The 128,472-nt window shown below is 38.5% G+C and overlaps 2 protein-coding genes across 8 annotated transcripts; one reads left to right on the top strand and one right to left on the bottom strand.

Annotated features, from left to right (window-relative positions):
- The first annotated feature begins 8,631 nt into the window (after window positions 1-8,631).
- On the top strand, window positions 8,632-85,191 carry LOC129774926 (rho GTPase-activating protein gacI-like). Of its 7 annotated transcripts, none has more exons than XM_055779010.1 (8): window positions 8,632-8,801; window positions 20,678-20,857; window positions 64,632-64,879; window positions 64,942-65,117; window positions 72,344-72,593; window positions 72,661-72,807; window positions 75,632-76,934; window positions 83,342-85,191. In XM_055779010.1, exons 2-8 carry the CDS (start codon window positions 20,793-20,795, stop codon window positions 84,129-84,131), a joined length of 2,979 nt encoding a protein of 992 aa, XP_055634985.1. In that variant the 5' UTR covers window positions 8,632-8,801; window positions 20,678-20,792; the 3' UTR covers window positions 84,132-85,191. The 7 variants fall into 7 exon arrangements, with proteins under 7 accessions (XP_055634985.1, XP_055634982.1, XP_055634984.1 ...); XM_055779007.1 differs by having other exon boundaries at window positions 8,632-8,913; XM_055779009.1 differs by having other exon boundaries at window positions 8,632-8,999.
- Window positions 85,192-109,462: 24,271 nt separating this feature from the next.
- LOC129773274 (uncharacterized protein K02A2.6-like) lies at window positions 109,463-116,909 on the bottom strand. The gene is made up of 2 exons (XM_055776871.1): window positions 115,126-116,909; window positions 109,463-110,432 (listed from the first exon to the last, which is right to left on the bottom strand). Exons 1-2 carry the CDS (start codon window positions 116,907-116,909, stop codon window positions 109,463-109,465), a joined length of 2,754 nt encoding a protein of 917 aa, XP_055632846.1.
- Between the last annotated feature and the right edge of the window lie 11,563 nt (window positions 116,910-128,472).

Here is a 128,472-nt window from a genome sequence, read left to right as displayed (position 1 = left end):
TTTGTGGTTGTGGTGATGGCTAAACAACATCGAGCATGTTGTCTGGTCGTGTATCCGATGCCTTGCTGCTCGACCACAGCCTTCTAGAGCACTGACAGCACAAGGCAGTGAACTAGATATCCTCATCCGGGATATCGTAGGTAACCGTGATCCTAATCTTCTGCTTCATCGATACCTGTAACACATTGTAATACTAACCTCAAGCCAACCACGAGTAATCGGTTACATATTACTCTAACATGTACGACGGCAGTCCAATAAGTACTTAGCCTACAAAAAAACAAAATTTTTGGAAAAGTGGCGATTTATTTCTCAACATAGTCTCCTTTTAACTCGATACACTTGATCCAGCGATGCTCCAACTTCTTTAATCCATCTGAATACGTTTTCTCGAGGTCTGCAAAGTAGACCTCCGTGGCGGCGATGACCTCGACTCAAATGAACCTCGACGATGACCTCAAAATCAAATGAAAAATGATTCGACTCAAATTTCTGCCAGGTGAGTGACTTTTTCAAGTTTGGAAACAAAAAAAAAATCACACGGGCCCAAATCTGGAGAATACGGTGGATGGGGCAGCAGTTCGTTGTGCAATCCGACCAATTTGTCCGTGGCGATGGCGGAATTTCAATTTTTCCATTTTTTTTAAATCCACAGACACGCCCGCTTCCACACACGGTCAAAACAAAACTACGAGTCCGATTCGGCCGATTTTGACAGTATCTGTTTACGAGAATGTACTACACGATAAGTAATATCTCTTGCGATACTGACACCATCGGGCGATGAGGCTAAGTACTTATCGGACCGCCCTCGTACATTCTAACATAGCTTATAACAAAAATTGTCGAAATATTGGATTTTGACGATTTACACACAAAACGAATCGGAAATTCCCTATGATTTGTTTGATATTCTATACATCACAATCCCCTGGTGTGCAAATGGTAAACATTCATGAAAACTTTAAGCGCTTCCATTTTCCCATACATTTGTTCTGCTGATTGGTGTGCTTTCCCGAACAGAGCTGTCAATAACGAGCAACTTATCGACGAGCAACGAATGGGGAATCGTAAGATATAGTCTCCGTGAACAAAGGAAAGGAAGAAGAACGAAGGGGAATATTTGCCTAGGGTATAAACAGTGGATCTCGCTGAGGCAAACTTTCAGTCTCGTTCTGTTTTCAATGAACATTAAACATCGCTTGTTCTTTACGCCATCACATGCCTTTGTTTCGGGTTGAGCTGTGGACGCAACCAAGTTATTCATTCGCTGATGTCTCTGGCGTTGAAATCATTCATTACATTAAGGCTACACAATTGTATGAGGAATCATCAAGCTAGGCTATCGTCGGCTCACCAAGAAAATGAATGTTCTGGAATTTGGTCTGTGATTTGGTTTCGCATTGGCGTTAATATTAACAGAAGCATTTCTATTGAGAATAGCGCAAAATGATGAGAAGTGTTTATATTCCTAGAAGCTTCAAGCTACCGAGGTATGGCTCTGTATGAATGCTATGACAAACGCTTGTTTGGCGCTTGGTTTACGTTGTACGAATGATGTCTAGAGGCGATTTCACTGATGCAATACTGAATAACATGTAGCATGATATTTGATACTTGCAAGTATTGTCATTGTTATTTTTTTTCATGCGGTACCAATGTTATATTGATGTAGTTATGAGATGTGGAATAATGGTTCTGTTACAACAAGTATATAATCGACTGTAGCTGAGTCTATGTCAATTGCGAAAAAGGCCACCGGAATAGCGTTCGAGGTAAATTTTCAATGCATGAACATGAAACGAATCGCGACATACGATCTGCTAGTATATTGTTCTGCTAGGGCAAGAAGGAATCATCACTCAATTATCGTCAATTGATTTTACAATAAAAGAAACCATTTCAGGGCGATCAATCCGTTCTAATAAACAGTTATTTCTAAAATTTCACAGCATTATAAAATAATATCCGATGTTATTAACAAGCGACTTATATAAAATAACAGCGTAGTTCTACGTCAATAATGCGGTCGTATCTTGGACACAACCTCCTGTAATTTTTTGTATTATTCTTTGGTATTTTACTTCTTATATGAGGGTTATTCAAACTAAATTTTGTTATCAAGATCAAAATTGAGGTATCCTTAAGTATTTCCTCCTGCTCGAGAAAGTATTTGTGTAAAAAACTAGAAGTGGGTTATATCAGTGGTGTTACCGCAAGGTGGACGTAGGACTACCGTTGTATTAGAAATCAATAAGTGACAAACATGACTCGCTTCTTCTTCTTCTTGAATGGCGTTAACGTTCCCTGTGGAACTTTTGCCGTCTCAACGTATGCATTAACAAGCGTCATTTATTAATACTTTCTTAAGCCAAATAACACGCCTTGAATGTATTCCGAGGGGCAAGCTCTTGAATACGCGTGACCACAGTGCAAGTCGAAGGCAATTTCTTTGACGAAGAATCCTCCGGTCAGAACGGGAATCGAACCCGAACATCCGGCATTATAATGTGAGTCGCTAACCACTCGGCCACGGGTGCACCAGTGCAACATGACTCGCAGACATTTTATTTTTCAAATAAAATAATTACCATACCCCTTCATTGAGCTGGAAAATAATTATTAACGCTCAAAAGGAATCGATTCTGCCTCGGAAATATCAAGCGAAAATCATATGGTGAAATATTCTCTACTCCATATGATACTTTTCGTATTCTCTGCTATCGAATCCATAGCCAATGACCACATTTCTGAATCTAAATCGAATCATCACCGATACTTCGTTTTTCGCCAAAGCCACCATTCAGTTCGGTGCCACAAAAATGGGATTGAAAGAGAAGAACATAGTGTATAAGCAAGCGAGCGAGGCCATTTCTCTGTCACATTGCAATTACTACTAAACGGATTTCCGAGCAAGCACCGGCTTATATACAGATTAGTGTGATTTGAAATGATAGATCAATTGGTCTGAGCTTCAGAATGTTTTGGAGGACCTAGGACCTAGCCGGAGTTAAAACCTAGAAGTGGGTTACATCTGTGATATAACCGCAATATGGTAGGACTATCGTTGGCTCGGTAAACACTTGTTTGAAGTTGCATTTAGAACAATTCTCAATGAATGAATGAATGACTAAATATTTTGAAAGAACGCTGAAAGTTTTTCTTGAGTGAGTGAGTGGATGAGCATAAGTATGGAATCATTTAATGAAATTCATGAAATTCAACTAATTTTTTTCAACACATGTTTTTTTTATCCCATATGTTTATTTTATTAAGCTCATGTACCACGTCAGCTGTACATGTTTTATTTTATCGATAATGTTGTAAATAACACAGTGCCCATTCAGGCGTAAGAGTATGCCTATCTTATCGATAACATGTTGTGAATGATGATTTTGATATTGGTCATGATCAAAGGAAAGGGAGGGAGAGATAAGAATAATGTCAGGAAAGATGTTAGAGTGAAAGAAAATGGAAAGGATTTGTAAATTTAAAAGAGAATTTCATTCAGATAGTCGTGATTTATCAGTCTGTCTTCCGAATTCTTCGTTTCGTTCGTTTGAAGCTTCAACTTTGGTATTTGTCCGCGGGTTTTGAAGGGGTTTTATAAAGGTGACATGTGGCGTCGAGTGAACCTTTCGCATCCGGGGCGGAAGAGTCTATTTGCACCCCCACCACCTCACCAGGAAAGGAACAAATCATATTTATCCAATTTCTTCATGTAAATTCGGATCATTATGCACCCCTAAAATCGTGTACCCGAGGGCAGTCCGCCCCGTCCGCACCCCCCAGTCGACGCCACTGAAGATGACCATTCTGGTACAACCAGACGTCGAAGGGTTTTTCGCACTTGTTGAGGGGGCTCTACCATAGCCAGGCAATCAAAGTGACGGGTGGTCTCTCTTCGCAGGGTGGCGCAAAAGCCACCTAGTTTAATCCCTCAACAAAAGAAGGGTCCACCGACGGTTACAATATTAACAGGTAAAGTCAAGACCTGTAAATGGAATTTGAGAGAAACTGAAGAAAACAATATATTTGTAAGTAACAAATATTTGTTATTCTTTGTTATTCCCTATTATAGCCTCCAACACTTTTGGCTGGATTGTCACTGTTACTTCCATTTTGGAAGAATGTCTGGAGTGAGAATTGAACTCATGACCCTTAGCCAGAGCGGTATGGATGTTACCACTACGCCAGATCGCCTCCCAATTTTTTCTGTATTATAGTGACTTTCAACACAGTTGGGCTGGTTCGTCACATTACTTCAATCTTTTCGGAAGAATGTAGCAGTGAAAATTGAACTCGTGACCTTCAGCCTGAGAGGTACGGATGTCATCACTACATCAGATCGCCTCCACGAATACAAATAACTTCTCAGACAATTTTAGCAGAATAAATCAAAGAATAGAAAATGAACTACTTATAGGGACAAATTTTCTTTGGTATTTACAAAACTGTTGGAGAAACTTTATAATTTTCGGATGCGAAACTCATGGAATGTGATGGAGTTTGCTTGAAGCTACAAATCTATTCTAATTAATTATAATTCACAAATATATAATGTTTCTTACATTAAGTCCACCAATTATATATTTTTTTTTATATCTGTATTATAATGACTTTCAAACTCATTTGGCTGGTTCGTCACTTTTACTTTTTTTTTTGGAAGTATGTGGGGAGTGAGAATTGAACTCGTAACCTTTAGCGTGAGAGGCATGGATGTTACCACGACGCCAGATCGCCTCCACACCTCCAATTATAGTTCCTTCAACTCATAGTTTAAATAACTATGAACAACACACACTCACAAAATTAGAACAGGCCTGTAGCGAACAACACTTAACAATGAACGTTACTTGTCATAATGGCTAGAAACAATCGTTTTTCTTCCGTAACTCTACGTTACATGTTTGAAGATGAGTTGGGGTTACCAGCAATTCAACAAAAACATATCATCTCATTGTGAATATCTATATATATAAAAATCTCGTGTCACGGTGTTTGTTACCGAACTCCTCCGAAACGGCCGATTTTGATGAAATTATACTCAAAATACTTGGTAGGTATGAGAATAGGTTGTAAACTATATATGATACCGGTAGGATACCGATAACCATACATTTAATACCGAACAGGGTGGCTCTATGCAGAAAAAAAGATCTGGATATTTTTTTTCAAAAATTTGACTTCATACCATACATATAACCTTGAATTTTGACCCCAATTCCCTCTTTTTAATTGCGATTTTATTATTTTTGCGTCAAAAATATTCTAATAATTTAACCGTTGTTCGTTTTTTCAACAGAACGAATTTATTTAAGTTGTTCAATGACTGATGGCGTAACGCCCGCTTCATTGAGCATCCATCTACAAATACACAAGTAACATCGATTCAACTAAAGCAGGGAGCATCTCCGACGAGCTGGAAGCCTTTTTGAATGAGCACAAAGAGTTATCGAAATTCTTCAAATCACATTTGCTCGGATTACAAAATGACAACCCTATTATGACAATCTATTGCCATCAACCCTGATAAAACATCAGCTGGAGAGCACGTGTGTAGATCCAAAGCACAAGCGCTGCTGGAATCATGATAGCACGGTGACACGAGAAATTTAATGCCAAAAAAAACAATAATCTGGAATTCATCGTTGACACACACCGTTCATACGACCCTCGCTATGTTCTTCTTCAATGGCACTAACGTTCCCAAGGTTTGCCTTCTCAACGTAGTACTACTTGCGTAATTTTTATTAGTAAATAGTTGAGATTTCTATGACGAACAATACGCCTTGAATGAATTCTGGAGTGGCAAGCTCAAGAATACGCGTGACTACAGTGCAAGTCAGAAGGGTTTCTTTAACGAAAAATCTCTAGCATAAACATTAGACCAACGAGACCCCGTCACAGATACTTAATTCATTATGAACATCATTTCTCATTTTAATTTAATATTTATGAACATGCGACGAAACAAACAGAGGGCGCGCTCGAAGGATTTTTATGTTTATCATATGGTGATTTGACATGGTCAAGAAACGCCAATTCAAGATATCGTAAGCTGTGCCAACAATTTATGGTCGACATATACGCGAAGGTAGAGATTGAACGACTGCAATTTTTTCCACACTTACTACACTTACATAGGGGGTCTCCGTAGCCACATTGGTTGCGCGTTCGCTTAGTAAGCGATCGATCGTGAGTTCAAAACTCAGGGCCCTCATTGACCATCTTTGTGTTGTTACAGAATAACTACGTCCACGCAACAATCATCAGCGATGGAGATCGATCCACGGTCGAAATAAGATCGATTCATCCATACAACTGCTCTGCTCTGCAAGAAACATCGGGCTGCTGTTCTATAAATAACCCAACAATGATCAATATCAACTGTCTCCGCTGTTCGGTCTGCTGAACAATGGAAGAACAGAACGAATACTCTTACGCCTAAATGGCTACTGTGAAATGTAATGTACCATATGCAATGGTATAGAAGGAATACTATAACGCCAAAAAAATGGCAAGTGTGTAATGTGCTATTTATAGATATGATAAACATGTGACATGTACACTATTAAAATTCGGCTCTGTTACAGCTGAAATGCTAATGAGCCTGAAATAAACGAATGGGTTAAAAAAAAATACACTTACATCAACAAAAGTGGTCCGAGGAATAATACATTCACTTGCGAGACACTATCATGAGCAACGCCGACACAGCTTTAGTTATAGCCAGGCCAAAGCGCAATGCATTGTCATGACATTGCGCGTGTGTTCAAACACAAAATGAAGTTCGATCGTATTCGTCCCCACATATTGTTGGTTGTATTCTGTTGAATGGAAAAAGCGCAATTTTGCATTCTGTTCAAGCTCAAGTCCAATCGAGTTGAGCAAATGTGACAACCTTGCCACGCAATTCGACGTAAACAACATTGGTCTCCATGTTCCATTTCTATGAAGCAAAAATAGTAATGGTTTTTCGGGTGGAATAAACACGCAAAATTTAGCATTCAACCACATTCAAAACAAATTTAGCATCCAAACGAAATCGAATAATAATTTTCATTCAAATTTCAACAATTTAGAATTATTTCCGGAATTATGCCGATCAGATAGAAAGTAAATTGAACCACCAATAAGGATGACTTATTTTGACCATTGTTTCGCGACAAGGCGAACGAATTTAAGAATGTAAAAGTCGATTTCGATCGAATTGTAAAATCCGATCACTCATATGTATATATGAATATTGAGTTCTACAAATCGGTGAAGAGTAATAAAAACATCCATGAATAAAGGAAGCAATATGGCTGTGTTTCAAACTTAGATTACCGATGTGAATACTCCTCGATTGAATGACAACGATAAAATAACGCGATTCCAAACAGGCCGATTAATCAGCTCCATTGAAGTTAGCTGGCGTATCGCTGTTTTCCAATTTATGAACGAGACCAAGCTGTTATAAACTAAGCCATGTTGAAAATCACATGCACGTATTTTCTAACAAGGAGACAGCAATAAATATTGATTTATTATATTTCATTTTTTCTACTTTACGACAAACTTATATTACTTTTTTCAGTTGACGTTTAACTTTTAAGAGATCAAACATGTCAGTTACGTTAATGAAATACACCAAGAAACATCATATAACCTTTCGTTCAAATCATTTAATTCGTTTTGTTATCGGTCACATTCGATTTATTTTAAAGATCGTTAAAATATTCAAACACACTTACAATACATTAGTGTGTTTTATTCAACACCCAAAATATTCATTAGAAATAAATTTTTTGGCAGAACAACGTTTGCCTGGTCAGCTAGTAATAAAATAAAAACATATTACTGTTATAGGTTATAGAGTTATAAGTCATCCGGGAGGGGGAGTCTAAAATCGTGGTTTTCTGTCCACGTCGTATGCCCCTTACGAGTTCAATTTTTAGTCCCGCTTTAAATATTTAATTAGTTGATGAACGTTTAATTTGAAAAGTCGGACAACACTATTGATCGTCTTTTATCTTCGCATCAAAGACATAAACCACAAACGATATATTTAAATTTTCCTCTCCGCATAATCGATGGTACAGTGTAGCTACCTATAACAGTTTTGAGTTGCAGTGAAGTCAGTTCACCATTGTTCACATTAGCACGCTTGAAAGCAATTCTAAATTCCAAAAATCCTCAATGAAAATTATTGATAGACGTTATTTGAGTCCTCAATACGCGCTGTTTAGATTCTTATTCAACAATAGCTAAACGAATATTTCGATATCTCTACCATAAATCATTATTATAATATAAAACCATTGAAACAAATAATTTTTTTGAGGGTTTCTTCACTATTTACAGTTAACATGGTACTCTATTACATAGGAAATTCATTCCATTCAGCAATAGTGATTTTCATTCATGATTATCATTTTAAAATGTGTTTGTTTCTCCCACAAATGCAATATCATATTCGTCTCATGCCTTCAAACAGTCTCATTTTCGTTATCGCAAACCCAGCTAATGCACACTACCAACTTGAAGGGAACAAAACGAAACGATAAAATTTGACAGCGGCCATTGACAAGTTCATGCATACAATTCTCCTGCTGCTTCTGTGTGGGTGAGTTTAGGAATCGAATGTGATTATTTTTCCTCGTTCACTAGCGAAACTCTCGGTTCGCATGCATTCTATCGATATGCTCTCGTAAAGTCGGTCGCTCGCGGCGCGAATATCAGCACGAGTGGAAAACAATGAAGTTTTCGCTACTGGCGGCTTAGTATACCTACAAATAGTGGAGCAAAGAAGAAGCGTATGTTTAACGAAGGACGATTTACGTGGGCACGAAGAGAGCGCAAAAAAAGTTTGCTATGAATCATCTGAGATTCATCTGTGTGTTCTGAGTGGCAATAGAAACAAAAAAGGTCGGCAAGTTTTGTTTTGACAGATGTGCTCTCGTGTTGTGTCTTATTGCTCCCTTTCGGAAGCAGACGGCAATAATTGAATTATGGTGCGGGCCATTTGGCTAAAAATATCGTGCAAACAATTTTTTGAGTGCTGTTTTTTTTTCTGTAGGGAGGAGATGAAAACAATCCGTGAACCCTGACTTGTTCCGTTGAGTTCGTTTGCATTTATGTGAATCAATATTCCAAACCAAAATATCGATGCTCCATTCCAGTAATGCTGTGCAAAATTCAATGTCAAGAAAAGAACAGAAAAGATTAATCACTTTGTGCAATTTTCATTTGCATCTTCGATGTTCAGTGTATGTGTGTGTTAGCGGTGCGAGGTTGACGTTCTGACGGTTCTCCGTTGCCTTCTCTGTTCCCGTGGCCGATGATCTCATTCGCGGATTACCTTCTCAAACATACGACGAGGGGCGCTGTGTGAGTTATGTGTTGTGTGCTTTTGCGGCTGCTGCTGTCAGACTTGTACTCGGAAGTGTGTTTATGTGTGTGCTCCACACAGTGGGCTGCTACTAATATTGAAAGTCAAAAATACTTTTTTTGGACAATCATTTGAAGGCTTTTGTGGTATTCCGTATTTTCTCCATTTTTGGAACTAGATTCAAACTGCTAATATATTCATAATTGTTTCTTTTTTACATTTCGAATATAATTTATTTTGCAGAACAATTCAATACTTCAACGTTTAGGTGAATGTTAATTGATATTTTGACGTGGGACTACGTCTAACCGGAATATATGGAGGGTAAAATGAAAACCTAAACACAGAACATGCAGGAAAAAATGGAAGATTTCGAATGCTTATAGCTCGAACATTTCGTACTGGATAGGAGAGATGTTTGCATCACTTGATAGGGAATATTTCTACGCATCTATCGCAACTAACAAAATGTTGTTTTTCATTAGATAAACAATTGAATAACTGTAAAATATTAGGCGTTATCTAAACGCCCTAACTGCATCGTTTTGAGTGGCCCGATTTACGGTTTCCCTAACACAGCCATCAAAACCAAGCAGCCTTGGGGAAATCGGCATTGCAAATTCATACAAATTGGGGGTATTTTTGTTCCGATTGAAATGTGTTTCCCTAACACAGACTTCAAAACCGAGGTTTCTGGGGAAATCGGCTCTGCAAATAAATGCAAACTGCGAGTACTTTTGTCCTCGCTTGCCTTTGTGCAGAGTGGAATATGTCTGTCCTAACATGATCTTCTAAACTTAGGAACCTGGGAAAATCGTGCAGACACTAGAAGCGAATGAACTTCCCAGTTTCAAGCAAATTCGAGATTCGAGAAGTATGTACACTTTTGGGATGTAAACTCCAGAGGGAAATGTAAAATAAAATAATCGTTTGATAATTTTTTTTTTGTCTTTATTGGAAAGATTTTCAGCCTTAGGTTGGTTCATCAAACGTTTGATAATTCTTCCGTACATATATTTTGTTCTAGTCATCATACCAAACGTAAAAGGTCCGTCATTAAATTTACTTGTAACGAAGAACAATCAATCACAATAAATGAATTGACTTTACACGGCATTTGTTCATTTTTTTCACTCACAGAGCAAATATATTGAACTCAATTGAATTTGGAAACTGTTTCATTCAATCAAGAATTTAATCAATACAAACGAATGATTGCTAAGCTAAGGTAGTTCCACGTGAACCTTGCGGTTATATTATAGATATAACCCACTAATTTTTTTTATAACACTACTTAACTGTGTAAGTGATTTTTTGAAAAATCTATTAAATGCAAATCAGGACGTATTTAAGGAAAAATTGCAGCAAAATAAGATAACCGAGGTGCTGGATGTCGAAAAACGAATTGTAGAGCGATTAGAGAGCTTTAATTTGGTTGACCAAAAACAATCAAGTTTTTTTGGGAAAAATAATGAAAACGCCTATCCAAAACAAAATACATTTATTTTTTCAGATCCAAATGTGTTACCTAATTTTATTAATTTACATGTTTTACAACTGTATCCGGTACTAATTTTTCTTATTTTTTAAAAGGAAGCTAAAGAATCACCTTAAGCACAGCGTACGTTTTTTATTAGAACCAGTTTTACGTAAACATAGCCAAAAAATAAATTTTAACAACTCTGTCATATTTAGAATTTGACCATATGCATAAATGGGTTTATTCTCATCAAATACGGTTCTGTATCACTAGAAAGGATCCGCGTCAGCTTCCTAACATAATATTAAGGAAAAAAATAAAAAACAATATAAAAAAGGTTGTTTTTTTCGACTATATACAGTATTAGACAGTATATAAGTTGTACTCGATTATACACGATTTTAGACTCAATTGTATACAGTTTTTAAAAAAATAATACTAGAACAAATAGAGCCTAACACAGAAAAAGTTCAATAACTTTGAAATTCGACCACATGCGCAGACGGATTTATTCATCAAATTTGATCCTCTATCACCTCCTGAAGGAATTCGGATTTGTATGTGAGAAAGGTACTTTTTGAATTTAATGAGATGAAAAAAAAAATTAAACTCTTTTAAATAACAAAAATATATGTATATAAAAAAATATATGTATATAAAAAATATGTATATAAAAAAATATAAAAATATATGTATATATATCACCTTCCTCCTCCCGAAAGACAGCAACACATTGAACCCATCAAAGTACAGACCGATAACGTGCCTATCGAGTCTGTACAAAATACTGAGCAGCATAATTACCGCCAAAGTTTCTGCTCACTGCGAACAGCATCACATCATCGCAGAAGAGCAGAAAGGATGCAGGAAAAATACGCATGGCTGCAAAGACCAGGCCATCATCGACGCAGCCATAGTCGGCCAGGCGGTTTATAACCAGCGGAACCTAAGCATGGCCTATATCGATTACAGGAAGGCTTATGACTCCATACCTCACTCGTTTCTCGTCCGGGTATTGGAGCTCTACAAAATTGATCCCTTCGTCGTTAGGTTCCTGCAGCATGCGATGAGGCAGTGGAGTACGTCTCTGCACCTCAGTGATGGGGAAAATGTGTTGCAGTCTAGAACGCTGCAGATAAAGAGGGGGATATTCCAAGGCGACTCTTTCAGCCCGCTTTGGTTTTGTCTGGCATTGAACCCCCTCAGTAGGACGCTCAATAGAAACGGTCATGGCTATAAAATAAGGTATGGCGACGGCGCCCACGAAGAAGTGACCCATACCTTCTACATGGATGATCTCAAGGTCTACGCTGATTCACGTCAGCGTCTAGGTGTAGCTATCCGGGTTGTCGAAGACATAAGCAGGGACATTTGCATGGAGTTCGGCCTCGACAAGTGCCGCTGTGTCCATCTGCTGAAAGGGCAGCTTACCGAATCCGGAGGTTACGAGGTCTATGACGGCGAGTTCATAAGAGACATGGTTCGTGGCGAATCCTATAAATATCTTGGATTCCGACAGCTCACCGGGATTCGCCACTCCGACATCAAGACGGAGCTGCGAGACAAGTTCTTGAGTCGAGTGAACTGTGTCCTGAGGACTTTCCTCAACGCGGGGAACAAGGTACGCGCGATCAACACATTCGCGGTTCCCCTGCTGACCTTCAGTTTTGGTGTAGTCAAATGGAGCAAAACTGACCTAGAGGACCTTGAGAGGAGGATGAGGAAAGCATTTAAAGAGGCCGGAATGCACCATCCTCAATCGGCACTGGAGAGAGTTTCACTGCCACGCAAAGAAGGGGGACTTGGAATAGTCGACATATCTGCACTGTGTGTTGCCCAAGTACGACAACTGCGCGAGTACTTCGCAGAACGCGCCAACCAAAACGCGCTATACCGGGCTGTCTGCGCCGCCGACAGAGGATACAGCGCTCTGCACTTGGCGCAAGCGGAGTACCAACTCAACTGCAATCTGCAGACAGTGGAGGAGAAGATTGCAGCTTGGAAGCAGAAGGCAGTGCATGGTGCCCACCCCCATCAACTGGACCGGCCACACGTCGACAAGGCCGCATCTAATCTGTGGCTAACGCGTGGTGAACTCTCTTCAGTAGTAGAAGCCGACATGATAGCCATCCAGGACAGGATAATGCCGACGAGAAACTGCAGGCGGTACGTCTGGCATCAAGACGTTGATGACATTTGCCGGATGTGTCATCAACCAGGTGAAAACATAGAGCACATTATGGGAGGCTGTCCCGTTTTGGCCAACGCAGCCTACACCGAGCGCCACAACAACGTGGCCCGTATTGTTCATCGACAACTGGCGCTCCAATGTGCTCTACTGGAAGACAACGTACCAAACTACCGGTACCTGCCTGCACCTGTCCTGGAAAATGACCGTTTCAAGCTGTACTGGGATCGCACTGTTCTGACCGACCTCTCGATCCACCACAACCGGCCAGATATAATGGTTTACGACAAGAGCGACCGCAAAGTCACCATCATCGATGTCGCTATTCCACTGAACCAGAATCTGGAGGAGACCCACGGTCGCAAAATCTGCAAGTACCGACCATTGGCCGTGGAGCTCAAGGAACTGTGGGGGCTAAGGGAGGTCCCAAGAATTGTTCCAGTCGTTCTCTCTGGAACTGGAATTGTCCCGAAGACACTTCTGGAAGCGCTAAAGGTGTTGAATATGGAGAAGGAATTGGCCGGCATCCAAAAGTCGGTCATCCTTAGCACCTGCGCGATTGTCCGACAATTTCTCGGTCAGGACTGAAACAGCACGAGCATGCAGATACGTGCATTCCGCAGAGCCTAGTCCCCCTTTGGCATTCAGAAGCCCGGGGGCAGGTGAAAATTCTGGCTAGGTTCGCCTAGTTAAGAAGTGAGATAAGTCTGCCAAAAAAGTGTATATAAAATAATTAATGAAAAAAAATACTAGAGTATATACAGAATTCTGTTTTATACAGTGAATAGTATTTCGAGACTGTATATAACCGAGTCCATCCTGTATAGGGGAAAACATTGTAGGTTACATTTATTTGGTTCCACCTTGTATTGTTTATTTTGAATCAAGCAAACAACTAAAATAGTACACGTAACTATCAACAATACCGATTAAGTAGCTCTTGACATATTTCGGTTTCGACTATACGGCAAACCTTTAACTGATATGAAACATTCAAGGAACAATTTAAGAGAAAAATATACTTCCCGATTTCTCAATAAATGATTTTTTTCTAAATTTAGATTTTTGAAGCTCCTTAATCGTAAAAATTAGTAGAGTATCGTATATTAGTAACATTAATAAACCAATTTCTTCCGGTTTTTTATAACGCAATTAAAGATTGTATTGTATAATCATATTCGAGTTTGTTTGAAATACGCAGAGTGGTTGAACAAAACTGCTGGTAGTTATGTTTCATAGAACAAAGGATACGAATTCAACTTTCGTAGCAGTGCTTCAGCACGAAAGAAAATAGGACAGTGGACAGCAAGCGACTAGATGACCCACAGATTGAAAAAAAACCTTTCAAAATATTTACATGATTTTAATGCTTATCAAAAATCTACAATTTTCTAATTGCGCTCATGTACAATAATCATCCTAATATCCCGTATGTTTTTACGGCAGTTGACTTATCTGTTCCTCGGTACCGAACAGCCTTATACAATATGAAGAACATTTTTTTTTATCCAAAATATATATTTTTATTAAGGCTCATATGGCGTCAGCCTAACGGGGCCGGGAGTTCAATATTTTGACAATGTTTGCTCACAACTATGTTAGTAATATGTAACCGATTACTCGCGGTTGGCTCGAGGCTAGTATTACAAGTGTTCTCATAATTGGGATGTTGCAGTCTTCAGTGCTCTGTACGTGTGCACGACGTGGGATACTTCCTATTGGGATGCAGCTGACCGTTAATCAGCAACGCCCCCCTAGTCTGCACCCCATATCTAGCGTGGTGCGTCTTTCTCGACTCGAGGAATCCAGGATAGAACATTGAAGAACATTGATAATGTTTATAGCGTATACTTATCAGACTCATTTACATATTATCTTACTTTTACAGAGTCAAATTTCTCCTTAAACTAAAACTTATTCGCTCTATGATTAGGTTATTACATGTAATAATAAGTATTTCCGGAATATTTCGAATTTAATACGCTATAAGGGTAAAATGATACTCCCGAAAAGCTTTTGAATGTTCTGAATTTCATGAAAGATACGAAGACAACGGACTATCGATTGGGATGAGAATGGGTCATGGGGGTGAGATTGGGTTAGATTGACAAATATGCGAATATTTTCGAAACTTTATTATGGGAAACATTTTTATGGGAAATATTTTCACTATTTCCAATGCATAATTAACCATGTTATTGTTTAATAATTCATCAAAAAAAATCCCCTTTTGACTCAATCTTACCACCATGACCCATTCTCATCCCAATCGACGGTATCATAAATTAATTCTACTAAGTCAATAATTTAATTCTATCACGCTAACTTAGAATGTAGATATCCCAATTGAAATCGTTCTGTTTAATAAAGACTGTGTTTGATATAGCTGTAGAAGCTCAACAAAATCAACTGAAAACATTTAGAGAGCATACTGTGTGTGTACTTGTCGGTCATTTTACGCTAATAGCTTCCAAACTAAGACGAATTAAATTTTATAGATATAATTGGGGTAACCCCAAAATTTGCAGCATTTGATGTGCCTTATACTCAGTATTGATTATTTCAAATATAGAGTAATTTCATGCCTAATTAGTAGATATTAATTCGACCAACTCCGCGTTTTGCTTTGAGATTTTGTACATTGGCAGCTACCCAAAATAGCAATGTTCATTTCGATTTCCATTGCGACTGTTTTTAAAAAATCTTACCTCGGAAGTCAACTGTCTGATTGAAAGATGATGTTTGACATAGTTATTGAAAAATAATTGTACTTAAGGCGATAAATATAATGAAATAGTACACAATGAAAAAAAAACTTACTAAAAAATGATTTCAAATTCAAAACTTTTGTATCACCCACTCAACAGTGTCCTCAAACTATTCAGTCAGTCAGCGTTTCGCAAATACAATTTTTAAAGTTTAAAAGTTTTTAGAGGTTTTCTATCTTTTTCGTATTATTTCCAATCCATAAATAAATTTATTGCAGTGTTCAACCAAATTAATCCTCTCGAACTGTTCTACGATTCATTCAAAGGTACCAAATGTCAACCCCTTTTCTTAATGGTGCAATTTTGTTTTGAGAGCTCTCAAAAATCATGTATTCTACGCCACTATGTCCACATTGACAATTGCATATTAAAATGATGAGATTGAAACGAATTTTTGCATAATTAAGCCAAATAACAGTAGTTTGGTAATTCCACATTGATTAAAAAAAACAGTTGATTATGATTTTTTGAAAGAAAAATCTGATGAGATTGAATTTTTCATAAGAAATAACGAATAAGGTGATTGTTTAGTGGAGAAATAAAAAAACATTAATTCCAAATTTTTTACTTTTCTTATTTTACTTGAAAAGTTATTATGAAATGAAGTGAAGGCACTTTTTAGTTGGAAACGCTGTAAAATATTTTTAAATTACTTCGTTAAATGGCTACGATTTTGCAAAGGATTTTTATCAATTTTGGAAAGTTTATTTCGTAAGTCTCACATTACGAAACTAGACAACCAACTTTGGTATATTAAAATAGTAGTCTAACGTGGCTTGGGCGGGGCGTGTGATTCTTACGATTAATCGTTTGTGTTCTTACCGATGTGTTCACACCAGATTGACGTGTCGCGAGCGTGGTTTTGGCATGCAAACGAATACACTTCACGCCGGCGATATTTGTACTTCTCATCTTCTCCCTTGCATATGGTTGGTTGTTTGTAGTAGTGACATAATTTTAATTTTTCGCGTTTTTTTTTTAGTTTTTACGTTTTTCACCGTCCGATTTTTGTCTCGGTTCGTCCAACGGTGTTGGAATATTTAACACTCCTATACACGCGCATTGGTCTGTCAGACCGAGAAATCAATAATTCGTTCATTTCTCAGAAAATATCAACACTACGACTTTGCGATTCTCTCTAGCCTCGTTATTCGTCGTTCGTCATCGTTCAGCGTATCGCATGTGTTGGTACAAAGGGGACGTGTGCCACTTTTTTAACACTTTCGGTCTGACACACCGACGCGAGTATAGGAGTAACTTTTTTGGACAAGTGCCTTTTTTCATATTCTAGAATATTGTTGATTGAAATGTATGAATTAATGTTAGTGGTGTGGAATATCTATTGAATATAATGCATAATATCATTACTGGACTATTATAATTTGATTTCAGTCCCTTTTGTAACTGGATTGAACGGACCCATATATTAACTATTCGTCGATATATTCGTCGTTAGATTCATACGTTCAATAGCAAAATATAAATGTTTGACTTTCGTATAGTTATTCGTTATATATAATGTTAATACATATACACACTTGTGAAAGAATTTCACTTGTTGAAGAATTGTAAACAGTAAACTATAAACTAATCGGTAACTTATGGTAACTTTTAACAGTTACAGTTTCGGGGATATTTTTTTATAATGGACAATATCGACAAGAAAACAAGAAAAAGAAAAGGAAGTTCCAAGATCCTTTTATATCCTCTTTTTATGCCCTATTTAAAAAGGCATTAATTCTTAGTTTACCAAGAAAACAGGGACAACGAATATTAGAAATATGAAAATTTTATATTCAAGAACCTTTATCATCTGGTAATTATCTAGAAGGTCGTTATACATTCTTGTCTTCGACAAAAGACCCGAAAAACACGCAACAACTGAATTAAATGTAAAAAATATGTTTGTTTCGAGCATGCAGTTATGCTATGTTCTGATGCTTACTCCAATGAAACCACAATCGATTAATACGTTTTTATGTTATTTTATAGCTCTTTATACTTCCATGAATTATATTCAGTTGCTTACTTTCAATTAATAACAGGAAAAATTTGAATTTCGTTATTTGTGTTGGAGTATCAAAAATTACTCTATCTTGACGAGGCTGAATTAGATGACTATTAAAACATAACAAAGACGAAGAAAACATATTTTTTGGAGTTTTTTCATTCAATCGTACCCTCTTCTTCAAATAAATGCCAATACAGCCTGAAAAATACACAATGGCAACATTACAGAGAAGTTCAATTTTCGGTCTGTGACACCGTGCGCGAGTATACGTGTTATGATTTTGCACGCGAGTACAGGAGGGTTAAAAATAAACCAATTTTCATTCTTTCATTCAAAAATACACATAGACAATTTGTATAAAACACGCCGAAGACACGCCCCTGGCACGGTGCAATGTGAGTGAATTAAAATGTCGTTGCGAGAAGTGAACACGCCCCGCTCACGCCACGTTGACGCCCCGCTGCAGTGAGAACATGGCCTAAGGCGAGCTAAAATAATACAAAGGGGTGGATTGAGATGTGCTCTCTCTGTGTGCTCCCGTGGCCGAGTGGTTAGCGTCACAACTAACATGCCGGGTGTTCGGGTTCGATTCCCGTTCTGGTCGGGAGAATTTTTCGTCAAAGAAATTTCCTCCGACTTGCACTGTGATCACGCGTATTCTAGAGCTTGCCACTCAGAATGCATTCAAGGCGTGTTATTTGGCATAGAAATCTCAACTAAGTACTAATAAAAATGACGCAAGTAATACTACGTTGAGACGGCGAAGTTCCTCTAGGAACGTTAGTGCCATTGAAGAAGAAGAAGAAGGATTGAGATGTGAAAGATTAAAATTTAATTATTTTTTTTCCACAATAACATGATAGTTATTTTTCCTAGAAAATTCATTGACTTCCCAATAGCTTTGTCGAACACCTTGTTCCAATCAAACAGCATCTTGCATCAAACATGAATCATGCTTTTTATGCCTCAACAACCCACTGTGACGTCTTTGTGTATCGGCGTTTTGACGTAGGATTACGTCTTTCGGGAACATATTGGGGTACAAATTAAAAATAGAAAATCGAGCACATCGTGAAAATTGTCCAATTTCAAACGCTTATTGCTCAGTCATTTCATGATGGATTGATGAAATGTTTGCGTCAATCGATTGCGGCACTCTATAACAATTTTTTATATTGAAGAAAATAATATATGTCATGAAAATAACTATCAAACAATTGAAAAGTCTCAACCCCTATCCTAACGTAAATAACCACTTCTGATTGGTCGAAATTGACGACACATGAGGCGGGTCCCTAACAGAGACATCAAAACCAAGCTGCCTGGGGGAAATCGACATTGCAAATATATGAAATTCGGGGGCATTTTTATATTGCAAGTAAGGTGAGTGCTACGATTAATTCTAGCAAATAAAATTTAAATTTGGAACTTTAATGTTGGTTGCTTCGTGAAACTGTATTTGAATGAATCCTGTATTTAAAAAAAAATAGTACAAGTGTAAGTGTAAAATTGCATAGGGTAGCAGTTGTGTTAAAAATGACTTGATATATGAAACGATTTATTTCAATTTTCATAAATAAAAACCAAGGTGTGTTCCCGCTCGAGAACGGGTCGTTTGGTTTAAGCTGTCTGTTTTGTTGTGTTCATTTTCACCAAAAAAAAAATTTATACGACGAGAAAAAATTGGAAAAGTGAAGAAATATTAGAAAAAGTGATTGCTCTACATATAATATTAGGTGTTGTTAGTCCAATTAAAATTCGCATTGGGTTGAATAAACACTCAGAAAGTAAAAATTATGGAAGAAAATTACCTTTTCCATTTCAAATATGTTTTCTCTATATTACAGTAACATGTTTTTACTGATGAGAAAAATTGATAATTATGTTCGGTATTGGTAATTATCTTATATTACATTGGTGAGTTTTTTTCTTTATTTCACCCATACATAACACATCTCGTCTAGGATCACAGAGGGTCGTTCCACTTCGGTATATTTTATCTGATACGCACTATCCAAGGATTGTTTGCTATTCTTCTGTCGTCATCACTCGGTAAACACTGGTGAAGTGAACAAATAATACCCAACAACCAAACAAAACGGTCTTTTTCAGGAGGTCACCAAATCATCATCAAAGAGTTTAGCGATGTAATTCTTCAAACATATCCAAAATCAACAGATAGCCTAACGGAATCCTACGTGAACTATGCGGTCGTGTCTCGGACACAACCCTTCTGTGACTTTTTATGCCTCCGATGTGTAGCTAACCCATTGTGTGTGGTGTTATGACCGCATTCGCACACGCACACAGCGACACGTTCTCACTTCTTTGCGCAAAAGAACAACGACAGCACGGAACAGATCCGATCGCTCTCAATGCCGACGGAGCTGTCTGGAAGCGAACGTGTGACGCGAGCGGCGGGTCATTTTTGTCGCGTTGTGTTGTACAAGGTGTTTTTTTCTCTCTCATCATCATTTGACAGTTATCCGTTATCGCGCAAATACCCACTCACGTCCGGTTTTTATTGATTCGTTATCAATCGAATGGGTAATGTGCGACATTGGCGAGCGGCTTGCGGTTTGATCACGGACTCACGGTTGTTTATCTCGACATACAAACCGCGTAGAAGTGCTGTTCGTTATCAATTCACTTCGACTTCGAGCAGGGGTATTCGGATTGCGGAGAAGATTCGTGTTGCTATGCTGATGAAAGTGCAGTGGAATTGATGGAGAATAGTGTCACTCAAAATATGCCAAAAAATGTAGATTGTGTGATTAGCTAATTATAGTTTACGTGCATTCGTCTCGTTCATTCGTGTGTCACCGGAAGTAACCCGTTATTGTGCTTTTTTTAGTTCTGTATGGAAAACAGCGTAATATAGTAAAACAGAAACATCCATTGGGGGCGATTGTTCTAAATGAATGCGAGTGTGTGACAGTGTGATTACAACGAGAAAAACTAGCGGATAAATGAATAGGAATATGAAGCGACAGCTGGAGAAGTTTAAGGAGGAGCTCAAATCGAATTTAACCAGGTAAGCATCGTAAAACAAAAGCGAAAAATGCGGCAGAAGCATAGCGATTTAACATATCCTCGCCCCGTTCTTTCTGTAAATACACGTTTGAGAGGAGAGCGTGTGTTTGCGTCGCCGCTCCCTAGTATTTGTTTTGATATTACTCTTCGTTCCAAAACAACGTGAGTAAGCGTTGTGTTGTGTTCGGGCATTTGTCATCTTTTTTGTTAGGTGCCTGTGCGTTGTTGTGTTGGTGGCGACTGGAAGGTTACAGAATATTTGAGATTATTTATAGGAGATTGCAATGCTGTCAGTGTTACTAAATGATGACTAGAAGTAATGCGGTGGAAATGAGCGTAAGAAGAATTGTGTAGGAGATATACACTCATATACACTCAGTTGTTTTTAGGAATATAGACTATCGCAATGTCTATCAAGGTGAAAACTAATGATAATCAAAAATTGTCCGCACGAAATAATTGATAAACATATTTTATCAATCCACGAACATTTTGCGTTGATTCGATATAACGTACCCTCGTTATTACGTACCCTCGATATAACGTAACTCGATATAACGTACACATTTTCAATGTGTAGACATTCACTTCAGAATCGATATATAGAGTTTCATGAACAATTAATTAAATAATCCTGTCAATCTCACAGTTTCATAGAGTTCGTCTAGTGGTCTTTGGGCTATGGCATTTTCATAAAAATAATCTCGTGTTTTGCAACCCGTAATCAAACTCCATCATGCAGATCCTTTTTCACTACGTTTGAAAGTCGAAAACAAGCTTTCGAAACATTCTATTTAATTAATGATATATACAGCTTCAACCTTCAGCTTTTGGAATATTTCACGAACACCTTGGTGTTCGTAGATGTAATGGACAAAAATATCGAGAAGAAATAAAATATCTGTTCTATTTTACAGGAATTTTGTGAATTTACAAAATGTTTTGCTTACCAGCTCAATAGCAAATTCAATAACCTTACCAATTAGCTTTCATTTGGTTCGTATAACGGTCATAAAGGTCCTTCATACAGAGATATTTTGTTTGAATGAGAAATTATCCTTTGTCTTTGACGATGAAAGATTTAAAAAACAATCGTACTGCAAATCGAAAGGTAGTTTCGAAAGCTTAAATAAATTATGTACAAATTTGATTTGTTACTTTGACGAAAAAAAATTTATTTTATTTTTTTTGCATCAATTTTTGAAAAGCACCGAAAATATTAATTGGAAAGTTATTCTAAAGTTATCGGATTTTAACGATCTGTTTGTTTACGACAAAGCATCGATAAATCCGCGGATGGCGTGAGGTTTGTTCAAGGGATGGTTTTTTAATCAACTTGTCTCTCGAGTGATATTTTTTAAAAACCTGATTAAGCTCTCCTTAAAGTCGTTCTTGTTCTCGGTAAACTCTCGGACTTTACAGTGCAGAGAAACTACGAACGAGTGATGGAGCCATATTTATAGGTTTTTCCTCCCAACTCCACCAACCGATCCGTATTACAAGAAAGTCTGAAGAGCATTGCGAATGAAATTAACCAACCAACTGAAGATCCTAGAAGACAAATAAATCGTTAAGAGAGTGCTCAACTCATCAGCTGATATTCACTCTTGCGCTTTGAACAAGATGATGAGGAACTCCTTCGAATTTCGGCATCAGTTGGTCCGGAAGATGAAAATCTCAATGAAAATGTTGTGGTTTAGGACGAAGAAGAGCAAGTCGCTCTCTAAATGCGCGTTGTGCTTTGCGAAAGATCAACCTGGATAACATTGCATGTAGAAATACTCGAGAAGTGGTCTGATAACATCATCACAACATCATATATTTCCATTTATCATTTCTATGAACTGGTTTGCTTGAAGTCAAAAATTCTCAAAGAAAAATGTTTTACTTGTCTTGGATTTGATAAATGGAATTTATTTTGGTTTGAAGGTATTTTTTGAAATTAATTTTTTCGTTTTTTATTTATTTACATTTACAATAATATGAAGGAAAAATGACGAGTTGGCTTCACCTACTAGTTGGATTTTATCACCATTATTTACTAACCATACTCAAACATCAACATAATAAAATAACCTGAGCTATATTTTTGTGCTTTGATATAACGTACAATTCGATACAACGTACAATTTTGAAAGCGAAATGTACGTTATATCGAAGTTTCCCTGTATCTAGAACTTGAGTAAAACGTCATATGGTTACTAAAGCTTGTTTAGCTTGTATCTATCTTTATATATATATATATATATATATATATATATATATATATATATATATATATATATATATATATATATATATATACTAGCTAACCCGGCAAACTTCGTCCCGCCCATTTACTTGATTAATTCTCGAGTAATGCAGAAATTTGTGTTTTATTTGTATGGCAGCCACCCCTAAGAGAGGGGGAAGGAGTATCTTATCACCATAGAAACATTTATTGCATCCTAAAACCTCCACATGCCAAATTTGGTTTCATTTGCTTGATTAATTCTCGAGTAATGCAGAAATTTGTGTTTTATTTGTATGGCAGCCACCCCTAAGAGAGGGGGGAGGGGTATCTAACCACCATAGAAACATTCATTGCACCCTAAAGTTTCCATATGCCTAATTTGGTTTAATTTGCTTGATTAATTCTCGGGTAATGCAAAAATTTGTGTTTCATTTGTACGGCAGCCCCCTCTAAGAGAGGGGGAAGGAGTATCTTATCACCATAGAAACATTTATTGCATCCTAAAACCTCCACATGTCAAATTTGGTTTCATTTGCTTGATTAATTCTCGAGTAATGCAGAAATTTGTGTTTCATTTGTATGGCAGCCCCCCCTTTGAGTGGGGGAAGGACTGTCTAACCATCATAGAAGCATTTATTGCACCCTAAAACTTTCACATGCCAACTTTGGTTTCGTTTGCTTGGTTAATTTCCGAGTAATGCAGAAATTTGTGTTTCATTTGTATGGCAGCCCCCCCTTAAAGAGGGGGGAGGGGTCTCAAAATATCACGAAAACCTTCCCCGGCCCCAAAAACCCCTACATACCAATTTTCATGTCGATCGGTTCAGTAGTTTCCGAGTCTATAAGAATCAGACAGACAGACAGACATCACTCCATTTTTATATATATAGATATGGTAACATACATACCTCTCACGCAGAGATCACGAGCTCAATTCTAACTCCCGACATTCTCCCAAAAATGGAAGTAGAAGTGACGAACCAGCCGAAATGTGTTGAAAGTCACTATAATAAATAAAAAAAAGATATATCTGCGTCAATGTATGTGGCGATTTGGATGTTAGAAAATATTCTCATTTTCAAACAATGTGACATAAATAATGCAAAACCTGTTTGCCAGGCAGCGATGATTATAAAAGAAATTAGATTAAAGGATTCGTTCATAGTGGATAGACTTATCGATGTTTGCGCACAATTGTTTCCCAAAAGGAAATATTTAAAATAATAGACGAATTTCATGCTAATTCGACGACACGGGCAGTTGGCAGTACCGGCTCCGAGAGCAGTGAAACGTTGTGGGTTTGATCACATTGGTTTTTTAAGCAACTTCGCATACTTAAAAAATATTTCAAAAAATTAAATTAATTTTTCTTAAAAACGTATTTTTTATTTTTTATTCTCAAAACTAACTAACAATTTTCAACAAGTCGTCCATACATCGAAAGATGGGCACTTTTACAGAAAAAATGCATTTTTGCATGAAGACTCATGAAGATGTAATACCGTTCTGAATCATATTTCGGACACTTCTTAAAAATAACTTGAAATGCTTAATGCCTTGATGACATAACTATAAAATTAATATCAAAATTGATTCTTTAGCTTAACCCTTGAGTAATACCATCAGGACATTAAGCATTTCAAGTTATTTTTAAAGAGTGTCCGAAATATGATTCAGAGCGGTATTTTACTCGTAACATTTTTTGTGTGTAAATTCTCGCGATTAATATGTTCTATTTAGAAAAAAGTGAGCAGAGCAAGTAATTCGCGATAATTTATGCATAAAAATGTTACGATTTAAACATTAATAGTAATTTTTCAAAGGAAAATATGAAAAAGTTGTTCGAAAAAAAAATCCACGTAAAAGTAGCCATTTTCCGATGTATGGGTGGCTTGTTGGAAAACATTTGAATTTCAAAAACAAATGTTTTCGAGAAAAATGAATTTTAATACTGAAAATAAATTATATTCAATGAATTTTTTTTCAACAATTTGTTTGATGTTTTTCAATGAAAACCTCTATAATTTCGTTCATTTCACCCTTTAACTAAAATTTTGTATGTCTGATAGATTATTTGTGAGAATTTTTTTGAAATTTTGAGTTTCTCTTCAACTTTTTTTTCGAAAAATCCTAATTTAAAAACTATAAGATCTACAAAATGATGATCAAAGAATGAAATGTAGGAAACTACTTAGGTTTTCATTAAAAATATCAAACAAATTTTTGAAAATAAATCATTGCAAGAAAAATATTTTGAAAATTAAAATGCAGAATGCAGATGCAGAATATGTGTAACTTGTGTGTGAGATCATGAAAGATGAAGAAAATGTATGTATATTCTTGTAATCTTAACACTAGAACTACCAACCGGTCAAAATGACCGGTTATTTAATATGTTCGCAAGATTTTGTATTGAATTATATTTTTATATTTTTTAATCGTCTTATGACTTTTTCTAAATTCATGTGTTGATCAAAATTATAAATTATTTTGATCTCCCACTTCCCATTTTTCTGATATACATATGTGGTACATCTATCTAAACCGACCGGTTAAAATGACCGGTGGAGATTTTTAATGTTTCTAATACCCAAACTGCTTAGAAACTACTTCAATCTGCCTCTACGGTGCTAGCCAATCAAAATTTCCGGAACAATTAATGCTTCTAAATCACAAAATTCTAAAAATTTCCTAATTTTTTGGAAATTTGTAACATATAGTGATGCAATTTAATTTTTTTATTGACAGTTGTTGTACATGATTGAAATGAGTGCAGTATAAATATTTACAATATTGTTGACAATTGGGTTGATTTTTTATAAATTTACAGTTATTGTAGTTTTCTGTGTATGTAAATTTTGAATATTTTTCTTATATTGAGGGGAACAAAATAACAATATTCTAAATATATACTTTTATCTAGTTATAAAACTTTCACCCAAGAATATCGAGACGCTCGAACACATCTAAAGTTTTGAAGGGCGTAACATATTCAAGAGCAGACGTTTCCGATATCGACCAGGATGTTTTTAAGATTGAATCCTGAAATTTGACCTGGATATATTTCAGATAATCAATCAGAAGAAAAATTGTTTGTTTGCTCGGGAAGCAATAGTAAAGAGGATCAATTTATGTAGACCATGAAGAATTTTGATACCGTCGTCATCTTCGGATGTGGTGTTGCTCTAATTTACTCTAAACTATGAAACGACTGAATATGAAACTCTCACAGGAGCTTACGATATACAATATACTAAAAATTTACCTGCTAGCATTAAAATTTTCTGAAATATTTGCAAAATTACACAAGATTTTCTAAAACACTTTAAATACAAATTTTTTACCCTTTTTTCAAATCAACAAAAAAAAATCAATTTTTTTTCGTCAGAGCAATACATTAACTTTATATAGAATTATTGGAGCTTTCAAAACTACCTTTCTGTTTGCGGTGCGATCATTATGTATTGAATTATTTATCATCAAAGCCGAAAGAGTGATTGTTTATTCAAACAGAAATATCCCTGTTTGGAAAAGTCCTATAGGAACATTCTAACAATCAAATGAAAGCTGTTTGATAAGGTTAATAGGATTTGATATTGAGTTGGTTAGCAAAAAATTGTGTTAGTCCACATAAAGTTTGGTAAAACAAAAAGAAATCGTTTTTTTTATTTCTTCCCGATATTTTTGTCCACTACATCTGCATACACACAGATAAAAATGTGTAAAATAACATAACATATTCGTAACATATTCCAAAACCCGAAAATAGAAGCTTTAAAATTATGTACATTCCATCTTCATGCGTTGATTTTTCACGAAGTTACAGCATGTCAAAAATCACCTTAGAATTTCGACTTCGCACTCTGTTCCTATAACACTTTTGTCGAGCGTATATCTAAATAAAAACACAAATTAAAATGCTATATATTATGCAAATAGACGTATTCATCATGTACTTGCAATATTAGAATGAAATGTATTTTATTTTCCGTAAAACTTAATTCGACAACTAAACATCCTCCGGTCATAATGACCGGTTTGGTAGAAATAGGTATATAACAAATGTCGGTAGTTCTAGTGTTAATATAAGTATTTACTAAAAATGTGTTTATATTTGTGTTTATAAAATATATGCTATAATTCTCATTCGTGTGATATCTTTCGAAACAGACCTCAAAATGCAGTCCTGTTTTTCGAATGTATCACAAAAATAATTAGTTTGGCATCTTCAACTTTCTATCTTCCTATTTGAACATATAGAATTAAATATTTATATCTTAACAGTGTCGCAATACATGGAGTTTTCTATTAGGCCTTTCCTCAAGCATGGGTAACAACTTTTTTTTATATATAGAGTACCGTTATCTATTATTCATAGGATCACTGTTTTGATTCGTGACATTAAAATTCGTTCAGAAAAAGTGTAAACTGATACATTGTTGCATAAAGTGTAAGATCAGCCTACTTCCTTGCTGTGGTGACTGAGAGCAGGCAAACGACCAAAAAGGGTTAATGTTTAACTCGTAACTTTTTTATGTATAAATTATGTCGATTTACATGTTCTGAAAACTTGTTTCTATTTAGCAACATGTCAAAGCAAGAATTTACAAAAAAAAAAAAAAATTGTTGAAACCGATGGACATAAATTTCAAATTGACAATACCCGAAAATGTCAAAAAACCCGAACAATATAAAAACTGATAGCTACGTGAAGGCAAAGCGGCATTTAAGATAGATAAAAACCTAGTTCTGTAAGTCGAATAATTATATATTTCTTCGATAAAATGTAATTTCCTACGATGAACTTTCAGTTTGAGCGGGATTAAACGTGCTGCTACAAAAACTTCGTTTTTGCTAAACCGATTTTCCGAACAAAATTGTTACGAATAAAACATTATTTTTTCAGGAGTCTTCATACATTCATTATATTCTAAAAACTATAAAAGATAGAAAGTCTTGCACTTTTACAAAAAAATGTCCTTAAAATTATTTTTCTTCATTTCTGATGAAACTTCTCACTTTTCTGGTGATTCCTCCCATCAAACGTTGCACAGCGGCAGTGTCGACCTCTGTGGCCAGTTTTTTCCAGAATCTGGTCATCCCTGCAGCGTCCCGAGCCATTTTTCCGGTCTTCTTTAGCTTCCGCTTCATAATCGCCCAATATTTTTCAATTGGGCGGAATTGGGGGCAGTTTGGTGGGTTGAACTCCTTCTCGATAAAATCCACCCCGTTGTCGCGGTACCACTGGAGAACCTCCCGGCTATAGTGGCAACTCGCTAAGTCAGGCCAAAACTTAACGGGACCATTGTGTGCCTTTATGAAAGGCAACACACGCTCCTTCAGGCACTCTTCCTTGTACAATTTCGAATCCATGGTCTTTGTAGTGATGAAAACCGGCGTCTTCGCACCACAGGTGCATATACCCTGCCAGATCATCATCTTCTTGGCAAATTTGTCCATGAACATGAACTTGAATTTGGCGGGGACATCGCCTCGTGCCGTGGAAAGATAAAATTTTTGTCCCGGAAGTTGGCCGAAGTCCATTTTTACATAAGTTTCGTCATCCTGGAGCAGGCTTCCATGGTACTTCGTTAGTACCTGATAATACAACTTACGAGCGCGAGTTTTCGTCACTAGACTCTGCTTCATCGTCCTATTTGGTTGCTTGATTGCTTTGTAGGAATGAAGTCCAGCTCGGTGAATGATTCGTCGAACGGTACTACGAGCGGCACCGTATTTCTGAGCGATATCATGTTCGGACAGTCCAGGGTTTGCTCTGACGGTTCTCAACACCTTCCAATTCAGCTGACGATCGTAGGTTCCGCTTCGACGCTTCTTTTGAACCGCCCGGTCCACGCTGTTCCGCTCGCGGAATCGTCTGAGCACATCACATACGGTAGTTTTAGCGATATCCAACTGTTTCGCGATCTTCGCACCCGACCACGTTGGATTGTCAACGTGGGTGTGCAAGATTAATTTTCTTCTTCTGTCTTCCATGTGGAATAACTCCGGACTTACGGCACGAAAAAATTTGAAACTTTTACCACCAGAAGAGGAAACATTTGTAAACAAACCGCTGTAAAAACTTTCTTGCAGCGGCCACTGACTGTGCCGCTGTAAAATGTGCAACGCGTACGGATTCTAACTGGACAAGACTTTATTTATATCTTAACAGTGTCGCAATACATGGAGTTTTCTATTAGGCCTTTCCTCAAGCATGGGTAACAACTTTTTTTTATATATAGAGTACCGTTATCTATTATTCATAGGATCACTGTTTTGATTCGTGACATTAAAATTCGTTCAGAAAAAGTGTAAACTGATACATTGTTGCATAAAGTGTAAGATCAGCCTACTTCCTTGCTGTGGTGACTGAGAGCAGGCAAACGACCAAAAAGGGTTAATGTTTAACTCGTAACTTTTTTATGTATAAATTATGTCGATTTACATGTTCTGAAAACTTGTTTCTATTTAGCAACATGTCAAAGCAAGAATTTACAAAAAAAAAAAAATTGTTGAAACCGATGGACATAAATTTCAAATTGACAATACCCGAAAATGTCAAAAAACCCGAACAATATAAAAACTGATAGCTACGTGAAGGCAAAGCGGCATTTAAGATAGATAAAAACCTAGTTCTGTAAGTCGAATAATTATATATTTCTTCGATAAAATGTAATTTCCTACGATGAACTTTCAGTTTGAGCGGGATTAAACGTGCTGCTACAAAAACTTCGTTTTTGCTAAACCGATTTTCCGAACAAAATTGTTACGAGTAAAACATTATTTTTTCAGGAGTCTTCATACATTCATTATATTCTAAAAACTATAAAAGATAGAAAGTCGAAGTCTTCGACAAAAGTTCATATTTTAATGAGATCTAAAACTTTGTCAAATCTTGGCTTTAAACAAAATTAGGATTAGTTGTATTTTTTTCGAAGAAAACATGAAAATGTTGTTGTTAGAAAATCTTTTTCCCTATAAAAGTGCCCAATGCATGGACGACTTGTTGGAAGTTGTAAGGGCTATTTATATTTATTTCTGAGAATTCCAAAAAAATACATTTTTGAGAAAAATGAATTTAAATTTTTTAAATATTTTTTTTCATCGTTTTTTTTTCAATTTTGGTATTTTCTTATGAAACGATTTACTACATATCATCCTTGGACCAAAATTTTGTACGTATCATAGTTTTTGAGTGATAAATTTTTGTAAAAAAAGAAGAAAGATTCTTTAGATTTTTTAAAAAAACCTGAAATGTAAGTCTATTTTTTTTCGAATATTTCATGTGTGCAAAGTTGCTTAATTGACTCATGTCTTCACAATATTTAGAATTCGAAGGATGTCCAGGAAAATTAGGGATCTTGGAATCTTCTCACTAATCGGGGAAAAAATTCAATTTTTGAAAATCTTCGATTACTACTGTATATAATTCGATTAGATTCGATTAGCCAGGCCTTCTGTGTACATTTTCTTCAGTGCATGTTGCTGCTCTCCCATAAGTGGAGATGGGCCTCAGGAAGGCAAACAGCACGAAAGAAGAAGGCTTCTGATAGCCGCAACCTCTTATGGCCCTGTCATCATTGATTCCGATCAAATATTGATAGGAAACGATTCGTAGACCTTTTGAATACATGGATTAAATAAGTTATTAGCAACAAAAGCAACAAATTTGCTCACTGTGATTAGAAAAATGAACCGCTTAACCAATTTTGGTAGGGAATACTATCGGGTGGTAAGTGATAAGGGATGATTTTTTTTTAATTCATAACCTTTGAACTACTGAACCGATTCAGATGATCGACATATCAAACTGAAGTTAATTAATTAGCTAGTATTCTTTGAAAAAACAATACACTTGCAAAAAAAAAGAGAGAACTTTGTTTTCGTAATTATTGATTTTATTTAATTTTGTAGTTCACGTGGACCGAAGGCGCTTTATATATTTATTACATTTTTTCATGAAAGCTGAGGTTTTTTACATAACATATCCAAAATTCAGAGATGCTTTCTATTTTGTTTTTGAGTTATAATTTAAAAAAAAAGCGCCCTTTGTCTCTAAATCATGTAAACTATAAATCACAAAAACGATCAATAATTACGAAAACAAAATCCATTTTTTTTTGCAAGTGTAATATTTTCTCAAAGAAGATTAGTTCATTGTTCATTGTTCATTGTGAAAAGCTACGAATTTTTGAAAAAACTAAAAAATACGGGACTGATATTTTGCGATAAGAGACAAAACTAGCATTTTTCACGAAAATCTGAGAACCACTAGATCGGTTTGGCATGGAATAACTGTATTTACGAATACGAAATTGAGATTGCATGCGTGCATGAAGCAAGTCAAGCTTCAAATTTTAGAGTCAAATAAACACATTTTCGAATGAAAATTATGCATAAATTAATATTTGAAAAAAAAAATCGTTTTAGAATGGATATTAGAGATGAAACGGATATCCGGTATCCGACCTATCCGGCCAATATTTGCTATCCGGCCGGATACCGTATAAAAACAATTATTTTTCATTCACACAAGAGAATTCAAAGCAAAATAGCTCTTTAACGTAGTTCATACATAATTCAAAATAAGCTTTGATTACTGAATGCCAGATTTTGTTTCATAATTAAATTAATATTATCTTCAAACATTAATTTATTAACAGTACTAGCTGACCAGGCAAACGTTGTTCTGCCAAATAAATTATTTCTAGTGAATATTTTATGTGTTGAATAAAACACACTAATGTATTGTAAGTGTGTTTGAATATTTTAACGATTTCGTTTGGATGCTAAATTTGTTTTGAATGTGTTTGAATGCTAAATTTTGCGTGTTTATTCCTCCAGAAAAACCATTACTATTTTTGCTTCATAGAAATGGAACATGGAGACCAATGTTGTTTACGTCGAATTGCGTGGCAAGGTTGTCACATTTGCTCATCTCGATTGGACTTGAGCTTGAACAGAATGCAAAATTGCGCTTTTTCCATTCAACAGAATACAACCAACAATATGTGGGGACGAATACGATCGAACTTCATTTTGTGTTTGAACACACGCGCAATGTCATGACAATGCATTGCGCTTTGGCCTGGCTATAACTAAAGCTGTGTCGGCGTTGCTCATGATAGTGTCTCGCAAGTGAATGTATTATTCCTCGCACCGCTTTTGTTGATGTAAGTGTAGTAAGTGTAGTAAGAATTGCAGTCGTTCACTCTCTACCTTCGCGTATATGTCGACCATAAATTGTTGGCACAGCTTACGATATCTTGAATTGGCGTTTCTTGACCATGTCAAATCACCATATGACAAACATAAATATCCTTCGAGCGCGCCCTCTGTTTGTTTCGTCGCATGTTCATAAATATTAAATCAAAATGAGAAATGATGTTCATAATGAATTAAGTATCTGTGACGGGGTCTCGTTGGTCTAATGTTTATGCTAAAGAGTTTTCGTTAAAGAAACCCTTCTGGCTTGCACTGTAGTCACGCGTATTCTAGAGCTTGCCACTCCAGAATACATTCATGGCGTATTGTTCGTCATATAATCTCAACTATTTACTAATAAAAATGACGCAAGTAGTACTACGTTGAGAAGGCAAACCTTGGGAACGTTAGTGCCATTGAAGAAGAACATAGCGAGGGTCGTATGAACGGTGTGTGTCAACGATGAATTCCAGATTATTGTTTTTTCTTCGCATTAAATTTCTCGTGTCACCGTGCTATCATGATTCCAGCAGCGCTTGTGCTTTGGATCTACACACGTGCTCTCCAGCTGATGTTTTATCAGCGTTGATGACAATAGCGTGATTGTCATTTTGTAATCCGAGCAAATGTGATTTGAAGAATTTCGATACCTCATTGTGCTCATTCAAAAAGGCTTCCAGCTCGTCGGAGATGCTCCCTGCTTTAGATGAAGTGATGTTACTTGTGTATTTGTAGATGGATGTTCAATGAAGCGGGCGTTACGCCATCAGTCATTGAACAACTTAAATTAATTCGTTCTGTTGAAAAAACGAACAACGGGTCAATTATTAGAATATTTTTGACATAAAAATAATAAAATCGCAATTAAAAATAGGGAATTGGGGTCAAAATTTAAGGTTATATGTATGGTATGAAGTCAAATATCAAGATCGCCACCCTATTTGGTATTAGATGTATGGTTATCGGTATCCTACCGGTATCATATATAGTTTACAACCTATTCTCATACCTACCAAGTATTTTGAGTATAATTTTCAAAATCGGTCGAGCCGTTTCGGAGGAGTTCGGTAACAAACACCGTGACACGAGATTTATATATATATATAGATTACTTTTATCATTGATTCATTAACAGTACTAAAAAATTATCAGTAATAAACTATGATGAATAAATAATAAATTTTCAGCGAAATATTGTTCACTGAAGCTGACCTAGTGTACGAAGCAAAGTGTAATCGGTTGTCATTATCAACTGTTTGAAATTTATTATACGTTCATTATAATTTACCACTGACCAGTTATGAGCAATGTTAATAAATTAATACTGTTAAAGAGTTCATAATTAATAAACTTCAATTCTAACGTGTCAGTAATCTATTTTTTTTCTAATTATGTATGAATGATGTTTATGAGCTATTTTGGTAATATTCATCTCACGTCAATGAGAAATTATTATTTTTTTACTAATATTCGGTGGATCAATACGGATAGGCCGGATACCGGATAGCTGTCGGATATCCGTTTTATCTTTGATTTCTATACCAAATAACACGCCTTGAATGTTCTTTCAGTGGTAATCTCTAGAATACGCTTGACCTGAACTGCCCATGTTTGTATAGGAGACGTAAACGACAAAATGAACAAAATGGACTTTTTCGCTGTTTCGCATTCTACACAACGTAATACGTTTACTCAAAATGCAAACAAACATTTTTTGTTCCAAAACATTTGAGCAATTTTGAAAAAACGTTTCCGAAAAATCACTGTTTGTCCGTATAACAGACGTAGTTCCATACAGCTTTCAAATATCGTTCGAAAATCAACAATTATCAGTACTATGTGCTATAAGCTAAATTTACATTTGAATCACATTCTTTGTAGAGTCCAAACATGTCTGTCACGATAGTGTCTTATCACTTAGTGTTTCCTAATAGATGAAGAAACCATTGAAACGCTGCTCATATAATTACTATTTTCTGTACACGATGAACAAAGAGAAGCAATAGTTTTTTAAATGTTATAATTACCTAAATTTCTGCATTTGAATCTTCAAGTATATAATGAAACAATCAGATCAGTAGTAAAATTGAAATAATATTGGTTCTTAGCATTATAACTCCTCGGATTCAACATTGAATTATTCCACATACTCAGCATTCACTCATACCGTTGGAGTAAGTCACTTCACCATCTTTACGCGATTGATCGTGATATCTGTAAGTCATGTTGCTAAAATTATGATCATTGCAAATTGCCTTTACAAATTAATTGAAATAAACACGAACTTGCTGTTCTTATCATATCCCAGATTATTCTCCAGGAAAAAAAGTACTATCATAGACTCGCAACAAATCAAGAGCACCATTTCCAGACATTTCACTAAATTTCTCCCAAACCTTTTTGATTTTATCCGATAACAACTCAAACTACCGACGGAGACGTTTTGACTATTATCGGAATTGTAAATACTAACGCTACAAACAGAGCAACCTGGTGATTACGTCTAGCTATGCGGACAAATGTTCATTGAAACGATTGATTGTCCGCATAAATGGACGCAAGCGTTTTCCAAATGGAAATAATATATTATAATCCGCCAAATCACCTAGGCCCTCTTTTTCCCGATAATATCCTTCAACTGGACAGATCATTTCATCGGAAATTTGCATGGTTATGCTTATAGACCAAAAAACAACAAAAATGCGTTTTCCCAACACTAATGGTGTTGTGGATTATGACTCCGATGCAATCATGGGTAGTGAAGTCCAAGTCGGAAAACAATTCTTTGAAAGTAAACCATATTAGTTCCATCTGTCACAGCGGTTTTTTTTAAATTTGAATGTATGCAAAACTCTCACCGCCGAAAAAGGAGAACTTTTCAAACAAACGGATGTCAAAACCTTACAGAACCGAACAAAGCAGAAACGCTGTAGTAAAATGAGCAGTGCGTACATATTCTAACTGAAACAAGCTTTTTCCATCCTGCATCTCGAACGAGTGCCTCATTTCTCGTTTTGATAAAATCCCTCGTTTCAATTACACCATGTTGGTAATTAATGTACCCCGTGGTGATCCGAACACGATCATCGATTTTCCACCGCATGTAATGTGCGTTTGCAGATTAACTTTATCGCACGATTCCGGTCCTCTTCGAGCCGTCGCGTCGCGTAACCATCATCTTTTCCATCGATGATATCGCCGCCGCCAGTGATCATCCCGCAGATTACACCACGTACACACGGCGGCAATGGAGCATCAACAACAGCAAAAACGAGAACTGCAACCGTGCAAGCGGAATTGCCGATGATGTTCATGACTTGCTTGCTCCAAGTATGACCAAGTATGCAAATTGTACACAGAAAGACAAATGGCGCAAAGTTGGCGCGAGTGATTGAATAATCATCTTCCAAAGCGCAAATCCAGTATGACGATATGGTGGCGTCCGGTGGAGTCCGAAAGGGGACGAGAGACTGAGAAGGATGCAAGCGAGGCGAAATGAGTGTTATCATATCGGAGATACGACGATGAGCGTTATGTATTCATTGAAGAGTGTACCGAATGCGAGAAGATTGGTAAAAGCTGAAAAATTGGAATGAACAGTGAAATAGGACGTGCCACGCCCTGATATCGGTATCGGTTCGGTTCGTGAGTCATTTAGAAACTGCTCATTCGGAGAACCGTTCCATTGTGAACTTATTTTCAAGTGCAATGTGGTTTTTCGAATCCGTCTAATTTGTATGGGGTCGTTGTTATCTTATCGGGTCTCCGTCGCTATATTTTTTGCTTATCCAAATAAATCTGTAGCAACAATTCTCCGCATTGTGAATCGAATTGAACGATATGAAATGGATAATTCATTGGTGCATCATAACGTTTTTGAACTTAAAAGTTCAGGTACAAGTGCTTTATAATTATAAAAGTATGACATAGTATTTTTGTTGTTATATACACTAGGGTGGCAATGGATGTATGAAAAAAAATCCATCGTCGAATTTCAAAAACCGACCATGTACAATTTGTTTATTGGCCCAAAAAAATTGTAATGGGTTGGATCTAATACACGACCGCAGCTTTCGACGCAGAACTACGGATTTATATTAGTCAATCCACTTGTTTGTCACTTCGGATATTATTTTAGAATGTATCGTAATTTTTGTAATATCTTTTTAGCTATTTAATTTTCTATTACTATTACTCGAAAGAGTCGAGTAGAGTCGGAAGCTATCAGCACTTCTCGTTTATTTAGTTCAACTCGCATCAGACTTTCTCTTTCCCACTCAGATATCGATCACAAACTATGAACCATTTTGCTCCTATATTCCGCTTGAGATATGATCGAACCCCACAACATGCAACAGTAAGGTTACCCTGCTGGAATTTGAAAGCATACATTCATGAAACATACGTTTATCTAAATAAATGCTACGTATATTCCAAAATTCTGGATACTCTTCCACTAGCACAAAAATTCTCGTATGCTGCTCTTCTATGTCGTAGCACACCTCGATACAGAGAGCTTCCTCTCCTTGTATCGACCTGTGTGTGTATGTGTGTGAAATCACCATTAGGCATGAATGATATCCGCTCGTTGTGTTATGCTAGTTCATTCGCATCTGTGTTTTCATTCTGTTTTATTTTTGATTTTCGCCTTTAGCCCTGAGAAGTGCCCTTGTGGAACGACACTCTATTTCATACTCCTCCTTCACCCGACAAGAAAACAATCCTCTTTCGCTCGACGCTCTGCGGCAACCATGTTGCTTCGATGGCCACCAAACGATAAGTGGTGTGGCTTCAAATCGCGGATGGCTTATTTAAACCAAATATGTTGAAAACGGGCAGAAACGAATGTATCAGTTGCTCGTTATTGACAGCTCTGTTCGGGAATGCACACAAATCGACAGAGCAAATGTATGGGAAATGAGAATTCTTCCAGTATTTATTAATTTAAACTGCTCAGGCATTAGTAGATTGTACTGTGTAGTATATCGAACGAATCTTAGAGAATTTCCGATTCCATTGGTGTGCAAAGTACCAGAATTTGTTCGCTGTGAATATAGTTATTAACGTTAACTTTATTTCACAAAAACGTGACCTGAGTTGAAAGACGCGAAACGTAGTTCTACGTCAAAAATGACCTGTGCAAAGTTTCAGCTCAATTGGATATGATTTAGGGGTGCCTCAAAGCGCTCAAAGTTTTGATTTTTCGATCCTCGACAATCTTCGTAGGGGGGAGTAAATCAAATTTGAAAAATCGAAATTTTTGTTAGTGCCAAATAACTTAAAAATGCATAAAATGTCGATATCTGGTGTTATCTTCAAAAAAACTTTTTGGGACTGAGAGGCAATGTATGGAAAAAAAATGGGTGGGTTATATCTATGATATAACCGCAAGGTTGACGTGGGACTATCTTAGCATAGCAATCATTTGTTTCTATTGATTTTATTTTTGATAGAATGAAACAATTTCCCAATTCAATTGAATTCAATGTATTTGCTTTGTGAGTAAAAAGCCTGTATGATGCCATGTGAGGTCAATTCATACATGTGGATAGTGGATAGATTATGCTACAAGTAAATTTAATGACAGTCTATTTACGTTTGGTATGATGACATCTTGGTTTTGAAGTCTGTGTTAGCAAACACATTTCAGTCGGAACAAAAATGCCCCCGAATTGCATGTATTTGTAATGCCAATTTCCCCAGACACCTTGGTTCTGAAGTTTGTGTTGGGGAAACACATTTCAGCCGAAACAAAAATGCCCCCGACTTGCATGTATTTGCAATACCAATTTCCCCACGCTCCATGGATTCGAAGTCTGTGTTAGGGAAACACATTTCAGTCGGAACAAAAATAGCCCCGACTTTCATGTATTTGCAAGGAGGATTCCCCCAGGCACATTGATTTTGAAGTCCGTGTTAGGGAAACACAGCTCGGTTGGAACAAAAATACCCCCTACTTGCATGTATATTTTCTAAGCGGATTCCCACAGGTACATTGATTTTGAAGTCTGTGTTCGGGAAACCGTAAATCGGGCCAATCAAAACTAGGCAGTTAGGGCGTTTAGATAACGCGTGACATTTCACAGTGATTCAATTGTTTTCTAATGAAAAATAACATGTTATTAACTGTGATAGAAGCGTAGAAATATTCCCTAGCAATTGATGCAAACATCTTTCCGATCCAGTAAGAAATGTTCGAGTTATAACCATTTGGAATCTTTCATTTTTTCCTGCATGTTCTGTGTTCAATCAATCCCGAAATACAGCTGGATTTGTGATTCTGGATTCTAAATGAATACTTTAATCAACAGTACGAAGGCAAACATCATGAGGAAGGCTGGCTTTGTCTTCTTATTGAAGTTATTCATTAACTTTAGTAAAATTGCAACACAATAATGTATTATAGACTACGTTTGTGAGTTCTTTAGCATGCTTCGATATAACTTACAATTAGATACAACGTACAATTTTGTAAGTGAAATGTACGTTATATCGAAGTTACCCTGTACGTATAATACAGTAGAACTCCTATTATCCGCGGAATAGTCTGACAAGTATGTTTTGACCGGTTTCGCGACATGAGACCGAGCATTGTCGTGCTGCAAAATAACTTTATCGTGTCTTTGCTCGTATTGTGGCCGTTTTTCCTTCAGTGCTCAGCTCAATCGCATCAGTTGTCGTCGGTAGAGGTTCCCCGTAATGGTTTCATTTGGTTTTAGCAGCTCATAGTACACCACACCCAGTTGGTCCCACTAAATAGACAGCATTACCTTCTGGCCGTGAATATTCTGCGCGGCCCTCGATGTTGATGGATGGCCGGGGTATACATACGTTGCCCGACGTTCAGGATTGTCGTAATGGACCCACTTTTCATCGCCAGTAACGGTTCGATGTAAAAAAAAACCCTTTCTTTTATGCCGTTGGAGCAGTTGTTCGCACGTGAAGGAACGGCGTTCGACGTCTCGTGGCTTCAATTCAGACGGTACCAAATACCCTATTTTTCGGATCATCCCCATTGCTTTTCAACGATTGGATATGGTTTGCTGAGCTACTCCAAGTGTATCTGCAAGTTCTTGTTGCGTTTGTGACGGATCTTGATCGAGTAAAGTCTCCAATTCTTCATCTTCAAACATTTTTGGCGGTCCGGATCGTTTTTCGTCTTTCAAGTCAAAATCATCACTTTTAAACCGTGCAAACCACGTCTGACACGTTCGCTCAGTTGGAGTATGGTCACCATAAACTTTCACCAAAATGCGATGACTTTCCGCAGCTTTTTTCTTCATATTGAAGTAATGAAGTAGTAGTGCCCGCAAAAACTCTCGTTGGTACGAAATTCGACATATTCGAAGTGGCAAAAAACTATGTTGTTTACGCTTCAACTTTTTGACATATACTGAAAAAGACGCGCAATGACAGTAGCTTTCCAACGAATGTCTGGAAATTTGATTCACTGGAATAATAACCAAGATACGCCATCTGTTGTAAAACCGAAGGAACTTACCGATACACCTAATTTTTGTACACGTTGATCAAATTTTATCATTAAATTTCATCTGTCAAAAAGATTCAAATATTTGGCTTCGACCAAACAGTGTATGAGTACCCTTATTGTATGTGTTCAGTGCGTTAAAACGTCGCACGAGATGCAAAAACTTCCTATTTTTGGCGAACCAAAAGGTATTGTTTTCATCAGAATTTGTTTCGAAATTTGAAGCGAAGGAATGTGAGACTAAAAAAATATAGATGCTGGCTGACGTTCAGCAGCCTTGATGGACGAGAAAATTAAAATGATCAAAAAGTGTTGAAAGTTGAAATTGATTTGTAATACAGGCAAACCTTTTTTTGTGCGGGGGATAAGGAATGCACAAAAAAGTCGTATGAAAAATCGTGCAAACTTCACCAGCAGCTTCAAAAATTGTGTTCGGTACTCATTTTGAAAATACTTTTTGTACGGTAGATAGGGACCGTATAAAAAAAAGTTTCCCCCAAGAAAATAACTTTTTTTCCATGTTTTGCGATGGCACAGTTTGCCTTTTCGGTTGCGCGTGGCTGTTTTGTGCTTTTAGCTACATGTCGAAACGTGTTACTGTTAGAAATCATGCCATGCAAAAACATAGAAAAATTTAGAGCATTTGATGAGAGGAGGGGAATGATATCAGAAGTGGATAATTGAGACGCAAATATGCTTCTTTCGCACTGAAATGTATATAAACCATCAAAAAAAAAAACTAAATTGACGATAACTTCGTCAAATATGCTTCTTTTCATACACCGCACAAAAAAAATCGCGCAAAAAAAAAAAACGCACAAGAATAGAAAATTGCACAAAAAAAATCGCACAAAAACAGGTTTTACTATAATGCCTAATACACATAATTATTTCATAAAAACGTTTTCTGATTTGGCACCCTTAATGAAAGACGTAGCCCTACGTCAAAAAAGAAGCTGTACATTGAATAGGACCTGCATTAATTCCATTCGTCAGTTCGTTACTTACTATCGTGTTGAACGGATGGGAAAAGTTGTTTGCTTCAGAATGCATTTTCAGAATATGCACAAAGCAAGTTGAACGTAGAGCTTGTGTTTTTCACTCTAAGACAAACGATTGTTTTCTTTTTGTTAGCAAATAAATTGAATGAGACGATTTCGTAGTCCTACGTTAACATTCCGGTCGTGTCCTGAATACAATCTTTTTCAATTTTTTGTTTATATTACTACACATCTTTTTTATATCGTTTACATCGTTTTTAAAATCTATTGTTTTTTTTCGATTTTTTGAAGATTCATATCTAATATATCTAAGCGACTTCAAAAACCGAGTTTAAATTTCACTGAACCTGTTCGAAAAATCTCTGAAAATGTCCTAACATGAACAGAAATGATGTATGATCCATCCTAGAAGCAGATTGAATATATCTGAGCTAACACATCGGATGTCAACAGGATATCCACGGATGCAAATCGAGAAGGAAAAATCAATTTTCTGTGTTGGGATATTTCAGATCCCGCTCCCGCTCTTTGTTTTCAATCATACTTGGAAGGATTTTTTTGCCTTCTATTTTATCAACACATCCATATACGGGTTCTCTGGTCGTGTGGAAAACAGTAATGGGCGTAAGAGCAAAAGTGCTTCAAGTGATTTCGAAATAAATCATGTTACCGAGTCTCTGGTGTCGTCATCGCGCCATAGTGCAGGACAAGCACCGCATAAACTTTGGCACGGAATCAAAAGGTATAGTTAGAGAGGGTGGGTTGCTCTACTCTCGGTTGTCGGGTAATGACCGGAGGCACTAGAGATGTCGCCCAGATAGTGATTGCAGCCGGTGGATGAAAATAGCTGACTGTAATCACTTTTCAACAACATCACTAGAACTTTATTTAGTGCCTGCATAAACTGCAACCTGCCCATGTGGATCGGTTAGGGCGACACGGGAGCTCGATTGCCTAATGATGATAAAACCTATGAATGATGAACAATCGCTGCAATTGCTTTTTGTGGCCAAGTCATCTGCAGTCAACTGACCCCTACAACAACGAAAGCTTATGAATTGACGAAGCCATTATGCAATTCTAGAGCATTGGTGTGAAAATGATATTCTACAATCGTCAGCGCCAGCGCTGGATGAGCCCCCTAGGAACTACAAGCTCTACGCGCTCATCCCAACTCCCCTTCGATAATCGACCACATTGCTCGTGCAGAAAGAGTTCAACGGACCTGTGCGCCTTCGAGATGAGGCGAAAATTGCCTTGCAGACAAGACAATCACGAGCTATAAATAATAAGGCAAAAACAGAATCACGGATGTTGCGATTCCACGTTGCGCCATTCCTCGTCCATTCATTCTCTTCCTCTGCATAGAGCGTAGCAATTTACGTTCTTGAGCTATGGGTTATTACCTGCATTCCTTCATTGCTCTTGTAACTATTGGCTACAGCTCCAGCCACTAGCTGAATGCAACTCAATTTATTTTTTAATTTAAACGATGCGTGTAACTTTGTATGCCGCGTAAGAGCTGGCAGCCGTGATGCGATTGATTGTTTGACAGCTGTCAGGTGTGAATGCAACATTGTGATCGAACAATTGATCAAACTTTCGGCCGTGACACTCGACAATGAAAAAGAAAATCATACACCGATGGTAAACGTGTGAGCAAACATATAATGTGACTGTGTTTGTCCGTTATCATCGGTCATCGAAGCCAAGCTATCAAGCAAGCTAATGGCTAATGGAAGAATTCAACCAATTAAAAAGCATTCAGTGTTCTCTTTCCGCTGCTCGAAACGCAATGTGATTCCCATACCACTCAAACCGCCCGAAAATGGCCTGTTATCTGGGGCCACTTATGGGCGACTCTCGAAAGCGAAATTGTACAAGATTCACCCAATCAATCGCCGGGCATCCGCTCTGGTGCGAGATATGGACTGACGAATTGCTTCGTGCTTCGATAATGGGCCCAATAATGTGGAGTGGTGGCGCACGTAAACAAGAGGAGACGACGGATCGGAATTGTTTTTCCGTTAGACTGTGAATGTACAAAAGCAAGAGTAAACTTTTATACTGCTCTGTGGCAGTAAATCATTTCAACAAAGGAAAAGTGAGAAACAGAGATGCACGTTTTGGCAGTGCAAGAAATAAAAAAAGTATCGTAAAAAATGAGACAGCCGGTATATGCATCAGTTTCTCACGGCCATTGCATAATCGAGATCATCTATGTTGGATCGATTCGTTCCAGCTTATCAGGCCGGGATAGCAGTAAAATTGATTTTTTTCTGAATATTTGATTTCGAAACAATTTTTGTTGGTCTGTGGTCTTATCATCAGAATCCCCATCGACCTTGATTGAGATTGAGTCCATGTATAGAAATGTATTGGATTGATTTACTAACCACATCATCACCGGCGTCGGCTTCGTTTAGAAGCTGTAACGGAAATCAGCTATCTGAATTCGAAGCTCCAGAATGAATGCATATATTAGATCGAAAAAATAATAAGGTCTCTCTTGGAGGAAATATAAGTTTTCCACAGCTTTTGGGATTTTTTTGACTCAAGTGTAACTTTTGAAAAGAGCGTATTGATTTTAGTAAGAGAAATCGTTGATAGTTTATATCTTAAAAATTATGAGTCGTACTGAAATAGTGTCTTAAAGCGATATAAAATTGATGTCATGTAGAAAATTTAAAAAATGAGTCCAAGATGGTAACACTATTTTGGACAAACTTTATGAAACATCGAATTTTTATGAATTTTTGAAACATCGAATTTTTGTATGTTAACAATCATTTCTAGCCACAATTTATGAATCCTGATGTGAATTAAAACAAAAAAGCTCTTTTCAATCTCCTTCTGAATGCAGCCATTCTCGAGATATATAAAAAAAATATTTTTAATTTATTGTTTTTTTTATAGTAAACTAGCTGACCAGGTAAACTTCGTCTCGCCCAAAATTTCTTTTTCGTTATCACATCCACGTTATCTTACTAAGGGCTGTTTATGGGTCCAATCGTAGAATTGTTCATTTTTTTTTTTTTTTATCCAAAATATATATTTTATTAAGGCTCATATGGCGTCAGCCTAACGAGGCCGGGAGTTCAATTTTTCTACAATGTTTGCTTACAACTATGTTAGTAATATGTAACCGATTACTCGCGGTTGGCTCGAGGTTAGTATTACAAGTGTTCTCATAATTGGTATGTTGCAGTCTTCGATGCTCTGTACGTGTGCCCGACACGGGATACCTGCTATTGGGATGCAGCTGACCATTAATCAGCAACGCCCCCCTAGTCTGTACCCCATATCTAGCGTGGTGCGTCTTTCTCGACTCGAGGAATCCAGGATAGAATGGTCACTAGCCGGCGCAATCATCAGCTCGTGTAGAGTTGTCATAAGCGGTACAACCTTTGGCTCTTGTTGAATGATCAGTGGACTGCACAACCTTTGGCCCGTGTATCTGTAAAGAGTGTGTGTATGTATTGCCGCGACTAAGTAAAAGTTTATCGTTTGGATAGGAGGGATATGAAACGGGGACACAACGAAGGAAACATCATTAAACGTTGACATCGGCGTTTCTGAGGAACAGGTATAGATGAAGCAGAAGATCAGGATCACGGCTACCTAAGATATCCCGGACGGGGATATCCGATTGTCTGCCTTGTGCTCTCAGTGCTCTAGAGAGCTGAGAGCGAGCAGCATGGAACCGGATACACGACCAGACAACATGCTCGATGTCGTGGTAGCCATCGCCACAATCACAAAGATTGTTTGCTGCGAGCCCAATGCGATAGAGATGCGCGTTTAGGTTGTAGTGATTGGACATAAGCCGAGATATCACGCGAATGAAATCACGACCTACATTCAATCCCTTGAACCATGCACTCGTCGAGACCTTAGGGATAATCGTGTGTAACCAACGACCGAACTCATCTTCACTCCACATGCGCTGCCAACTTACGAGCGTATTCTGACGAGGAATGTGGAAAAATTCATTATAAGCAATTTGCCTTTCAAAAAGTGTGCCTTCTGAAGCGCCCACCTTAGCTAGCGAGTCCGCTTTCTCATTCCCCGGTATCGAGCAATGAGAGGGAACCCATGCTAAGGTAATCTTGAATAATTTTTCGACCAAAACACTCAATAGTTGTCTTATTCTTGTTAGGAAATAAGATGAGCATTTATCAACTTTCATTGAGCGGATTGCCTCTATTGAGCTGAGACTGTCTGAAAAAATAAAATAGTGGTCGATGGGCAATGTTTCAATGATCCATAATGCGTAATATATCGCACCCAGTTCAGCGACATACACGGAACAAGGATCTTTGAGTTTGAAAGGGGCACTGGAATTTTCATTGAAGATGCCGAAGCCAGTGGACCCGTTTATGAATGAACCGTCAGTAAAGAACATTTTATCAGATCTAACTTTCCCATATTCTGCCGAAAATATCGGCGGAATAGCATCGGAGCGTAGGTGATCTGGGATTCCATGGATTTTTTGTCGCATGGACAGATAAAAAATGACAGAGGAATTGCAGAAGTATGGGAAGCAAACTTGGTTGGAGATGCCTGGTGAAGGGTGCACGTCGTGGGTAAGGTACTCACGGTATAAAGACATAAAACTTGACTGAGGAGTCAGTTGGAGTAGATTTTCGAAGTTATCAATCACCAATGGATTCATGATCTTGCAACGGATGAGAAATCTGTAGGATAATTCTGTGAACCGAAGAGTAAGCGGGGGTACTCCTGCCAAAACTTCGAGACTCGTCGTATGTGTCGAATGCAAACACCCCATGGCTATACGCAAGCAACGATATTGTATTCTCTCCAGCTTGAGAATATGAATCCTGGCAGCTGATCGGAAGCAAAAACTGCCATATTCTAACACTGATAATATCGTTGTTTTGTACAACTGAATGAGGTCTCCTGGATGGGCACCCCACCATGTTCCGGTAATTGTTTGGAGAAAATTGATTCTTTGCTGGCATTTCTGTTTCAAATACGCAATGTGTCTCCCCCAGGTACACTTAGAATCAAAATATACACCCAGGTATTTGAAAAACATAGAGTGTTGGATCGTTTTGCCGGATAGGTGAAGCTGGAATTGGGCGGGTTCGTGCTTCCTAGAAAAAACGACTATTTCAGTTTTCTCCGTAGAGAATTCGATACCCAGCTTGAGGGCCCACATGAACAGATTGTTCAGGGTATCTTGCAACGACTTTTGCAGAACGACGGGATTAGTACCCGTGATGGAAATAACTCCATCGTCTGCAAGTTGTCTCAACGTGCAGTCTCTAGTTAGACAATCATCCATATCATTGACGTAAAAACTGTACAAGAGGGGGCTTAGGCAGGAGCCTTGTGGTAGGCCCATAAAACTGTAACGAGAAGATTTCGAGCTGCCATGAGAGAAAATCATGTGCTTTTCTGACAGTAAATTGTACAGGAAATTATTGAGAATTGGTGAAAGTCCACGATTATGAATCTTCTCTGAGAGAATTTCCATGGAAACTGAATCAAATGCCCCTTTGATATCGAGAAAAACGGAAGCCATTTGTTCTTTGCGAGCAAATGCGATTTGGATTTCAGAAGATAGCAGCGCGAGACAATCATTTGTCCCTTTACCTCGGCGGAAGCCAAACTGCGTATTTGACAGTAAATTGTTCGTTTCGACCCACTTGTCCAAACGAAGTAGAATCATTTTCTCTAACAATTTACGAATACAGGATAACATTGAAATCGGCCTATACGAGTTGTGATCGCTAGCCGGCTTGTTGGGTTTCCGTATGGCTATCACTCTCACTTGTCTCCAGTCATGCGGGACAATATTCAGCTCCAGAAACTTGTTGAACAAGTTCAGCAAACGCTGTTTTGCCAAGTCGGGAAGATTCTTCAACAAGTTGAATTTAATCTTGTCCGACCCCGGAGCTGAATTGTTACATGAGAGAAGGGCAATTGAGAATTCCACCATCGAAAAATTCTCATAATCGCTTTGAAGTGGAATGTCGCGTACGACGTTTTGTGCAGGAACGGTGTCGGGGCAAACCTTCCTTGCAAAGTTAAAAATCCAACGGTCAGAGTATTCCTCACTTTCGTTTGTATGGTTCCAGCCACGCATTTTCCTAGCCGTATTCCAAAGAGTGCTCATAGCGGTCTCCCTTGACAAACCATTGACGAACTTCCGCCAATATCCACGCTTTTTTGCTTTAACCAAACCTTTTAGTTTGGCTTCTAGAGCTTGGTACTTTAGAAACCATTCCACTAATACAGTTTTCCTGAATTTTTTGAAAGCGGATGATTTTTCAAGGTAGACCTTTGAACACTCCCTGTCCCACCAAAGTGATGGAGGACGACGTCGGAAAGTGGTAGCCGGTACACGTTTCTTTTGAGCTTGAAGTGCGCTTTCGTAAATCAAACTCGATATAAAGTTATACTCTTCGAGTGGAGGAAGTTCATGCATTGAAACAATTGCTTCAGATATTATTTCCGCAAATGTTCTCCAGTCAATATTCTTCGTGAGGTCATACGAAATATTGACTGACTCACGAAAGCTTGATTCATTAGCGATCGATAAAATTATTGGTAGGTGATCACTACCGTGGGGATCTTGGATTACCTTCCACATGCAATCCAGGGATAACGAAGAAGAGCATAGAGATATGTCTAGCATGCTTGCCCGTGCAGGAGGGTTGGCTATTCTGGTTGCTTCCCCAGTATTCAAAACTGTCAATTTGAAGTTGTCGCACAGATCATAAATCAAAGTGGCACGGTTGTCATCGTAGAGTGATCCCCATGCTGTTCCATGGGAGTTGAAATCACCTAAGATTAACCGCGGCTCCGGCATTGCCTCGATAGTATCAAAGAACTGATGGCGACCTACCGTAGTTCTGGGAGGGATATATATCGAAGCAATGCAGAGGTCTTTGCCATTGATTTGTGTCTGGCAAGCAACAACTTCAATGCCTGTCATCGATGGGAGAGTGACTCTATAGAAGGAGTGACATTTTTTAATCCCCAATAGTACGCCACCAAACGAGTCATTTCGATCGAGGCGAATAATGTTGAAATCGTGGAAATTCAGCTCATCGGCTGAAGAAAGCCATGTTTCACAGAGAGAAAATACATCACAGTTAGAGCTGTGAACTAAAAATTTAAACTGATCTAGTTTAGGAATGATGCTTCTGCAATTCCACTGTATTACAGTGGTCAAATCCTTGACCTCTTGCCCTGAATCAGGCATCGAGGGAAATGAACGCTGCCAAAAAACCACATTTTTCTTTCAAAAATGTTCTCACAATCGGAAGCAAACATAATACTATGCTTTTAAGAGGGTCGTTTATATTTAAAGCATTTAAAATGTTGTCCACCAGGTCAGAAAGCGCAAGCAAGCCAGATTGTGGCTGTTGCCTCGACCGCGAAAAAGGAGCAGACGTGTTGGGTGCTGCTCCGGGAAGTGCTGAGGACCCCTGGTGCGTAGAAGAACCGCTTAAACCAGGAGGTACTTGCTTCGGTCTATTCTCAGCACGTTCGATTCGAGTTTTCATTCCAACTTGGGAAGTTTCGGTTTTCTTTCTGGGGAGTGATGGAAAAGAAGTAATTTTTCTTTTCCTGATGGCACCCTGCGATGTACCGGAACTTCCTGCATTGGGAGCGTCAGCAACAGGCTCGTCGTTCTGCAGAATGGAGTAGGGATTGTCCTGAGTCGTTGGAACGGGACTCTTAAGCATTTCTGCATAAGTCCGCTTGGAACGTTCTTTTAAGGAACGCTTGATTTTTTCCCCTCGTTGTATGTACACCGGGCATTGAGTAAGATCATGAGGAGTCCCGCCGCAATGAAGACACTTGCGCTCTTTCGGGCAAGGATTCTCATCATGGCTCTCTCCACAATCTGCGCAACGTTTTTTGTTGCAACAATAGGCGGCCGTGTGACCGAGTTGCATACATTTGTTGCATTTCATTACCCGGGGTACAAACAACCGAACAGGTAAACGAAGTGCACCTATTGCAACGTAGTTTGGAAGGGCGGAACCCTCAAATGTCACACGAAAAGAGTTTGTCCGATTGAGAACTCTTTTGTCATTTTTAAGTGACACATATTTCAGTCGATCGCATGCAAGAATCTTCACACTTTTAAGTGAAGAGTTCTTGAAGCGACCGACACCATCGAGTATCTCTTTTCGAGTCAAACCCTTTTCGTTTATTACACCGTCTATTTCAACGTTGCAACAGGGTACGTATACGCGATACTCGATCGCAAAGAGATCACAGCGCGTTATTTCATTCGCTTGGGTTCTGCTGGAGACGACAACTCGTAATTTGTCTGGCCCCATCCGAGTAATCTCGGTAACTTCGGAAAATTTCTGTGTCAACTCTTTTGAGATGCGAATGACGTTAAGAGGTTTGGATTTTCGTCTAAAGTACGATAAATGGGCCTTTGGCGCCATCAGGGTATTCTTTTAGACGAAAATCCTGCTTCTCGTCTTTTTCCTCATCTTCAGAGCTTTCTATTTCGTACACAGAATTTTCCTCCTCATCTTCTGTTTCATCCTCCTGCTCTTCAGGAGGAGGTTCATTATCTGAGATATTCTTTGGCGTGGGTGGGGGATCCTCCCCGCCCTCTGCCATATTAATAAAAACGAAGAAGTAGACAACTGTTCGATATGAACAGAAAATAATAATTTGGAAAATATAAATTAGTAAAAGAAATTATATTTCTATATTAGTTATTGTTGAAAATTTTATTTATTTCAATTTTTGTTATTATGTGTAATTTGAAAATGAAAAAAGTTCCAATAAATGTTCAACGGTGATGTAAGAAATGAACACCCCTAATGCCAACGCTTGCCGATATGATAAACACAAAGATAAACAATGGTATAAATCGAGCACAGAAGCTATACAGAATGATGGAAGAGGTAAGAGGAAAATAAACTTCTACTTGCCCCGCTGCTGTGTAGCGTGTGTGATGATGTGACTTGCTGCCGGATTGTCTCGATAGCGCACCACTTTTTATGAGCTTTACTCGCTCGCAGCGCACCAGATGAAAAAATACACACTAGAAACGGATGTAAAAAAAACACCTGTATCGGATCAAATATAGGTTCGACCGATCTGCTTGCGAGTTGGCGAAGCAATGAAGCAATGTTCATTGATTGATATTCTAATCTACCCTTTAAAATTACCTTTTACTATAAAATTCCTAGTACTTCTACTAAAAATCGTCATTAAAATATTAGATTATTTTCAGACACAATTCTCGTTCAAGATTTTTTATCCACTTGCAAATAACATGTTTCTCCGTTACATGGACAAAATGTTTGATACAGAAAATTTGATAGAATAAAGACAGCCCTAAATCGGACAATTCCTCTCTCGAGTTTTTCTCTTATCAACACATTCGGCGATCCATTTTTATTTATATAGTTAGAAGACGATATAGGAGTGCGTTTTATCGCATTAAAATCCATTTCCAGCTTCGAACGAAGATCAATTTCGTTAGCGCAAACATCAAATGGACTAACAACGCTTGTCAATATGTAATTGTAGAACATATGCGAATTGAATTTTCCGAGTTTTCTCATTTTCCTGCAGAGTTCTCCGAAAATTTCATGTCATGTTTGGTTGGAATATATCCATTCCAGAGGAGGGAGGGGTGTCATACCATCATAGAAAAAATTCTCGTTTAATTTGTATGGCAGCCGCCCCTTAGAAAGAGGGGGGGGGGGGGTTGAGTATCCAACCACCATAGAAACGTTTATCGATCTCTAAAACCTCTATATGCCAAGTTTGATTCCATTTGCTTGATTAGTGCTCGAGGAGTTATTCAGACCCGAATCAATCAATCGAATACAATCAATAATAACAAGAACAGAAGTCGAATTTTCTGCAGGTGTAGTATTTTTTCAAAAGAGACCAGGTGATTGATCATTTTAAAAAAAAGAGGAAAAAGTTGATTTTTCGGACAACCCTAAAATGGAAATGGTCACCCTGCTGAAAAAATAAAAAAGGGGGTCTAATGTTTTGCGAAAAGAACAAAACTACCACTTTTCACGAAAATCTGAGAACCACTATATTGGTTTACTCGCGATACTCGCGACATTGCAAATATTCTAAAAAAAAATCGAATGCCGCCATACATGCGGCATTCCATTCTATTTCAAGAATTCTGTTAGGTAATGCCTTTTTTATGCATCTAACGTGATCTGGAGCATTCCTTTCCGACCATTCAGTGTAAATACATAGTTTTGTATACGGTCAACTTTCGGAAATTCGAAGGTCACTTTTTTTTGGCACACTCACGTGTATAATATTTATGCAACAAAGCAAAAATTGAAAATTAACATTTCTCTCTAAAATATTTCTACGTAATTCTCACAGCAGGAATTGTCTTTCCATTGGTAATACATTTTCCTTAGCCCAAGTAATAATATCCACGATTCCACATAAGGCTGTTTCATTTGAAATCCAATTTTTGGACTCTTGGATTGGATTTGTCGAAAACGAATTTTCATCACTTTAGAAATATGTGTTTAGATGCAAAACAGTGTTGACTATGCCATCAAACTCCACATCCTCGTCGTGTACGGTATCGTTCTAGTCAATCAATTTCTGCAGAATCGGAAGTCTGCGTTCTTTTACAACCGACTACGGGATATCAGCATTTTCCATAATTTGACAATGAAATCAGCCGGTACCCCATCCCAAACCTCGGTTTCCCAAAATATAGCATCCCTAATGTTGATTTACTCAATCATGTCATCGAACTCTCCCTGGCATCTAAGAAGCTCATGCATAAGCTTTCGATTGAAGTTGTACTAGACCATTTGAAAAATATTTTGGTCCATGAGCTGTAACAAGGCGATGAATTTTTTTTTCGGTTTTCAAAACTTTACCCCTCCCCCAGGGGGCGCTAGTCGATTTCTGGCTACGACACTGCAATATACAAAAAGTTGAACGAGGGTAAATCATAGTTATTTTACATTTACCGAGAGATTTTTTTCTGTTATTCGATTATCCGGAAAAGTCGATTATCCGGAGTGAAAATAAAATCAACATTCCGGATAATCGAGTCCAACCTGTACATCATTATGGTAAAACTATATGTTCAGGAGTAACATTGAAAAACATTATCGCTACGTTTTGCATTAACCCTTTCCCGTATAACATCGAGTCTCACTCGTGGTCTACTTGCATAACATAGGGCGCTAGAACGCTCAGCAGAGTAGTGAGATCACTTGTTGTGTGATGTATTAAATAATACGGGAAGGGGTTAACCCACACGTCTTCATGTCTTTTCAACGTAACTCCTAAACATATATTTTCACTATAATGATGTATTGGAAAATTTGTTGAAAATTATAAGCTAATTCATAAAATTCCATGCACATGACGGTATAACCCGACAAACATATTGAAAGAGCCTATCTTTATATTTAAAAGATAGTTTTCCCACGTACGTATAACTCATCATCACGGGAGAACGGCTGATCAGATCTACGTCGTCCATATATTTTGTGAGTTTGTCTTCACCCAAATAAATATTTGAGATGATTGGAAAAATTTACTATGCATATCTTTACATATAAGAAAGATATTTAAATTATAAAAGGAAAATTCGAAAATAAGAGGTACGCATATGTATGTTTCGCTGTGAAAATCATCATTTAGATCAATTTTACAGATCTGAACGATACCATACAAACTCTCTTGAAGTGTATTCGTTATTTTTACCAACCAAAATATTCTCTAGAAATACATTATATGGTAGAACAACGTTTACCGGGTTAGGTAGTTTACTATAAAAAGGACAATAAATTAGAAATAATTTTTTAAATATCTCGAGAATGGCTGCATTGAGATTGAAAAAGAGCTTTTTTATTTTAAATCATATCAGAATTCATAATTTGTGGCGAAAAATGATTGTTAACATACAAAAATTCAAAGTTTCGCATTCCAATTTTCCATTTTTTTATGTCGTAACAATACTCCTTGAACCTTGAAGTGGATTGTATATTGTGTCCAACTTTGAGCTCAATCGGTTCCGCACTTTTCGAGTTTTAGTCGCGTACACAAACGAAAAGAACATTTATATATATTATATATATATATATATATATATATATATATATATATATATATATATATATATATATATATATATATATATATATATATATATATATAAATCGATAAATTTTGAATCACTTCGAAACGCAATTTCAGTTCATGATTTTGTCAAACACGTGGAAAAAAAGATGTTTTCACCACATAGAACACATATTCATTGCTGAATAGTCGATTTTCATTAGAAACTCAATTTCAGAAACGCACTCTGGCCATATATAAAATCATTTTTCTTCCAATTTTCCAATTTTTTTTATACCGTAACACTCCTTGAAGTGGATTGTATATTGTGTCCAACTTTGAGCTCAATCGGTTCCGCACTTTTCGAGTTTTTGTCGCGTACACGAACGAACAGAACTTTTTTATATATATTAGGCTGTCAAAAAAGTCCTGCGGTATTTCCGCGAGGTGTCGTTGTAAGCGCGTAGTTCTAGTTGTATTCATTGTATCGAGTCATACTATAGCTTGTTGGAAAGGTATTTTTGCGCGCTGTAATATATTCCTTGACAGTGTTTTGTTTGGTTAAGTCGTTCGTGAGTTATAGTGTCGCAAATGTGGAGCAAAATAAAGAGAAAATCCGACATAATTTACAGTACTACTATGACAAAGGCAAAAATGCATCTCAAGCTGCCAATAAAATTTGTGCATTTTATGGACCCGATACAGTTTCCATTTCCACCGCACAACGATGGTTTCAACGTTTTCGTTCTGGTGTAGAGGTCGTCGAAGATGCGCCACGCTCCGGAAGGCCTGTCGTCGAAAATTGCGACAAAATCGCTGAATTAGCCGAGAAAGACCGGCATAGTAGCAGCCGTAGCATCGACCAAGAGCTGGGGATAAGTCATCAAACCGTTATTAACCATTTGAAGAAGCTTGGATTCACAAAGAAGCTCAACGTATGGGTGCCACACACGTTGACGCAAAAAAACATCTTTTTTCCGTATCGACGCATGTGAATCGCTACTGAATCGCAACAAAATCGACCCTTTTCTGAAGCGGATGGTGACTGGCGATGAAGAGTGGGTCACTTACGACAACGTGAAGCGCAAACGGTCGTGGTCGAAGCCCGCTGAAGCGGCTCAAACGGTGGCCAAGCCCTCATTAACGGCCAGGAAGGTTCTGCTGTGTGTTTGGTGGGATTGTCAAGGAATAATCTATTATGAGCTGCTTCCCTATGGCCAAACGCTCAATTCGGACCTGTACTGCCAACAACTGGACCGCTTGAAGGTAGCACTCATGAAGAAGAGGCCATCTTTGATAAACAGAGGCCGCATTGTCTTCCATCAGGACAACGCCAGGCCACATACTTCTTTGGTGACGCGCCAGAAGCTCCGGGAGCTCGGATGGGAGGTTCTTTTGCATCCGCCGTATAGTCCGGACCTTGTACCAAGTGACTACCACCTGTTTTTGTCCATGGCGAACGAGCTAGGTAGTCAGAAGTTAGCCACAAAAGAGGCCTGTGAAAATTGGCTATCCGAGTTTTTTTTGCCAATAAGGAAACGAGCTTCTATAACAGGGGTATTTTGAAGTTGGCATCTCGTTGGGAACAAGTCATCGAACAAAACGGCGCATATTTGACTAATTTTTTTTTTTACTAATTTTATGAATAAATGAAAATTCAAAAAAAATACCGCAGGACTTTTTTGACAGCCTAATATATAGAGATAGAGATAGATGATAGATGATTTGCATTAGAAGCTAAATTGCAGAAACGCACTCTGGTCATATATAAAATCATTTTTCTTCCAATTTTCCAATTTTTTATGCCGTAACAACACCCTTTGAAGTGGATTGTATATTGTGTCCAACTTTGAGCTCAATTTATATATATATATATATATATATATATATATATATATATATATATTTATATATATATATATATATATATATATATATATATATATATATATATATATATATATATATATATATATATATATATATATATTTCATTCAGATATTGCAAATTAAGGTTTTTTTGTAAATATAAAACTATTTTTTTCACGTTTGGACATCAATATTCTATAACTCTTTCTAATGCACTATTTTGGTAGGACTCATAGTTTTTGAGATATAAACTATCAACGATTACTCTCACTAAAATCCTAGCCTTTTTCAAAAGTTACACCTGAGTCTAAAATTTCCCAAATGCTGTGGAAAACTCTATTTCCTCCAACCCAAATGGAATACAAACTTTCGTTCGAATCATAAATACAAGTTTTTCAAATCTGCATTTTTAGTTCGATTTCATTTAGAATTGCACTATTGTACCTGTTTGGACAAAATGAATGCGTAAAAAAAGTTTGATTAACGATTAACAGAGAAACGGCACGAAAAAAAATCTCGCGAATTGTAGTAACATCCACGTTAATCGTTAGGTTTGATTCTCTCTGATTCCTGGTAGTTCGCTCAAAAATTTCATGTGTGGAAAACGCTTTTCCATCAATCAACGAAGTGATAGCAGCTATAGAAGCGCATTTCGACAGAACTACTGAATTTCAAGAAGATTATATTGAATATGAAATGCGTTTTGAACCCTTCAATCGTGTTCTTCTTATCGAAATACAAAACTGTTGAACAACCCGATAATGTTATGAGACGTAGAAACATTTCACACTGAACCATCAGTTTGAATGAGTCAAAGATTTGGCAGCTCATTTCTGCCCCATTCCAAGGTCTCCTATCATTTTGACCAGAGCCTGGTACGAAACAAAATCACCGCTCCACTTTTCGATGCGGTTAATTTTGACCTAGTCAAATACAGTTGCTCTGTTGAAGCACACACTAACCATACCAGTGCTAATGGAGCATTGGCTCAATGCCAGACAGCAAAATCGTGTGTCCTCGTATTGAAAGAATGCACAGTTCGATGGAATGTTTCAGAATGAATAACGGAATGAAACAATGATGAACTGCGATTGGTTTTGTAAGTGAGAACTCATCCATTGCTCTCGTGACCCAACCTTTTTTCTGCATCGGAAAATTCACACAACGACCGCAGACCAATTTATGGAAATCATGTTGCCGCAAGTCGCAGTAATTTGTCCTTGTAAGATTTTCTTGATCGAATTGGTGATCATCATATGTTTTGTTCACTAGCCATATTCCCATAGGCGAAGCACCTCTAGCTCTTAAACACTTTCGATTCAGCTTCGAGCGCCACTCCCTCACACCTCACGCCAAAACGCGCCACATCGTACGTGACAAATCGCGGCGCCGGTATTTTGAATGAAACTTAGCTAACCTTTTCGTGTGCCGCCGTTGCTACTTGCGGTGACTGACTGACTGACTGTGTGTAATTAACCTATTTTTGCGGTTTTGTTATTGTTATCTGCTTCGTCTTGTGCAGAAAAGAGGTATGTTGCAAAAGTAAGCCATACAAAAAAAAAGGATTCTGTAATTTGCCTAAGCGAATAAGAACTAGTTTGGATGCACTGGGCGCACAAACGTTGTAATGAAACCTTTACTGGTGTTGGGCAAATTTTACACGCATTCAGGTATATCAACATTAAACAGAAAATTCACACGATTTTCCGCCGACAGCAAAATAGTCAGTCAATCATGTAGTGGTGTGGCAACAATTAAATAGTGAAGAAATCGAAACGGCAACAACAATTAGCCGGGGAGAAGGGCAACGCGGTGCTAATTGAATCTGTTTTTTTCTCTCTCCCATGCCCCAATGTGAATTATGAGAACAAACAAAACAAGCGTGCAACATAAAACAACCACAGGCATTTGGGTTCCCGCATTGGCGATTGAGATCGGAACCAAGGCATTAACAACATACACACATAGAATGTGTATGTTTCAATTTAGGCAATTTCAGAATTAGATCAGAAGAATAATTCGGTTTATACTATATTTTGTATTTCTGAAAGATAAAACTTCTCGAGAATGGTAATAAAGAAAACGCCGTATTCCCAATTCTTCAAACGATTTGATCTTCAACAAAACGGTTTTCAGATAGATGCTCGATGGAAAAAAAATATTTGAATGGAGAAATGGCAATACAGTAGATATTTACATACTTGATCCCATGTCAAGTCGGATCGGTGAATTCTTACGCAAACTTTCAAATTAGGCTTGTCCGGTTGGTTGTCGTTGTTGGGTATGAGATCATCACAAAAGTGCATAATGTTTAATAATCTTAAAGCTGCATAATGTTTAATGAAGAAGGCCAATCAATCTGGGTAGGAGAGGATCCACGCGGCGCCACAATTATGTAATAGTTGCAGCGCAAGAGATCGGGGAAAAAGTGATCGAGAAACTTTTTTCCGATCGGTTTGCCCAGCCTCAGCTGATCGGCAAAATTCAGACAGTGTCTGAACACAACAATCAAAAATATGTTTTATTACGGGAGGTTCACAATTCTGATAAATTTGAAAACCATTATCAATACGCCCCATTATGGTGATCAACCGGAAGCGATATCAGCTGCAGTCGGTGCAAAATAATTAAATTTTGTTGGTTTGTTTTCGGCATTTTCTCTATATACGACGTTCGCCGATATTGAAAGCGGACGAAAATAAGCATGATATGTTTAACCTTCAACTCAAATGAAGGCATAATTTTGAGCTTCCCAATTGCGAATGAATGCGCGAGTAGCATCTTCGCCCAGTTAACCAGAACGATGGAATGTGTGCGTCGCGTTCTTGGTTCGTATGTATGATTTATACATTCAATACACAGACGAATTCATTATCCACGCGGATTTGAAATCATAAATGAGACGCATTTGCTTTCAGGGCTGATTTGAATTATTTGAGGATTTTAGATTCGATTATGGAAAATGTTTGTGTTTTTTGTCGGAAAAGATACTTAAATCACAATATGACAACGAATGACATAATCATTCATTATGGTAATATATAAGTAATATATATATATATATATATACTATTTAAAAAAACAAGGAGATTTTATGGACGCAATACATCACCAATAATTGCTTGCTATCGTGGATGGTATAATCGCGTTTTCATCTAACATCAAACGAAAGATTTATTGATTCAAATCCGAAGCACTTCTTTCATTGAATCAAATAAAGTGAAATGTTCTTACGCTCAAACATATCTGTTCGTTTGTCCATAAGATGGTATTAGGATAATCGAAGAGGTATTCCTGTTGTAGATAAAAATATAACAATAGCAGTTAATACATTACATTTTCACCTTCAGTTCTCCACCGAAGAACATAGCCCTCACCACTAGAGAATACCCTCATTTTGACGTCCGTTTTCATCCGAAAACAATGTACGAGCTCACAAAAATTAAATTATCGATCTGAAAAAGTCATCTATAGGTCCGAACACACTTCTCGCATATTGCAACACAATCGCAATTGTCCATATTTATAGTTTTTTTTTATATTTCAATATTTTGCCTCAAATCTATTTTGAGCTGTTAAAACGAGTTTTTTTTGTCAATAAATAGCAAACATCATTTATAGACCTTTTTTTGTTCCGAATTAATTCATCCAGACGGCAAAGAAATATGACAACACTCAAAATGACCAATGATAAAATGATAAAATCTCACCACATTGTGTTGGCTTCTCAAATAATAATAATTGGCTGACACCAAAAGGATAAGCCAAAAAGCCATTGTTTTCGAAGTTCTGTAGTATGAGAACCTGGCTGGTCACTATGAAGGTAGCCACAGCCCAGCTAACCTAACCCTGATAATTTCCTTCGAGAATGTTTTAGATACCTAACCGTTACTGGCAATACACTGCCACACAAAGCGTTGGAATCGTTATTCTTTAAGAGCCTCGGATGTCTAACCATCTTGTATGACTATTGAGAGATTCTTTAAGGCTGGTGATAGCCAAGAAGTGACTGCAGAACGTTACGTTTTCATGACTCTGCTCATATTGTGGTCATTCTTGATGGAAGCGTAGCAACTTGTAACTAACGTTACTATAACAGCATCGCAACAGTTGTTTGTTCATCGTAGTACTCTGGTATATTAGAAGTAGTCAAATAAAATTTTCATTCCAATTTGTTCTCTCAACTCGACCAGACGTCTTTTATTTCCACTTAATACGCTCAACAGGTTATGGGCCTGCGTTTTATGAAGAATTGAAAAAATGGAGAGAACCGGAATCGTCAAGTTAACCAACGAGAACTACGATTCTTGGAAGCTAGACGTTGAATTCCTACTCGTTCGGGAAGGCTTGTGGAAGTATGTAGTTCCTGGGATGAAACCGAAGCTGGCTGCTGATCAGTCGAATGCAAGGAACTCATGGCATTCCTGAAGAATGAAGGGATTTTGCAGCAGTTCACAGTAGCATTCACGCCTCAGCAGAACGGCACTGCCGAAAGGAAAAATCGTTCGCTGGTGGAAATGGCGAGGTGTATGATTCTGGACAGCGGAATGGATTACCGATACTGGGGTGAAGCCATTAACACTGCCAATTACTTGCAGAATATTCTGCCGACGAAGTCAGTACAGAAGACGCCATATGAAATTTGGAAAGATATCAAGCCGGACATGAAGAAACTAAGGGTGTTCAGGTCTCCTGCATATGTCTATGTACCACAGCAGAAACGGAAGAAGCTCGAACCCAAGACAGTCAAGATGACTTTCGTTGGATATTCGGATCAGCATAAGGCGTGGCGGTTCATTGACACGACAACGAATAAAGTAGTATTCAGTCGTGATGCAACTTTTCTGAGTACAAGTTTTGCTGATGGACAGAAGTGTATAAAAACAGAAGAAAAAGAAGATGACGTCGTAGTTTTTCCGCTAACACCGAACCCGTCCAACACATGGGAAGCAGAACGACCACCACAACCAGAAGACGATGATGAGGATGAACTTCCCAGTGACGACAGTATGTACGAGGATGCTGATGATCAAGATCTCGATAGTGAAGAAGAAGATCAGGCCCCGGACGTAATAAATGGTATCCAGGAACAGGAGGAGCAACTTGATTTGCCAAGAAGATCAACACGTGCAACTTAAGGAGTCAAACCCGATCGCTATGGTGCAGATGGAAGAATAGTTCAGCAACAGTCCAGCGAGCCATGTACGTACCATGAAGCCATCAGTAGTGCTGATAACGCATCCTGGAAGGCAGCGATGAAGGATGAACTTAAGTCATTGGAGCAGAATGGTGTGTGGGAGCTCACTACGTTACCTCCAGGAAAAAAAGCCATTAGATCCCGGTGGACCTACTAGAAGAAAGAAGATGAGTTCGGAAGGGTCATCAGATATAAAGCCCGACTGGTAGCCCAGGGCTTCACGCAACGCTCTGGACTCGACTATGATGAGGTGTTTGCGCCTGTAGCGAAGCAGGCAACATTCTTTTGACCATTGCGGCTAGGTGTAATCTACTAGTAAAACATGTGGACGTGAAGACTGCATACCTGAATGGGAACCTCAATGAAACTATCTATATGAAGCCACCACCAGGAGTGCAGAAAGAAGATGGTCAAGTTTGCCTGCTGCGTAAAAGTTTATATGGCTTGAAGCAATCCGCAAGAATGTGGAATCAGAAGCTGAATGAAGTCCTGTTGCGAAATGGTTTCAAACAAGCTGTGGCGGATCCTTGTCTATACGTTCGGAAGCGGAACAACCAAATGACGTATCTCTTGGTATATGTAGACGACATGCTGCTGGTAACTCCAAACGAAGAGATTTACAACGATGTCATCCGGAGATTGGGTTCAGAGTTCGTGCTAACGGAGCTAGGTGACGTGAAACACTTCCTTGGAATTCAAGTGATCCAGACGGAGCATGGCTACAACTTGTGCCAGAAGTCATACATCGGAGAGGCTTCCCACTAATGACAAATATCAAAGCCTCATTGGTGGTTTACTGTATTTGGCTGTGAATACCAGACCGGATATAGCGATAAGGGCGTCAATCCTTGGAAGGAGCGTCAGCCAACCGGTTGAGCAAGACTGGACTGAAGCTAAAAGAGTGTTGAGCTACTTGAAGGCTACAAGCAACCATCAACTTAGGTTGGGAAATGGTACTCAAACTCTTGAAGCCTACGCAGATGCTGACTGGGCTGGCAACGTCAAGGATCGGAAATCGAACTCCGGATATCTCTTCCGGCTAGGCGGTGGTACGATCGCATGGTGTGCAAGGAAACAGACGTGTGTCGCACTGTCCTCTACAGAAGCGGAATATATTTCTCTTGCCGAATGCTTCAAGAACTGATCTGGTTTAGGAAGCTCTTGCAAGACTTCGGAGATGCTGTGAAGACCCCAATTCAGATCTATGAAGATAATCAAAGCTGCATCAAGATGTTGACCAGCAACGGAGAAAAACGATCAAAACATATTGACACGAAGTTTTATTTTGTAAAGAATTTGGCTGAACGGAATGAAATCAGAGTCACCTACTGTCCAACGGAAACTATGCTGGCGGACATCCTTACGAAGCCCTTGAACAGAGTGAAACTGGAGGATCTACGTGAGAAACTAGGAGTTACATCAGTTAGCGATGAGGAGGAGTGATGGAAGCGTAGCAACTTGTAACTAACGTTACTATAACAGCATCGCAACAGTTGTTTGTTCATCGTACTACTCTGGTATATTAGAAGTAGTCAAATAAAATTTTCATTCCAATTTGTTCTTTAACTCGATCAGACGTCTTTTATTTCCACTTAATACGCTCAACAATTCTTTAGCAAGGATCCTCATCTAGCAACGCCTCCAATTCAACGTCTTCGAAAACATTTGATTTTTCTTCACTCGGAAATTCACTTAGAGCAACATCTCCAAAAAAATTTATGAACTAACGATGTCGTCGTTTTCTTCGAATGAAAGAAGCAAATCAACAATCTCCGCGAATGATGATTGTAGGCCACAAGTTCAGAGTTTTTTTAATAACCAAAAGCATATGACGTAGTCCACTGCAATCAAAATAGAACCGTTTGGGCTACGAATTTTTCTGTTGTCTCTCTTACATCAAATAATTTATACTATCCTAAATGTGTTCATATGAAATAATAATTCATTTCTGGATGCAATGATTAACATTCTATTTTTTAACATAGTTACATAGTTTACATTGTCTCGGGACCAAGGGCGCTATATTTTTTTAATATTTTTTCTTGAAAGCTGAGGATGTTTTTTATAACATATCCAAAAATTAAAGATGTGTTCTTTTTCGTTTTTAAGTTATGATTTTTCAAAGTTGAACGATGGTCTGAAAAATCATTTTTCCTTTTTTTTTTTTTTTCCAGAAATGACCTTTTTCAAAAATTTGAACTACTGGACCGATTCAGATAATCGACATTAAATTGAAGTTAATAGTCTTCTTTGAAAAATACCACACTTTTTCTAAAAAATTGGATTCTATTCGCATTTGAATATTGAACGAAGACTAAAAACATGTTAACTCTGAAAATGCATAACTCAAGAATGAAAAAACACATATCTGATTTCTGGATATGTTATGTAAAAAACTCAGCTTTCAAGAAAAGATTAGAAAAAAATATGGCTCCCTGGGTCCCGAAACCATGTAAACTATAAGAAGCAAATATAACCAATAATCACTAAAACAAAATCAATTTTTTTGCAAGTGTAATAAGTGTCTGGCTCATTGGCTTCAATTTAATATATCGATCATCTAAATCGGGCCAGTAGTACTGAAGTTATGAATTTAAAAATAAGTCAATTTTGGAAAAATAGGAGAAAAAAAATTATTTTTCGAACCATCGGTAAACTTTGGAAAATCATATCTTTGAAAAGAAAAAGAGCTCATCTTTGATTTTTTGATTCCTCAGCTTTCAAGAAAAATATAAAAATTATAGCGTTCTTGGTCCCGAAACCATGTAAACTATAGAAACAAATTCAATCAATAATTACGAAAACAATATATTTCGAACCGGTACATTTTTGGCAAACTGACAGGTCATTTTTTTTTTTGAGAAAATTGGAAAAAAATATTTTTTGGGCCTTAGAAAGATACAGCCGAATGTATGAAGTCACCTCAAGGGATATAGTATTGCTGTACGAATTTTAAAACGCGTTTTTCTCAAAACCATGTTATTCCAACTGGTGGTATCGATATCTCAGGATTTCGACGTCGATTTGGCTGAAATTTTTTATCAACATGTAAAAATGAATTATCTAAGGTTACATAGTCGCTTTTTGATATCTAATTTTTTCGATTTTTTAAAAAAACGCTATTTAGAGATTTTTCATAAAACATTTCTATGCATAATAACAAAAATGGCCGACGTTTTGGAAATTTTTCGAATTTTTCAAAAACCCCTATGTAACGCTTTAGGTATTGTCCTAAAGTTCCAAAATATTCATTGGAATTTGTTCTACGACACTCCGTTGCTTCAGAACCAATGTCACCAGCAAGGTACCAATTTTCAGACAGCATCTACACATCCAGCTGCCAACAGCATCTTAATCATTATTCGTGCACTCAAAAAATAGGAAATACATATTAAAATATATTTTAAACAATAACCAAAATACTCGAATATTTCACTTCATTCGTAACATCCGAAAAAAAACCAAGAAAATTCATTATTTTCCGTCCTTCCAGACAGGGGTCCCCCCTTAAATAACAATCGAATCGCAGCTAGATTGTAACTAAGTATGGAAGACTACTCAAAAGTATTTACTGTTTAGTAACACTAAAAAAATATTATCAACGCAACTATGTTTAAAAATAGAAAGTTAATCATTAAATCCAGAAATGAATTATTCTTTCATATGAACACATTTTTGATAGGATAAATTATTTAATGTATGGTAGACAACAGAACAATTAATAGCGCAGTTTTTTTTAATTCTATTATTTATACAGGTATCTCTCGAAGACACTTAACTTCAGTATCCCACGCTGGGAAAGTTTGAATGATTGAACAGATTTTTGTAGAATTGGCTGTTTTTGAGCTATATTAATTTTTGAAAAAAAGCGCAAAAAAGTTTTGCCCTTTCCAGGAAACAGTCTGAACTAATTTCTCTCTAAATTGAGAGAATCAAATAATTAATATCTCTGTATCCGTAAAGTTCGAAAGAATTCGAAAGAAGGTGCTGCCAACTCCGAGACTAGTTGGCACGAAACCTGTCTATTGCATTATTGAACAACCTAACATAGCTCGCGTCATCTTCATTAGTGGAAGAAGAGCAATATTTTCCACCATTCATCATACAGCTTTTCATCGCATCAGACCATATCACGTTGGTTGCGGATATTCAAAATCACTCAACCCCAAGCTTAAATTACACACCTATCCTGAGCTGAGCACGTGTAACCCCAAGCTTGGTAGATCGGTTCTGCTACCTATTACTGCATACGAAAGACGCCCCATTTGCCAACATGAATCATCATGTACCACACAGCCACATACGGTGGGCAGATTGGCACACGCGCCATGCTACCCGTTTCCAATCAAATCATCACCTTCACCGGTCGTCGTCATCGTTTCCATACACTGTTCCCCACCGGCTGCGTTACCCATGTGAAATTGTTCAACTGATCAACCCCCCCAGCACCACCAGAGTTGATTCATTGCATATCATTACATCTTCACTGAACATGCGTTTTATCTGCTTTTCGTTTTGCATGCATGATTATATTTAACGGTAGACAGTCGGTCGGGTTCTTCGTTCTTCCAGCCGATGAACAATAGCAATCGTGCGCGCCATAATCACCAACATCATCCTACAGAATATACTGTAATTTTCACTCTTAATCGCGGTAATTTTACTGACTTTCCCCCTTTTCTGCCCTTTCGTTTTTCACAGATCCAGTAAAGCGGAAAAAAATGCAGACGGTCTGCAGGAAGTCGAGCGGGAGGTTGATCGGTACAAAGACATCCTCCAGAACCTCAACAAGCGAATAGCGACCAGCGTGTGCGCCGGTCAGGCCCAGGATGCCGCCGCGAAGGAGAAACGCATCCGGAAGGTGTCCGAGTTCCAGCTCGGGCAACTCATGGAGGAGTCGGTAAAAGATTTACCGCCCGGGTTGCTTCGGGATGTACTCGATAAGTGTGGTATGTTTATCCTACAACACTTTCTGACTTCTCTACCACAACTATCTCAATCTGATTTCCAGCCCGCCTGGAGAAAACCATCGCCTCGGAAATCGTCACCAGCGAGCTGAGCGTGGAGAATTCGGTCAGCAAGAATCTGAACGATATCATCGAGCGCCATTTGGCCACCATCCACAAGCAGAAGCGAACGGTCAGCAAGTGTCATCAGGAGTACGAGGCGACACGGCAAAAGTATGATGTAAGTTCCAAGCAAGCAGCTGATGACAAAGTAAATTAGTCATCGCGTTCGCTTTCCGCGAAAAAATATATGGCGGCGGGTTGTTGTTTTGGCTTTTGGAGTCGCTCTTTATCAGCTTGTTGTGAGAATGTTGTTTATTTGGTAAGCTGTGAAAATGCTGAGAACGGGTGTTGTGCCGCTCGATCGTGACAATACACATTGAAGGTTATACATATTTTTGATTTATGGGTAGTTATGGGAGGTTTCAATGGCCAAGATTCGATTAGTAGTCAGTTCCATGCTGGTTTTATACACTGTATTTTTTAGTACTGTAGAAGGTTTATATCAATTCATTTTTCTACACCATAAACTGTATTCCACAGAAGTTCACTCCACGTTCCATGTTTTGGGTTTGTGTGTGCGTGTATTTTGGGTGTGTGGGTAGTTTTTCGTCACTAACAAGACAATGGACTCGGAAACATATCGAGGAGAGTGCCTGCAGGAACGTCCGGTGAAGTTTTTGCCAAATTTGGTGAGCTGTCACTACAGTCGAGAGTCGCTTCAGTGGTACCCCGTGACAATGGGATCGATTACATTGAAAAAGAACCCATATGCCCACAAATCAGCCCAATCGAAAAATCTTGGGCAACTGTGAAGCGGAATTTGTGCCAAAGTGACTCGGGATGCTGCAGACATGAAGAGATCGTGGAATAAAGGGTGTGTCACATCAAATTGCATCACGGAAAAAACGCTGTAGAAATTCGCCCAGTAGACCGATCCTTTTGAAAATTTTAGACATTAAAATAAAAACTATTAAACAACTTTTGGCATTTTCTTTTTATTCATACTTCGAGCCCAAGCCCGTATGCTCGCATCTTCCTCTTTACCCCGTTCATAAGGTTCTGTACAATGTCAGGTTGTAGTTTTTTTTTAACAGAAATCCATTTTCTCTTGAAGTCCGCCTCCGATTTGACAACTTTTGGGTTCTTCCGGAGGGCCTGCTTCATATTCGCCCAATATTTCTCTATTGGGCGAAGCTCCGGCGCGTTGGGCGGGTTCATTTCCTTTGGCACGAAGGTGACCCCGTTGGCTTCGTACCACTCCAACACGTCCTTTGAATAGTGGCACGAAGCGAGATCCGGCCAGAAGATGGTCGGGCCCTCGTGCTGCTTCAATAGTGGTAGTAAGCGCTTTTGTAGGCACTCCTTAAGGTAAACCTGCCCGTTTACCGTGCCAGTCATCACGAAGGAGGCGCTCCGCTTTCCGCAAGAGCAGATCGCTTGCCACACCATGTACTTTTCGGCAAACTTGGATAGTTTCTGCTTGCGAATCTCCTCCGGAACGCTGAATTTGTCCTCTGCGGAGAAGAACAACAGGCCCGGCAGCTGACGAAAGTCCGCTTTGACGTAGGTTTCGTCGTCCATTACCAGGCAATGCGGCTTCGTCAGCATTTCGGTGTACAGCTTCCGGGCTCGCGTCTTCCACATCATGTTTTGCCTTTCGTCGCGGTTAGGAGCCTTCTGAACCTTGTATGTACGCAGGCCCTCCCGCTGCTTGGTCCGCTGGACGAATAAACATGACAAATTCAACTTATTGGCGACATCCCGGACCGAACTTCTCGGATCACGTCTAAACTGCTTAACTACGCGCTTGTGATCTTTTTCACTGACGGAGCATCCATTTTTGCCGTTCTTCACCTTCCGGTCGATGGTTAGGTTCTCGAAGTATCGTTTTAGTACTCTGCTGACCGTGGATTGGACGATTCCCAGCATCTTATCGATGTCCCGATGTGACAACTCCGGATTCTCGAAATGAGTGCACAGGATTAATTCACGACGCTTTTTTTCGTTCGACGACATTTTTCCAAATTTACGAAAAATTGACAGTGAAGCATGGCCAACGTGATCTATACACTCTTATCTGATTATAAGCGAAAGCTGAAGATATAATTCCTAAAAATTAAATTTCTACAGCGTTTTTTCCGTGATGCAATTTGATGTGACACACCCTTTAGGTAGATCAAGAGAGAGTCCAAACTTTAATGGAGGATATCCGATGAAAAGTACAAAAATTCATCAAAACTGTTAAGGAAATTATTTTTCTGAAAGAACAATAAATTATCTATATTTTGACCTACTTTTTTGTACTTTTAACCAATCCCCAGATACAACTGGTTTCATGATTCCGGATTCTAAATTAATCAAGCTTTAATGGACAGAATAAAGGGAAATATCATGAGAAAGGTTGGTTTCGTCTTCTAGTTGAACTTTTTCAACATTATTTACTTACCTCACCCAAACAGCAGTACACAAAAATACTTTCGTCCCTAAATGTGTACTTTTAGGTTATAACATGAAAAAAAACCACTTGCGTTAATTTGTTTTATCGTGTTTTCTTCATCCATTCACCCCTCGGTTTTGACAGCTGATTGTTTACATCTGACACGAACATAATTTTCGTAGCTATTTAGTTAATTTTTCGTGCGTAGTGACGTGTTTTTGACACTAAGGAAGCTCCCGGAAAATTTGTGGAGAGCATATATGAACACAGATCCGAAATTTGATTGTGCGTGACTTCCAGCGTGAAGAGTCTCAACGAAACATTGTAGGGATGTATGGGGTGAGCTGCGGTGCGATCCAGCTGGTCATTCGGAAGCATCAGATGCTCGGCAGCTTGACCGATCGACAGAAAAGAGGACCGAAACGTAAGACTGATGCTAGAACGGACACGCTAATCATCCGAGAAGTAAAGAAAAACCCACGTACGACTATTCGGGCGATTAAAGAAAAGTTGGATCTGGACCTCTCCAATCGCATCATTCGACGAAACGTGACCTAAAGAGTTACTTCGCCAAAAAGCAGCAACACAAATTCGGACTCGTCCGAGATCTGTTGAACAAGATAAGGTGACTTCGAGTGTGGTGGAAGAGCGACGAGGACCCTCATTATCGGCATTTACAACCAACTATGAAGCACTATGGTGGAAGCATCATAGTGTGGGGCTGTTTCAAATGGGTTGGGACGGGAAACTTAGCGCAGGTTAACGGTTTTATGACTGCCGATGGTTACTTCGACATTTTGTGCGAGAATCTAGAAGAATCCATGCTAGAAATTGGGCTGGAAGATAACCACGCCTTCCAGCAGGATGATGACTCGAAGAATACTGCGGAGGAAACAGCAGCATGGATTACCTACTTTTGCGTAGTATTGACTGGAATACCGAAAAGTTTTAAAAACTTATAGGGTAAATGATCTTGGTTTGTCCGATTGTCCGACTGGTAAATGCAAATCGATTTTTTTTCATGAAAATCACATATAATTGATTAGAGTTTGGGTTTGTTGAAAAGCCCCAAGTCTCTAGTTGCTAATACTACCATAAGGCGTTGAAATTATTGAAATTTTTATGTTTTTTAACGATTTTCCTCAAAGAGAAATTATGATCATGGTTTGACCACCTCTGATCATGGCTTGTCCAAAAAATGATCATAGTTTGTCTGGTTTTAGAAATCACCATTTTTGAATGAAAACATTCGAATTCTCAAGTAGATGTTGAATTTATCATTGCTTGAGTTTACTGTCATATTAATCCATTCATAATTTAGGCTTTCTTCAGAATATTGCCTTTTCTTGGGCATTTTAAAAGTGTTCACCTCAACACACTCAACATAGAGAAACTTTATTTCTGCTATGCTCGAGGGATACAATAAACAAACTGCAGCGTGCCAAGCGGTTGTCATAGAAATCATGTGGACAAAACAACATTATTGATTTGGTCAACTCATGATCAGAATTGAGTTCATCAAAATGCGTTAATTGAATGGTTTAGCTATGTAAATTTGATACAAATTGTGTTTAAGCATGATGTTTACAATATTTGTAAGTGTTATAATCCAGGAAAGGTCTGCACACGTGCCAAATAATCATCTCGTGATCGATTAAAAGTTAGCTCGAATTAGGAGCGCAAGAAGGTGTATTCTATAATCCTTTAAAACCCGTGATTCCGTAAAAATATACTATAAAACTACGATAAATAATGAAAAACACAATTTTATTTATATGTTTTGAAACATCCGAATACCTGATTTGACAAAGGTTTGTTGAATTAGAGCATTCAAAAAAGTGGACAAACTATGATAATATTTTCGACTGGACAAACCAAAATCATTTTACCTTAATATTGGAACACTTTGATTTCAAATGGGGCTGGATTTTTTGCGCCCATCAGTGTATCACCCTAAGGGTGCAATACAACCTGATAAAGTGCGAAATAGAAAACCTACAGTGTCGGATAAAACATTAGGACCACAAGCAAAAAAAGAAAGTGGCAAAACATTGAGAGAAAATAATCCTATCCAGAGTTTCAATCCATTTATAATAATTGATTTGCATTGTTCGAAGAAATTTATAACATCTGTAGTTAAAACAATAGTCATTCATTAAAAAGACCGGTTCAAAAATTCTTGGTAAGAAATATAAAAACAAGAAAATTCATACCGTGAAAAGCTTCTAGGGTTAGTATTTGGTCGTATAATCTTTGTTGCGCATCACTTCACGCACCCGCTTCGGCATGGATTCCACCAGCTTTTGGCACGTGGTGACCGAGATGGCGTATCAATAAGCCATAAGATCCTATCCCACAGTTGCTGTTTATTCTTCGACTTCTCCGTGTATACCGACCTGTCCACGATCTCTCGGTTCTGTATAGGGTTCAGATCCGGTGACTGGCCACTCCATGACGTCAACTTTGTTATCTTGGAACCACTTTTTGACTGTCTTGGCGGTGTGCTTCGGATCGTTATCCTGCATGAACCGCCATTTCAGGGGCATCTTCCACTTGGCGTGTGGCAGCATCACATCCCGTAGGATTTGGGCGTAGAGATACTGATCCTTGATTTTATCCACCCAGTACAGGGGGCCAGCCCCGTACCAGGAGAAGCATCCCCACACCATAATGTTGCTCCCTCCATTCTTTGTATACTGTGGCATGCAAGCGCAGCCTATTGGGCGATGGACCCGAGTTTTTCCATCCGAGCCGATGAGGTTTATCTTCGTCTCATCCCGACCACAGTATATTTCTCCACTGCTTTTCCTTCGGACCGATCCAATCGGAGTGATCTTTCGTGAACTTCAGACGCGCCTTCAGATGCTTCGGCGTCAGCATCGGGACCTTTCGGGGGCTTTTACTACCTAGCCCCTGCTCCACTCACGGAAAAGTTCATATCGTCCCGGATCTTTCTCGAGGCCTTTGAGGGATCCTTCTTGGGGGCTCGCTTCATGACAGAGTCATCCTTTGCGGTCGTTTCCCTCAAGTGTCCAGTCGTTTCGAATGTTTTGCGGTCGTGGAGGGCATTGAACACGAACGTTTTGGATTATCCCAAGTACTCTGACATTTCGCGTTGGCCGCTGCCTGCCTTCCTTGGACATTTTGCGGATGATCATCCGCTGTGATTCCGTGCAATTCTGCGTGCGACCCATTTTTCGTTGACTACAGCTACAATTCGTGAATACTTCTTACATACTTCTTGTTTACACGATAAATATTTACCAGGATCCGAAAAACACAAAACACCACCGAGAAACAATCAATTCTCTTCAAAAATCGGTCGAAACAACACTCGAAACAGCCGAAACGAGGAACTGGTCCTAAATTTTGTCGCGTAATTTTTGTTGTTAAGTATGCTCAAAACGCATTTTGTAATGAATGACTATTGTTTTAACTACAGATGTTATAAATTTCTTCGAACAATGCAAATAAATTCAGTCATTCCATGCCAAACCGATATAGTGGTTCTCAGATTTTCGACAAAAGTGGTAATTTTGTTCTTCATTACAAAACATTAGACCCGTATTTTTTAGTTTTTCGTTAGGGTGACCATTTCCATTTTAGGGTTGTTCGAAAAATAAATTATTTCCACTTTTTCCCAAAAATGACTTTTATTTCAAAATTCATAACTTTTGAACCACTGAACCGTTTCAGATGATCGACATATCAAATTGAAGCCAATGAGCTAGAGCTTTTATTAAAAATTTTGAACCAGTGAAAAAAATGGATTTTGTTTCCGTAATTATTGATTGTAGTCGTTTTTTGTTTTTGTCATGGGTTTGGTCTAGAGGGCACTATATGTGTTTAAATATTTTTTCTTGAAAGCTGAGGATGTTTTATATAACATATCTCGATGTCGTAGATGCTATTTTTTCGTTTTTGTGATATAATTTTTCAAATTCAACATGTTTTAAGTCTTCGTTCAATATTCCTATGTGACTAGACTAGACCCATGCGACTAGAATCCAGTCTTTCCACAAGTGTGATATTTTTTCATAGAAGGCTTGGCTTCAATTTAATATGTCGATCATCTAAATCGGTTCAGTAGTTCAAAAGTTATGAATTTTTGCAAAAAGTCATTTTTGGATAAAAGGGGAAAATGATTTCTTTGGACCACCGACTATCTTTGAAAAATAATATCTCAAAAACGAAAAACATAGCATCGATTATATCGAGATATGTTATGTGAAAAATCCTCAGCTTTTCAGAAAAAATATAAAAAAATATAGCGCACTCTAGTCCAAAGCCATGAAAACAATAAAAATTGACTGCAATCAATAATTATAAAAACCAAATCCATTGTTTTTGTAGGTTCAATATTTCTTTAATAAATGGCTAGCTCATTGGGTTCAATTTGATATGTTGATCATCCGAATCGGTGCAGTGGTTATGAGTTTTAGAAGTTATGAATTTAAAAAAATCATTTTTGGGAAAAAGTGGAAAAAATTGATTTTTCGAACCACCCAAAAATGGAAATAAAAAAATTAAAAAAAATACGGGTCTAATGTTTTGCGATAAAGAACAAAATTACCTTATTTGACGAAAATCTGAGAACTACTATATCGGTTTCACATGGAATTATTATAAATATATTGAAGCACTGTATTTGATTATTTTTTCTCAAAGTTTTGCCTCACGTTCTTTATTTGGGCAGTGGTCTTAATGTTTTGTCGGACACTGTATCTAAAGTTTTTAGAACAGGAATGAATATCTTAGTCCTAATTATACTAGGTTTGAGCAAAATCTGAGCCAATTTTTTCCGATAGATCCTTCAAATGAAATTGATGTATATCATTTTCAGAACCACAAACGATCAGAGTACAGGGTTAACGGTTATGTAATTAATAAAAAAAAATAATGTTACAAGATATAACTGCCTTCAAATTTGATAGCGTCATCATTCAGTATTTCCTCTCTAATTTCAGTCGGTGCAACGCAACAGCGACCAGCTGGGCAACCAGGCCAAGCTAACCCAGCTCAAAGACGACCTGGAGGAACTCCACAACAAGCTCGAGAAAGAGCGAGACTTGTACGAGTCGTACATGTACGAGCTGCTGGCGGAAGAGGAGAACATCGCTAACTACGTGAAGGAATACGTGAAACACCAGGAGCTGTATTACACTTCCGCCCTGCGGGAAATCCAGAGCACCATCACCGGCATGGATGGGTTGTTCCGTAAGTATTCAATTTTGTTATCCTTTGCTTGCTGCTGCTGCTTAGTCTGACTCATGACTCTTTTTAGGACGGAACAATAAGCAAATCTTCAATACGCCTCTGCGAGAACATTTGAAGGCAACGGACCGCAAAATCGCTTACGTCATTGAGCTGTGTGTCTGCTGTCTGCTGGAGAAAGGCCTCTACGAGGAAGGACTGCTGAGGGTTGGCTGCGGTAAGGCCCACATTATCACGCGGTAATCGATTCGACAACATTGACAGTGACTGGCACTAGAAGAAATGAATTGAGGCAGTTTTCTTGTGGTACTTCTCATTGGTTTGATTTTATTCATCAGACAGAATATTACACGAGAGAATTGATATATCAATTATCAACACATTTGTATAGAATACGAGTCGTATGTTGGAGGGAACCGCACGCCTTCAAATGCCGCACACTGTGCGCTACCGATCAGTCATTCGCGTAAGCACATCGTGACGCGCTAAAATATATAGATGAACGTGCTTTCCATTCCCGCCGACGGTGTCAAAAGTATTTATAGACGATGATAATTATCGTCGTTTGTGCATGTGCTGGACGAAGGGCGAATGACCAGCAGCTGCTTCGCGCCATCGCGATGTTTTCCTATGTCTTTCGCGAGCAAGCAACAAAACGATTAGTCTGCGTGCATCATAGAGGATCAACTGATTTGTCTATGCATCACTTTCGATTAGTCAGACTTTCGCGATGTTTACATCGTCTAGCGAGCGTTGTGATTCGCCTTATTGATAACATTATTAGTTACAAGAATCCATAACGCTTAATAATATTATTCAACCTCTGCTCATTTTGCAGATCCATCGATGAGCTGCTCCCCAGCAAAAGTTTTCATAGATTACTTTAGGATCGATTCAATATTAACATAGTCTTCCAATTACAGGGCCTTTCAAATTAAACGTTCACGCAAAAAAATCAAATAACTTCTTACAAAACTATTTTTTCGCTCCGTCGATGGTGGTAACACTGCATTCTCCACTTCGGGACGATAAAATTCGGCTACTCGTTCAGTCTCATCGGATAGTTTTTAGTGTCAAGATGTACAATCTACAAGATCGAGTAAATTACGAGCAACCGAAGCCTTAATGAAACTTTGTCCTCTTATGATAAGAATTTCAACTTTTTTCGTCGTCGATTACTTCCTCTGGGGTACGTGAAGGACCGTTGCTTTGTTAATAAGCCACAAATTTTGGAGGAACTTAAAGAAGAAATAACTCGGATTTGCAACAGCATCGAGGTCGTAATGTTAAAGTTGTACATGAAGAATTTTGTTCACCGCCTAAATCGCGTTATCAAAAAAGGGGTGGTCACATCGAAAATGTCCTAAAATAAGCTTTATTTTGGTTTTTTTAAAATTAAAATCGGTTCACTTTTGTAGAAGTTATTAAAATCTGTTGCGTGAGCGTTTAATCTGGAAGAGCCTGTACTTTCAACAGTTTCACATTGGAAAAACCATATTTTTCTGACTTATCGAAGCCAATAAAGGTAAAAACATTTGGGGCCTCGAGAAGGAAACTGCTACCACGCTACGGAGCTATTGGGTTGTTGGGAAGGTTGTGGCCTTTGGGCGGCACCATCACGTTATTCTCGGCATAGCATTTTTTCGCCTTATTTTTGTAATGATGTTTCGGAAAGGCAGTAAAACGTTTCTCCAGGCATTCCTTGACGTATGCAACCTGGTTGATGGCTTTAGTGGCTTCAAAATCAGGGAATATTTGAGAATTTAAACAATGTCAAAGAAAATCAGGGAATATCAGGGAATTTCGTCACAAATCTCGGAGAAAATGCAATTTCGTCGATTGGAGTCTTGATTATTGCAGTAATTAGAAAGATAATGATCAGGGCTCCGCATAGCCATAATCAACTGAGGAGTATATCCGTATTCAGTTGGTAATGACTTTTGGCTTCTTCACGCAGTTTCCCCGCCAAAACGACTAAGCAGTCAGTCGGGCGTTTAGTTGCTATCTCCCTCTACCGACTCGACTATATCATTTCATTCTTCCCAGTAAAATTGTCCTCATTGCATTTTTAAGTGACTTTCCTCAAAACGAATTCGTTCCTCTCTTTCTCTCTTCCATGTACGTGTGCATGCATCGATGTTCGAGTTCAACGTGGCTTGACATACGCTATAGATGAGCTAGACGCTTTTGTATCGTACACGAAAATTATTCACACGTATAAAATAGCGTGCAGTGTGTGTGTGCGCTATTTTACTTGATAAATGTCTAAGTTCGTTGGTTTGGACTCACGATGGGTAGACAATTAACCGTCCATTGATGAGGTAACTTCTTTTTTGCATCAGAAATCATGTTTTCGTTCCTCTTTATATGGACGTTAAAATAAGATTGCGTACGCGGGTATAAAATTAGTGTCAGGCGGAAATGGAAGTAAGATTGAAGTCAGTTGAATAAAGAGGCAGACGCTAGACAATTCATTTTCTAGTCAAGCCACTTTTTGTTGTGGGCGACTGCCGAAGCAATTCTAGTTAAAGCGAAGCTACTGAGAGTAGAGTCGGTCTTCATTTTTCACCTTCGAAGATTTAGGGCCCTGATTGTCATCAAAGAGGATCGCAAATATGAAAAGGTTGAGAGTCAACAATGGTTTTTAAAAATGACCGGTTCTTATGTCGTTGATGTGGCCAAAATAGGATTACTGATCTTCTGTCAATATTACTTGCTGACTACGGAGATCGGTGTTAAACTGCTTCTTGTGTTTTCCTGATGTCCCAACGGCGACTCTGTGTGAGCATTCACATGCTTAAAGTTGAAGAGATATTGTGCCTGATCACGAACGTTCCTCCACGGTGAAAACGGAATAAAGTGCATACAAATCGCATACAATTTATTTCGTTTTCTTCGTGATCAGGCCCATTATCACATTTCTTGGATGACGTCGGAAAGCTGTCAATTTGCCAATCGCAGTCTGCTACAATGAAATCTTATAAAAATGTTGCAGTACCTTTCTATAAGTTATTTGCTTTTTTCTCTCTGCTCACTTTCAGCATCTTCCAAGCTGCGCCGCATGATATCCGCCATTAATGCGAATTACGTGACGCCCCCACTAACGGACAAGTACGCCGATCCGCACGTGACGGCCGGTGTACTGAAGAAGTACCTCCGCAGCCTACCGGATCCGCTGCTTACGTTCGAATTCTATCCGCATTTCGTGGCAGCTGCGCAGAAACAGAACGAAACCCAACGGAAGAGCGCCATCCTGAACATCGTTAACCAACTGCCGAAGGAAAACTACGATAATCTGCGGTACCTCACCAAGTTCCTATCCTACCTATCGGAAAAGAACCAGGAGAATAAAATGTCCCCCCAGAATATAGCGATAGTGATGTCGCCAAATCTGCTCTGGTCGCCGAATGAAAATGAGAATTACATCGACCAGGTTAACAGTACCGCGACTGTGAACACTATCGTGGAAGCACTGATCGCGGATTGGGGATTTTTCTTCGAAGGTGACGTGAATTTTTACGTCAGTATGACTCGAGATTCGCTGTATCCGGACAATGGTGGGTTCCCGGTGGACAAGGAAATGCCGGTGAGAAACGTTCCTAACGATTTGATGTCGAAGTCAATGATTGTCACGCCGATGGGTAGCCAAGATGAGGTCAGGTATTATAACAGTGGCGGAGGAAGCGGCGGTGGTGGTGGAGGGGGGACATTCATCACCAACTCGTACAAGCCATCGATGTCACATTCCCGCAGCAGTAGTCACGATACTAGTCTTATTCTAATCAATAGCAATGATCAGCTCAACAAGCATCGGAGTCAGTCGAACAGTTCCCTTTCGGATCATTCCAGTCCGCCGCAGGAAAGCAGTCCCAAGCCGACGGTCCGAAGGAAACACAATAAGCAAGCGGCTCCCACCCCGCCCGATAGCCACAGCAAAAACAGCAATCATTCTTCGCGGGAGCACAACAATAAATTTCAATCTAGTTCGACATCTTACTTTAAACAGATGAACAACAACAGTTCCGGCAGTGATCGAGATCGGGATCGAGATCGAGAGGACGAGGGATTCCAGTCTCTGCAGCATCACGCGATCAAACAGGCCCAGCAGGAATACGTCAGTGACCGACAGCCAATGGTGCGAGCCGAAAGTCATGACAACTTGTTGAAACTGAAGGTGACCGTAACGGGAGAAAAAATACCTCCTCCTCGGCCGGCTGCGGTTAACATCGGGGACACGCAGACACTGAACCGCAGCAACAAGGGCCAACACCATCACCAGCATCATCACCAAAATAACAAACTACCAAATGCTCCCAATTGTGATAATACTAGTAGCAGTATAGGGTGAGTTTTACTTTAGGAGTTTTGGTTTATTTGTTGAAATAGTCGTGTGGATTAAAAGCACGCTCCTTCGAGTGTACGGAGGGTGTTAATAAAACACGAAGAGTAATTATTCCTTGCAAGGAGGGATGTCTTTATACCCAAATCACGTAGCGTAAACGGGATAGTATCACAAAAATCACCATCGAACCAACTTGCAAAGGAGTATTATTTTGTGAAGTAGAAAAGTGCCATCGAATACAAAATCATGTTTTGATCGGTAGAAGAGTAACACACAATACAGTTTGACGCAATTAATGCAATTTTCATAGATCTATGAAAATGTCTTATGGCGGGTTTACATTAGGAAGATCTATAGCTATAGATGGATTTATTCACGTGAATATAGGTGTAAACGGGTGAGAATAAATATGATACACTTATTCGAGGTATATATATAACTTGAATAAATTCAGCATATGTAAACGCTTGTGAATTTCTCACTGGTGAGAGATCACTAAAGTTGGATGCAGTTCTACTTCAGGTGAATAAATTCACCGAGAATATGAATATATTCATTATAGAAGTTCACGCTAGTGTAAACAGTTGATGCGATTTCTATAAATCTCATCATATTTCTTCACATGAATATATCACTAGTCTAAACCCACCCTTACAAAAGACGAAATAGACGAATTTCACGCCAACTCGATTGGCCATTGGCAGATTGCAGTGAAACGTTGTGGGTGTAAGGATAATGGTCATTTAGACAACTTGAAAAAAAAAGCTTAAATGCGTATTTTTTGAATTATTTGAAGTCAATACAATTATATGTCGGACTCGATTATCCGGAATTCGATTATCAAAGTCAAATCATTTCTTTTGATACCAATGTTGAGGGTATTGCAAAAAATACAAAGTCAACCATTTTGTGGTGGCGATCTTTTCGAATTTATGTTGTTTATTATGTTTTGTATACTCCAAGTCGAGCCATTCAGCCATTTTTTAGCGGTGGCCAAATTGAATTTTTCAATATCATGGAATACGTAGTTTTATAATGCCAGTAGAATTAAAGGTATGTTCCAAATTTCAGATCAATCAGTCAACAGGAACGGGGTCATTTTCTATTAATGTGGGACAGCCCTACAAACACTCAAACATACATACAAACAGGACAAGCTGAATGGAACCATTAAAAAGTAATTGTTTATTTGGGATCTGCTATCATCTTGGATTTGGATTTTTCATGATTTACTGTGTTCTACCAGTTGAGCACTTTTATTTGATACCCATATTGATGGAGCTTTGAAAAAAAATAATGGCGCCGTTTTGTGATGACGACCATTTTGGATTTGCATTTTTCATAAACTACTGCGTTCTACTAGTCAAGCCCTTTCATTTGATACCCATATTGATGGGGTTCTGAGAGAATATGAAATCCGCCATTTTGTAGTGGCCGCCATCTTGGATTTGTATTTTTCATAAATAACTGTGTTTTACTAGTCAAGCCCTTTTATTTGATATACATATTGATGGGTTTCTGAGAAAAAATGTAATCCATCATTTTGTAGCGGTAGCTATCTTTGACTTAAGTTTTCCATAAATAATTGTGTTCTACTGGCCCTTTTCATTCGATACCCATATTGATGGGATTTTGAGAAAATATATAGATAATCCGCCATCTTGGATTTACATTTTTCACAAATAACTGTGTTCTACTAGTCAAGCCCTTTAATTTGATACCCACATTGAAGCGGTTCTGAAAAAATATGTAATCCGCCATTTTGTAGCGGCAGCCATCTTGAATTTTCAAGATCATGGAATACGCAGTTTTATAATGACATCAGAGATAAAGATGTGTTCCAAATTTTAGATCAATCGGTCAACAGCAAGGGGGTTTAATTTCTATTAATGTGGTACAGCGCTACATACAAAGTTACAAAGTCACAAACATACAAAGGGGTCAACCTATATAAAACCGTTTAATAAATAAGTGCAAATCATAACTATATTACGTTTACCGAGAAAAAATTCGTTTTTTTTATGACTCGGTTATCCAGAGGATTCGAGTATCCGGAGTGAAAAAAAAAATCAATACTCCGGATAATCGAGTCCGACCTGTATATATTTTATTAAGGCACATATGGCGTTAGCCTGACAGGGCTGCGAGTTCAATATTTAGACAAATTTTGCCTTACAACTATGTTCGTAATATGTAACCGATTACTCGCGGTTGACTCGAGGTTAGTATTACAAAGGTTCTTATAATTGGGATGTTGCAGTCTCCAGTGCTCTGTATATGTGTGGCCGACACGGAACACTTCCTATTGGGGTGCAACTTACCATTAATCAGCGACGCCCCCCTAGTCTGTACCTCATATCAATCGTGGTGCATCTCTCTTGACTCGAGGAATCCAGGGTAGAATGGTCACTGGCCGGTACAATCTTCAGCTCGTGTAGAGTTGTCCTGACCGTTCCAAATTCAGCTCTTGTTGAATGATCAGTGGCCTGCACAATCTTCGTCCTGTGTATCTGTAAAGTGTGTGTGTATGTATTGCCGCGACTAAGTAAAAGTTTACCGATCGGATAGAAGGGTTATGATACAGGGATACAACGGAGGAAACATCATGAAACGTTGACATCGGCGTTTCTGAGGAACAGGTATAGATGAAGCAAGCTTATTGAAACAAATTAATCGAAGAATTGTTGTACAAGAATCCCGCCCTAGAATGGAATTGCATTAAATTTGCAATCAATTTAAAAATGAATTTATTGTAGCGCAATTGTTATATGGATAAAGCTTTTGATATCACATTCGGGCAATAACTTGAAGTATCGTTTGTTTCACTTCGAAAACATACGCTGTCCAAAATGGGTTGACATACACGATATCTTCAACGCTAAAAATAAATTAAACCTTTGCGGTCGTTTATCTGCCGTCAGCCACCAGAGCAAGGAATCGTACTTTATATTTTATTCCACATTGTAATAGTTTACATTTTTTCTGAACGAATTTTTAATGTCTGATGAACTTCTTCACGAATGGATTCAGAGATTCAGATAGATTCTATGAATAATAGGAAACGGTACTCGGTATAAACAAAAAAATATTAGCGTAGAAAGCTTAGAGGATCTCTTTCAAGGGAATTTCTTTTTTTTCCTCTATTATAGTGACTTTCAACACATTTCGGCTGGTTCGTCACTTTTACTTTCATTTTTGGAAGAATGTTGGAAGTGAGAATTGAACTCGTGATCTCTGCGTGAGAGGTATGGATGTTACCACTACGCCAGATCGCCTTCACTTTCAAGGGAAATTAATTCCAACCGCAAATGGTTAAACATAATTCAAAGGTTCGAAAAAGGTACCATAAGGACAACATTGTCTAATGAATGCAATGTGCCGCACAATGCGAATTCATTCATCATCAAAAATATGGACTAGAGTCGTGAAAAGGGTAATAATATTGGCTTCAAAGATGTTCAATTGGAGTATTTTGTCTGGCGATGAGATAAATAGAATCAATCATTTATTAAATTTGGGCCTGATGGAGCATTCAACAATCAAACTCTTAGCTCACCCAGCAAGCAGATGCTTTCCAGATAATCTATGCTAGTTTATTAACAAAAAAATCAATTAACAATTAACTTTTTTTTTCTATCTAGAGAAAAAATTGTATCGGACGAATGAGCTGAATTTTATATTCATTATTTAATTTTTTTTTGTTTTTAAATGGTTAGACATCAATTACTTTTGTTTCTAATATAATTTGATTGTTTTGCGTGAGCTTTGGCATTTCTCGCCTTATAGCGACATCTAAGCTATCTATAACGACAATCGTTTATAGCGACAACTCTCTATAACGACGGTCCCTTGCGATGTCGCCTTCACTGTAGAGGTAAAAATGTCCAATTAAACGAGTCGCGTTACATGTCTTGTCCAATTAGCTAATTGTCGCATTAAATGTACAGGCAAACCTGTTTTTGTGCGGTCCTTGTTTGGGTGATTTCTCGTTTGTGCGACTCTTTTTGTGCTATTTTATTATGACATCGGGTCTTGAATCACACAAACTAATCGCATAAATAATAAAATCGCACCTAAACAATCACACAAATGAAAAATCGTACAAAAAGCAACCGCACAAGAACAGGTTTTCCTGTAACTCACTGTGTCATAGTTTTTGATTTAGAAATTGTTGCAAAAAAAATTCGAAAAAAACGGTTACCCTTTTCAAAAAGTAGTCTAATATTTTTTTGGGGATGAATACTTGAACTCTCCGAAAAATATTTGACTCTTTTAAAAAGAGCAAATTTTTTTGTCTACTTTTTGCTTAAACGACCTATTTCTTTACACCTACAATGTTTCACTGAGATGGTGAGCTTGAGCTTGGGTAGACTGTACAATTCGTAGTTGCTCTCCGTGATTGACCTGAACCAACCAAATTGCACAAAGAACACACAGAATGACGCTTGGGACTAGCAAATCATTCTCGTTGTGCAATTTTCGGTGATTCGAGCTTTAAATGGCCAATAACGACGCCGGCCACGTCCTTACAGTCACCAGGGAAAGGGAAGGAATGTTAGTATGATATTCGCCGCCCGAAGGCCAGAAGGGTCGCCTCTATAGCGTGGTTCCCTAGCGAATATCATGGAAAAGATAATTGTTAATGGGAAGAGGTAAGAATCAGGATTCACTGTGGTAAGTGATGTGATTATGTAAACGCGAACTATCGACCACTCAACAAAACAAAATTCTGAAAATTTCATACCCCAGCACGCAGTACGAACCTTTAGGTATCCCGAAAAAGAAAACCTGTAACATTAATTAGATTTTTCATTTCTCGCACGTATTTGTTGTCGGAATCCAGTCGCATTTGCGATGTTTTAACTGTGGGAAACCTGAGAAGGTAACCGAGAAAACACATCTCAAACCAATCGGGATATATTGAATTATTCAATGCGCGATTATTCAATGCGTTAACCCAATCGCGGCGACAGATGGTTATCTTTGGGAGACCTGAGATGTAACCAAGAGAACTCATCTTAAACAATCGACATTATATAAATTAATACACTAAAGCAACTATGTTCATACAAGTTCCTTTTTTGGTAAGATTTGATGAACCTCTGTGCGAAAATGCAACCAAGCGGATCGAATGCAATCGCGAGAATTAAGCAGCTACACAGAATTGCATCGGTGCAGCTGCCAGTGACACTGCGCCCCACCCGAAATCGGGCACACCAAGCGAACAAAATAGCCTGCCTCCCCTCGTTAGCCATCATACAACCAAACTATCGTATGTACTCCGATCCAATATAACTGCACTCAAGGCTACGTTGACTATCGGTCCGTGCTCACACGAAAACTTGACTGCACAAACGAAAAAGAAACAAACCTCCCTACCCGCCCGAAGCAGCGAGTCCGAACCCATTGCACCCACACCAATACCATTCCGTGCAGCTAAAATCACACAACCGTACACGATCCATAGAGACACTCTCGCACGGAGCTTCTGTCTTCTATCGGCTTTTCATTACATTCCACTTTTCATCGGACAGCAAAATGCTATATGAAGTTTTAGTGAGTTTTAGAGACAGAGAAATTATTATCAACGAAGATATTATAAACTAAACTTAAGGGGACTTAAGGTAATATTATATTATCAGGCACGTAGCGTAACCGGCACGGCACGTTTCATGCAAGACCAATATTATTGCGTGTGTTTCAAATGTATATGCGTATATATAGCGGAACGGCTCCGAACATACACAGCACGTTTCAGACAAATGCATGAAGGATTTCTCGAATAGAATATTTTGCCGGTGCCGGGCACGACTACACGGGCGAGTAGCACCATACATACAAATCAAACGTCGAAGTTCGTGGTATGGGTGCGTTCGTCGCTCTTCGGTACGACATCGGTTCAATCACCAGTAGCATTTCTCCGCTCCGTCCGCGCTGCCGGTCCGTACAGAGAAGTTGCTATGTCTGATGATATGAATACATCATGTATTTGTCTGCCGGTGTCGGTACGTGCCGTTCACGCTACGTGCTGGATAATATAAAACGGCCTTTAGCTTGTCCGATTCATCCATTTGCTATCATGAATGTGATGCATTCTCGATATTGACGATTCTTATTAACTGCACTGCACAACACACACACATATATCTGCCCGTGCCCACTCTCGAAATAGAAATGAGCGTTTTCGAGAACTTAATTTATCAAATTGCAAAGCTTAGACTCATCCAATAACAGCTTTTCACTTCACTTTTTTTCACAATAATCATGCTAATATAAATATCTCTTCTCTTTATTTCTACAATGTTTCACTGAGATGGTGATCCTAAAACGAGTTGGCATGAAATTCGTGAATATTCTATTTATATCCCAATAAATCCCATTTTCTGTTATCTTCAATTTTTACTTTCAGAAATAAAGAAAATAAGGAAAATCACAGTCGACCCACGTGCCGCCTCCCGATCAAACCGGTGGCTTTGCCGAGAACAACGATAGTGGTGGCTAAAACGCCAACACCCACTGGGCCGGGACCGAACGCAAATAGCATAGATGATGACAACAGTAGCGCAGCTGTAGCTACCATTATTCGCGAGAAACCGGTAATCCCAGAACGACCCGCAATTCTGCTAAGGCCACAGAGCTTCAAGGGTTCCATCCCGGAGATATCCAAGGTTAGCGAGGGCACGAACACTGTGAATAGTTCGCTCAAAAAAGCCCAAAGCTTTCGGGGCGAGACGAGCAATGGTGCCCACAAAGACCCCGGTATGACGGTGCTTGAGCGGACACAAATTTACAACATTGACAAACAACAGGTTGCCATCATCGATGTGGGCGAAAAGGGCGAGGAAAGGGCCCGGAAAGATAAAACTGGTCCCGTCGGTAGCTCAAACCTAACCATAACAACGGTCCAGGAAGGGATTCCTCCCCTAGCGATGATGGAGTCTACAGGTTCGCTTGGTAGCGATCTACAGTCGCCAACGAATCCGGTTGGCGGCTCGACGGAGGAAGCGAACGATCTGACAACGGCCGCAAGCAACGCAACAAACGCTGGCGCCACCTCAACTACAGCTACTGCAACTAGTCTTCAGCACGTGCCGCAATCGCCTCGTGGCTTCGATCAGGCCAAAATAAAGCGACCGCAGGTTCCAGCTCCGCCTCCACCGGTGGGACGACCTAAATCCTCTGACTCAACCGATTTATAACAACGCGAGATACTGATCTAATCTAAAAGAAGGGTATTTATATAGGAAAAAATGGATTAGAAATCCAAGATGCGAGGGCGGCTGCGAACGAGTTTAATTTTTGTTATTTTTTTGCGTCACCTGAATGGTGATAAAAATGTACAGCCCAGCATTTATTTTACAGGGTCATCTCGTTCGAAAGGAATGCTGTAAACGCGTTAGTGATTCATTTGCGTGTTGCAATAAGATGGCTTATAATTAATACAATTAACCAAAACACAGAGAGATAGCAATAATCAACTGGATAAATTAAAAGAAAAGCACAAAAACCAAGTTTCCTCGTTTAACACTGCAATTGTTTGAGTCCCACTCGCTCAGTCAGATAATTCTTAATTAAATCTAATCATTTTAAAAATTTTATTGTCCCGTGCTTTTATTTTCGTGCAAAACAATAGGGCATTCTAGTTGAGTTTGGCGAACGCAGTTTTGTCTCTGTCTACCGTATATATTATAGCCATATATTCTCCGGTTGGACTTGCAGTTCTCGTTTTACAAACATGAGGTATCGCGAGTGAGACAAGTGCTTTGGGCTAGCTTTGGAAACACACGCTGTGGATGCAAATACAGAAATCCGTGTTATTAATCTTTTTGTTTGCAAACCAGGATTGAAGAATTGCGTTTCCGATCGGGAAAGATGTCTTGAAGGTAGTGAAATAGTTCGCTGTAATCATAAACGGAAGTTATTTATCAGTTTAGTGAGTCTTGTGATATAACGTAACGAGGAACACTGTTGATCCATGCTGAGTTTGCGGGTATTGAATACCTTATTTAACTGCTATTCGTGCTCAAAGAATTCTGATGTCATTAACGCTTTTCCGAGAACTAGTTGAGAAAGTGTCATTTCGCCGAGTTTGAGAAATAATATACCTACGCGGAATTCATTAAGCAGTTTCGTAATGATAATGATTTTTGCTCGCTATGAATATGGGCTAAGCTGACTACCAATCATGTACATAATATCGTATCTATTATATTATATTCAAGTCATCCATTCACAAAATGAAGATATCGTAAATAGAAACTATTATTTTCTTCTATTTTCAATTTTTCCTTGCTATCGGTGACCTTTCGCTATAGTCGTTTGTGATATTTAATATAGAAAAGTAACACCTTCAGACAAATACAGAACCTTAAAACCAAATTTGGTTCTAAATTGCGAACCTCATATGTAATGTTATTACCCGGACGTGCTCGACACGATTCTTTTGAAACGTACAATTGAGGCTGAATTACACGCCATAAACTCAACTCTCACATAATGTAGCGAAATCGTTGATATTTTTCACCAGATACGTGAAGGGTGCAACATTTCGAACGAACAGTTCTTTTGGCAAATAAGTCATATTTTATCTAAAAGAACTTAAACTCAAAGAACTTATTTATATCAATTTTTTTCTATATAAATATTCATTTTAAAGAATTGTCAGTTGATGACTTGTATCGTTAGTGGACGAAGGCAGGTCTACCAGCCTTCCTATTGATGAGGTCTGTTTGAAACGAATGATTGAATCTGAATCACATGATAACATCGAGGAGGGCACAATTTTTTAAATAAGTGTGTAATCGTTTTGCTAAATTCCATGTAATTTGTCTCATCGAAAGATGGTGGAACATTCCTTAGATCGTAAAGAGTAAAGCATTGATAGTTCATGGTAGAATCGCACTGAGTTCTTTTTAGCTTCTTTTGGTTCGGAGGAACAAAACCAGCCTCCTAATTGAAGGTGGATACGGTAGCGTTTATTCGTTGAACTTGGCCAAAGTATCGCTGACAACAATGGGTAATCTCGAGGTCGAGCTAACCTATCTTTGAACCTATCCATGGAGAATTGAACAATAAGTCGTTCACTTGTTAACCGGTCGCGCGACATTTTGACTAAGGACACTCTGTGAATACCATTACATGTGGAATGGCTTCTTTTATAGGTCTTTGGAATCAAACCAATGGTCTGTTGCTCGATTGTTTGAAATGGGTTTTTTCCCCATCAGTTTATTTTATTAGGCTCATTTAGCAATTCAGCTGTAACAGAACCGAATTCATTCGTGTACATTTTTTATCTTAAGATAACTTTTGTTGTATATTATACTGGGCCCTACTATAGAAATCGAATCGAGGATTCGATACAATCACTATCACTATCACACCGAGTAAAATCTGGAATTATAGAAATCGAGGAAAACTGCCCGATTCGTTAGCAAGCTCGAATGTCAGCGGTTGTGATGAAATATTTTGAAACAAGCTTGAAATGTTTCACGAAGCACTATAGAAAGGATGCCGAATCTTTTTTTGAGGCATCTGCTATGAAAATGTATTTCCAAAAGTGTTAATATGGTTATGTTTTGGAGAAAACTGATATTCCCTCTACGAATGAAGCTTAATAGGCGTAATGCATGCATGGATGTGTAATAAAAACGATATCATGGAACAATTTGCTTTACAAAAAATATAATTTTTAGAAAATTAATCTTTTCATTTATTTTCACAACTGCAATCTATGGAATTCCGTAAGGAGTCACACATAAATTCCCCCTTTTATAAGGAATTCTCTGTAATTCTCTTTTAGCGTCGATTTCTTGTTGTAGCTGTGTCAATAGCTTTATTGTATTGGGCCACCACCTTTGGCCCTGAATTCTCGCTTGTTGTGTGCTAGTGTTTTCTTTACCTTTCACCTCAAGTCAATCCAAATCTGTAATTTAAAAAAATCATTATTGTTTTGCAAGACATTTCAGCTTTAGCATATGGTATAGAAAGTTTGGTGTAGTATAGCAATAAAAATGAAAATTGCTGACAAAAGAAACACGTACTAACATACGCTAGCAGGAATAAGACATTTTTAGGTAGGAAATTCGGTTGATGGTAATTCAACTAATATGATAAAATTTACTTATGAAGTTATATGTATCGTAGAAGAAACACTTACTTTCTGGCATTCTGAACCATTGATGGTCTCAGCGCATTAAGCTCCTCACTGAATTTCTCCCACGTTTCCTTAACCGGGATTCTATTTGAACTGCCTCCACAAATACATCGAGCAATGTTTACATTCGCTTTCATTGGTTCAACGAGTCGTTCAAACAGATGGTGATTTGTCTATCCACTCGTTCTCAGCCACTGAAATATGCGCTAGAAGTAAGTTCTGCATTGTAAATTATAACATGATTAATATGAATAATGTTGGATCGAACACTTACCTTGTATAGACTATTCTGGCAGCACCGTAAAACAAATACTGATCGAAACAAACGAACTGTGTTGAACATTGCATATATTCAAGGGTTTCTGAAATGTTTCCTGAAGGAAAATATGAGGGACGCAAACCAAAACAAATTAATTCTCTGAAGATATGCAACAAGTGAACCAAACAACTCGAAAAGTTCTGACACTTGCATCGATAGCTATCACTCGCTCGGTGCTATCGAATTGCTCGATTTCTATAATAGTAAAATAGAGCTAACGAGCAAAATTCTTATCGCCTCGATTTCTATAATAGGACCCACTGTTATTTTTTTAGGCGTAAGAGTATTGCTATCTATCGACAAACATTTGTTTTATCTATAACACAGTAGACATTTGGGCGCAAGAGAATTCCTATTCTATCTATGAACAACACATGTCGCCTTTTTTTTCGGCGTAAGAATATTGCTATTGTTCGAATGTTTACAGTTGAGCTGTTCACAGCGGGACTGTTGATATGAGGCTTCCTTTGTTGCGTTATTAATAGTGTCAATTACCGATGCAGCAGACCGAAAATGTGAGCGGTAAGGGACTGGGATTATCGTCACGTGATGATTGTTGTGTGGACATAGTAGCTAGAATAACACACTAAGATGGTCAGTTGAGGGGCCCTGAGTTATGAGCTTATGATCGTTCGCTTAGTAGCGGACACGCAACCAATTAGGCTACGAAGACCCCCTGAAATGGGTTATCATCGTAAATTGTGATCCGAAAGGGTTCATTCTCAAACGGGGAGCTTCTCATTTGAATGACATAAATGTAATGAGTCGAACGAAAATTGAAATTTTCAACACCACTCTGATTGCTGTTTTTACATGAATTCTATTGCAATGCAGTACTGCCCATGTTGTACAGGGGACGTAAACGACAAAATGAACTACAACACAATGTAATACGTATTCCCAACATGCAAACAAACATTTTTTGTTCGAAAACATTTGAACAATTTTGAAACCATTGAAGCGTTACTTATATGATCACTATTCTATGTTCACTGCACCGCGATAAACTTAGACAAACAATCCCGTAGTTTATGTTTCAATGTTACAAATTTATGCATTTGAAACGTCAAGGTGATAACGAAAATAATCAAATTTACAATGGCATCAAAATAATTTTGACGTGATCAATTAATTGGTTCCGTTTTCGCCTTCTGTGTCTGAACTATCATAGACTCCCAATAAATCCAGAGCCTCTCTTCCAGACATTTTATGAAATTTGTTTCGAACCTGTTTGTTTTTATTTGACAACCACTGAAATTAAACAGGAAAACGTTTTGACTATTACCGGAAATGTAAATACTAATATTTTTTACAAAATAACCTGATGCTTAAGTCAAGCTATGTGAGCAAATGTCCATCGAAACGATTGATTGTCCGCCTCAATTTGGGGTAAACATTTTCCAAATGGAATAAATATGTTTTAATCCCCAAAATCTCTCAGGTCCTCTTTTAACCGATTATATTCTTTAACTGGACAGATTATATCATTGGAAATGTGCATAATTATATTTTTAGACCTCCTCGGAAATACCCAGTGCAAATAATACCCCCTCTCCAAGCACCAACAATTGGAATCATCGTTGATCCGGAGCAGAATTATGATTCCAATCACACCTAAATGGATTTCCGAGCGGGTGCCAGCTGATGTACGGATTCGGGTGATCCCAATACCCTATTTACAAAGCTGTTTTTGAGTTATTGAAACAATTTTTCGAGTCAATAAGTAGCAATCATATATCTCTTTGACATTTTATCTTTTTCATACCATTTAGTTGATCCGAAGCAGAATTATTGACGCTCAAAGGAATGTATTCATCTCGGAATTACTTAGCAAAAATAATGCCTTTTCCCAACAATTGGAAACGATGATCGATTGCGACATAACACTGCTTCCATCAATATGATTTCTTTGATATGATGAAATATTCACTACACCATATCGAATATTTCGTATTCTTCACTGCCAAATCCACATTCAACGGTACACATCGATATGAAATTATCGAAATCTTGATTTTTGCTAAATACTCCGTTCACTTCGTCTGCAGAAACGAAATGGAATTGAGAGAGAACAGCATAATGCATAGGCGTGTGAGCGTGACCTTCCGCATCTCACATCGCAAAACAATTGAATGGATTTCCGAGCGAGCCCCAGCTTAAGGAGTGTATCGAAAAGTAGTCTTAAATATTTAACACGTTATTATACACAAATGGGTGAACTTTTTTTCTGTCGTGTTGTTTACATGTAAAAAATCGAAATACAAGTCAGTTAATCGCGGTCATAGAGTTGTTTTCGAAATGTCGCGGATTGATTTGGAAACTAAAAAGAAAATTCTGCACAATTGGTGCACCGAAAAGAGTGCTACATACCACAAAATAGCAAAAAAATCAATATTGTCCAGAAAGTGTCTATTATTGTCTAAACGATTCGTCGCAAAGTTCGGTAATGAGTATTCTTTCGAGGATCTCAGCAGAAGTGGACGAAAACCCGGACTAAGTAATCCCGAAATGGATCGAAAAGTTGTAAATTTTATATTCAGAAGAACAGATCTGCATCTATTCGTGATTTGGCCAAGAAGTTCAAAACCAGTGTTGGGATGATTTAGTGGATTAAACAGAGACATGGTCTAAAGGCATATAAAACGCAGAAACTAACACTGGAACAGCAATATCGCGCTTAAACACGAGCTCGAAAGCTATATGAGCGCATTTTGAAATAAACCAACCAGTGCATTCTCATGAATGACGAAACATACGTCAAAGAAGATTTCAGAACGCTCCCGGGACCTCCTTTCTATACCAAATCGATTGGAGAGAGTGTACCATTATCGGATACGACTGTTGTGATGGAAAAAATCAGCCAAAAAGTCAACACAAACAGCAGTAAAATCTCTCGCTTCCAGCTAGTTACCAAACATCTGTGATCGGGAGGTGAAAAATCCTCCCGAAAAATATTCGACATCGAGGATCGATTAGGCTTCTAATTTTCGTGAGCGGCGCTAAGATTCATTGTTAGATTTACGCCCGACACAACGGGTCTCAACACGAGATACCGATCGCGGATCGTTCAAGAGAGATACGTTTTGGAGCTAAAAAGATTGAACACAGGGTCTTAATGAGTGTAGCTATCGATTACTTTCTATGTATAAATGCTCAAATCAATGTGGAAGAATGCTTTTTTTTTATAAATTCGTTTATTTTTACAGGCTCAGTTACATAAGTTTAAAGGAGCCGAAATCTTAAATATATTTTTAAAACTATATATATGAACAATTTTCTTAAATCTATGGTTAGTAATGTGGGAAACCGATTACTCGCGGTGAACTCGAGATTAGAAGGGTGACATATTTTTCTCAGGAAATGATGGGGTATAAGGAAATTATTACAATGTTGATAATCACACACACTCAATTCTTAAATCTATTCGTACATCTATTGTGAATTTACATTTCATTCTCCTGTTTATAGCAAGCGGACCAATTACTCACAAAGGAAGAAATGGAGGGTATAAGGACATAAGGATAATCACACACGAACATCGATAGATTTAAGGAAAACATATATTTGGAACATGTAATCAAGGTCTAACCGAGCCAACACATCTCTCACCGGCACATTGGGCTGCCTTCATCTAGCCCGAAGGGAGTTCTCTAAATTCGATCTGGCAACAAGATACACATCACACGACCAAACAACGTGTTCGATGTTGTGGTAACCTCGGCCACAAACGCAGATATTGCTGCCGGCTAGATAGAAACGAAAGAGTAGCGCGTTTAATGAACAGTGATTGGACATGAGTCGGGAGAAGGTGCGAATAAAGTCCCGACTCAAGTCCAGACTTTTGAACCATGGTTTGAGGCTAACCTTAGGAATAATCGAGTGTAGCCACCGGCCCAATTCACCTTCGTTCCATTTGCGTTGCCAGTTAGCGATGGTATTTTTACGGACTAAAGAGTAAAATTCATTGAAGGCGATTTGACGCTGATAAATATCGCCTTCAATCGCACCTATCTTTGCCAATGAGTCAGCCCTCTCATTACCCGGAATTGAACAATGTGAAGGGACCCAGACAAAGGTAATGACATAACAGCGTCTGGATAAAGCACTCAAAATTTCTCGTATTCTCTCAAGGAAGTACGGCGAGTGCTTTTCCGGCCTCACTGAACGGATAGCTTCGACAGAGCCAAGACTATCCGTTACAATGTAATAGTGTTCAACAGGTCGTGAGGCGACGCTGTCCAGCGCCCAGTGTATCGCTGCCAATTCAGCAATATACACTGAGCAAGGAAACTGAAGACTATGGGAGGTGCTGAAAATTTTGTTGAACACTCCAAATCCTGTGAACTCGTTTATAGTGGACCCATCAGTAAAGTACATATTATCACAATTGATACCCCCATACTTCGCATCGAAAATCGTTGGAGCGATCCTCGATCGTTGATAATCTGAATATTCATGGATATCTTGCTTCATGGACAGATCAAAATGTACAGAGAAATTGATGTAGTCAGGAAAACAAACACGGTTGGGAATATACGAAGAAGGATCAACCTGCATGGAGATGAATTCATGATATGGGCTCATGAATCCAGAGTGAGAATTTAGCTCGATCAGCTGCTCAAAATTTCCGATCACCAATGGGTTCATAGCCTTACACCGGATGAAGAACCGAAGAGATAATAAATTGAAGCGATCTTTTAGTGGGAGTACGCCTGTCAAAAACCTCGAGGCTCATGGTATGCGTTGAGGGCATACATCCCAACGCAATACGGAGACAAAGATACTGAATTCGCTCGAGTTTAATGAGATGTGTTTTGGCAGCTGATTGAAAACAGAAACTACCATACTCCATCACTGAGAGAATAGTTGTTCGATACAACATTATAAGATCTTCGGGATGGACTCCCCACCAGGTGCCGGTAATTGTACGGAGAAAGTTTATTCTTTGTTGACATTTTTTACTCAGATACCTAATATGGGCCCCCCAAGTACATTTGGAGTCGAACCAAACCCCAAGATACTTGAATGACATAGCATGAGTGATCGGTTTACCCAAAAGTTGAAGCTTTGGTTTTGCTGGTCTATGCTTCCTAGAAGAAACCACCATCTCTGTTTTCTCCGTGGAGAATTCGATCCCTAGCCCAATGGCCCAGGTTGAAAAATTGTTCAAAGTATCTTGTAAGGGTTCTTGTAGGTCGGATTCTGTTGATCCTACGACAGAGACCACTCCATCATCTGCAAGTTGTCTTAGGCTGCAATTTTGTGTAAGGCAATTGTCGATGTCGCTTACATAGAAGTTGTACAAAAGGGGGCTTAAACATGAGCCCTCGGGGAGGCCCATGTAAGAGACCCGACTTACTGCCGAATCTCCGTGAGAAAAGTTCAAATGTTTCTCACAAAGCAAGTTATATAACATATTATTCAACAGAGGCGGCAGACCCCGAGAGTGTAATTTGTCTGACAAAACCTCTATTGAAACAGAATCAAAGGCCCCCTTTATGTCCAAGAATACTGAAGCCATTTGTTTTTTTCGGCGTAAGCCATTTGAATTTCTGAAGAAAGCAACGCAAGACAATCATTCGTCCCCTTGCCCCTGCGGAACCCATATTGTGTATCTGAGAGTAAGCCATTCGTTTCAACCCAATGATCAAGGCGAAACAAGATCATTTTCTCCAACAATTTCCGTATACAAGACAGCATTGCTATTGGGCGGTACGAATTGAAGTCGGACATGGGTTTTCCGGGTTTTTGAATAGCTATAACTCGCACTTGTCTCCAATCATCTGGAACAATATTATGCTCCATAAACCGATTGAATAAATTCAACAAGCGATGTTTCGCCACATCAGGGAGATTTTTCAGAAAGTTGAACTTAATTCTATCCGATCCCGGAGCAGAATTCTTACATGAAAGGGGAGCAAGAGAGAATTCTACCATCGAAAACTCGGAATCAAGATCGCACCTATCTTGTGGTATATCCCGAACAATTTTTTGCACAGGAGCGGAATCGGGACAAACCTTCCGTGCAAAATTAAAAATCCATCGATGTGAATATTCTTCCACGTTCCCGAAAAGCTTTGAATGCGTTCGATTTATCCTGATAAAGCTTGGAACATTGGCTATCCCATCATGGATTGGGAGGCCTTCGACGAATAGTGGAACCTGGGATGGGTTTCGTTTGAGCGCGAACCGCGCTGTCATAGATCAAACGAGAAAGGAAGTTATACTCCTCCAATGGAGGTAAACCATCTCTGGAATTGATGGCTAGAGCAATCGCGTCCGCATATTTTTTCCAGTCAATGTGTCTTGTAAGGTCATATGCCATGTTTATAGATTCAGAAGAATTCGACCCAATGGTGATGGAAATTTTGATTGGCAAGTGATCACTACCGTTGGGGTCCTGGATTACATTCCACTTGCCATCTAACGATAGTGAATTCGAGCAAAGCGAGAGGTCAAGAGCACTTGGGTTAGAAGGAGGTTTAGGTACACGTGTTGTTTCCCCAGTGTTCAAAAGTGTCATATTGAAGCTGTTACAAAGATCATATATCAACAGTGAACGATTGTCGTCGTACTGTTCCCCCAGGCAGTTCCGTGAGAGTTGAAGTCTCCCAAGATCAATCGTGGCTCAGGAAGGAGTGAGCACATGTCAACAAGTTGCTTGCGGCTAACCGCAGCTCTCGGAGGCCAATACAAGCTGACAATGTGGAAGAATTCTTGAAGAAGAAATTTCTTCCACTTCATAGAAAGCACGAGGTTCCACCTCAATTCTGGCCGGATTTAGCATCGGCACATTATGCCAAATCATGTTACTGGGCATTTGTCAAGGCCAAGTTCAAGAAAGAAGGTACAGTGTCTAAAAATATGTCAGAGTTGAAAAAGAAGTGGTCTGCAGCAACCAGAAAGTTCACAAGGACTACTGTGCATAATTTGATGAGTGGAGTTAAATCTAAGGTTCGATCATTTTTTTAGAAATCAACAATTAGCTTGTATTTTTCATTTCATTGCTATGAGAATTTAATATTCTTTAATAAAATTCACTTTTTTTAAACACGTTTTGAACGTTTTCAGTTTTATTTTGATGTTTTAAAGTTTAAGACTATTTTTCGATCAAATGATCTAAATGATTTCAGATGTCGAGAAATTACAAAAAATATGGACAGGCAACGTTGGAAGAAGGTGGAGCTTGAAAGAGCAATATCGGCCACCAAGAACGGGTTTTCTTCGTACACGGTATGTGCAGGTATCTGTAACTCTTAGATATTTTATCTTTCGAATGAAGTGTCTATCATATCACTCCGTTCAACCTGCAAAGAGGTATTAACGGTCAAAACCTTGCACTTCAAATGTAACACTCTTGGCTTCCAAAACTTGAACTTACACCTTGGTACAGAAATGATAGACGTAGTCCTATGTCAAAAATTCCAGACATGGACTATGTTAGAAGTAAGTCGGATAAACGCTTTCAACTAATCAAAACAATTGCATCTCGAGTTCCTTTTGCCCATAGAACATCTTTTATTCAAGTACGAGATTCTGTGCAAACTCTATTATTGTGCTGGACTTTCTAACAGGTCGGCAGAGGAAACACTAGTGGGTAAACGAATATCTGTTCTCCTCTATGTTCATTCTTCAGTGTCTACACTCTTTTGAAAGCTTTCATCCTTATCCATCCGTAGTCTGGGAAACCCATCGTCATGATCAGCGATTCAGTTTGCTGTTTATAATAACTGACATTCAAACTTTGCACTGGGTTCCAGGTCAATCTGGTATTCTCGGTAAGGCGTCGTGCACAAATTACGTAACGCTAAAAATCCAAATTTTGGACCCCCTCCCACCCATGTAACGCAATTTCCTATCTCTAATACACAGAAAGTAACGCAACCTCGACCCCCCTCCTCCCCCTTATCGTGTTACGTAATTTGTGCGCGACGCTTAATGAGAAGACCGATATTATAGCGGGTGGCACATGCTATTAGCAATCTATTCTCATTGAGCGTGGTCCGGGGATTAGAACTTTAAGGTTGAGGGTTCTCAACGGTAAGTGATGTGATTATGAAGCTTTCTCGTTCAACTTTGAACGCGAATGTTGGACAATTACATAAAACACAGATAAAAATGCACTAAAAAAGACACGCAGACTGCGCAGAATAAGATATATCGACATGGTAATTTTTATAAAATCAAAAGAATGCATTGAAAGAAAACTGCGGGTTCTTGTTCTGAATTTTCGAACAGATTAAACGACGCAATTTATTCGTTTGCTTCGATGACTAGTGGCTTAGTAATCGTGTTTTTTGCAATCATTTGCAATCAATCATGATTAATCGATTGTTCGAAAAATTATCGGACGTCTCTAATTTGGTCGTTAAATATTCCCAAGAGATCACGATGCGATGTTTCAAAATTGGCGCGTCTCAGGGATGCATAGCTATCAGGCGTATTTGACTCATGTGGACCGTGTGAAAGTTTACGCATTCGTAGAAGTATGCTACACTCACTGCATTATGCACTGCAAGATTTTATTATTCTGCCCAGTAAGGAAGGAATAGAGAGACGAAGGATTAACGTAACAAATATATCATTCAGTATGATTTAAAAGTTAAGTTATGGAAGATAATGTTTTTTATCAAAATGTTATTGGTAATAAAAGAACATATTTTGCGAACGATTACTCAAATTATATCCATAATCATTATTATTGAATTGTGCTTTGTTCTATCTTCTCTCGATATTGAAAAGTTCTATCTATCGTTCTAGTATCGAATAATTCACAAGTTAACTACAATGTGATAAAACTATTTTTTAATATTTTATTTCTATTAGACGAATTGCGAATGATGCGATTTTTAGAAAATCGAAAACCTACTGTATTTGTATTACCTTGCCTTAATACTTTGCCTGAATCATCTTGAGCCTGTATACATTGTAGCTTCTATCGAAAATTTTATGAGCATGAGAAATATTATATTCTTACATTCTCCCTTTGTAGATAATTAAATATATTTAAACAAAAACTTAATGAAAATAATGCTAGATAAGCAATTCACAACCAGATCTCATATCAGCAGCAATCATTTATATATCATGATATACATCACGCATCAACATATATTCAAGGGATGTTATCGTACACACACATGCACATTCTAATTACAATTTGATTCCCGGCCGGAAAAATTACTACATTGGCTAAAATCCATCTCATCACGAAGCATACTATTTTTGCTTGGGATTCCATAACTGGAATTTGCACAAACTCTAGACCGGACCGCGTTAGTGAACACTACACGTATCTATCGTCATAATTGGTGCAGCGCACTCATTACTCCCATTTTGGCAGGGTCAAAAATTAACAACCTGCGTACACATAGCGAAACTATGCGTTAATAAAATAATTATAACGTGAGCGATTCACCCTGCTAGTATGATGCGTGTGCATATGTTTCCTTCCGCGTTTCGACATGAATAATAATTTTTTCCATTCCTATAACCCACTGAACACGTGGAGTGTCCCCCCACTATTAAGCATCGATTTCGTGCTAAACGTATCCTACCATGTGCAATATACAAGCCTGGAATTGATGAGTGCGTACGGAGAAAAGGTAACAATACCCATTATAACTACGAATATATTCGTTTTCCGATAGGTCCGATGTGAAAAGGTGAAATTGAATTTAGCAATCAAATTTGGAACAAAATAACACAATTTGCGTGAACCAAGCTAGCCGGAGGAATGCAGGACAGTATAACAGATACGATCAAGTATGGAAATAAACATGTTGATTTTTATTATAATTGAATAACAATAAGAGAAAAATGCGTCTTGTTTATTACACTAGAATCCGATTGTCCTCAATGGGTACAATAATGTTCTCACTTGTAAAATGGATCCCATTGGAAACAGTATTCTGTAATGTTATAAGGTTTGTATTGCGAGTGTTTATTTCTTAACAGTCTGGTGCTCATGTCTCATATTAGTTAACCATTTTATTTCCTCCATACTTATTTTTTTTTGTTATTTTCCATTATTCGTATTATTTTATATTCATGTTCCTGTTGCGCATAGTAACTGCCAGTTATACCAATGTTCCTAATAATTTAGTGTTATCCAGTTTTTCTGATTTTTTTTCTGATATTTGGATTTATACATGCAGACAAGGCGGAAGAAATGAAAATATGTATAAGTATTTTCTTTTTGCATTAAAGGTTTTTGTTCAACTCTATTATAAAAAAAAGTTTCTGTTTAGAAAAAATAAGCAAAATTAAACTATCTTGAAAATTTTCACACTTTATATTTCCTGCGAGTGAGTCGCGTCCTCTTTGAACCCCTATTGAATAGACAGGATCCGGCATATTGTGTTCCCAGTGATTTATCAGCTTGTGTTCCCCTAAGACGACAGTGGGAACACTGTCAGTTACGCTTAAGATTCTTTCTAACGATATGACATTTCAACATTTCATATCTTAGCTACAGGACCCTGATTTTCTCACTTTGGAAAATAATATTTGGCAACTCTGGTTCAAATGTGTGGCAATGTTCCCGAAACATTGCCAATTTGTCAATTACTTAAGACCCCCTTGCAGCCCTTTCTCAATTCCTTATCCCTTGTGATTTTTATGAAGAAATAGATAAGAATAAATGAAATATATTATAATAATGAGAACTTCTTGTGTAAAGCATATATGGTGAAGTACACTAAGCAGGATAGAAACGCAGTTTACTAGACTCGATGAAAAATTCGCGAAAAGAAAGGAAAAAAAAATACTTTATGGCTCAAAAAATGAATTTATATTTCATTATATATTTCCGTAAGTTTAATATTTTTTTCTTAAATTTCTTCAATTTTCTTCAAGTTATTCCAAAATACCCGTCTACTGCTGCAATAACTCATTAATTTGACGGAAAACGTTTTCCACGTACGAATTTTGACATAGGACTACGTCTAACCGGAAGATATAGGGGGTAAATTTTAAACCTAGGCACCGAACATGTGGGAAAAAAAGCAAAGATTTCGAACGAAGAATAAAACGAGAATTCCTCAATAGATCGCAAGGATGTTTACATCAATTGATAGGAAATTTTTCTACACATCTATCACAATGCACAATGGTTCAGGTGATGCATTTAAGTGGAAATTAAGGTGAAGGTGGAAGCTAGCCACAAATGGCTGCCACAATGGCGCTCATTTCTTTCATCTCCCTCCCTCACTCCTCGCCCAAAAATCAATAATTTTGCGAAACAGTGTGAAGAAAATGATCGTTTTCGCACACTTCCCATCAGGTAATATCAACCAAACTCTAATCGATTACTCACAAGATATTAAATTTTCATCTGCTGTCGCACTGTATAGAGAAAAACGTCGGAAAACTCGAGCAAGTGCTCTGAAAGTTAAATTTTCTTTTTTCAATCTTCGGCAATGGTTTTGTTTGTATTGGTGAAAGCATCGTTATTTTTTCGACAATGATGCCAGACAACATAATCGGAACAGCTATCAAAACCACTCAATAAAATATTATTCGTGAGTCATAGCGTTGCATGTCATAAAAATCAATAGAATAAAATTTTGTTGATATCAATACAATCATTGTTTTTACGTTTAATGGGTCTATAATGTAAGTTTTAGCGACTTTAACATTGGGTAAGAAAATTGTATTGCAGAGCTCGGAACACTGCCACGACTGCCTATGCTTTCAAAAACAATAAACAGAAAAGCATTACATTCAATCAAAATGTCTCGGCCAACGAAGAGAAGGGTTAAGGCTCTCCAACGTGAATATGTGGAAAGAATACGACCAACGAAGGAAAATATTAATGAATGATCAGCATCGAGTTACTATGCGGAAGAACTAGTTAATATCAAAAGAGCCCCATTTCGCATGTGTTATGAATTTGCTCATGTTACGCTCGCGTATACTCAGAATTTTACTTCATACGCAAATGCACCTTCTATATATATTTATGTATGCAATCGTTCATCGGAACATTTTGTTCATACATCTAACTTCAGTATTGAATTGTTATTTTTTTTTCAAATGTATTCAAAGACTCGTATCAATGAAGCACCACACAGTCTGATAAGTGAATTGATCTGTTTAAGTGTGCTTTGCTCTTCTCTCACAAACACTATTACCCCATTTTTACACGTGGGTTTACCTATACTACTACAATGGCTAGCTTCCACCTTCACCTTAACATTTAGAGCTCGACAGTTATTCACTAGACAAAAACGGTGTTCGACAAAGTTGTTGCATATAATAGAGCGCTCATTTTCATATTATCAAACATAGGGTGACCAAAATTGTCGTTGAAATAAAAAATATAACTTTCTTATATTTATAGATAGAGGTAAACATAGTTCGACAATATTGTAGTCCCAGTTATTTGAGACATCTTTGTAGAACAAAGTTTTTTTTCGATCTCTTGTAATAACCGATAGAGCGCCTTTTTTCTAAGTTGCATTAGGGTCACCATAAAAATAAAACTGTTTTTTTGCTCTAACTTTTATATTCCAAATTCTACACCAAAATTGTCTTCGTACGACATTTAGAGCTTATCAATACCAACATTTTGCAACATGCAGAATTCGCCAATATCTTAATCCTGCTCAAATTTATTGATGGGTTTCCACACAAAAACTCATGATTTCAATTTTATTTTACTCAAACACGAAAAATAACATATCTTTGAAAATCACATATTATATAGAGTGAAATTTGTTCTTTCAAATTCCGTCAACAAACATTTTTTATGTTTGCCCCAGAAAGAAAGGCAAGCAATTGAAAAGAGCGTAATTTTGAGTGAAGTTGAGATATTGACAAGTTTTGCAAAATGTTTGTATTAGTAGGTACTAGGAGTCCTCCGAAGACAGTTTGTATGTAGAATTTGAATTATGAAAGTTATAGCAAAAAACAGTTTTTTTCATGGTGACCCTAATGCAACTTAGGAAAAAGGCGCTATATCGGTTATTTCAAGAGATAGAAAAACAAATTTCTTTGTTCTACAAATATGTCCCAAATAACTGGGACTACAATATTGTCGAACTATGTTTACCTCTATCTATAAATATAGGAAAGTAACATTTTTTTATTTCAACGACAATTTTGGTCACCCTATTTTTGAAAACATGAAAATGAGCGCTCTATTATATGTAACAACTTTGTCGAAGACCGTTTTTGTCTAGAGAATAACTGTCGAGCTCTAAATACTAATTTCTACTTAAATGCATCTCCTGGACCATTGTGCAATGATTAACATTTTATTTTTCTTGCGATAAACAATCGAATAATTATGAAATGTCAGGCATTGTCCAAGCGCACTATGTGCCTCGTTTTGATTGGTCCAATTTGTGCTCCTCAAATCGTTTCGACCAAAAGGAGTCGTCTCTTTGGTTATGTCACCGACATTCGAAGTTGGAGAGAGCCAGATTTGTTGAATAGGGTTGATAATCCAAGCATTCGTACTTCAAATTCACCAAGCTCACTTTTACATCATCGTTGGTATGTGAAGATGATAGATGAGTTTCTTTCTTCAATCAGCTGGTCTATAACATGTTTTTACAGTTGATTAGTTAACAACATTCGTTTTGGCTCCCCAAAATAAACTTTCCAGCACTATACAGTTCCAGTGCACTCTGCAGATTGTTGTCGCAGTTCAGGGTCGTAGTGATAAATCTAAGCGGGTGAACGTACAAATCAATTTCATTTTTTGATCTCTTTCATTTCTATACTGGGCTTAAGATCAAAGTTTAGAAAACGAGAGTGTTACGCCGGAACAACAGGATTTTGAGTGTCAATACCTCCTAACCAAATGAACGAAATGGTATGATAAACACTTCATTCGAAAGATAAAACGTATTATTTAACAATACAAGTCACTATGGGAAAGTCCATGTTATAGAATCTTTCCTGTTTTTTATGTTTATTATTCCGTCATACTACTTCTTTCATTTCTGTCCTGGGGTGTAAACTCTATGTCTCGAAAACGAGGGGGTTACGTTCGAAGTACAAGGTTTTGAGCGTTTATATCTACCGGATAAACAAAGTTTTATGAAAATAACATTATTCGAAAGATAAAATATCTACGAGAGATGTTTTTCACTTATTAGCCATAAAAACATGTTTCAATAGCTCAAAACTGCTTCGAAATCACTATAAATAGCGACAGCTTCTAGAAATTTCATTCTAGTCTCGATTGTTCTGCGGTTAATGCATGATGCATGATGACCATGATGACATGTCGGATGACCAACCTCTGTCCGTTTCTCTTTTCTTGCCGTGATGAACGGATATGTACAATCGTTTATTTGTGACTGCACCCAAGGGGGAAACATATGATTTCGCACACTTTTGGGCAGTTAACTAGGAGTTCCCGTGACAAATGATTACTGAACCAATGGTAGTCCTACGGTAGCCCTGCGGTTATATTACAGATATAACCCACTCCAAGTTTTTCGTTTAGGGTGGAAAACTGTAGATTTTAATAACGACATTTTTCAACAACTGGAATGTCAGGGTTTAGTTTTCATAAATTCCCGTTCGCAGGCTATTGACCGCTTCAAACATGTCATGATCAAGTAAAGGAGTTCAGGTTTTGTTGAAAAAGCAAAACAAAACGGGTCCATAGGATTTGTAGACAACTGTTTGGGCTTAGGAGGACAACATGATTTTGCTAGGTGTGTGACATTTTTGGAACTGTTAAATCTGTTTACTATTTTTTTGCAATTTCAACAACTCGATGGAGTGCTCATTATAATGCTGTGGGACCAATTTATGGGTTGATCACAGTCACTGGAGTATTGTGCGAGTCAAATACTGGATCAAGTGCACGGCCCCTCCTACCACAATTTTATGACTTAATACTTCTGTGTTATCTGCACTTCTGATGCGTTGTACTACATGAAGTATATCTATCGGAGAATATTCGCAAACTAAAGGACCATCTCTGAGTAAAGTTGTGATCAGACTCAATGCACTGGTATTTTTTTTCGCTGTCAAAAGGAACAACGATTAAAAATTTTCTACTAAAAAGTGAATTTCTTATAAGATAAGCAACCCATGCAAAAGACCTTTCTGACCCGATGGAAAGGGAATGTTGGAGTACATTGGCAATTTTCATCGGGAATTACAAGAACGGTCAAAATTGTCTGAAGAAAAAACTGAAAAAGCCGATTTGACAAACTGGCAGCTACGAAGTTTCGGAAAGGCAGCTTTTGCTAGAGATACCGTAGACATTTGAAGGCCGCTGAAATTAGTTGTAATGATGTCATTAATGAGATCGCATTGAATGTGTTACAGTTCAGCATTAAGTGGTACTTTCAAGAATCGATTCCAAATCTTACAGAGAATTTTAAACTGTTTCTAACCGTGTACGTTTCTGTGGCATCTTGCGGAGAGGCTTATCAGAGTTGAAATTAGTTAAAATTTTGCGGTCAACGATGGGTCAGACATGTTTATACGTAGAGCCCCGTATCGTTATTGTTGCGCATTCCACTGAGCCCGCAACAAGCGATCGAAAGCGAACTTAACGGGGAGCATTTGCTCCTAAAGATATTTATTTCAAAATATTTATTTGAATCATATTTCGACTTCCACAAATAAACCAAATTCATGAAGTAGAAAGTGAAAGCGTGATGACAGAAGCAGACCCGATGTATCAATTTATAGAAAAGTGCCGGAGTTGGGCGCCAGCTCGGAACAGTTTTCCTCTTAGAGAGTAAATTTAAGTTTACGCCATCAGGGACGTTTCGAGTCATTTTTGCAAGTCCCGCTCTCTCTGAGTATGTCATTGAGGCTACCTTTGTGACTTTTTGTTTCTCAGCTAACGACATGTAGAAAAATGCAAATCATTGTCTCCTCGAGTCGAATTTAAATCTTCTCCTACGAAAGCCAGGAGGTTCCTGATTTTGATTGTCCACGGCACTCGGCTTCGTAGGCAAGAATACAGAGGGTTCTACCTTGAATATTGTGGTAGTTTTCATGTGCCATTGTCAGCAATGTTCGAATCTGTTTAGTCAACTGATAACAATTGGTTTCTGTTATATCATAATTTTTTAGAATTTCTCGCTGGAAAGTAAAAGTTTATCCTGAAACCTGTTCTGAGCGTCCCTTAGGAACCACCTGCGTAACGAATCTCATAGTTGCGATATTTCCCTGAAATCAGTTCGACGATGAATTGCGTTAGATCCGCGGATCACGCCCCAGCTTGAAGCCGTTCCTGATGGCGTTTTCCACTCGGACAGGGTAATCTGCAATCATTTGTTCCGAGTGTAGAGTGATACTTGCTCCATGATTTCCATGGCTCTGGATATTTTTTATCCCATCTGTTTTATTCTATTGAGGATCATTAGCACTGTATCTGCTATCATAGGCGGATTTATTCGTATACATTTTTATATTATCGATAACATGGGGTAAAGTACACACACAATGTTGCCTTTCCAGCGTAAGAGTATTCCTAGTGTTCCGCTGTTCACAGTTGGACCGCGCTAAGCGGGATAGTTGATATGAGGCTTCTGTTGTTGTATTATCAATAGCACCAATTACCAATGTTTCATGCTGCAAGCAGCAGAGCGTGTGTGAACAGAGGGCTAGAATAACACACAAAGATGGTCGATTGAGGGCCCTGCGTTTTGAGCTCACGATCATTCGCTTAGTAGCGGACACGCAACCAGTTAGGCTACGGAGACGGTTCTGGATGTGTTTAACCAAATCGATGAAAATATCGAAATATCAGTTCATAGCAAGATTGCAAGCGCGGGTGGTAATAGACCAGAGATAGTTCGCAGTACGTTCTTGTAAGTTGGCATTAATGTCAATTCGAGGCCGTAGGTGAGGTGGCTGATGAAGATAGCTTTGGCTACCCGTAAGATAGTCTTTGGAGATAGTGTTTATTAAGTTTAACTGGGTGGCCAGCTTTTCTTTACTCCATCGAAGTGATGCTGGAGACTCATGATTCAGTCGACAATTACCCCCAACATTCTCAAAGTTCCACGGCGAGGAATGCGGTCGTTGTAGATTGTGACCCCCGAATTGCAGCCTTGGTATCTTGGTTGAGAGTCGGAAGCCTCGTTCGACAGCCTACATGCCGATAACATTGGTAGCTATCTGGATCTTGATTAGTGGTGCTCTGTAGAGTTCCCCACCACTACGATATGGTAGCATAGCGTCCGTGTCGGTGCAATATCTGGATCAAGCTGTTCATCACTATATAAAAATGAGAGTGATGTCTAAAACGAAACCTTGAGACACATCAGCTTTTTCGTGGAAGTTTTTGACAAAGTATAGTGGGTTTCCGTCTTCCCCCCCAATCTGACAGTGTCTCCAGAACAAGTGGGATCCAGGATCAGTTATACGGCATCTCCCAATCCTGGCTTACCACAGAGCTATGACAGCATATGTATGCTTTATGGACAGAGTTGTGAACCCCTAGTTAACATAAATATTCACAGGCGACAACGATTACTAGTAAAAGTGCTCATTGCATATCCCCTTTTTTGCAACCAGGGTGCCACGTATATAGAATATTCTGCATTTTACAGATTTTTTGCCAAATTTCAGATACAGAATTACAGATTTTCAGCAAAGATACAGAATTTTCAGATTTAAAAAAAATCAATTTTAACTTTTAAATTTATTACAGTACATACATAGATACCTTGATTTATGAAAATGCTGAACGCAACGCAGCGAGATGGCCTTCGTTGGAGGCAGTTGTTAGGCGAAACCTTGAGCGATTTGAAGAGCTTAAACTATTCTTTTCGTTCCAAATTAAGTATGACCATAATCAATCCGCCATTCGTATATTAACTCATTGAAACGATTCTATGTCTTTACCGATTATGCTGTTCCTAAACTAAACGTCAATCGCACTTTTCAATCAGAGAGCTCTGAATTTTCGCTTTACTAGTAAGGGGGGAACACGAAATTATTGCAACATCGAAAATGTCATGCCAATTTTCTTATAATGCTTAGAATCAAACCAAAATTTTAGGGTAGTTTTATACATATATTTACTTCAAAAATCAAAAGGAAAGTTAATCGATGGAGCCTTGAGTGTAAAATTGAACGCATTTTCGCTTGATGCTCTCCATCAAAGTCTTTACAGTGTCATCCGGTTACAGTTTCTCAGTTTTTTTCCGTTTTCTTAACATGTCCTTCTCGTCTTTGACTGTCTTCTTGCTCTTCCGAAGTTCCCGCTTCATTATTGCCCAGTACTGCTCCACCGGGCGCAGCTCCGGACAGTTTGGCGGGTTCATGTCCTTTGGAACAAAATGGACAGTATTGGCCTCATACCACTCCAGGACACTTTTAGAATAGTGACATGATGCCAAATCTGGCCAAAATAGCGGAGCTTCGTCGTGCTGCTGCAAGAACGGTAAAAGGCGCTTCTCGAGGCACTCAGATTTGTAGATCTCGCCATTTACTGTGCCCTTTGTCACGAAAGGCTCACTCCTCAGTCCGCAAGAGCAGATGGCCTGCCAAACGAGATATTTGGAGGCGAACTTCGACTTAAAATTGTCGTCCACATCGGACTTGCTCTTGCCGGTGAAAAACTCCAACCCCGGAATTTGCTTAAAATCGGCTTTTATATACATTTCGTCGTCCATCACACAGCAGCCATATTTTGTCAGCATCTTCTCGTAGAGCTTCCGTGCCCGAGTTTTAGCCGTCGATTGTTGCCGCTCATCGCGTTTTGGGAAGTTCTGTACCTTGTATGTAATCCCAAACTAGCGTTGGCTTAAAATATGCCATCTTTGGAAGAAAAGATGCCATTTCCTGGTCATGAGAGTCAAATGCGCAAATAATGAGCTATTTTGAAGCTTAAAATTGGTTTGTATGTGTGCTCCCTTGGCCGAGTGGTTAGCGTCATAACTAACATGCCGGGTGTTCGGGTTCGATTCCCGTTCTGGTCGGGGGAATTTTTCGTCAAAGAAATTTCCTCCGACTTGCACTGTGTTCACGCGTATTCTAGAGCTTGCCACTCAGAATGCATTCAAGGCGTGTTATTTGGCATAGAAATCTCAACTAAGTACTAATAAAAATGACGCAAGTAAATACTACGTTGAGACGGCGAAGTTCCTCTAGGAACGTTAGTGCCATTGAAGAAGAAGAAGAAGTATGCGAGCAGACATCTCTTTCTGTTTTCTTTTCTCTTTTAATTTGGGATTGTGCAAAAAAAAAGTCCATACGACGTCAATGGGGATCGAACCAAGGCCGGCTGGAATGCGAAGTTACTTTACACGACCACGCTATCCATACAGACAATATTACACCTCATCATAAAATGAAGTTGAGAGGTGTTTTCTAAGCCGATAAAGAAGAACATGAACGTGAATATATCTTTCTCTGTCTGGGCCGTGTATTTGGCAAACTATACGAAAAGCTTTCATTTAAATGTGTCTCCTGTTTCGATCCCTCATATTGGCTCTAGCGTATATATTATACAAATGATATACATGTATTGGGGAGTAGAACATTTTATGTTATCTCATTTATTGTAATAAATCGGGATGCCAGAAAATGTGCTAAAAATTAACTTTGGGTGTATGTAGTCCAGCTCTCTTCTTTGCATTCTGGACGTAGCTCTGCGACATGCCGATCTGTTTGGCCAAATCACGGCTTTAGACGTTGGGATTTGCTTTAATCATCCGCTTCACCTTTCCCTCCGTCTTTTTGTTCTCCGGTCCCGGTTTTCTTCCAGCTCATTTGCCGTGGTCCAACATCAACCGCTCCTGGAACCGCTTCAACACTCTGGAGACGGTTAAATGGTGAATGTTCAACATTTTTCCCAACTGTCGGTGCGGTGTTTGGAAAGAAATTCCAGGTGTTTGGAAAGAATTTGTTCTCTCGACTCGCGTTGGTTCACCTCCATTTTCGTTGAATCGAAAAACACGACTTCGAGTTTGACAGCATGTAATCATTACACATCAATGAGAAAGTGTGCAAAATTTGGTTGATTTTTACCCAATGGTAAAAAAGTTATGCCCTGTTGAATGTGTCGCAATAATTTCGCATTCGTCCTTTAATTGTAGTAATCGGTTGGCTTCCACAATTATGTACTCTACGTCGAAAGGGAAGATGTATCGACTCAAGGAGGAGCTTCAATGATGAAATTAAAGGAAAATTTGAAAACAAAACTTAACAATTTTACCTTTACCTTTATTGACACGACTTAAAAAACCCATTTTTTCCCATGACTTTTCGATACAGATTTTTTATACGGATTTTTTTGGCTGAAAATACAGATTTTTTTCAGAAAATTTTACAGAATAAAATGTGGCAACCCTGCTTGCAACGGCAAAAAATTATCATCCTTCGCGCCTGCAAATATTCATGTAAATGATCGATTCATGATAAATTGTTTCATAGCATCATAAGAAGTAATTAACTTCTTTTGCAGTTATCAATCAAAATATGAGTAATTTATATCAACTATTCGACAGTAAAACATAAAACAGTTTTACTTAAATATTTTGCCTATGCTTGTTCTTGGTAATATACTTTTTTGGAAATTTACTCCTAGATGCTCTGCTTTAACGTGAACTTTGATTCCTAACAATCAACACAATTGCGCATAGAGCAGATGCACTCTTCCCCCGCAATTGCGCAGGCAATGTAAAATGACGAACACGTATCACATTCTAACCCCCACCTGTAGAGTTGAGAAACTTCCCCCGAACCGGAGTGGAGTTCGTCAGTGTCTAATGCACTCACATATCCGGGTATACAGAATTCTCCTTCACGAAGCGTGTTCTTTCTGTCATGACCGACCATGCTGAAATCAATGTACAGCATCTTCCAGCAGCGTGATTACATGAACAGTACATGTGAGTTTAGACATGCTTGTATCCGCACAGTAATTAACTTTGCAACAACTTTATTAATTATAGTACAAGCTATCGACATGTTTATTGCAGTTTTTTTTGCCAGCTAAAGTTCCCGAAGGTTGAATACCAAAACTTCGGAGATTAACATGTTGATTAATGAATGCAATTTTTTGATGCAATTTTTTAGCATTGTCCTAATCTACGTTAGATACTACCACAGCTAACTGAAACTTTTAGAATGTGGTGCCATAATTTGCATACCGATTCTACGAAGAAAATACACCAGCACTTATGTTTACCAATATAATATATCGATAATCTTCCAAAATATTGTTGTGTATATTAATAATGTCAGAAATGACTGTCATCCGACATCAGTATTGGGATGCTTGATGCGTAGGTCTTCTAGAGAGAACTGCATTTCTCTGGAAAAAGGACAAGGGACCGATGCAATTGATGTAAAACATTCCAGAAACATGTTGTTTGCTTCTATATGTTGCCATTTCAGACAAACACATTCTTCTTCTTCTTTCTTTGTTTTTAAGAGGCTTTAAACTTTGCAGTTCATTCGCCTCTAAAACACATTCTCCAAGGAATGAATACGTGCAACGATTGATGGCTGACAGAAAAGCATCATCGTTTGTGTGAAGGCAAAAAAAATTAACATTTCTAATGGGCCTTTCGGTATTCTTTAATAATTTCTGAATCGTACGAAGAATATCACCTAATCGAAATTGTTGGGGGTAAAGTAACCGAGTGTATACCAAATCGCTACACTGTTCGGTTTATTTGACATCGTCTATTTTGTGTCGTATACATCGCCTCTGCTGGGGATTTCCCTCCTGGAACATTTGGATTCGGCGTGGAACGGTAAGTGAGGAGGAAAATGTCCAGTGCTTGCCTTATCGAGCCTTCTCTCTCCTGATTTTTTTTAACGGTCCGCTTGAAAGTATCCACAAATCTTTCAGCTTGGCCGTTCGATTGCGTATGAAATGGAGCCATTGTTGTGTGCCGGATTCCGTTCTCGCAGCAAAACTCACTGAACTCAGCACTCTTAAATTGCGTTCCGTTATCGGTCACGAGAATCTCCGGCATGCCCTTGTTTGCAAACAACGTACGCATTAGATTGATCGTGGCCTTCGATGTTATTTGTTTTGTCGGGAAGATCTCTGGCCACTTGGTGTGCGCATCGATGACTAGCGAATAATATTCTCCGTCCAGAGGACCCGCTTAGTCTGCATGGACTCGCTGCCAAGGAGCCGTTGTGGAATGCCACGACTCCGGTTCCGCTTTTGGAGGGGACCGTGCTACAGATGCGCAGTGATGACAACCCTTAACGAAGCTCACAATCTCTTCGTCAAGTCCCGGCCAGTACACGAAGCTACGTGAGATGGCCTTCATACGCTGTATGCCTGGATGGCCCCTGTGTAGTTGGTTGAGGCACCGCCTCCGGAAGGCAGTCGGGATTACCAGTCTGTCGCCGAACATTATGCTGCCTTGAACGACTGACAGAGCTTCCTGGCGATCGAAGAACCGAGACATCTTCCAATCTTTAACTTCCGACCTAGATTTGGGCCAGCCCTCACGGATGAAGCGGTGAACTTTTCGAAGCAACGGATCACATGCCGTTGCTTTTTCAACCATACTACTGAGAGGTAGTTGATTAGTACTATCGATTGCTACTGACCTCAAATCTTCTTCCAAAGTGGTACATGCAATTATGACGTCCTCATCCGGTTTGGTGTGTTGGTCGATAAGACGGGACAAAACGTCAGCATTGCCGAACTTGTCACTCTGAATGTACTTGATCGAAAAATCGTAGGAGAGCAACGATAATGCCCACCGTTGAAGGCGATTGGCTGTATAGATCGGAATCCCTTTTTTGGACCCGAAAATTCTGAGAAGCGGTGCATGGTCGGTTTGAAGCCGAAACCGTCTCCCAAAGATAAATTTGTGGAATTTGGTAACAGCGTAAATTATTGCCAATCCTTCCCGGTCAATTTGCGAGTAGCGCTGTTCAACCGGTGTAAGCGCACGAGATGCATGTTGAATCACTTTAACGTGGCCATTAGGATACTTGTGACTTATTGTTGCCCCAATGCCGATGGAAGATGCGTCCGCCGAGACAATTATTTCCTGCTTCGGGTCATAATGTGCTAAAAGCAGCTCTGACGACAAAATTTTTGACGTAGGACTACGTCTTTCATTTCTATACCGGGGTGTAAAACCAAAGTTTCGAGAATGAAAGCGTTACGCTGGAGACCGATATTTTGAGCGTTAATAGCTCTTAAACAACTGAACGAAATGGTATGATAAACACTTCATTTGAAAGATAAAATGTCTACGCGTCATATACTTGTTACTTTTTCATCCAAAAACTTGTTTCAATAGTCTTAAAATTGCTTTCAAAACAGGCTATTGAAATCACCAATCGGTATATAAGCGAGCGCCGCTCGTAAACCCACTCAGTTATGATTGAACAGCGATTGGAGCATGTTGTCGCTGTTGTTGTGGAGCTAATTTCGTTTATCATGAAAACGCTGATGAACGGTGTCACCAAGAGCCTGTTTGTGCACCTAAGGCCAAAAGGGAATCCATCAGGAGGAGTGATGCCACGGTTCCGCTTGAAACATCGGAGCAGCCGCCACACACACACACACACATACACGCGCGGAATTCTCGTTGCTATCATCGTTGCTGAAAAATAATCTGCCAGTTCCCCTGGGAATTGAAAAATACATTCACGCGAAAGAGTTTATTTTAATGTTTTCTATCCATATAACACTGCAACCAAATACATTTGGTTTTGTTATTTTTCAATCAATCGCAATTAACAGGAAAGCTTCTGAATATTTTTTTTCCCCATCAGTGGAAATTTTCGTATCCAATATTGGATGCATAACATGAAAAACGGAAAATGTTTCACATCGCGAAAATCAAGTCATTTTCGAGCGATTATTTGCTTTCTACTCATATAACGCTGCGACCAAATACATTTTGTTTTGGATTTTTTCAATCAAGTGCGATCAATGTAAGACCACGTCTTTCGGCAATTTATTAGAGGTGCAATGAATCTTTAGGAATTCCCGCTCTACGCGCACTGGCAAACAATGTTTACTCAACAATATCTCAAACGAGAAATGGGTGTTGTGAGAAAGGATTAGCGAACGCGAAAACGACAAACGGGAGAAAGATACGTTTGGAGGTTGAAGGAAATTGGCAGAAAACTTCTTCATTCTATCATTCAAATAATGTGATTCATACCACATCGTTTTGCCAGAAAGAGATTATTAATGTTCAAAGGAGGAATCGAGTCCTCCGAGGAAATTACCCAGCGCAAATTAGAGTCGACTATCGATTGCGGCATTCGTACACAAATAATTTTATAATGCAGTTTCACCAAAGTGATTTCTTCGGATATATTCACTACATCATGTCATGTATTTCATATTCTTCATTAAGAAATCCATATCCATGGCACCTATCGGTAACGAATTATTATCGAAACCACGATTTTCGCTAAATGCTCCTTTCAGTTCGGCCTGTAAAAAACTTTTCTGTACTCTAATCCATCAAATTTGGAGCTCTGAAAAGGGCCGTTGATTATATGCTAAGCTAATATAGCACGCTATCCTCGGATACGATGGGCCAGCTGGATGTCCTTGGGCATGATGTGACGCGTTTTGCATGGATAGCACACAAATTGGTATCTTCGAATAAGCCTCCTGCAGCGTCATAGCCGCGGAACTTTGGAAGCGCAAGTCGGTTTTGAAGTCCTGAGCAATTCCACGATCCAAATGCTGCAAAGGTAGCTTGCGGATCAGCAATTCGGTCGACTTCTGATAGCGACGAATTTAACGCAAAGTTCCCGGTCGATAGCGATGTGGCTTCTCCACCTATCCTGCTACTGGTGCGCTAATCCGAGCTGACTTCGTGTGCCTTACCACCGAATGACTAACGAGCTGTCTGCGAAAGACTAACGAGCTCGAGTCCTCACGGTGCGAGAGTAGAGTAAGAAATGAACGAAAGCAAAGGAAGCGTCATTTTATAAACCATAAAAGTATAGAATCTAAATCCCACCCTTATTATATTCGTGAGTATACAGTAAGCTTATATAATAAAGAGGGTGGGGTTTACATTCGATTCTTTTATGTTTTATAAAATGACACTTCCCTTGCTTTCGTTCATTTCTTACTCTACTCTCGCACCGTGAGGACTTGTTTCATCGGGACTAAGCAGACAGCTCGTTAGTCCTTCGGCGGTAAGGCACTACGAAAGCAGCTCGGATAAGCGCACCAGCCGCAGGAAGCGTGAAGAAGCCACATCGCTATCGACCGGGAACTTCGCATGAAATTCGTCGCTATCAGAAGTCGACCGAATTGCTGATCCGCAAGCTACCTTTGCAGCATTTGGTTCGTGGAATTGCTCAGGACTTCAAAACCGACTTGCGCTTCCAAAGTTCCGCGGTTATGACACTGCAGGAGGCTTATTCGAAGATACCAATTTGTGTGCTATCCATGCAAAACGCGTCACATCATGCCCAAGGACATCCAGCTGGCCTATCGTATCCGAGGAGAGCGTGCTATATTTGCTTAGCATATAATCAACAGCCCTTTTCAGGGCTCCAAATTTGATGGATTAGAGTTTAGAAAAGTTTTTTACAGGCCGAACTAAAAGGAGCATTTAGCGAAAATCGTGGTGTCGATGATAATTCGATACCGATAGGTGCCATGGATATGGATTTCATAATGAAGAATATGAAATACATGACATGATGTAGTGAATATATCCCCATATCGAAGAAATCACTTTGATGAAACTGTTTACCGTTTGTCGTTTTTAAGTGTTGGGAAAGGGCATTATTTTTGCTGAGTAAATTCCAAGAAAAAATCCATTCCTTCTTTAAGCGTGATTCATTCTGCTTCGGATCAACGGAACAGTGATAATCATTTCATACAAAAGATAAAATGTCCAAGAGTTATATGATTGCTATTTATTGAGTCGGAAAATTGTTTCAATAGCTTAATGATAGCTTCGAAAACAGGTTATAAAATGACGCTTCCTTTGCTTTCGTTCATTTCTTACTCTACTCTCGCACCGTGACGACTCGTTTGTTTGGGACCAAGCAGATAGCAGGTTAGTCTTTCAGTGGTAAGGCACACGAAAGCAGCTCGGATAAGCGCACCAGCCGCAGGATAGGTGAAGAAGCCACATCGCTATCGACCGGGAACTTTGCGTGAAATTCATCGCTATCGGAAGTCGACCGAATTGCTGATCCGCAAGCTACCTTTGTAGCTTTTGGATCGTGGAATTGCTCAGGACTTCAAAACCGACTTGCGCTTCCAAAGTTCCGCGGTTATGACGCTGCAGGAAGCTTATTCGAAGATACAAATTTGTGTGCTATCCACGTAAAACGCGTCACATCATGCCCAAGGACATTCAGCTGGCCCGTCGAATCCAAGGAGAGGGTGCTATATTAGCTTAGCATATAATCAACGGCCCTTTTCAGGGCTCCAAATTTAACGGATTAGAGTTTAGAAAAGTTTTTTGCAGGCCAAACTGAAACGAGAATTTTCGTTTGGATGCCATACAGCATCGAGAAAATTCCGGAAAGATCTAATCGTTGCTGAAAAATAATCTGCCAGTTCCCTGGGAATTGAAGAATACATCCATGCGAAAGAGTTTATTTTAATGTTTTCTAATTATATGGCGAACACAGCGACCAAATACATTTGATTTCGTAATTTTTCAATCAAGTGTAATTAGCTGGAAAGCTTCTGAAGATTATTCTTTCCCATCAGTAGGATATTTTCGTATCCAATAATGGATGCATAAAATGAAAAACGGAAAATGTTTCGTATCGCCAAAATTATATAATTTTCAATCGATTATTGCTCAGTCGCCGAAATTTTCATACTCAGAGAGTTCATTCTCCTCTAGTTTGCCTTCCAAATTGCCATCGTAAACCACACCTTCTCTCGATTCAATCACGCACGAAAAGCATACTGAAATGATATTCTGGTGGTGAAACCCATTCATTTTTCGTGAGGCGTCGTGCACAAATTACGTAACGCGATAAGGGGGGAGGGGTTAGATGTTGCGTTACTTTCTGTTTATTAGAGATAGGAAATTGCGTTACGAAAGGGGGGGGAGGTTCAAAATCCGGATTTTTGTGTTACGTAATTTGTGCACGACGCCTAAGGACATCGACAAGACAACATCGTTACTGAACGAGCGGAACGGCGAGGGATCGAGGTATTCATTACCTGGCTTGACCTGACCTGAAATGCAATCAGTTTGTTTTAACTGTGAGGGAGCGCAGAAAAGCCGATCGATCAGAAGGAGAAGAGAAGGTGACCAAGGAACCGTATTTCGATGCAGAGTATCAGCATCGAAATACGGTTCCTCGGGAAGACATAGAAGCAGCCGCCACACACACACACACATACACGCGCGCAACTCTTTTCGTTAGCTGGTTATGGAGAGGAAACCTGGAAAGAAATGATCGTTGCTGAAAAATAATCTGCCAATTCCCCTTGGAATTGAAAATTACATTCAAGCGAGTTTATTTTAATGTTTTGTATCCATATAATACTGCGACCACATACATTTGGTTTTGTGATTTGTCAATCAAGTGCAGTTAACAGGAAAGCTTCTGAAGATTATTCTTCAGAACAAGGTTTTTTGTATCCAATATTGGATGCATAAAACCTTGAGTCTTCAAAGTAACACTCTCGTTTTTGAAGTCACCCAAATATTTATTTATTCATTCATTCAGGATGGATTTAGATTCAACTTCAAACAAATGATCTCTAAATCAACGATAGTCCTACGTCACCCTTGCGGTTATACCATAGATATAACCCACTTCCTGTTTTTTGAATTTTTCAAACGCCTGCTGGCACTCGCGCGTCCACACAAATGCTGATGAATCCTTCAGGAGCTGATCTAGCGGAAACCTGAGAGCCCGCATGTTTGGAACAAATTTTCCGTAATAATTTATGGCTCCCAGGAAGGAGCGTACTCCCGTGATGTCCTGCGGTGGCGGTAGGTCCTTTATGACTTGGATTTCAGCTGGATCTGGTCTAAGCCCATGACGATCTAAGATATGACCCAGGTAACGGATTTGCTGCTGGCCAAATGAGCATTTTTCCGGCCGAATTGTGAATCCGAATTCCTCAATCCGCTGCAGCACTGCATGCAAATTACGCTGATGTTCGTTAGTATCTTTGCCTCCCACAACCACGTCGTCTAGGTAGCCTGCAGTACATGGAAGACCTGCCAACATCGTGTCCATCAGCTGCTGGAATGCTAACGGCGCAGCTTTGACACCAGGAGGCAGCCTGTTGTACTGATACAGTCCCCGATGGGTGTTGATGGTGAGTAGTTGGCGGCAGCTTTCCTCCACTTCCATCTGAAGAAAAGCATCAGATAAATCAATCTGACTGAACACTGTACAATTGGAGAGCTTCGAAATGACGTCTTGTGGCAGCGGAAGGGGATACTGGTGTGACTGGAGCCGATCGTTTAATCCAGTTGAATAGTCGCCACATATGCGAACATTACCACTGGCCTTTCGCACAACGACTATTGGAACCGCCCACTCTGAATAGTCCACTGGTGAGATAATTTGCAGAGACTCTAGTCGGTCTAGTTCTTTGTCCACAGTTGGCAACATAGCGTACGAAACCGGCCTTCTTGGACGAAAGACTGGCTTACACGCTTCCTTTAGCGAAAGTTGAATTTTAGATTTGGAGCAAAGCCCCAACGTCTCGCTGAACAGCTTCGGGTACGCTTTCTGCAGAGAAACGATATCATTGGAACCACCGACGAAATTACAAAATTTATCCATTGGTAATGACCAAAGCTGGAACTTGTCGATGAGATCGATTCCGAGCAGATTCAATGGATGTGTAGAAACGAAGATGCGTCCGCTATGCGTCGTACCATTGATTTCGACGTCACTGACGAACTCACACTGCAGGTCCAGTTGTTCTCCCGATGCTGATTTGGCGGTCTGACTCGCAGGAACACCTGCTGGCTGGCCGATCCGATTCCACACCTTTTCGGACACGATAGTAATATCAGACGCTGTGTCGAGCTGCAATCTTACAGGAGTACCGTTCAGCTTTACCCACACGTAACGACGCTTGCATTCGACGCTGCTGACCGATGCAATAACGGTTTTGGTGGAGAACCTTCGTGGCTGATATTTTGATGCCTTCGTAGACCGCTTTGCGCTTGAGCAATAGCCCTCTTTATGGCCGATCTGTTTGCAGTCAGCGCACTTGTGACTCTTGAAACCGCAGTGGTTAGAAAAAAGCATCGCACCACAGTTCCAGCAAGGAGTTGCCGGACTTTTGCGTTCTTCTTCGTTTCTTGGTGATTCTTTTGGACGATCTCTGAACCGCTTACCGTACTGCTTCCGCTGCTGAAAGTTCCTCTTGATGATCTGAACACGTCCAGGACTTTCTATCATAGCAGTATCGCTCTTTAAATTTATCAACCGCTGACACTCTTCCATCAGTGCTTCCAAGGTGACATCGTTGTTGTCTGAGATTTTCGTCAACAATCTGGTGCGTACCTCCGCGTCGCACTCCGACTTCAGACCGCAAACGAACATGAGGCATTTAAAATGCTCTTCCGTCAATTTGGCCAACTCGAACTCCACGCACATCTTATTCACCCGACAAGTCCTCCGTCGGGGCTTTCGTGACGGTTAATGTACAGTATCGTTTCTTAACTGTGGACTCTTTCATGCCAAAAAGTCCCTTCAGTTTCTTCACTGTGTCGATGAACGTGAAATCCTTTGGAGCATTAGGTAGGATGTATGAGACGTACCTGTATTGCTCATTCGTACCCAGTCTTCGGAGCAGTAACCTTACTTTGGCTTCGTCGTCGAGCTGTTCCGCATCCTTTGCAAACAAGTCCTCGTACCTGGCATACCATGCTGCGAATGTGATGTGATTTTCTGGATCGTATTGGAACTCTCGAATATTTCCAGCCAAAGAGTCCAGAATAACTTCGGGATTGGGAGGAACGTTGACTTGTATAGTCGAAAGTGCATTTCGGAATAGATTTTCTTGCTGCTGCATAAATCCCTGATGCTGCTGGGCTGATTCACGCTGCTGTTGGAGGAGTTGATTGGTGACGGTCTGTTGTTGCTGAAGCTGCTGCAATATTTGCACGATAATAGCATCTGTTCGAGTCTGCTGTGTGGGGCTCCATTGAGGCACTCCGGGAGCAGTATTCTGCTGCTGCATTCCGGGAGGCTGTTGATGCTGCAGCTGCTGCACAAACCGCTGCTGTCCGGGTCCATTGATTCCCGATGCCTGGTCTGCTGAATGCTGATCCGTCATTGTGTTGTAGGAGCGTTTTCTCCTCTTTTTTGGCGGCGGCGTGGTGATATTTTAAATCACGTTCTCGTGCAAAAACTGATCGAATTCCCGCGAAAACAACGCATTTATTCGCGCACTCGTCGCCACTTTTGTGTTGTCGTTCGCGAGATGATTGAAATAAAAGAACTATAATGTTGTACATAAAATACTCTAATAACTAAATTTATTCATCTTCATAAAAACGTGTATTGTACGGAAGACAATGATGAAGTGAACACATAGTGTGCTTCATCTACCCGGAAACGACAACTCTCCGCTCTATTGTTTCACTCGTGACGTCGATACAAATGACAGTTGAATCTGTCACTGGCGAGCCCAAGTGGTAGATCCTCTGTGGTATTGCCAGTTGTCTCCAACAGTCTACAAACCATGTTACGCTAGAAGGGGTGGAAGGGGGTTGAGGTTGTATTACTTACTGTGTGTTAAAGATAGAAATTGCGTTATGTTAGCGGGAGGTAGTTAAAAATCCGGGTTTTTTAGCGTTACGTAATTTGTGCATCACGCCTTTCCGATGAAAAACACGCTTACAAGCGCCTTTGAGCGAAAAATTCCCACTAAACTATTATGCTGCGATTTTATCGGAATTGTTGATCGAGTTTCATACCAACTGCTCCCGCCACAAGGGAAAACGGACAGCTGCAAGCCAACGAGGATGGAAGAAGAAAAAAAAGCTTCATTTTGAATTTTCTTTTTGATGTCACATTGCAGGCACTCAGATCAATCGCTGTGTAGTTTCTCTTTCATTAGCAATCCCACATTACGGCATCTAATGTGAACTTATGCGACGGAAACATGCTGAGCCATGCAATTAATTATCGTTCCTCTTACAGTTATCGAGACCATCGTTCAAACGATTAATAGATTGAATCCTCTCGAACGAGATAAGACTTTCTGCTGTGTGTGTGATTAAGTTTTGATCTATCGCTCGGTAAGCCCCAGTGCTTGCGTTCCTATGATCGATTATACAATTGAATAATCCTTCCACTCTGCCGCAATTAAGATAAATCCCATCCGAGAAGCGACATAAATCTACTCACTCAGATGAAGATTTCGCTCGCCTTCAGTAGACGGGTTTTTGGGGTGCGCCAGCCTGCTCCAACAGACTCGAAATAAAGTTATTCGCTGCTAATTAGGCTGTTCTATGGAGTAGAACAATTACATACCCCAGCCTGGTGGCAAATAGAAATGTTAGATACGAGTTTCAAATACAAACAACTGTAAAACACAACCCTCTGATCTCAATAAACCCTATTAGCTTTTCGCCGGCATTCTGCGTATTTGAAGACAATTATTAGAAAAGAATTAGTTTTTCAAACCTCCAATGTCTATAAAAAAAAAAATATATATATATATATATATATATATATATATATATATATATATATATATATATATATATATATATATATATATATTTTTTTTTTAATAATGATGAGAAACTTATATTTACGTAATTTCAATCACAATTATGATTCGGTGCACAAAGCGCGTGGGGTTCTTTTTCACAAATGTCCCAGAGAGACAAAATCTTACGTTCAAAGGTGCCACGCGCTCCCCGCGCTTTCGGCATGTAACAAGAGGAGCGCCTATCGCTTCCTCGGATTCAAAGGGTAAGGCACCTTTGCAGACTTGAAATCTTCAAAACAGAGATAGACTACTTTTTGAAAAGGGTCAATTTTTTTAATTTTTTTACAAAAGTTTATAACTCAATACTAAAATACCTACAAAATTCTGGTCAAAGGATGACATGTAGAAAATAGTCTAAATTTTCATAAAATACAAAAAAGAAATACCAAAACAATTTCTTAAGTTTTTTTTTCTTTTTTGCTGAAAAAAATTAATTTAAAAAAAATTAAAAAAACCTATTTTTTTAAATTTTGAAATAAATATTGAAATATCGCTTACAATTGACAACAAGTTGTCCACACATTTGAAGATGGGAACTTTTACAGGGAAAAAGTTTCTCTAACAACAACTTTTTCATATTTTCTTTAAAAAAATTGCAACTAATTCTAAAAGTCAAGATAGCGATATAGTTTATTCGACAAAGTTTTAAATTTTATTAAAATACGAACTTTTGTCGAAGATGATCAATTTCTATCGTTTATAGTTTCTGGAATATAAGGCATTTTTGTGTGAAGACTCCTGAAAAAATAATGTTTTACTCGCAACATTGTTGTGTGTAAATTCTCGCATTGGACATGTTCTTGACCTGTTTCTAAATAGAAAAAAAATTACAGAACATGTAAATCGCGATATTTAATTCATAAAAATGTTACGAGTAAAAACATCAATAGTAATTTTTCAAAGAAAACAGGAAAAAGAACGAACGAACATCACTGCCACGTACGCTTTCACGTCACTTCACTTAATCTTTTTGTGTCTATCATCATTGTCACGGACAGTTGCGTGTAAAAATAAACTCCGTGAACTAAAATAGTTCATTTTCGTTTGTAAGAGACATGTCAGTTGTATAATTTCAGGTGTTTGAAGGTTATGTCGGTTGCATAATTTCGGACGTTTGAACGTTATGTAGGTAGAATTAAAACAGTGTATAAGATAATATGCCATTTAAATAAGCGTATGTTTAAGAATGACAAGTTTGCGATTATACCTCGATGGTTCGGTATTTCAATGTCAACTATTTGGGCTCATCCCATGATTTATTTGGTGCGTTAGTTTGCTGAATCAAACGCTGGTTGAAAGATGATGAGAAATACTTGGTTGCTCGTGAATAATGTAGTTGTTGAACATATGGGAATGTAATTTTATTTTTTCTCTATAAAAATCACTCTAGAGATATAACATGACTATTATGTATAATAATGAACATCTAGCATATTCTTTTTCTTATACTTACTCGTTTGAAAAGTGAGAAGCATTTAGTTTAGGTTAAAGTTAGAATCATTTTGTAAGAAACATTTCTACAATTTTGTTGAATAATACCTTCTTTAACTCATAGAAAACTCGAATTTATCCACCTCACGATCAGTATAATCTAAGCTACTTTCACATGGGATTCTGAATTTCAATTCTTTCCTATTTTCGTGTAATTTGATATACGAAACACGAGTTTTGATTTAATTATTCAAACAGAATTGGTTAACAGCATCGGTCAGACACATGATCTTCATACAAAACATCTGATGGATTTCAAGGAATTTTCTGAAAGCAGAAAGTGATTCAGACTTTTTTTGACGGATATCAAAATTATGAAAAAATAAATTCAAAACAGTATCTTGTGAATGTTTTGCAATGATAGGCTAATTTTTTCCTTGTTTGATACTTATCATCAGTTCAGTTCAGTTCTTTGTTTTTAAGAAACATTAAACTTTTCAGTTCATTTGGCTCTCAAATCTATTATGTATCACTTTTTTAATATTCTTTTATTCAAAGCATGTCTTCAAAACAATATCGTTGATAATATTTATTACGTAATAAAGAAAAAAAAGACGGGTGGGTAATGTCGGGGACATAACCGGAGTGACGTAGGACTATACAAAGGGGACAGCTTTTGTTAAATATATATTTTGAATATATTGTTTTATTTTCTTCTCCTACGTAAATACCTACCTATCTACCTGAAAAATGGATTAGTTTACTGTTTACTCTTTATGAAAATGTTGATGGTTCTGAAAAGAACCTTTGGTGTTGTGTTTTTGTTATCACTCGATATCCCCATCTTGATCGGTTGAACCTTCCTGTTTAGCTATTGCGTTTGCCACTCGCCACAGCTTTCACAGTTGGAAAATTTCTTCCCATCCAGTTTGTGACGTGTTGTTCAGTAAATTACATTTAATGCGACATGCCGGAGAAACACTCAGTGTCGCATTGGAGGCGATTTTAACCTGTAATTGAACATTTCCGATGACAGTGGTACAGTGTCGACTTTCAATGTGGGGTCATAATTTGGACCCCGAACTCTATGTTTACAAAAATGTCGCATTACAGATCCATCCAATTAGCTAAAAGTCGAGCTAAATATAAATTACTGTACTTTCAATCTAGAAGCAATTTAAGAATTGGTGAAAATTGAATAATCGGGAAAGTCCCCAACCATCAATAAGCTCAGCACAACTGCCAAATTCTCATACTCATCATATCTTGGCAAACAAATTATGAAAAAATCAATTTGTGTTTTATTATTATTTTGGATATTGTTTTAGAAAGCATTAAACTGTATTTCGTAAACTATTTTTTGAAAGGTTTAATGGCCCTGAAAAGCGCCTTGTATTATGGAATGGTTCCAATTTAGAAAACTTTGTACTCGTGGTTGAAAAAAAAACATTTCGAACGCCCTCGATGCCGCCTTGTTCTGGATTTGCCACCAAAGCAGATTGTACAAAGAACAAACTTTTTTCTCCTGCTACCTGCTGCCGTTTTGCGATTGCGTTTGCCACTCGCCACTCGCTGCAACTGCCTGTTGTTGTCTTGATGTCCACCGAACCGAATGTGGTCTGTTCTGAATGAGGGTTTTCTTATCGTCGCGAGCAGCGGAATAGCGGAAAAGCCGCCAAAAAGTTCGGAACGGCGCAGAAGAATATCTCTGAAACCGACAAGAAGCAGAAGGAATCATATGCTATCTACATCATAAGGTGCTGAAGCAGGTTCATTTCGACACCGGTTTCTCATCGAAGGCGCTGAGCGTCATGAGCTTCGTCAATGCATCTTTGAGCGTATCGTAGCGGAAGCCTCGCGTCTGACCCTATACAATAAGCGGTCAACCATTACGGCGTGGGAAATCCAGATCGCAATTAGTCTGTTGCTGCCCGGTGAACTTACATGCGGTTTCCGAAGGTACCAAAGAGGTGACGAAGTATACCAGCTCCATGTAAAGAGCGTTTTCCGACTGCTGATCCGGAAGCAAACCCTAAAAAGGGTCCTTTTCAGGACCACAAAATCATCTTTAATCTAAAGAGTTTATTGTTTTGTTATCACTCAATATCCCCATTTTGTTCGGCTAAACCTTCCTGTTTAGCGATTTGTTGCCACTCGCTTTCACAGTTGGAAAATTTCTTCCCATCCAGCTTGTGACATGTTGTACAGTAAATTACATTTTATGCGACGTGCCGAAGCACCACTCAGTGTCGCATTGGAGGCGATTTTAACCTGTAATTGAACATTTGCGATGACAGTGGTACAGTGTCGACTTTCAATGTGGGTTCATAATTTGGATCTCTATGTTTACAAAAATGTCCAACTAAATATGTCGCATTACATGTCCGTCCAATTAGCTAAATGTCGAAGTAATTGTAAATTACTGTACTTTCAATCTGGAAACAATTTGAGAATTGGTGAAAGTTGAATAATCAGGAAAGTCCCCAACTATCAATAAGCTCAGAACAACTGCCAAATTCACATACTCATCACATCCTGGCAAACAAATTATGAAAAAATCAATTTGTGTTTTATTATTATTTTGGATATTATTTTAGAATGCATTGAACTGTATTTCGTAAACTCTTTTTTAAAGGTTTAATGGCCCTGATAAGCGCCATGTTTTATGGAATGGTTCCAATTTAGAAAACTTTGTACTCGTGGTTTTGAAAAAAACCATTTCGAACGCCCTCGATGCCGCCTTGTTCTGGATTTGCCACCAAAGCAGTTTGTATAAAGAACAAACTTTTTTCTTCCGCTACCTGCTGTCGTTTTGCGATTCCGTTTGCCACTCGCCACTCGCTGCAACTGCCTGTTGTTGTCTTGATGTCCACCGAACCGAATGTGGTCTGTTCTGAATGTAGGTTTTCTTATCGTCGCAAGCAGCTTTTCCACTTCGGCGGCCGAAACTATATAACGCCGGCTAGGTGGACTGATGCACTGGTACTAACGCGCTCGGCCTAGCTACCCTTGCGGGGAACTCCAGACTAACACGGTTCGAGCGGGATTTTGCCTTTTCCTTCACTTTTCCTCCTTTGCCATATCCAGACATGGCTGTTTGTGTTGGTTTGTTGATGTGATGTGATGCGAAACGATGTGGTGTACGGTTTGGATGAGAATTATCGTTACGGCAGCAGAGCGGGGATTTTTAAGCTGACTGGCTGGTGCGAGAATTACGCATGTGTGAGACTGCGACCAATGTTTCGTTCATATTTTTTCTTTTTCCTTTCCAATCGTGCTTCATTGTATTTCGCTGCTGCTCTGGTTGACCGTTTTGGTCGGTACGATTTGAGGAGCACAAAATGGACCAATCAAAAATGGGCACATAGTGCATTTTGACAATGCTTGATATTTCACAATTATTCAATTATTTATCTCATGAAAACTGAAATGTTATTCATTATGATAGATGCGTAGATATATTTCCTATCAATTGATGCAAAAACCTTTGCGATCTATTGAGAAATGCTCGAGTTATAAGCGTTCCAAATCTTGCATTTTTTCCTACTTGTTCAGTGCCTAGATTTTCATTTCACCCCCTATATCTTCCGGTTAGACGTAGTCCTACGTCAAAAATAATGGCCTTATTCTTTATAACTATCGTTTGTTATAATTATCGTGCGAATGTTTGAATTCCAAAGCCTGCTCTACAATGTTGGAAAAACTTCACGGTTATTATTCAATACTCAAAATATCAACAAATCAATATTATACATAGTCAATCATAATGATCGTTCTTTCTAATGAGAGATGACGAATTGTTGTTTCTCTACACTGTTACAACGTATTTGGACCAGTGGTCTCAATTTACATGTAAGGTGTTGTATCTTTCTGTTAGTCTACTTCTAAAAATGGAAATAAAACATTGCTATTCATTTAGCACAATCGGAAGTAGAGTTACTCACCTTTTGCCATGTTTCAATGAGCCTGCGGAAGCTACATTATTAGTTCTCAATAACTCCTCATATCGCAGTAACCGAATCTAAAAAAAATAATTTTTTTTTCAAAAATTTGTTTGATATTTTTTATTAATGAAAACACGAATAATTTCCCACATTTCATTCTTTCACCAACATTTTGTAGTTTTTAAATTAAGATTTTTCGAGAACAAAAATTCTCGAAATTCTCACACAAAATCAGGCCTATCAAATTTTAGCCAAGAAATGAAATGTAGGAGATTATTCATGTTTTCATTAAAAATATCGAAAATATTCTTAAAAAAAAATCATTCAAAAAAAAATTTGGAAAATCAATCTTGAAAAAAAAAATGAAAAAATAAATATCAACAGCCCATATAATTTCAACAAGTCACCTATGCATCGGAGGATGAGAACTTTTACAGGGAAAAAGTTTTTCGAACAATAACTTTTTAATGTTTTTCTGTGAAAAAATACTATCAATGTTACATTTACATCGTTACATTTTTATGCATAAACTAAATGAACCGGCAAACTTCGTCCCGCCAAAAATTTGTTTTTGTTGTTATCAATACCTTCAAACAATCACGTTTTCTTACTAAGCGCAAGTTCATGAGTCCAATCGCAGAATTGTTCATTGATTGATCTTCTAATCGACCCCGTTGAATTTACCTTTTACTATAAGCAGACCCCCCTCCTCTTCTCCCTTTAGAGAGGGGGGAGGAGTGTCGAACCATCATAGAAACGTTTATCGATCCCTAAAACTTCTGTGTGGTTCGATGGTGGACTGTATATGATTGGGGAGGAGGCAAAGATGCTCGTGACCTTTCCTCGGTTTAATTGGACAGCTGGTGATGCCTCACGCATGCGACAATCACAATCGCCGGGAAGTAGCTGGCTGAAAAGCTGCGTGCTGCGAAACTTTCCACTCGCTGATCTACGCTGACGACCACTCTCGTTGAATCAGCTGCTAGATAGAAACTCTTAAACACTGTGAAATTCAATACACGGAATGTTGTCTTTTATAATACACTTTATTTACATTGCCCTAGCTTAATCTAAAATTATACTAACTTATTCTAGACTAAAAGAGAAACACTTGTAAAAAAATGAGTGGGTTATATCTATGATATAACCGCAAGGTTCACGTGGAACTACCTTAGCTTAGCAATCATTCGTTTGTATTGATTAAATTCTTGATTGAATGAAACAGTTTCCAAATTCAATTGAGTTCAATATATTTGCTCTGTGAGTGAAAAAAATGAACAAATGCCGTGTAAAGTCAATTCATTTATTGTGATTGATTGTTCTTCGTTACAAGTAAATTTAATGACGGACCTTTTACGTTTGGTATGATGACTAGAACAAAATATATGTACGGAAGAATTATCAAACGTTTGATGAACCAGCCTAAGTTTCAGCCTATGTTTTTTGTCAATAAAGACAAAAAAAATTATCAAACGATTATTTTATTTTACATTTCCCTCTGAAGTTTACATCCCAAAAGTGTACATACTTCTCGAATCTCGAATTTGCTTGAAACTGGGAAGTTCATTCGCTTCTAGTGGCTGCACGATTTTCCCAGGTTCCTAAGTTTAGAAGATCATGTTAGGACAGACATATTCCACTCTGCACAAAGGCAAGCGAGGATAAAAGTACTCGCAGTTTGCATTTATTTGCAGAGCCGATTTCCCCAGAAACCTCGGTTTTGAAGTCTGTGTTAGGGAAACACATTTCAATCGGAACAAAAATACCCCCGATTTGTATGAATTCGCAATGCCGATTTCCCCACGCTTCATGGATTTGAAGTCTGTGTTAGGGAAACACATTCCAGTCGGAACAAAAATACCCCCGACTTGCATGAATTTGAAATACCGATTTCTCCAGGCACCTTGGTTTAGAAATCTCTATTAGGGAACACATTTCGGTAGGAACAAAAGCTCCCCCTACTTTCGTGTGTTCTTTTTCTTCTTTTTGGCTTCAAGAGGGTTTAAACTTTTCAGTTCACTCGCCTCTAGGCTCTTTCGTGTGTTTGCAATGCCGATTTCACTGCTTGATTTTAAAGTCTGTGTTAGGGAACATTTTTCGATGAGAACAAAAGTCCCCCTACTTTCAAGTATTTGCAATGCCGATTTCCCCAAGGCTGCTTGGTTTTGATGGCTGTGTTAGGGAAACCATAAATCGGGCCAATCAAAACGATGCAGTTAGGGCGTTTAGATAACGCCTAATATTTTACAGTTATTCAATTGTTTATCTAATGAAAAACAACATTTTGTTAGTTGCGATAGATGCGTAGAAATATTCCCTATCAAGTGATGCAAACATCTCTCCTATCCAGTACGAAATGTTCGAGCTATAAGCATTCGAAATCTTTCATTTTTTCCTGCATGTTCTGTGTTTAGGTTTTCATTTTACCCTCCATATATTCCGGTTAGACGTAGTCCCACGTCAAAAAACTGTTCGAGGTAAAACACTTCTTGAGCCGTCAAAAAATATAGATGTGAGAGCGTCTCACTGGCTGAAACGCATAGTTTTATTCAGCGGTAATGCTGCAATAGCGATGAACAGCATTTTTCTTTCTTGTGTTGTTGCCGTTATTGCGCTATGTAATGCACGTGCGCTGCTGGAAGGGGAATAAAAAAAAAGGGGCGTTTGTTCCTTATGAACATGTACAGACATGTTTTCTCTTGCGGTTTCTCTTTTCTTCAGTCGTGAGACTGAACAACTTCTATATGCTAAGTTTAATTCCATTTGTTTGATTAGTTCTCGAGTTGTTCAGCACCATCCCCTCCTCCTCTTTAGAGAGGAGAAAGGAGTGTCGAACCACTATAATAACATTTATTGCTCCCCAAAACCTCCAAATGCCAAATTTGGTTCCATTTGCTTGATTAGCTCTCGACTTATGCAGAAATTTTGGTTTCATGTCTGTGGAAGTCTGTGGAAGAAATGTTTCTTCCCCATATGCCCCACATGCCAAATTTGGAGATTTGGACTTCTTGAATTATGCGGAAATGTATGCTTCATATTCACCATAGACGTACGTACGTATGCATATTCACCATAGAAACGTTTTGTGTCCCCTCAAACCTTCGCATGCCAAATTTGGCATTTTCTGGATTAGTTTTCGAGTTATGCAGAAATTTGTGTTTCATTTGTATGGCAGCTATCATGAAAACCTTCCCCGGTCCCCGGCTATATATATATATATATATATATATATATATATATATATATATATATATATATATATATAGATTATAGCGATTTACATGCTCTGCTATTTTTGTTCTATTTACAAGCATGTCAAGAACATGTCAAACGCGAGAATTTACTCACAAACATGTTACGAGTAAAACATTATTTTCCCAGGAGTCTTGATGTAGAAATGCCTTATATTCCAGAAACTATAAATGATAGAAAGTTGACGTCTTCTACAAAAGTTCATATTTTAATAAGATCTAAATCTTTGTCAAATATACTATATCGCTATCTTGACTTTAAAAAAATAGAACTAGTTGTATTTTTTTTCAAAGAAAACATGAAAATGTTGTTGTTAGAAAAACTTTTTCCTTGTAAATGTTTCCATCATCCAATGTATGGACGACTTGTTGGAAATTAGAAGGGCTATTCATATAATTTTTTTAGAATTTAATATGATAAAAAAAATAGTTCTTAATTTTTAAAATATTTTTTTTCAGTGTAGTTTTTCTTTAAAATTTTTGTGGAAAATAAAGCAAACAATTTTGGCCCTTTTTAAAAAGTTGTCTAATTCTTTTTCGAAGATTTCAAGTACGCAAAGTTGCTTACATGGCCAATGTCTTTACATCCACAACGTTTCATTTCTGTTTGGGACGGTGCTGCCAACGCCTAAGACGAATTGGCATGAAATACGTTAAATATCTTCCTCTATAAACATGAGCTTTTTTCATTTTTTCGTTCTTACTTAAATTGGATTTTCGAAATGTAAATTTGAAAATTGAAGAATTAAAAAAAATACTTTGTTTCACAAATGAGTTGTTCTTCCAGGATGAAATCGAATTGACTCTAT

This window comes from Toxorhynchites rutilus, chromosome 3, assembly GCF_029784135.1.
Source record: "Toxorhynchites rutilus septentrionalis strain SRP chromosome 3, ASM2978413v1, whole genome shotgun sequence".
In the NCBI taxonomy this organism is placed as follows: domain Eukaryota; kingdom Metazoa; phylum Arthropoda; class Insecta; order Diptera; family Culicidae; genus Toxorhynchites; species Toxorhynchites rutilus.
The sequence above is the reverse complement of the archived record's forward strand: the minus strand, read 5'-3'. Positions and strand labels throughout refer to the sequence as shown.

Bases quoted from the DNA above. Each gene is read 5' to 3' on its own strand.
- LOC129774926 (XM_055779010.1), top strand. From the start codon at position 20,793: ATGAATAGGAATATGAAGCGACAGCTGGAGAAGTTTAAGGAGGAGCTC. The intron at 64,880-64,941 runs GTATGTTTATCC...TCTGATTTCCAG, and splicing joins GGATGTACTCGATAAGTGTG to CCCGCCTGGAGAAAACCATC. The intron at 76,935-83,341 runs GTGAGTTTTACT...TTTTACTTTCAG, and splicing joins AATACTAGTAGCAGTATAGG to AAATAAAGAAAATAAGGAAA.
- LOC129773274 (XM_055776871.1), bottom strand. From the start codon at position 116,909: ATGTGCGTGGAGTTCGAGTTGGCCAAATTGACGGAAGAGCATTTTAAA. The intron at 110,433-115,125 runs GTTTGAAAAATT...TAGAAATGAAAG, and splicing joins ACGCGCGAGTGCCAGCAGGC to ACGTAGTCCTACGTCAAAAA.